This window comes from Arctopsyche grandis, chromosome 1 (assembly GCF_051622035.1).
Source record: "Arctopsyche grandis isolate Sample6627 chromosome 1, ASM5162203v2, whole genome shotgun sequence".
Lineage (NCBI taxonomy): Eukaryota > Metazoa > Arthropoda > Insecta > Trichoptera > Hydropsychidae > Arctopsyche > Arctopsyche grandis.
This window is the reverse complement of record NC_135355.1, coordinates 42082178-42196942: the sequence shown is the minus strand read 5'-3', so window position 1 is coordinate 42196942 and position 114765 is coordinate 42082178. Positions and strand designations below refer to the sequence as shown.

At 34.6% G+C, this 114765-nt stretch overlaps 3 protein-coding genes across 3 annotated transcripts in view; all 3 read left to right on the top strand.

Moving 5' to 3' along the window:
* Nucleotides 1-6655: 6655 nt before the first annotated feature.
* On the top strand, nucleotides 6656-96374 carry LOC143915619 (ATP-sensitive inward rectifier potassium channel 12-like). The gene is made up of 10 exons (XM_077436333.1): nucleotides 6656-6807; nucleotides 18836-19314; nucleotides 52441-52867; nucleotides 57130-57309; nucleotides 61143-61332; nucleotides 61522-61646; nucleotides 63134-63239; nucleotides 63320-63728; nucleotides 63810-63967; nucleotides 96246-96374. The coding sequence occupies exons 2-9, from the start codon at nucleotides 18923-18925 to the stop codon at nucleotides 63925-63927; spliced, it is 1947 nt and encodes a 648-aa protein (XP_077292459.1). The 5' UTR covers nucleotides 6656-6807; nucleotides 18836-18922; the 3' UTR covers nucleotides 63928-63967; nucleotides 96246-96374.
* LOC143918032 (G protein-activated inward rectifier potassium channel 3-like) lies at nucleotides 83249-100296 on the top strand. The gene is made up of 4 exons (XM_077439695.1): nucleotides 83249-83395; nucleotides 93162-93499; nucleotides 96246-97303; nucleotides 98978-100296. Exons 2-4 carry the CDS (start codon nucleotides 93360-93362, stop codon nucleotides 99190-99192), a joined length of 1413 nt encoding a protein of 470 aa, XP_077295821.1. The 5' UTR covers nucleotides 83249-83395; nucleotides 93162-93359; the 3' UTR covers nucleotides 99193-100296.
* Nucleotides 100297-110827: 10531 nt separating this feature from the next.
* P58IPK (dnaJ homolog subfamily C member P58IPK) overlaps nucleotides 110828-114765 on the top strand; it is an 8508-nt gene continuing 4570 nt past the window's right edge. The window contains exons 1-5 of the mRNA XM_077436341.1: nucleotides 110828-111574; nucleotides 113709-113819; nucleotides 113900-114099; nucleotides 114177-114377; nucleotides 114456-114584. Of these exons, the coding sequence (XP_077292467.1) occupies nucleotides 111463-111574; nucleotides 113709-113819; nucleotides 113900-114099; nucleotides 114177-114377; nucleotides 114456-114584 (753 nt within the window). The 5' untranslated portion in view covers nucleotides 110828-111462. The remainder of the gene's footprint in view (nucleotides 111575-113708; nucleotides 113820-113899; nucleotides 114100-114176; nucleotides 114378-114455; nucleotides 114585-114765) is intronic.

Below are 114765 nucleotides of genomic sequence, written 5' to 3'. Positions count from 1 at the left end.
AAAAATAATTAATCAAAAAAATAAAACGACAGATGCACCTCAATGGTGGATATCTATAGCATATTAAAAAATAATTTCTCTAGTGCCATAATTGAGGAAGGGATAAGTATAGTACGTTTGTATGGACAAGGCGCTGCTGTCCAGCCCTCTTAAGCATCAAAAAACAAATTCGCAACAATCACTCTAGTTTGGTTTGTATTAATATTAAAAATGACAACTGCATTGAATAATTTGACAATATTTTTGTAGGAGACATCATTCGTATGCCGAAGAATTTGTATATTTATCCATCTACTACATAAAAAAGTGTACTGGTTTTATCTGACGACTTACCAGGACAGATACCCAAAAAATCAGTATGAATGGTCATCTGAGCTTAAAAGCAAATATACACATACTGAAAATAAGGAAGCATTTGCAAAAATGTTAAATGATTAAATATATAAATGAAATTGTCCTTGGGGGGGGGGGGGGGGGAATTCATGTTGCAAATATAAATGGATAAATCAGTTATAAATCGAGTTGCCTTGCCTTCTATTCATAATAGTATTCTTAATGTCAGTGCATTGTTGTATTAGTTTATGGTCATCAAAATGTGCATTTTAGTTCAAAGTAATTTTATTTTGTTTATTATATCTACCTTAACGACAATGAAGTTAATATATTAGTAAGATTAAATATTTTTTTGTTAAATACACATATTCACAACACACAAGTAATAAGACGCTTTTTAAACTGAGTCAACTATCAAATATTAATTTTAGTAAATGATGCAAAACTCAGTTAGCAACATTTATTTTTAACCAGAGTTTAGAAGAATTTAAGAACAAGAATATTGTTGCGTAGGGGTGGGTGGAGGATCCAAGTAAAAGGCCATCAGTCGTTTCACAGCATTTATTGATGATTAAGGAGATACACGCACTGGCAGTGCTCAGTCCAGAATGACATGATATCGCCTACGTACCGCCTTATAAAGGGTAGATCTCTCAGGACGCCTAATCTGTTAACCTGTTGTATAGTCACGTATTCGGATATGTATTTCCACGACATTGGGTCTCCCCGTACCGATTCTGAGAAATAACTAATAACGGTCATTGTTTAGCCTAAATGCACTTAGAGTCCAGATATAATCTTTGGAAGTAAGTGCATGCACTTAGTTAATCCGATAACAGATATCCGTTGATCTAAGTGCAATTCGCTCAATCCGCGGCGTACGTAACAATATTATAAAATAAATTACATTCCTTTGCATCATTGATAGGCAATTTCAGCTGTACTTACAGAGCTTACTGAAGAAGAAGCTGCATCGTTAAAAAACTCATTCTCTACTTCCCTGAAAATAGAAAACATGTCTGCAAAGCATCAGTAATATTCTTGGATCTGTGGAACGATTCTTCGGTACGTATTTTTTTTTCTTTTATATAATACTTCAAATAAAAATATCACAACAAAAGCCAACTGACAATTTATTTTGACAATGATAATTTTACATAATTCACTATAGTTAGTCTAACTGTCTTTCAATTTTAAATTCCTTAATCTTTAAAATTTCTACAAGTATTTTGCCCGTTGACATTTCAATGGATGGTTCTGAAATGGAATTGACATAATTTTAAATTAAACTAAAATGAGTTTTATACAAATTTGATATAGACTACCGGCCATAAAAGTGAGTCTCTCAATCCAAACGGCTGTATACCATGGCTATCCAACCTTTTTGAGGTTGGGAGCTACTTTTCTCCTAAATATTCATGACGGATCGACTTATTTTTATTTTAAGTTAAAAATATTCATTTGTAAAGGAAAAATATCGTCAAATAACTGCAGAACCAAATAATTGATTCGATAAACTGTAATTTTAAATTTCCCACATCCTTTGGAAAAATCATTGCGATGGTTTCCGCCGGATTTTGGACATTATTTTCATTAATATTTAAAGGTTCATATTACAAGAAACTAATAAACAATTTAAAGTCAGTATAATTCTTGTTAAATTGATCCAATATTTCTTGTTTTGTAGATTTTTTTTTTTTGGTGCCATCTTATCGATTCCCGATAAATCATCACCAGCGATATCGTTGCTCTTCAGATCATGTACGGGCACTACGGAATCATCACTCCGTCCCCAAAATTGTGAATTGGGCTTCTGAATCTCTCACATTCAGAACACCAATTCGTGAGGCTTTTTTCGCTTTAAACGCCTCTGCTGGTGAGTTGTGTCCAATAGCTGCAACGCTTCTATGTTAGGGTGACGGTGCAGTCTCAACTCGTGCCTCCCGGCGCATTCTCGGATGACTTCTTTTACTTTTTTGATTTTAAGGTCCTTGTGGATCTCTTCATTTGTGACGAAGCGATATGCATCGGTGATAATCCTCAAAAACTGGTTTTGACATCTTTGCATTTTTTCGATATTGGATGGCTTACTGCATCCCCACAGTTGTATGCCATATGTCCATATTGGCTTCACGATTGCCTGGTATATCAGTTTTTTGCATTGTAGGTCTAATTTGGAGTGTCTTCCTATTAGCCAATGCATTTCTCTTTGTTTAATTCGAATCTGTTCTATTTTTTTTTTAATGTGATGCCTCCACGTAAGCCTTGAGTCAAGATGCAGTCCTAAATATTTAGCTGACAAAGCTTGTGGAACTTGGATTCCGTTTATGAAAGTCTGAGTGCTGACACTATTTCGTCGCAGTGCAAATGTGACCTGCATTGATTTTAGCTCGTTGAGTTTCATTTTCCAGTCCTTGGTCCATTTGCTGATCTTGTCCAGTGCACGCTGCAGGCGTTCAAATGCTTCCTCCTGTGACTCGCTCGATGACATAATGACTGTGTCATCTGCAAATGTTCCAATGAATGTCTCTTCGCTTGTCGGGATGTCAGCAGTGTATATCAGGTACAGTATAGGCCCTATTACGCTTCCCTGTGGTACTCCTGCAGAGGCTGTGAAAAAGTTAGAGAATGCCTCTTCATGAGCAACTCTGAATTTGCGTCCGGATAAGTATGATTCCAGTAATTTGACATAATTTCCAGGTAATGACTTGCTGATTTTGTGGATAAGTCCTTCGTGCCATACCCTGTCGAAGGCCTGTGAGACATCAAGAAATACAGCCGGACAATACTTTTTTTCCTCTAGCGATTGCTCTATTTTTGAAATAACACGGTGCACTTGATCGATGGTAGAATGTTTCGACCTAAATCCAAATTGGAAGTCGGGAACATCGATTAAGGGCTTGAGTCTTTTTAATAATAGTTTTTCGAATAGCTTAGAGATCGCAGGCAACAAGGATATTGGTCTGTATGATGTTACTTGTTCGGGTGACTTTTCTGGTTTCTTCAACATTATGATTTGAGCAGTTTTGAAGCACTCTGGCACATGCCTGAGCCGGAAACATGCATTGTATAAGTATGTTAGCATGATAATAGCCTTTTTCGAAAGTTCCTTGAATAGTCCCGGTGAGATTTCGTCAATTCCAGGTGCCTTTTTAGGATTTATGTTGTCATCTATTTCTTTAGCTACTTCCATAGGGGTGACAGTTTTGATTAGTTGCTGTGGTTGATACATTGGTGTATAATCAGCATCAGATTGAATATTGTGTGGTTGGAATACTGTCTCTAAGTGTTGTGCAAACAGCTCAGCTTTTTCTTTGTTGCTTCTTATCCACTCTCCTTGCGCATTTTTCAGAGGTGGTATTTGTAGAATTGGTCGTTTGAATTTCCTAGTTGCTTTCCATAGTGAGTGATTTTTATCAGCTGCAGGGCCCAAACCTTCCAAATATTTTTCAAAACAATTTTGTTTATGCTCTTTAATAAGTCGGTTAACTTTGTTACTTATGTGGTTAAATTCTCTTTTGTCTGCAATATTTCTGGTTCTATGCCATATTCGTCTTGTTCTACGTCTTTCTTTAATCAATTGTCTAATTTCCATGGGGTAATTAATGATTTGGTCTGGTTTTTCTTTTGGTACAGGTGTAGCTTCTTTCGCAGCCTCTCGTACATAGTCAATAAAATTTTGAGTGTGTAGTTCGAGATCTTCTATAGTTTTAAGTTTCACTATTAAATTTATTGATTGGTCTAGTTTTTTCCTGAACATATCCCAGTTAGTGCGTTTATTTGTCAGGTTCTGTCTCCTTATTCTTTTAATTACCAGTGTGCTCAGTGTCATTAGCACTGGTGTGTGATCAGAAGTAAGGTCCTCTATTCCTTCGACCTCAATGTGGTTTGGGGCTATTCCTTTGGATATAAAAAAGTCAATTAAATCTGGTACCTTTTTACTGTCGGTCGGCCAGAAGGTTGGTTTTTGTGAGGAATGATACTCGCACGAGGAGCTCTGAATCGCGTATAGAAGGTTGTTTCCTTTACCAGGAGTTATAAGTCGTGATCCCCAAGCTGTATGTTTAACGTTGTAGTCTCCTCCAATAATAAATCTTGGCCCAAGGGAATTAAAGATGTTTATAAATTGGTATTTTGTGATGGTATGCTTTGGAGGACAATATGCTGCAGCAATATTTAAGTCAGCATTGCCATATTTAATTGTGATGATAGTAGCTTGCATGAATGGTTCTCTGATATATTTTTGTTCGAAGTGCTGGATATTTTTTTTGATTAAAATAGCAGTACCACCGCGAGCTCGTTCACTAGGATGTGTTGTCCAATAAGCCGAGTATCCGTTTATCTTTATGTAACTTCTTTGTGAAAAGAAGTTACATAAAGATAGGTTAACAAAACAAAGCTAACTTTTGTAGATAGGTTAACAAAACAAAGCATACCCTTTGCTCAACCACCTTCATTGTGAATCACCAAATCTTCGTGGTGTGTCTTAAGAGGGCTGTACACCCGAAACCTCAATTTTCTTACCGTTCCTTTCTTCGATATATATATTGAGTGAATGCGACAATATATATCAATATATATATTGAGTGAATGCGACAGTTGCGCTTCGACCAGATAAAACGTATTTTAAATTGACAAAATCGAGGTTTCGTATTCTCCTATTTTCTCCTCCAAAACTGGACCAATTTAAAAAAAAAATCATCATCGGTATGAGAAAGATACTTTCTGTGCATCTATCGGCGTATTTTTTTTTTAAATCGACCGTTAAATAAGCACGCTGGACTCGTTTCGTGGGTGTAAAAAAGAGGCGATTTTATAGATGTTTGGCGGCTCCTAGCTCCTATAAAAAATAATTAATCAAAAAAATAAAACGATAGATGCACCCCAATGGTGGTTATCCATAGCATATTAAAAAATAATTTCTCTAGTGCCATAATTGAGGAAGGGAGAAGTATAGTACGTTTGTATGGACAAGGCGCTGCTGTCCAGCCCTCTTAACTTCATCATAGAATTATTTTTTTTCTTATTTTGAAATATGGAAACCATGTCATGATAGTAATTAAGATCGACCAGTTGGGAACCCTTGCTTAACCCCATGATTTAACAGTTTCAGTCAAATTATGAGCAAGTAAGAGGTGCAGTTATTGGCGATGTTATTCAAATTAGTAGATATACACAAAGTAGTGGTGTAGTTGGGGCAGGTCGCCGCCCTGTCACTTTTTTGATGAAAATTGTTTTATGAGTAAAATTAAAAAATATATTTTGGCTGATATTAATAGCACTTGAGACGAGAAGAATAAGAGGCGACTTAATCGAAGTCTTTAAAATAATATATAATTGTCCTATGTCCAAACTCATTACGTTCAATGAACACCCTCATCTTAAAGGTCACACTCTCAGATTCCAGAAAGAAAAATTGAATAAATTTATTAAAGATTCGTTCTTTTCAAACAGAGTGGTTAAAGTTTGAAATAGGCCTCCCAACGATGTAGTTAAATCTGAAAACCTTAATATTATAATACATCTAATAATAAATATCGATTTGGAGTCACAAAACCGCCAAATCTAACCAGCAGTATAGCGGATCGAACCCACTGATCACTTGGTGCTAAACATATACGCTACCGTTAAACCATACTGCTGGCTAAGATATTTTTTTTTTACATATATACCAGGAAGGCCTTACAGGTAAACCCCAATGCACCTTCCTGGCCAATTACAATTACAATGCAGCGTTTTTATTACAAGTCGTTGAATTACGAGACACTGAAAAACTCGCAAATTAACGAGACATCTATGAATTGTACATAAATTTTTATTGTACATTAATCATATAGTGGTGATATAGTAGGTAGGAAGGATTTTTAAACGGGAACCATTTCAACAATGAAATCAGAGAGAAAATTGGCAAACTCTGATAGGAAACGATCGACTTGGAGTTACAAATATTCAATTTCTGACCAGCAGCACTACAGATGTACTCTGAAAAATTCTTTTCAATCGAGGTCAGCTCATGGGATCGAACCCGGCGCCTCTCGACGCTAAGCAGAAGCTTAAAGACCGAGCTATGCTGCTGGCTATATGTATATAGATAATATTAATTTAGGTTTATTATTAATTAGCATTTGATTTCATGCATATTTTTTAGGTAATTGAAAAAGAGTGGGGGGGAGTCATAAAAATGAAACACCGCCCTGGTTCTTTTTGTATTTAGCACTACACCACTGGATATGCATAGTATTGTATGTAGATATGTATGTACGCATGTATATACATATGTATGTGATACATAGTATACTGATTTAGTTTATGTAGCAGTTGTGCCAGTCAGTTGTGGATGTGGTGCGAGTGAGACGCGTTTTAGTGTTCGCTCCGCGAGCGATGTTCGTGTGAAAAGTTTTCCCGGAAAAACTCTATTCACACGCATATTGAGTGCTCCACAAACAATTGACAAATTTCACTTTTTACATACTTGTGAGTAAAATTCGACCGTTTTAAATGTATACAAACAGCCCGAGACAATACACGTTACACTTTGGTACTGTTTGTGTGCGTTTATAATTTGTATAATATTAGATAAAACGACGTCGATAGTGAAAAACCGCAGAATGTTGTACACATGTATCATAATTCCACACGCGCGGTTTTCATTTTTAATTTTCCATTACACATACGTATGCGTATACATATACGTAAATGTTGAACTTTTTGAAAGATCTTTCGACTTTATTTATCTTTTTTTTTTATTATTCGGTATATCGAGGTTGTCGACTGTCGCGATTTTGGCATCTTTTCTTAAACTTTTGGCCTTGTCTCGGAAAAATAAATATACGTATACCTACATTTTTCATTAATGTAAACACGAAAAAATGTACGCACGCAGCTTTCGTTTGGCTTGTAATATACATACATACATATATAAATAATTGTTTATTGTTTTTGTGTTGATATATTATTTTAATATCTAGTTATTATTTTATCACTACGTATCTGCATATGTACATATATCTAATATATAATTTTGAAAGAGACTTTACATATGTATATGTAAGCTTCAGTGACGGATCCAAGGGGGGTGCCCCCCCCTTGGGACGAATTTAATTTCATTATATATATATATATATATATATATATATATATATATATATATATATATATATATATATATATATATATATATATATATATTGTATTATTTATAACGGATTAATATTTTTTTACTTTTTACTAACTCTAATCTTATTTTTACGTAATTATAATATAATGTTTATGTTTTCTCAATTATAAGATATATATATATATATATATATATATATATATATATATATATATATATATATATATATATATATATATACATATATACATATATATTTTCATTCTCTTCACGTAAATATTAATTTATGTGTACTTTTTTCTTAATTATTGTGTGATATATGTATATTTGAACATAGTAGCATATTAGAGGAATTTCTAAGACTATAGTTTGATAAAATATAAATATAATATATACAAGAAATAGTTGATAGAATATGTTGTGTTTTTGTCTGAATATAATTAAATTAAAATAAAATTGAGACATGACAAAACATTTCTTTCACATTCTTTTAATTTATTAACACCTTTTTCCTGAATGGGGTTTTACACCATAATAGTTTTCTTTTAAAAAAATCACTTCAATGTAAGTATCATATCTACTATCATTTATATCGTAATGTTAATCTAAAATCACATTTTTTTATGTTCAATGTCAAAATGACCCCCTCATTGACCATTTTCTGGATTCGCCTATGGTAACCTTGGTTGGTTGGTTCGTAGACAACACCTTCGATTTATTTTTTTCCGATTCGATTTTTTTCTATTCCAAGGATTCGAAGTCCCCGGGGGCGCAGATGCCAGATTCTGGTATATATATAATTTCGAAAGAGACTTAGAATATATGTTTGTTTGTTCGTGACAGTCAATTTAATAAAAAAACAAACAAGTATTCAAATAAATTTATATATAATAAAACTATTCAAATAAATTTAATAAAATTTTTACTATTATATCAGCCATTTTTAAGCGGTTTATATTAAAAATACCGAGCGAAGTCGGGTAAAACCACTAGTATAATATAATTAATGTTCGTATGTACATACATATATCAGCAATTGATGACTTAGAATCACTACATTTAATAAACTATCTCAAGCTATTCCAACTCCATAATCTAAATTAGTATCGGAAACGCTCGGATCCCTGGATCGTAGGGCTCCCATACAAAGAGTTTTATTTTTATTTCAAAATTAGGACCGTCAAATTTAGTATAATAATATAAATTAGATCTAAGTGGGTTTCTGAGAAGGGCCCCCCATACAAACTTTTACCTGCTTTTATTCAATGTGTAGTTTAAAATAGCACAGAGTCATACATAGGTGCACATGTTTTAATTATATAAAATAAAAGCACGGCATTGAAATAATTAATAGGCACTATTTTAATAATAGTATGATGTATTGGACTTTTTAAGCACAGACATATTATACAGATATACAATTTATAAGTGCAAATTAAAAAAAAAATCTTACAGATATTTTTACATTCCTATATGTATATGTATGTAAAAGGTTCATAATTATGTATGCACATATATACAGAAGGTTTATAAGTAAGAACCAAATAAATTATAATATAAATATAATATGTAGATTCTTTTATAAGTACATATGCGTATTTCAGTAGACATAATATGTAATGTAGTCAAAAAATGGGAAATGAAATTTTAACTGCATCAGAAAAATATAACGTTTATCAATATTAAAAAAAATAATTCTAAATTATCCACGTAAAATACCCAAATAGTTTACATATAATGTATTTTTTTATTGTAATTATGTAATATTCAACAAATTTGTTTATTTAGGTGTGTCTGGGTCGCTATAAAGATAAACAGATCAAATGCAGTTCCAACGCTCGTTTTTTACTAAGTTAATAATTTCTGAACTTTTTAATTTTGCAAAACTACGAATGCCTTTATTACAACATTATTTTGTTTAATTTTACAATATTTATGTCTTGAATATATATTTTATTCAATTTAATTGTTACTACATATTTTTATTTTGTATAGTTCAAAATATTTAAACTCGTGTGGGTTAATAACCATTAGAGAAAATCACGTTACATATTTTCAATTTTGCTAATCGTTATAAACAAAGTCTGCTTTATAATGTTTATTTAAAACTATTCTGTATTAAGTTTGTACTTCTATTCTACCTATGTATATATACATATGTACATGCATAAATACATTTGTATAATATTTAATTACGACTTTAGAGAGATCTATAAAACACTTTTCCAAGATTGATAAGTGTCCATTGTTGTTATAGGGATATTAAATTATGTATAATATGATGTAATTACATATATATGAGTGTATGTATGTATTTTTGTATTAAATAGGCAATCGAGTCAAGGACTTGTATATGATACGAAATATTTTCGGAACGACTCGTCTCCGGGTGATTGATTCAAACACAAACAATAACGAATGAGTCAACAATGTAATAAATTTCGAAATTGAGATTCACATTCGAGATAATGCACGTTTCAACGCGCGAGCTAAGGGCTCAGGACAACCCTCTACCATTATATTAAGATACCACCAATTCGTCACTAGTATGACTCCTTCATTGTCACATGATGTGTAATCGATGTTAAGTGTAAGGCTGGGCCGCACCGCTCAACTCGCGAACAACTTGGTTGAGGGTGGCCAGATCAATGCATGCATGTAGATGGGACATGCCACACCCGTCAACTTGCTTGTCGCACACATTTCCATACATTTTTTCGTGTCGCGCAACTTGTCGGCCGACAAAGTTGCACGGTGCGGCCCGGCCATTATAGCGCACCTTAGCCCTCCCTCACCGAAGCGTGGTATGCAAGTGCCCCAATTTTTACGTTTTTCGTAATAACTATGTGGTTTTCACATAGTTATTACGAACCCTATATTTCTTGTATTCCTAGAATGAACTACAAGAAATTTATTTTAATAGATTTTGTATGATTTAGAAAAAGGGTATATCATAAAAAAATACATTTATACATTTCTACGTTCCAAAGTATGATTTAAAGGCGGTTGCGATAAGTCATGTTTTTGACTGTTCGCTTGCATATTCTTGTTGATCGATGAATCAATGCGAGATAAAGAGACAGCTATATTTTCGTAAGTTATTATTTTCGTCGCTTTTGGCGCGTGGCTATTGAGTCATGCAGTCGCCTGTTGGCCTTACCTACATGTGTGCGTTTGCGTGTTGATGCTTGTCCTTATTTTTTAATACAAAAGCAGTCAAAAACCTGCTATAGGACTAAAATTTTTTTATGTAGATGTATAAAATTATTAATAAGATATAAATTTAACCCATTTGTATTGAGAAAAACTGTATTTTGATTATAAAAATACTCGACCCCGGTTCGGGAAACTCGTTCTATCTCGACATTCCGTCCTTCAAAGGTTAAGCACTTACTAACCAAAATTGCACGATACGTGTCTTCAACACTTCATTGTTTTAAAGAAGAGTATATAAACTCATTACTGTTAGAGTATAAGTTAGTCCGTAATATATTAATAAATCATTATTTTTTAATCAAACCGTTCGTCTGCAATTCTTTATTCGCGAAACACTTGTTCAAACAGCGTAACGTATCGACGAGCTCGATGATAAAATAATAAATATGTATGTACATATGTGTGTAAGTATACGATACATACAGCTAATACATTTCAATACCGAAAAACTGAAACCAAGGACGATATTAAATCAATAAAAAGTAAAAGGAAGCGGAAGATGTGTTGCTTTACAAGAACATAATACCAACTCGAGCGAAAAAGGTCGGCAAAAAATGCGAACTTGTCAGTTTTTGTGTAAAGCGCGTGATCGGATGTTAAATAAACTGTATATATGGATGGATGTAAATATGTATGTATGTTTGTAGGTACCTACTGGTGTAGAGATAAGCATTGTTTACATTTGTTGTTTAGAAAAAACATGTATACAATATGATAATACATTTATGTACGTCCGTTTAGCTTTAGATAGATTGTAAATAGCGAAACTCAGTTATCACGAGGAACGTGGAGTCGTAAAAAAATCTGACACTCCAACTTAGATTTTCAAATGTCAAATCTATTGCTTCCCCCCCCCCCCCCATATTTGTGTAAGACCATTTTTGGGTAAATAAATGGAAGAAATGGTTGTGCTTACATTTTGTAGCAGTATAATATAGTATTTATATAAAATTTAATGGTTCTAAATTAAAAATTGTAGACTTGCAAAGCGTCTACAATTACACATACTATTATTAAATATGCTATCCGATTTTCACAGTAAAGGTTTTCAACAAAAATTCCTCCAACATATTCTGCGTAGAAAAAAAAAAAAAAGTTCGGGCTTAGACATGTTTCACGGTGATTGGCTGATTTTACCCAGCAGATTTTATATACAGGTAGTCCTCGACTTACGACGGTTCGCACTTACGACCGAAAAAAAATAATATATTTTTTATTAATTAATTATTTTTCAAAAACTGATTGATAAATCTCAAGCGGATGTGAGTTATGAAAACGGGGAATTCTCTTTCGGAAGAAATGAAACATCGCAGTAGTTTTGAAAATTAAGTTATGACTCATTCCTTTGGGATTCGTCACCAGTCGTAAACTCATACGGTCGTTACCGTTTGTTACATAGCTGTTCGTTATTGTTTTAGGATGTTTATTTTCTCAATTTCGTGTTGATTAGTGCTAAAATATTTATTTATAAGAACATTTATAATGTGTGATAAAGAAACGGGATAATGACTGATAAAGAAACTCTTGTTAAAAAAAAGAGAAAGGTGATAGACTTAGAAATGAAACTTGAAGTGATAAAACAATATGATAGTGGTAAAAAAGTGATGGACTTGGTAAATAATTTGAAATTGTCACATTCAACGGTCTCCACTATTTAAAAAGATAAAGAAAAAAATCGTAATGCCGTTAAAGGGTCCTTGTCAATTAAATCTAAAATAATAAATAAAAAAAGACTCGGACCCATTCAACAAATGGAAAAATTACTAGTGATTTGGATCGATGACAAGATTAATAAGCGAATTCTATTGCGTCTCTTAATGCTCATTATTTAAAAATTACATTTGCGCAAGGCATTGAAGCAATAGAAGAATGAAAAACTTTTCAAGAATTTTGGAAAAATTATAATATCCTTCATGCTATAAGAAATACAGATAAGGGATGGACCCTTTAACGGCTTAAGAAGTTACTTCAGCATGTATGTACGGAATATGGAAAAAACTCACCAATCAATTTGAACCCGTTTCTCTTTCCATATACGAAAAAGAAAAAAATGTCGAGGATATTACTAACCTAATCGTACAATTTAGTGAACGTCTATAATTTGACGTAGATAAAGAAAGCATCAACGTCAAACAAAATTAGACACATTTTGAATTTGAAGAAATGGATTGTACTTATGTGATAAGTGATGAGGATGTATAATTTATAATTAATAAGTACGGATGATGTAGATGTTTAATTTTTTTTAAATTTAAATATGAATTCATTTGAATTACTTTATTGATAAAAGTAAGTAAAATCACCGACAAAAAATATAAATATATTCCTCGACTACGACCGAGGTTCAGGAACGTATCTCCGTCGTAAGTCGAGGAATACCTGTATACAAAAACCAGCCCTTTGTTAAGGCACTTGCGATTGAACTGCTCAATAAGTAACTAGTAACTTGTGATTTAAATACATAATTAATAACTTGTCATAAAACTAGTGGCTTGTTACTGTAACTACTAATTTGTGTTATAATTCGAGACTTGTATCATAAATCTGAAAACATGTCAGCATAGATCTCGTAAACACAAACTGCTTCAAGAAATATAATATAAGCATATCAAAATTATGTTTATCATTTTTATCATCTCCTACTCGTCCCCGTAACAATTAAAATCAAGATTTTTGTCATGGCTTTAATTTCACTTCCATTTACTAAGTGAAGCCGGGTAACACGATTAGTCTAATATATAATTATCTATAATTTAAAGACATTCGAAAGTTAAAACAATAATTTAACAATAGGTTTCCGGAAATTTTAAATTCTGAACGAATGGCTTTTGTAAACCCTTCGAAACCCACAGCACTTTTAGCATACATATGTATATACGGAATGCTATTTTTATATTATTACATATATATGTATACATAGATGTGATGAACTCGAGTAAGAATAAATGTATCAAACTCCGAAGTGGATTAGATCATAATCTACAATTAACTCGATTACACAAGTGCGTATTTAAACTTGCAACATCCTGTCTAATATACATATGCAGTGGCGGACTGGCCATACAAGCGAACATGCCCGATGGCATGTGGGCCCCACTATCTGTTAGAAAATATGGGCCCTCAGTAAAATTAAATAACTTTTTAACTATTTATAGGATATTGCAACTTTGGGACCTAAAGTTTGGGTATTTCAACAAAACAAATTTCTTACGATATACACAAACAACTAATACCTGCTTTAACAGCCCAAGGATCGGTTAACTTTTTTTATTAGGCTCGAAATGTAAGTTTCAACATTTGCGTGGGCCCTTTTGCCGGGCCCATTTCCAACCTCAATATTATGTATATACCAATACCTATGTAACAACTAACTACTGAAATAAAAATGGGAATAAACAAATTTTCGTGAAAAATATAAACATAATTGCATAAAACAATTTTGATAGGACGATTCATCATCAACCAGCGATTTAAATTTACTTCATACTTTCAAAATAACATTTGATTATACTTCGATGATATAGTAAGATTTAAATACACAATTTTAAACAGTTTCCGAATATAAAATCTATTCCTAATTTAGACACATCCATGTAAATAGAAATATAGGATAGGGGCCCCCTCCCCAAAATCCCGATTTTCGGTTAACATTCATTGAAAATATTATGCATTTTTTTTCAGGGACGTAATTTGGGGTGGCCATAGGGGGGCACTCGCCCCTCTAAACTAAGGAATAGTGTGAATTTAGAAAATATTATGAATTTAATGATTAATGAGATACTACGGATCTATGAATGCTACGTTTATTTCTTATGTATGTTACTTTTGGGTAACTAATAAAATAATCGCTGCTATGTGCTTTGAAGAGAAACAAAACAAAACTTTATCTATTGTTATTACGCACATGTACATAGATAAAGTGAAAAGACAGTTGGTAGAAATTAAGTTAATTGATAGTTTTTTGATGACTCAGTTTGATGGTCGATTAATGTTGACCATGTGAAGATTTGTGGAAAAAAATTTTCGCCTGCGGCGCTTTTTTCTCTTTACATAATATTTTTTTATAATTACTTTTTCAAAAATAAGCTTATTTTTTTCATATTTTATAACTCAATTAGGTGTATTCAAAGAATATTTTCCATTTTTATTCCGATATAAAAAAGATTTTTTGAAAAAAAATTCAATTTGACCAATCTTTGCCTGCCCCCCCCAAGAAAAAGCTGAAATGACGTCCCTGACGTGGTGGAAAGAAGAAAATTTTGTTATATGGGGGGGGGGGGGGATAAATTTTTTTAACCCTGGGGGGCCCCCCTTTGACTACTGGCATGCACTGATTTCAGTCCCAGTCCGCCACTGTACATATGTATGTATGTAGACACATATGTATAATATATAATAATATGTTCGTATGTATGTATGTATAGATACAATCCTGCAGTTGGATATTTATAGTATTCGGTTGTAAATGGGTTAACGCTGAAATCGCTAGTGTGGCTTTGCGATAATGATGTCGAGTTATGCAAGTGTCCAACGCGAAATGAATATTAACGATGGTTGGGCTCGTCTTCGTATTTCAGGTCACTGTTTCGATTGCACTGAAACGTCATTGACGTCAATGCATGCATATGTATGTACATACATATGTGCTTTGATCCTAATCTTTAAGGGAGGGACGTATGGTATTCTTAGTATGTATGTGTGTTCTTCAGCTGTCGGAAGAGAACGGGTTGGATTTGAATTGATGATGGAAACAGTTTCTCCGAAGAAAGTTAATTTGTCTCGTTCTACTTTTGTCTTTGGATCATCGGGGCTGTGACGGTCTTTAACCTTAAACATGAGAGTGAAAAATATAATTGTTTAGCCTGTGAGTTGTGAAGGGTCGGTAGAAAGACCTGTTTGGATAGCTAGCTGTCATCGCTACGATTTGACATAATATCGGGATGTAAATTTTAATGAGTTCGTTAATGATCGATTAAACTCCTCTAGCTTCATGTCGGAAACATAAACTTATTTCAGTGCTAGCTAGTCCTCGTATGTGGGTAAAATATCACAGCTATCTAACGGGTGGAAGTGGTTTCGAAATCAGATTACAAATTTTTGACAGACAGGAACAGAGAAATGTTATATAATAATAGAAGTGCCTTTACCAATGCTTTGCTTGTGTCAATAATACGCGGTACGTCTCCATAACTATGCTACAACGCACGGAATATAATCAGGGACATCACATATGCACTACAGAAATTAAAGTTTTATTTTGATATATGTAGATTTATTTACAATTTGAGTATATGGTGGCGTTTTTTTTAAGGTTGGGAAATTATTTTTATCCACTTTTTTGTATTTGTCTGTCCTTAGGAACTCTTAAACTAATGTGTAATGTATAGTTTCAACAAAAATATGTATAATATAAAATGAACGATGTTTATATTAATTAATCTTAAATAATTAGTTATTAATATAATTGAGTATTCGGCACCACCAAGAGAAATGTTTTTACATTTATTTAAAAATATTTTTTACATTTCTCTAGTGCCACTAGGGTTTCTGATTTCCCGGACTTTTTCAATTCCCGGGACACGGGACGGGGCTCGGGACCGTTCCCGGGATTCCCGGGATCCCGGGACACATGTAAAAAACTTTTTTTTTTCAATTTAATATATTTTTTATTAATAAAAAAATATTTATTTATTTACAAAACAATACATAATATATATATATATATATATATATATATATATATATATATATATATATATATATATATATTAACTCGAAAATGTGTAGTTATAAAAGTAAACTTATTTTAAGTAGCTTCTTAAGAATACTAAATAATAAACGAATATTTAAACGAGAATCCGAAAGTCTAATTCTAGGTTTTTTTACAAAAATTTCCAGAAATGGAAAAAACTCTTTCAGTTTCGTTCGAAGTTGGTTTTATTGTTAAAAGGGACGAAAACAATTTTTATAAATTATCGGTTTTTTCTGCTGTCAGCATGTATATTTTAATTTATTTTTTAAAGTCGAGGTTATTATTTACGTTATTTTGTATATTCGTCTTTGATAACTCTTTATTTAATTCTTCATTCATCGTCGAGAAGTTTTTATCGGACATACATCGAGCACCAAGCATCAAATACGACTAAAATTATTTGAAAAGGTCTGTTGAAATTCCTCACTTGACAACAATATGACGCCTAAAGCCACTTCTATTATTATAACATGTCACTGAACTAACAGAGTGAAGCTAATAAAAGCTTGTAAGAATCCTTTTAGATCGGTTGGTCTCACGAGAAATTTTATCGGTGACCGAATAATATGTATATTTTAAACATTAAACTTAAAATTTATTTTTATTTTAATTTTGTAATTGTGGTTTAAAATTAATAAGCTTTTATTCAATTTTTTTATACTGTTGAGACATTTTTCCCATACGTGCACTTCGATCGGCTCGGATAGTGTCTTTATCTGCACATTCTGTCGACTTGCCTTTGATGAACACTTGCCTTTACAGATCGCTCCAAAGCGACGAGTGCACTTTGAACAGATACAATACGATCAATCAATACAATTAGGGCTGCCGAGTGGAATTCTGGGACCTGGGAAAAATTATATCGGGCCCTATGAGAAACTATGGAAAATAATTTATAGATGTATTTTTAATATGCAAAAAATCGATCAGAAGTATTAGAAAAATATCTACTATATGTTGGTTTTTATTTTTTTAAATAATTGTATTATGTTTATATTAATAATTTTATTATGTTTATATTAATAATTGTATTATGTTTATATTAATAATTGTCAGCAGCATAGCTCGGACGTTAAGCTTCTGCTTACCGTCAAGAAGGTGCCGGGTTCTATCCCTGAATGAAAATGAATTTTTCAGAGTATGCTGTTGGTCAGACCTGGATTTGTGACTACAGGTTGATCGTTTCCTATCAGAGTTTGCCAATTTTCTCTGATTTCATTGTTGAAACGGTTCCCGGAAAAAAAAATTGGCTAAAAATCCTTCCTACCTACTATGTCACCACTATTTGAAAAATTTGATTGATGTACAATAAAAATTTATGTACAATTCATAGATGTCTCGTTAATTTGCGAGTTTTTTCAGTGTCTCGCAATTCAACGACTTATAATAAAAATGCTGTATTTGTATTTGTAATTGGCCAGGAAGGCGCATTGTGATTTACCTGTAAGGCCTTCCTGGTATATATGTAAAATAAAAAAAAAATAAAAAAAAATATTAATAATAATAATTTATATTAATTGTATGATATAGCAGGTACGATTTCCGACACGGGGCTCCTCGAGTAGTCCGGGCCCTGGAACTCCCCCCCCCCCCCCTTTCGTTGCCCTTAACGCAATCAATATACATTAGCATTTTATACAATGCGAATTCATACAAACATCCACAGTGATATGTATGGAGAAATTTTTGCAGTATTTTTTAATCAAATTGGCGAACCTCAAGACGCTGGATAACTTGAGATTGGTAAGAGAGATAGGAAAGAAAATGCCAATTCTACAGGAACCGTTTCAATGAAAATTGGCAAACTCTGATAAGAAACGATCGATTTGGAGTCACAAAACCAAGATCTGGCCAGCGGCGGGACTCTAGTGGAGCTCGAACCCGTGACCACTTTGCTCGAAAGCATAATATGCTAACCACTAGTCTACATGTATAGAATGTATAGAATTGCCCGTGAAATTGATCTCAACCTTTTTGATTTTTCGTTATACTTGTTATACATACATACATACATATGTGTAAACAATAGCTTATATTAAAAAACTCATCCAGTAGCTTTATAAAATTTTCAATTTTCAAAAATCAGACAATTTTTTTTGAACCGAATTTGTTAGAACTAAAATAATTCATGCAAACTTAACGATCAGAAAAACTTTTCTCGGAACTCTTGGCTTCATTCGCGAAAACAATAAAAATAAACGTATTGATATATTTTGCGGTTTGTAATATAAACACCACGTCGAGTATTATTTGACATATTATTATATATTTATGATTTTATGTCGACGTATATTGTTTTGTTATTCGATATGCATATTTGGATCGCGTTACACTCATTTGCCTCATTCAAAAAATGATCGAGTTTTGACTGCACTATATTATATTATACATATGTATATATTTTTTTTTTGTTGCAGAAAAATGTGACTGTAAAGCCGAGTGTTTGAGACGTGCACGCTTTAGTGATTTTCTTGAGAACAGGTTATTTTGAAAAACTGCTCAAAATGCTCGAAAAGTGTGAGCAGTTGTCGCTAGAGCAAGAGTCGCCGAGTCCGGAGATTTCCAAAGACCTGTCTGGATCGGAGCAGATGTCCCAGCCTTGGGACAAACTGCTCGGAGACAGTCCTCCGATCAATGTAATCCCGAAGATAATCAGGACACGTCCGTCTTTCGGCGAAATGCAGCAGAGCAATTTGGGGATCAATTTGGAGACAGATCCCAACAGTTTGAGTCCGAATCGTCCTCCACCACCCGGAGTCGGGAGGCTGACGAGGACCCAAAGCTTGGGAGTCAGGAAAGGCAGCAACGGTCTGTTGGGGAGTTTTCAAAAGCAACTGAGATTTTCACTCAGATCTCCAGGCAGAAAGAGCAAGAATGGCGGTGGACCCCTATTCAGGTGAGTCTTTCATCAGTGCAGATTTTTAAATGATTTTTATTCTCACTAAATTATATTCACAATACATCTTATATCTACTTAAATAGCTACTGATCTACTGATCATTTTCTATTTTACAATTTTAATTTAATTTTGTTAGTAATCATAGTATTATTTTATTCTAATGTTAATGTACAGCATAATAGGAAAAATAGCTCAAAACCCTATTTACAATTCTTATAAACGCTCATAATACATCTAATACATAATCTTAATTAAAGACTCTAAGTCGACGAACTAAAGCAGATTGTGTTTAGGTAATCTGTATTTATAGCTGAACGGTATAGACTTTTGTTGTAATCACAGAGACTCTTCACAAGTGTGTTAGTATGGTTATTAGTGATTCTGTCATAGAATCTACTGGTTAGTTTGTTAGTAATGTCTATGACTAATGGTGTATTATTTATGGCATACACTTTTTTCAAGTTAGTATACATGGGTGTGTTATAAATTATTTTTAGAGATTTATTTTGTATTATTTGTAGCTTGGAAGGGTTAGTGTTGGAGGCGTTATTCCATACAGGTGAAGCATAGATTAATAGTGATAATATCAGCGCGTGATATAATTTTATTTTATTTTGATTTGATAAAGAACTATGGCGATTAAATATTGGGTATATTGAGGATATACCCCGCATAGCTTTGCATTTCACTGCCTCAATGTGAGGTGCCCATCTCATTCTTTAATCGAACGTTACTCATAAAAATATTTTATTACTGATTGCCATTTCAGACTTTCTCCAGAGGGGATATTCAGATCTGAACTTGGCTTATGCTTTCTAACACTAAAGAAATCAGTGCAGATAATTTTCCATGTATGTACCAATGTACACTCTTGTAGGTAAATGAATAATATTGATTTTACTAAGGGGTTGATTAGATTAGCGCACACATTTTTATGATGCCAAACACTTAACGGGTAGCATATACATATTTTTCGTTTGAAGTTTAAGTATAATTTGTATGCATTGATGGTGTCAAATTTTCGTCACTTTAATGTGCCATTGTTTGCGTTCCTTTGTCATGTGCTTTGAATGAATGTGTCCGAAATATTTTGATGTGCGTTTAGTCGCTAGACTCTAGTAGTCTAGTGCCTTTATAGAGTTTTGCTAATATGTATCTCTAAATATGTACATGTCAAAAACCAGAAAAGGTTCCATGATCATTCCACGCACTCGAGCACTGGTTAATGTTTGATACAACAGTTTGATATTTTGGATCACTTGGAACCTGATTTGGATCACTTCCGATCGTCAAATCGATCTGAAATTTCGGCTAACTACATATGTATTTTCTACCTAAGTCTATTTTTGAAGTTGTTCTTTCTATCTTTACACGATATCTTACAACTGTGAAATATAAGCACTATACATAAATACAGGGTTGACTAGAGGGGGGGGGAGACCCTACAAATTCCAGGGCCCAGCTACTTTTAAGGGCCCGGTCCGAAATGGTAAGCGGTGTAGGCGAAGCCTGCAAATTCCCATCTGCCCAGCGGTGACGAATTCGTCGACAACACTCGCTATATAACTACTTTTTTAATCACTCTTTTTTTTTTGGTCAGTAAATTAAATTTCTCCCCGGCCCCGATTTTTTTCACATACAGCGGCGGCTCGTCTTTAAGGGCATTATTTTTTGAAATTATGTATATTGTTGGCGACTCATCAAGAGTCAAAAGTGTTTCTTTATCCCGCTCGCCACGCAGGTTCGTAATTCTGTTTGGGCAGTCGTTTTTCCACCGTGGTCCTGTGGTCTCCAGCTTCGGTTTTCTTGCTACTCTGGCACTTGCAAGTGGTACTGGATGTAGAGCGTATAAAATCAGTCGAAGCAGAGATAAATGATCCGTATTTTCGTTTACAGAGGGTCGCTTTTAGTTGGCTGCGGAAAGGTATTTTTGGTGTAGAATACGCCAGCGCCGAACATCTATATTTTCTATACGATTCAATAAATACGCAACACCGTTAATTTTTTTTTCGATATTTCAATTATGTATGTTTTGCAAGGTATTCTCAAGGTATGTTTGCTTTTTTAGATCATATAATCAAAATTGATAATTTGCTTAAATAAAAGGTATTTTCCTTGCATAAAATGTTACTGAAAATATATGTAGAAAGGGGAGGCTTTAGCTTCCTCGTGCTCTACCTGTTTTTAAAGTCACAAGCCGCCTCTGCATACATACATAGATATATATATATATATATATATATATATATATATACATGCTCTGACTGAGCGACCTTCTTCGTGTCCTTGTGTATGCACACCCAGTCGACCCCCTACAAGTAGTGTCATTCTTTTGGTTTCTGTGGGTTTTCGGAAACCTGTTGTTCAAAATCAAAAGTTTCTTGAAACCCGTTGTTTGAAATCAAAAATTCATGTCATTTTTGTTAAAAATTATACAATTGTTCAAACAACTTTGTTTGAAAGTATTGTTTTATTCGTAGTCGAATACATAGCAGATATAAGGAAGGACCTTCTTTTCCGTTATGCCCTAGCAAAATTAGCCGTTAGCCATTCAATGTTTTAACTGCACTGCTGCACTCTACATCCTTATGAGTAGAGATCGGCGGACGAGGGGGCTGAAACGGGTTCCTATTGTCAATTTCTATTGTTAACCTTTTTTTGCTCTCTAGAAAAAGGTTAACAATAGAAATTGACATAAGGAACCCATTTATTTCAAGCTGGCACATCACAGCGTCGGAGACTAATTATGAGTAAAAATTTATAAACTTTATTGCTTAGAACTGGAATTACCCAAAAGAAACCGAAAACTCGATTTTTTTCAAATTGTTTTCGAACTTGCAAACTTTCTACATATCTCAGTTTGGCATATTCTTCGATTCAAAAAGGACGTATTTTTATTTCGGTTTTACTCGATTGAATTTTTCAGACTTTATTTTCATTTAAATTTATTAAAATTTATAGATTTAGCCTTATATCTATATACATACTAATTGTTTTACCCGGCTTCGCCCAGTATTTTTTATTATATACAGCTTAAACATGGCGAATCTAATAGTAAATATTCATTTGTTTTTTTATTAAATTTATTTGAATCGAATCGTCGTCATAGAAACTTTGAATTGTTTTCGATGTTCCCAACCAAAAATACTTACATACATACATACATATATACATATATACAAAGTCTCTTTCGAAATTATATATTAGATGTATGTACATATTGTATGTATATCAGAAACCCATTGTTACGACCCCCCCCCCCCCCCAACGTTCTTCGTAGTAGAAATTCCCTCACGCGTCGATTTTGGTTAGTTCATGCCTTTAGTCTGTTGATTAAGAACAATTATTTATCCGTGTTGAAATGTACATATTTTATGTTCGAATGGTAAAATACTAAAACTGTTTTTGCACGAAGAGGGAAAGAGTACCTACATAGGTAGCAGTTATGGATTAATCTGGAGCTTGTCATTAAAAAGGGGTTCGGTTCTGGCTTAGTCATGGCGTCTGGTTTGAAAAAGCTTTCCGAGCAGCCAGACGGACGCCATGTCACTGTAATGGCGGCCGAGGATATTGCGTGTTCGAAACTGCGCCATTGCAACCCTGCACTGCTCGCAAAAGGATCGTTAAAATATTACATATACCTACCCAACTAACACTTCATTTTGGAAATATGTACATATGTATATTTCATTTAAATTTTATTTCGCGTCATCGTGTCGGATTCGCTTGGAAAATTTAGTTTTCGCTTTTTGCGTTTGTATGTTATTTTTTTGTAGGAAGAGCTGAGCAAGTCTCGTTTTATTTTGCATTGTCAGTATCGCATTACTGGCGCGAATCCAAGGACTTTCGTGAAAACTTGTTCAAATTAAAATAATAAACAAATTTAAATTCATTAACGTTTTTTAATTGAATTTATAAGGGACTAGTGGTATTACTCGGCTTCACTTAGTAAATGGAAATGAAAAGAAAATCATGAAAATTTTTTAATGAAACAACCTGTATATCATCATCTGGAAATACGGACTCCCTTGTACATATGTATATCATCCATTTTGGAATATAACTCACTTAACCCTCTACATATGCATGTTTGTGAAAGGAATTGAGCCATTCTCAGGATGAGAGTGGCCTCCCTACGTTATCGTGTATTTGTATCGTCAAATTATATTCTTGCTGCTGCGACTAGTCATTTAAATTAATAACCGTATATTCGATGAACTACTACACCGACTATCATTAATTATTTGTCAAATGATTAATTAATTATTGATTTATTTATTACTAGTGGTGCTATCCAGCTTTGCTCTGTTAATGTAAACCGCAGTTTAGTAATGAGAACCATGGAAAAATCTTCATTTGTTTTTTTATTAATTTACTAGTGGTTTTACCCAGCTTCGCTCGGTATTTGTAATATAAACCGCCTAAACATTTTATTAAATTTATTTGAATAGTTTTATTTTATATAAATTTATTTGAATACTCATTTGTTTTTTTTTTTATCAAATTGACTATCACGAACAAATAAATAATAAATACTAAGTCTCCTTCGAAATTATATGTATACCAGAATCCGGCGCCTTCGCCCCCAGGGAAAATCAAATGTGTTGTCTACGAAGCAACCAACCAAGGTTACATATATACATATATGCAAAGTCTCTTTCGAAATTATATATTAGATTTTAATCGAGAAAAAATAAGGTTATGTAACGACCGACCTGTCACAAACGTCTTTGACCAATCCAGCCAATCGGATACGACTTTGGCGACAGCCAATCAGAAACGAATTACAGACACCGTTTCGGTTTTATGTCATTATATTATATATAAGACTAGTGTTGCTACACGGCTTCACTCGATTATTGGAAATTAAATGAAAACAATGAAAATTTAGATTTATTTGAATCGAAAAAAAAAAATGTTATTTACCACCGACCAATTACAAACGTCTTATGCTATGTACGCACCTAACCAACGAACGGCCCCCAAATAAAAATTAAATTAAAAAATTGAAATTAAAATATCAAAATTAAGCTAAAGAGCGAGATTGAGCTAAAATTAGATCATCATTGATGTTTTGAATTACAAAAATGTTTTGAATTACGACGATACGCATTTACAACCAGAGAAATATTATAATTTCTCTGCTTACGAGCGAAAAATAATCGTGTTATTATTTCTTATAAAATAATCTTGATATTTTGTATGCTACTGGTTTAAAAAGTTGGCCTGTGGGCCGTTCGTTGGTTAGGTGCGTACGCAGCATTAGACCAATCCAACCAATCAGAAACGAATTTGACGAAAGCCAATCAGAAACGAATTTGACGAAAGCCAATCAGAAACGAATTACAGACGCCGTTTGGGTTTTATATAGATATACATAGGATGTGTGTGCAGTTTTAGAGAATGTTGTGCTTTTAAAAAACTCCAGTGTATGTAATTGATAAAAAATAACAAAATAGCATGGGTTGTTGATCTCTGCATTGCATCACGTATGCGAAATTACTCAATTATTATTTTAGTACATGTGTAAAATTCAACAACGACGAAAATATAATACTTGGGTACTATATTAGAATGATCCCCATTTAGTTTAACGACAAGTGCGAGTTTTTTTCCACACATTTTTTAACTCTCCGCTACTCAAATCGCGAACTCCACCCGAAAGTTTCACTTCTACAATGCTTAGTTTTTTTTTGTTTTAATTTAAAAATAGAAGTCTGCATGTTTAAGAATAGTTTGACCTGACCTATGGGTATGGGTGTCTATCCGCAGCACCATTTGCCGGAATCGGGTCGACTAATTGCTAATGCAAACTGTTTAAATTATTACATTTTGACGCTTGGAAACCCCGTGAAGATTTTGTGCGTGGTATTTTTGGGCAAGTGCACTCTTCGGGTTGACAATGCGTGGCCGTTGCACTTTGGTCGACTTTTGCCGCACATCAGCCACTCGAGGCTGTTTAAATATATCCTGGACAGGATGCAGTCGGTGGGTCATCTCGATGCAGCTGCAGGTCAACGATTGCAGCATCCGTTGACACCAATCAAACACCTTGTGTCCGTGCAATCATCTCTGTGATTGCAGGATGCTTTTGTTTTTTCTAACAGACATACTCGACATGTCCGTTTGTACGGGCTAAATTTTGTAATCAATTCATGGTATATGTACTTCCACTGGACCTATTTTCTTTTTTTTTTAATATTGCACGCATGTGAATTTTCTATGACGATACCATACATATGAATATTCCATCAAAATTTTCGTTGACTCTTCTTTAAGTTATACTATTGTTGCGTAGGGGTGGGTGGAGGATGCAAGTAAAAGGCCAAAGTCGTTTCACAGCATTTATTGGTGATTAAGGAGATCCAGAGATCCGTGCTCCGTCCAGAATGCCCGTTTATAAAGGACAGGTCGCTCCCTGCATCTTCGACGTCCAGTTACTTCCCTATTGTTTAGGCATGTACCCGGATATGCATTCCCACGATACTCAGGTCCATGCTATCGCCGTCAGTTCTGAGAAGGGACCGGGTGCCGTTACTTATTCAATTCGGTGGTCATTTTTTAGCCTACTTGCACTTAGCCTGGAGATAACCCTCGAAAACCAATTAAAACGGCGGCTCCTTTTAGCATATGCTACACTATGCATACTAGTAGACAGTAGCCATGTTGGGTAAATGGTATTTATTTTATTTTATTCCATACGTTTCTATCATAGTTGCAATGACAAGAATTACCCTAAGGCGACACATACATACATATGTTTAGATTATTTTTTGTAGATAAGTACTGAAAATTTTATATATTACAGTACAATTATATATAGAACTAGTGTTGTGCCCGTTGATTTCAACGCATGGTTTCGGAAAGGAATTAAAATAAAGTTATATGTTATAAATATTATGTAAGGTAATTTATAGACGTGCGCGCGCACGTATTAATCGTAATAAGTTGAGTGTGCGCATTACACGCTCACTGATCTAACCCGTTCACCCGTTTGAAATGATGAATGAATGTGTGTGTGTGTGTTTTTTCGTGACACTGATGTTACCCGTTGCAAGTCAGGTGCTCAATATCAGGAGCACATGCCAGACGCTCCACCCCCCCCCCACTTCCCGCGTCTCCTCGACACGGCTGATTGACGCATCCGCCACATAAAAATATCCACAAACATATCCATAAACATACCCACATACCCACAAACATACATATAACATATGTACATACATATAAAAGTATATTCTTATAAATATAAGAATCTAAAAATTCGAGATGCTAGAAATTCAAATTTGCGAGAAACTGTGGAGAGGATACCGATTTATTGGAAATCTGTCACAGCAATTAAGCTAGATAAATCGGAAAATTCTAGCAGGAGATGGTTGATCTATGTTTTGATAACCACAAGATCTCACCAGCAGCATATTTAACCGGGACATGAACCCATGACCTCTCTACTGGTGAACAATAGCTCTTCCAGTATTAAATCACTACATTTTGGAAACGGTACCCTTACCATATCTAAGACGGGTTTCAGAAAGGGTCGTAGCATTTGAAAGTTTCATCTTCGAATTTTAATTTATTTTTTTGCAAATATTCCAATTTTAGTTGGCCTGTAATTATAATGCGCAGTAACTTGATTTGGTCAGTAAATTACACTGCGTAATCGACAGTTCAGCTTGAAGTTTATTGATATTTAACTATCGAAAAGTTATGATAATCATCTTGAAAGATAAAAACAGATAGAAGCGTGTTTTTACAATATATTTTTTGCTTTAAATTGGTGAATCAAACGCTCGAACTATTTTCGAGTTGCAATTCGATCTTATTTTGACGTATTCTTTGAGTGTCATCTGACATATTCCTTGACAGTGGTCGTCTGCGTCATCGCTTGTTAAATATCACATTGTCAAAGGTGATCTTTAAATATTCCGAAATATGCAGTTTTAAATGGAAAATCTCATCTAAAAGTTCTAAATGGAATATCTCGTTGAGGTTGTTAGCACTTGGTTTGTTTTATATAGTTGAAGTCACAATGCGTGTTAATTATCCAGGCCAAGGTGCATTTTTCTGCTGCAATTTGCGTTTCCTTTGGCACGCGTGCTTCTACATGAATCTATCATAGTTTTAGCCTTTCTTATTATTAATTGCGTCCACCGGAAGTGGTGCTCGTTCCATTTGGATGGCTTTAATCTTTTTTTATAGAATGGTGTGTTGAAATCATTGGACGAATGTTTCGATTGAACAGTTAAAAGAAGACGTGTTTGCAAAAATTCGATTAGGTAGGAATTTGCTTCTATAGGAGTACCAGATTTTCACAGATTTCCTGAACTCAAAATCAGGATACTTACTAGCCATTGAAAACTTATTAAGCGTCGGGTAGATTGAAAAATAGTTACGGAAATGTAACAAAAAAGAGTAGGGAGTCGTATTGCCATTAATGAATGAATCAAAACTTCAAGTTGAACAGTCGAATACGGAGTGTTACATACTGACCAAATCAAGTTACTGCACAGTATAATTACAGGCCAACTAAATTTTGAATATTTTCCAAAAAACAATATTAAAATTCGAACTTGATGAGAAGATGAAACTTTCAAATGCTACCACCCTTTCCAAAACTTGTCTAAGAGAAAGTAAGGGTACCGTGAGATAGTTCCCAAAGTTTAGTGATTCTATGTATACTGGAAGAGCTATTGCTCACCAGTAGAGAGGTCGTGGGTTCAAGTCCCGGCCAAATACGCTGCTGGTGAGATCTTGTAGTTATTAAAACACAGATCGACCATCTCCTGTTAGAATTTTCCGATTTATCTATGTAGGTTAATTATTGTGACGGACACAATAAATCGGTATACTCGCCTCGGTTTCTCGCAAATTTGAATTTCTAGCATCTTGATTTTGTCGATTCTTATAAATATGCTACCTACTTATTTACTCTGTGAAAATATATTTTTCGAAAAATTTGCTGTCTTTATTGTATATATTCTATATAAAAACAGACGCGATGTATATACGTTCCTGGGTATGTGGCGGACGCGGCGGCCAGTCGTGTCGACGCGTCCGGGGAAGTGAGGTACCGTGGAATTGAGGGGGTGTGGAGCATCTGGAATGTGCTCCTGATATTGAGCATTTGACATGGAACGGGTGATGTCAGTGTCAGATGCGCTGGGCGGGAGCGTACACACATACACACATCCACGAAGACACACACACACACATTCATTCATCATTTCTAAATAAATAGCAGGGGGCATTTACAACGAGCGCAATAAAGATACATAGTTGGAAAGAAAGTGCACGTACTTTCCGATACTATATACATACTTTCGTAAGTTAGTCCTTAGTTTTATAACAATATAAATCGACTGATCAAACGAACGAACGCCTATTCTATATATGAAAAACAACATGTCGATTTGTAATTCTAATTTGGAACACTATAATAACATCCTCAGAGTTTTCGCGGTTTGAATTCTTACACTGTCATGGTGTTTCACGCGAGCTCCCGACACAAGCGAATGTAAAACTCAACGGGAAAATTCATTACACGAACTTTGAAACAATTATGCGGCACTATTTTAAATGCAACGCGAATACTGTAAAAAAAAATAGAATAAAAATCGAATGTATAACTTTATATGACTTTATATTTCAGTTTAAAATTTCATACGAAATGCGTCGTCGAAAACCATTTGCTATGCAAATATTCGCACAATATGCAGACAGTATGTCGACGTATTCAAAATTCGAGATTCTCGCAGAATTGTACTGTCACGTACAAAAGGAATTTAAATAGACACAATATGTACATATAGTTAAAAAAAACTTCGAATGTATAATATAATACGGCCAGTTTTTAAAGCAGCGTCTCCACAACTATAGGAGAAATGAATCAATGGCTCAAAGATCTATCCAAATTAAGACATAAAGACACTCAAGTATCTTTTGACAAAAGTTGCATGGGACGACTTTCTATACATATTTATTTTGTAACTTCTTAAATACAATAGTACATTTTACTATTGTTTAAATTAATTCCAAGCAAAATTTGGCCGAACGAATGTGGCAAACGAAATGTTCAGTCAAAAATGCTCGGTACAAAAGCGCCCCGACATAACCACCCCGACAAAACCGCTTCGACAAAACCGCCCCGACAAAACCGTCCCAGTAAAAAGCACTCGGTGACAATACCGCGCCAGAGTATGACAAAATTAAAATATTGATTTCGAATTCAACTTTGACTTTATTTGTAGTATTTAAGCGTTCAAAAGAAACGCGACTAAAATAATCCATTATCGATGTGAAATTTCCCGCTTTCAACCTTGTACAAACATATAAACCAGCGGTGTGGACTAGTGGTTTGCATATTATGCTTTCGAACAGAGTGGTCACGGATTTGAGTCCCACTATAGTCCCGCTGCTGGCCAGACCTTGGCTTTTGACTCCAGGTCAAACGTTTATTATCAGAGTTTGCCAATTTTCATTGAAACGGTTCATATAAAATTGGTATCTCTCTTGATAATATCAGGCTATTCAGCGTCATGAAGATCACCAATTTGTATATAAAATGCTGCAAAAAATTCTCCATAGATGTCACTGTAGACGTTTATATCAATTCGCATTGAATAAAATGCTTATGTATGTATATTGATTGATTGTATTGTGTCTGTTTAAATGCACTCATCGCTTTGGAGTGATCTGTAAATGCTAGTGATCGAAGTCGAAATTGATATTTTAAATTTGTCACACATATGTATGTATATTTTGGCACAGTTTTTTCGCCGAACGCTTTTTGCGGGGGTGGTTTTGTCTTCAGCGGCTTTAACGCCTCATGGACCATGAAGGGGCCGGAAACGTGCCACCTATTGTTCCATTGTTGTAAATCCTTTGTAAAAAAGGTTCGGCAAACCTTTAACAATGCATTTACAATCTTTGAACAATAAACAGCCCCTTCAGATTCCGGGCTCTACTGAGTCATGGTTATGTCGGGGAGGTTACGTCGGGGTGCTATTGTCTCTCGCACTAACACAAGTCGGGATACCGTCAAATTATTTGCAATTAAGTATGTGAATTACAAACATTAATGGAAATGAACTGCCGAGTTGTACACGAGTCAAAAACGATTGGAAACAAGTGGACTTAAGTACTCTTTAAAATATTATATACTAGTGGTTTTACCCGGCTTTGCTCGGTATTTGTAATATAACCCCGCTTAAACATGACTAATCTAATAGTAAACATTTTATTAAATTTATTTCAATAGTTTTATTTTATATAAATTTATTTGAACCAATAATACATATACATATGTATATATACAAAGTCTCTTTCGAAATTGTATATTAGATGTAATTCACAAAGATGAAGTATGTACGTGGTTATTTTAAACTATCTATGCAACCCTACTATTATGTATAGATATTAAAATCGTCGACGTAATTACACGATGATTATTGGTTCGATCGCGCAAAACACCATCCCACGATTCAAAAATCACGATCGACGATAATTTGCCATTTTAAATCGGCACCGAATGGAGTGGAAGGCAAAATCGAACACGGCAAAGAAGCGTGTCGCGATGCACGGCCTAAAAATAGGATATTTAACGGGTCGGCCCTTAATGGCCACGTGCATAGGCGAGGGGAGGTGGGTGGGTGGGTGGGTGGGTGGGGACCGGTTCTCTGAATTGCACGGCTTTTTTCCCTTATTGGGTCATCGGATCAATATTGTTGTTGGGCAATCTTCGCCCATTCAGCGATTCGCGTGAGTAGGCCGATGAACCTGACGAGTGGCCCACTCACTGCACCACCAGACAACATGGGGGTGGTGCACCGGCCCCTGCATGACCCCGTAGCCGAGGGGTGGTGGAAAACATCACCCCGTGACGAACAACAAAGCCTGCGAAATCAATCGACAAATTTCTATGTGTGTGTGCGCTGTACAAAACCGATGGTTCAATTTACTGTATACTATATATTATGAGGATGTAAAAACCTTGCTATATTAAGTTTATATAAGATGAGAGTAAAATGAGGTGAAAAAAAAGTAACTATTAACATTGTTCAAGTGAGTTGTGAAGGGGCGGTAGAAAGCCGTGTTTGGATAGCTAGCTGTCATTGCTTCGATCTGTTGTATTATAACCATAGTGACGCTTTGGGGCTACCTGTCAAGTCTCTGTGGTATTAATTTTTTAAATAAAATTAGTTTACTTCAATTTTAACAAATCACCGTATATCAGTAAAAAACCAAAGCGATCCAAAGCAGAGTATTTGGATATTCGCGGCACACATTTTTTACGACTCGTAGAGTTTGTCAGCTACGTACATACATATTTACTTCATCGGCAGTCGCTAGTTATTCCGTATATGCGTAGGGACAAAACACTAACTAACATCGGTTTTCTCCCTCACACGAGATCTCACTCGCACGCATTAGGCCGAAGTGCTGTTCGGAGAACACATATTACCGCGGTGCACAGGTTACGATGCTCTGATCTAAAGAGTGGAAATGGTTCAAAATCAGATCACAAATTTTTGACGGGCAGAAATTTCATGGAACTAACAGGGTGAAGTTAGTAAAAAGCTTGTAAAGCAACGGACTTGCATGATATGGAAAATTTCGTGCATTATTTATAACATTTGCAGATTCCTCAAATTTTGTCTCAAAGATGCTTCAACACAATGTCAAAGATTAGTTTCATTTACTTGAAAAACCACAGGACTGATAACTATCTGTAAATGTACATAGCTAGCGTTTTTACCCGGCTTCACTCGGTATTTGTAATATAAACCGCTTAAACATGGCCAATCTAATAGAAAACATTTTATTCAATTTATTTGAATAGTTTTATTTAATTTAAATTTATTTGAATATTCATTTGTTTTTTATTACATTGAACGTCAAGGAATCTACGACCCAAACAAACATACATACATACAAAGTCTATTTTGAACTTATATATTAGATGTACATACATTTACCAAAGCTAGTCAAATACTACATACAAACATACATATGTATGTATGTGACTCTTTAATGGGCAAAATATAAAAAAAATTAAATGTTATGAAAACAGGATGGATTAATAAAAACAAAATTGCTCTCAATCAAATTTGGTCCAACTAAGAAATTTAATTCCAACAAAAATAGCCCGATGATGACATTTCTCCATCACACACATTAGGGCTGTGGGGTTGATAAAAAGATATTGAAATTCAAAACAGATTAATTGAGTTTTGAATTTCATCTCATTATTGGAATACAAGTATAATATAATATAATTTGATATATATAGAGAAGATCAAAACTCCACTCATTCTTTAAGAGGGCTGTACACCCGAAACCTTAATTTTGTTACCGTTCCTTTCTTCGATATATATATTGAGTGTATGTATATATTGAGTGAATGCGACAATATATATTGAGTGAATGCGACAGTTGCGCTTCTACCAGATAAAACGTATTTTAATTGACAAAATCGAGGTTTCGTATTCTCCTATTTTCTCCTCCAGAACTGGACCAATTTTTAAAAAAATTTCATCATCGGTATGAGAAAGATACTTTCTGTGCATCTATCGGCGTATTTTTTTTTAAATCGACCGTTAAATAAGCACGCTGGACTCGTTTCGTGGGTGTAAAAAAGAAGCGATTTTATAGATGTTTGGCGGCTCCTAGCTCCTATAAAAAATAATTAATCAAAAAAATAAAACGATAGATGCACCCCAATGGTGGATATCCATAGCATATTAAAAAATAATTTCTCTAGTGCCATAATTGAGGAAGGGATAAGTATAGTACGTTTGTATGGACAAGGCGCTGCTGTCCAGCCCTCTTAATATGAGAATTAAATAAAATTACACTTAGAAAAATCATATGTCGACTATTCTTGTGGATTAATAACAAAAATTCATTTATTTTATCGAGGTAAGCCAGTTAACTTGAGTTACACTAGATCTAGTATAAAATGGAGGAGATTTAAAAATATCATATCTAACAAATTGATTCTTATCACAAAGAGTTTAAAAAGACGTTGTGAAAATTCCACTTCGGCTGATCAGAAGGGCGTCAAATCAGGCAAGATTAGTGATGGTAGAACGACGTAGTGTAAAGCCATTTTGCTCATCACACAATAATTCTAGTTATAAATAAAAGTATCGTAAATGTCAGCATTCGATGTGATGATAGAGTGGAGAAAAAACGTGATGACACTATGTCTATGTAGGTGTAGATCGCGGGATTCCAACCTTCGGATTGCGGCCTGCCAAGAAGTTGTGAATAAAAATCTTATATTGTCAAACAAGTACATATGTATGTCCGTTACCCAGATTCAGCTAAAACAAAAAAAATCATCTCCTCAGAAATCGAGTTACAATTTCACTATCATAAGTTTGTTTATAATGTCTTTTCATATTAATAAAATGCTTGTTAGGCAAATATGACGCAGACTACTTAATGGTTGTGAAAATTCAAAGGTAAATTCGCAATAGTTAAATGTCAATGTTTGAGTGGAAAATCGTGCACTGGTATACACTATTTTTGACCGAGACAGATGGTCGACCACGCACTGTTGACACATGTTGGCCACGCAGTCGAAGCCCAGCATCTCCAAAGCCAATTCTTCTCGGTGGTAAATCCGTCTTGTCTTTCGTCGCCGATTTTCATTTCTACCAAATCTGCTATGGTGCGGGTCAAAAACTGGGTCAGTGGCCCTAACACTTCGCAAAGCAAAGCGGGATGTCAGTGAATGATGGCTGTCATTCTTCAAATGCCACTTGCTAGTGAGCTGGCCAGTAGTTTTTCGAATTCAATTCATCTTTTGTTAATAGTCATTAGTGCCCAAATCACCATTGCCAACACATTGTCTTTTTAATCTTGAGAAAGTTTCATTCATGACATTCGTCCAACGAACGGCTTTTTCTTCTATCAATTTATGAACTTGTATCTTTTGCATTATCTTATACATATATACGTTACGAGTTCGATTCCCGCTAAGTCTCGCTGTTGGCCAGACCTTGGTTTGTCAAGGTCGATCGTTTCTTATCACAATTTGCCAATTTTTCTGATTTTCATTGAAACGATTCCTGTAAAAATTGGCGTTTCCTTCCCAATTTTCTGTTGCGAACCTTTAGTTATTGTTATATCTTAGGTTTCGCCATATTGCTCACCATAGATGTCTCTGTGGTTGTTTATCGAATATAAAAATTCGTATTGTTACGTGAAAGTTATTCATTGTTATTTATCATATTAATACGATGTTTGTAATATCTGACCATAGATGTCAGATATTGTTTAAATTTACATGTATGTAATAATTATGTGGACCAGGAAGGCGCATTTGGGGTTTACCTGTTAAGCCTTCCTGGTATATTTGTAAATAAAAATAAATAAATATAATTTATTATGTGAATTCGGTGAATTGCCCGGCGTTGTTCAGGCGAATGAAAATTGAATAAAACGGAAACTTTTTCAGTAAAACTTTGAGCACTTTCAAAAATCGTCTACGGTTTTGAATTAGAGTGCCACAAGGAGGTTAAAAAACTGACAACTATAGATTTGCGTAGCGGAAAAACTATCATTTATTTATTTTATTTTTTACATAGATATTATTATTTATTTAATTTATTATTTATAATAATAACAATAAAATGACCAGTGTGACCTGACAGGTTGCCCCAAAGCGTCACACTAGTTTTACAAAACAAAAGAAAGAAAATAACAAAATAAAAACAATAAAAATTCCAATCATTAATCTCATTCAAATAGTCTCGTGTTGAATCTCAAAAACCTAACCAGCTCATCAACATGACAAATGAACAGGTCCAAATACTCATTAATCACATTAGGGACCGGATATCCTTCACAAGAGACGAGTTATCGAAAGCAGACGTTTTCGCAGGAATAGGTTAAAAAAGTAAATGATGACGCAAAGCTCTACCGCATTCAGGCGCCGAAAATTTAAATTCAAATAAAATCGAAGGGTTGTGGATTCTTCCCTTTGGAAATGGCAATAATTCTTCTCGAAGATATGTATATACCAGGAAGGCCCCAATGCGCCTTCCTAGATAATTAAGTACAAACATTGCAGCATTTTTATTACATAAATCGTTGTATTTGGAGTGCCTGAAGAACAATTAATTAATTAATTAATTAATTCATAGAGATATCTATGGATTTAGACTTGTACATATTGTACATAAATCAAATTCAGATATTTGTGACATAGCAAGTAGGATGATTTTTGCCAATTTGATGGAGGAACCGTTTCAACAATAAAATCAGATGGATGTATAGTCAAAAATATATCCAAGTCTGACCAACAGTATTAAAGATTAGCACCGGATCGAACCCGGTAACCTCTCAGTGCTAAACATAAACGCAACCACCAAGCCATACTGCTGGCTATCTTCATTAATAATAATAATATAAGATTATAGGACATAAGAAGTTTTGATTAATTGATTTTTTGATGTTACGAATCATGGAAAATAATGTAATCAAAAAGTAACTTGTACGTACCCATGTGCAAAAAGGTTGAACTGTACTGTTCTACTGTTATGTATGTATGTACATATATATGCATACATATAATACATATATTATGCCATCAAGAGTAGCTGAGTGTTTGTTTATGTATGCACGTATTATATTATATGTATAATATTTCAAGTAATTTGAGAGCTATTTACAAGATTTGTAATTAGTATAACGATGATGAAATCAGAACTTAAGAATGACTTAATAATAATTTACAAGAACAAATAGTAAATTGTCGATATGTACAACGACCTTTATCAGAAATACTGCTTAATGCATCAAAAATCCTATCCGAACTCCGAAGCTAAGCTACACGATGTAGACTGAAATCGAATCATCGTTCGCATTGCGAAGATTTGTTGATTTTGTTTAAATGTAAATAAGTACGTTCAGTTAATACGCAATGATTTTTTTTTTTAGATATACATACTTAACTAAAACTGGTGTGGGTTTGTTTTGATGGCATAATTTATACGGCTAAAAGGTTATTTATGGTAGTAAGAGCGTATAAACATTTCACAACCGAAGCATCCACTGACGTTCTACTGATGGACTGGTTTCACGCCTTTCATCGTTCCTATCATCTTCCGTAGTACATATGTACATATATGTTGCATATTGCAACCAGTTTACAGTCTATTTTCGTGTATTTTCACACCATTATCGGCAATAAATCAATAATTTTCAAGATGGAGCACAATAATTACTTAAAAAGAAGATTCATAGTACATTGTAGCAGATCAAGCTCAAGTGAGGATACATATTGTCACGTTCCAATGAAAGATTAAATAATTTTTCTTTTTTTTAAACTACTTGGTTAATTAACCAAGATTTCTTTATTATTATTAAAGCATTACATTTATCTTATTGGTAGAATTTAATTATGGAACGGAGAATTTAAATGAGATACGTAGAACTGTTTCATTTTAACTTTGCTTCACTATTTAACTCTGTTCTGCTGCTGATGTGTTGACTGCTACTCTCGGAGTCTCGATGGTATCGACTAACACTTGCGGAGTCGATGGTGATGACTACCACTCTCGGAGTCTCGATTGTGATGACTTCTTAAATTCTAACAGTAATGAGTTTATATACTCTTCTTGAAAACAATGAAGTGTTAAAGATACGTGTCGTACAATTTTGGTTAGTCAGTGTTTAAGGTGTGCTATAAATCAATGGTGTTACATATTAAATTAGGTGTGCCACAAATCAATGGTGCTACTTATTAAATTAGGTGTGCCACAAATCAATGGTGGGTCTTATCCCTACTGGTTAGTCGACTACATTGATAAGAATACTAACAGAAAGTTTCAAATTCGGGGTAGAAACGATATTAATCAGATTTATTAAGGCGAAAGTCATAAAGTAAGAGCAACGATCAGATAATCCTTGCTGATAAGAAACTGCTCCGTTAATCTTATACTTAAATAGATACATTGAAAGCTCTAAATTATGATGTCTGAGATACGTTCACAGGCTGATAAAAATATTGCCGTGAATCAGATGGACTTACTACACGAAATATTGATATTTAAATGGTAGCTGGTTTCTGTAACAGCCAGAAATATGTAGATGGTAGATCTATGGTTCAATATTGGACGAGATAATCGAAAAATACTAGATGTCATAGTTTAGCTTTAGGTTTTTATTAGCTTCACTTCGCCAATCGGTCTGACAAAAGTCCTACATTCTTCCGATCGCTTTGAAACTTTGCCATTTTGCGAGGTTTGGCCGTAGATATATAATCGTGATAAACACGTTTAAGAATCCAAACATTTTGGAGACAGTGACAGCTAACCCTTTGCTGCAGCCTAATATGTATGACTTTTCACCCCCGACTCGTTTTGTCAGAATTTAATTGTTTAAACTCCTGTAACTTTATCTTTTTTACACTATATCTTTTTGTTTGCATTCTTATATTCAATAAAATTTGCATTCTTATAAACAATTGAAATCTGACATGGTGAAAAGTGACAATAGTCTAAACAAACGTTGGATAAATTTTATATCCAACGTAATGGCAGAGGATACATTTACGTATGTACATTGATGACCAAGATGAGCAATATGGCAAAGTAAGAAAACGATCGGAAAAGAGTCAAATATTCTTCTAAATTGTAATCATACGCGAAACGTGAAGGAGGTTTGTAAAAAAAAACAGTAATGGCGGACATGCCAGATTGGATGATTTATAATCTTAAATAGAAATATTTTTTCTATAATTAATAAACATTATCTTAATTAATCGTAGTCGATGATTGAAAATCCAGCAATTGATATCGTTTTATAAAAGAGAAATATAGAAACATATTGAGTGCAGTTCTAGACTTAAGGGAATATCTCGCATCATTTGAACCGAATTTTAAAAAACGTTCTTCGAAACAAACACAATAACCTCATTAAATTTATTTTGTAAGGAGATTTACTTAAAAAAAATAAAATATATTATAAGTACATTCTTTGTAATTTTGTGTTTTTATTAAAACCATTTATCAATAATAGAAGTATGACGAAATATTAAATAAATATATTAAACTTTGAGTATATTATAATTGTGACTCCGCAAATAACTTTTTTTCTACAAAATTTCTTAACAAAACACATCCATTGCGTCTTTACATTCCATACCAAATGTCACGAAATACAAATGTCATGAAATACAATGTATATTTACTTTATCTATGTACATACGTAGTAACAATAGATGAAGTTTTGTGATCATGCAAAAATTCGAACTCGAGATTTTGACTGATTCGAACTCAGAATCGATTACTGATCACGTTTTCATGATCTAGAAAAAATGTGTGTGTGTCTGTGTGTGTGTGTGTGTGTGTCTGTGTGTGTGTGTGCGTGTCTGTGTGTGTGTGTGCCTGTGTGTCTGTGTATTTTGGGGATTTTTTGAACACCGTTAGTCTTATCGAACTGAAACTTAGTATCAGTAACTGAAATTCTTATCGACACGACGTTAATTTTTTTCAAATTTTTAAGATAACCGGAAATGGTACCTCCCCTTATAGGTGTCCTCTTGTTTTTAAGTTTTTGAATTCAATTATCTCCCAAACAGCCAACTAAATCGGATTAATTTTTTTTACATGTAATAAAAATAATAATATTTATAACCTTATATTTTTTTAATATTTTTATCTGAACCGGAAGTAGTAGTTTTACTCTAGAGAATCAAGGTTTTTTATGTTTTTCTCAGAAATCTTTTGGTTTATTGAACTGAAATTTCATATCTAAAAATTTAAGCGTAATAGTAAGTGATGGATAAAATTTGGTAAGCATACCTCAACCGGAAGTGGCAGTTTACTCTTGTTCGATTTATCTTCCACTATTTTTTTCGACCTCTTAAACATGTGTGATCTTCACAAAAAACTTCAAGTATAATTCTTGTAATTATTTAATGAAAATAAAAAAAAACTACTAAATTTAATAAACCGGAAGTGGGATTTTCTCCTCTTAGAAAGGTCAAAAATGTTGTCGCCTGGATCCTGTCCACACCCCTGAACCTATTAAGCTGAAAATTTATATTTGTGTTGTTTATGTACTAACTTAGATTTGGTAACGTTTTGGTCAGAATTCGTAAACCGGAAGTAGTATTTTTTTTTAAAACAATATTTCATTATTTTATTTTGACCTTTTAAATTATTTTTATCCTCTTGATATTTAATGTGTATAATAATTATACTGATGTTTTTATATGGTGGTACAATTTAGCGTAATGTATCACCAAGTGGTACGCGAGTCAAAAAAGGTTGGGAACCGCTGATTTATATTATTTAACTGATTACTTATTTAATAAATTACTGATCATTAATCTTAATTTTTAAGTGATCATTTTAGTTTTTTTAACCCACCAAATAATTAGTTCCCTTACTTAATAAGATAAATTGTAGCATACTCGTTGGCTTCATAGTTTCGAAGCATCTGTAGCTGAGCTGAAGCGTCCTCGTATCCCATTAAGAAGCAGTAAAACTGAAAAAATCGAGTACACATCGTTAAAAGTCGGAAGTTCCAGAGGCGGACGATCAAAGCGGACCCACACGAAGATGAGAGTACGGTCCAAAGTCCTCCATTGTCGTCAGTAACAGTGCGTTGATGATGATGATGATGATGATGATAATGATGAAGCAGTCGAGCAGTGTTGTCGCTCGGGCTGTTTATAAACTCGGTGTGTCCATGTGACCGGCGTCGTTAATCTCTCGAGAGACGCTTTTGTTTGGCAACGTGGAACAGACGGAACCGGACGGAAATAATGTTGGTTTACGTTAGGCACTCTCTAAATAGATCTGCCGTCCCTAGAATTAGAGCTGGTAGGGCAGGCAACGCACTCTCGATTGCCCTATGCACATTATGCACCTGGCTGTCTCTCCTCGCTCTGCCAAAAGCCAAAACTGTCCCGGCTATATCTGAATTAGCCTATCTTATCCCGACTTTAATTGACTCTCGGATTATAAACGATCGCTTTCTCGGTAGCTTATATTTAGAGAGCCACAAGTCTAATTCGCGCCAGCGGCTTTCACTTGACGATCTGTCGAAGATTCGATGTACATTTACCTACGAGGTGAAGCTAACAATCTAATATTCCCGGAATTAATGTCGTAGTCAAAATTGGATTTGCTTCGATATCCGCCTTTAGAGATGCACCGTTTACTTCGAGGCTCGTAATCTAAGCTGAGATTGCCCGATTGAAACTTCTTAAACCAACGTTGGCACTTCCTTACTTCCAGTATATCGCCGTATATGTCGCAAATGAATTTTGAAGCCTCTACGGCACTTTTTTTCACGTGAAACAACAATAACATACTGCTCGTTAAATGAGCTTCTGATAGACACGTCTCTGTAATTTTTTTTTTTGGATGTGGTACAAAAGATTTTTTTTGTTCAAAAGAAACGGTGACACGACAACTCGTTCACAGATTTTCCGTATCGGTGAACAGACGGTCTGTGAAAGAGATGGTTGCATACGTAATGGCATAGTAAACAAGATCTTGGTGAACAGACGGGGTGAGAAAGAGATGGCCGTATACGTAATGCCTGGAGCGCATCCTCGGTTTACGGAAAATCTGTGAACGAGTTGTCAGGTAACCAAAAGAAACGCAACCAATCCAGAAGTAGAAAAAAAACACAAGACACGTCTTCACTTGCCAACGAACCGAAAGAGACCGAGTCAAAATTGCATATTACAAAAACGACATTAATTCCGGGAATACCTAATATAATTTGGAAAGAGATTTTGTATGTATGTATGTTGCTTTCCCGTTCCCGTTCCCGTTTCAAGTGATGGTTGGAGCTCAACTAACGTCTCTTCAAATCCGTGTCGTCATAAGCCAACTGGTAACGTGGTTACCAACGAACACACTTCCTTGACAACACAATGGCACTTCAAACTTTCGCGTCGGTAAAATCGTAATTACGAATATTATTATTATGAGGTTTTTTCCCGTTTATTTTCACAGTAAGCTTCCCGGACATTCATACAACAAATCTTGAAAGTTCCATTGTAATAGGTTGAGTGGCTTTCACAACTCAATTAAACAGCAGTAAAAGTTACTCTCTTCACTCTCATTTATTTTTATTCCTCAACCAGCAGCATAGACTAATGGTTGACAAATAATGCTTTAAACAAAGTGGTAACGGCTTTAAATCCCACTGGTTTCCGCTGGCCAGACCTTGGATTTCAGACGACTTCAGGTCGATCGTTTCGTATCAAAGTTTGCCAATTTATCTGATTTTCATTGAAACGGTTCCAACAAATTGGCAACCTTACCCATTTTCTCGCAAATCTCGAGTTTTCAGCAATCTCGAATTTCATTAAATTTTATTAAATGCTGCAAATTTAGATGTCTCTGTGGAAGTCATTCGATATGTATTTCTTTTGTATGTTTCTGGACAGGAAGGCGCATTGGGCCTTTCTGTTAAATGTTTGTGTAAAAATGAAATAAAATAAAATTGGACGAAAATTCATCTTCTAAATGTTTTAAACTCTCTTTGGGTTTTTGTTGAGCATATCTCATAGTCAGTATAGCCAGCCATATGGCTTAATGGTAGCGTGTAGGTTTAGCAAGTGATCAGTGGTTTATATCCGCCATACTGCTGGTTAGATTTGGGGGTATTTGTGACTCCAAATCAATCGTTTCATGTCTGAGTTTGGCAATTTTATCTAATCATTGCTGAAACGGTTCCTCAAAATTGGCAAAAAATCATCTTTCCTGTTGTCACAAATCTTCTGTATTTATTGTGTGTATAATTTGTAATAATTATGTACAAAATCTAAATCCATAGATTTCTCAATGGATTAATTCTGTAATTAATTAATAAATTGTTATTTCGTGTTCTGCAACTTCTGGAAATAATAAAATAATAAAGTAATAATAAAATGCTGCATTTTTTGTAATTAATTGTATAGGAAGGCGCATTGGGGTCTTCCTGTCAAGCCTTCCTGGTATATATCTATGTAAAAAAATAAAATAAAATAATATCTTGCAAAAGCAGAAAATTTTAGACTGGACAAGATATATACGAGTAATATTTTTAAAATGAAAAATTACGATCTCATTATAAAGATTCCACAAACCGATGCGAAAAAATGCCGCGCAACAACGAAGCGTTTTGTGAGAAGCTTAAATCATTTTTGAGTGATATTTTATTTTAAATTATCTATTCAAAATTACATTCTCAATCTTCTTAATTTCTTTTTATATACATACATATTTCTGATTTTGTAGTAATATTTAATACTAGCTTGCACTCAAATAAGTTTTTGTTTATTGATTAATCGTCGTATTTTTACAAGGTTTATATTAGTTTCATTTAACATACCTTGATAATTTTAATAGAAGATTCACAACTCAATTCCAAATGGGTCTTTTGAGCTATTTTTTTCCTTAAATCCTTTGAAATTTCAATATATGTACATATGTATGGATGAAGTGTATTTATAAAGTTTTCAATGGTTGACCCTCGCCTGTGCCAACACTCTTTTGTTCTCGCGTTTATCATAAATTTTATAGACATTTTAGAAATTTTATTCATAACACGTGTTTCAATAAACAGTTGACAATGCAGACAAAAAAACGAAATGTGGGAATTTAATTCAAAGTTTCTTAGGTGCATATTGTCTGAAGAATGAATGGCTGTCGTATGGCCAAATGCCAAAATATTGTTATTCAATATTAATAATTGCACACACACATCAATGACTAAAATAAAATATTAAAGGTATAGAATATCAAACAGAATTATCTAGTGTGTTTAATCTTTAGGTCGCAAATAATTATTTATTTATTTTGAGCCGGGATGTAACCCAATTTTCTTCAATTGCGGTTTCGAACTTTGCGGTCGAATCAAAGGAGACCGCTGACGATGCGTTTTGAAATGATTTTTGCATATTAGTTTTGGCATTGCCAAACCAATATGGACACGTGCTGATTACAATGTCTATTTTTAGTTCATAGATGCAAAGATTGGCCAAAAAATCTCGCCATCGAATAATCGAATAATCGGGCTTAGTCGAGTTTCGGTATTGCGCGAATCAAAATGTCCAGTGCGAAAGTTATGTAAAGAGATTTAGTAAATTTTTGACGTGATTTTTTTTTCTCATGTACGAAGATGTTGCCCAGATCCGAGAGCCGCTTGTCCATGACTTTACATAAGGTTTCGAATTTAATGTATGTACATACGCACTTTGAAATGCGACGTTCATCGTCTTGATCTGTTTGTTTTGTTGATTTTATAAATGACGACGGAACAGATGAGCGGCATCAAGAAGTGTCTCAGTCAAGTGTCTATTCTTTTGGCTAAAGCCGCATCTTCAGGTGAAGCTGCATGGAGGGAAGAAATATTTAAGTATGTTCAAAATGTTTCAAAAGTGTAGAAATTGAGCTAATTCTTCTAGTTCTTCTTATATACATAGTTCTACATATTTTTGATTTTTATTATTACTAAATTAAGTTCAAAATACATCTTATATCTATTTTAATAGCTAATGATCTACTGATCATTTTCTATTTTGCAATTCGAATTTAATTTTGGTAGTAATCAGAGTATTATATTGTTCTAATGTTAATGTACAGCATAATAGGAAAAAGAGCTCAAAAACTTATTAGCAATTCTTATAAATGCTCATAATACATCTAGTACATAATATTAATTAAAGACTCACTAAAGTCGATGACCTAAAGCAGATTGTTTTTATGTAATCTGTGTGTTATACCTGAAGGGTATAGACTTTTGTTGTAATCACCGAGACTTTTCACAAGTGTGTTAGTATGGTTATTAGTGATTCTGTCATAGAATCTACTGGTTAGTTTTTTAGTAATGTCTGTAACTAACGGAATACTATTTATGGCATGCAGTTTTTTCAAGTTAGTAAATATATATGTGGGTGTGTTGTAAATTATTTTTAGGGATTTATTTTGCATTATTTGGAGCTTGAAAAGGTTAGTATTCGAGGCGTGACAATTTTATGTTTTTAATCCATGATGAAAAATTTCAATTGATCTTTTCTTTATAAATATTGCTAGAAAATTTAAAAGTTTTACAAACCAGTGCAAATAAATATAGCCAGGGCCGAGCCTAGGAGTTCGGCCGTCCATGTGCAAACTTAAATCGGCGCTCTTTAAATTTATCAGCATTTGTATAAATAATATAAATTCGGGGTAAAGTTTTGAAAATTTAAATCACATTAAAAATTAACCAGGAAACCAAAACGTTTAGTTCTGAAGTCAGGACCAGACGACAAGAGTGACTGAAGTTCATTCATGAAAATATAGTGTTTTTGACCCCAATCCTAGATCTAGGATATTTTGTTTTTTCGATGACCAACCAATACTCAACATCTTTGAAAAAATACATCTGACAGTCGCAAAGATAATAGAACATAAAATACCTAGCTGTATGCGCATCGAAGCTATACCTGCTATCCCGTTATTTCCGCGAATTATTTTAGGTGTGTTAAAAGTTGTAACTTGCAATAGCAATCCACATGTATACAACAAAACAACCTATGTACATAATTTCATTTAAAAAAGCACGATGTCTTGTTTCGTATTATTTAACCCTTTGAGTGCTGACGACTTTTCTGTTGAAAGCCCGCCACGCTGAAAATTTCGCCAACATTTCTAATGAGAATTATTTAGAAATCCAATAGAAAGCAGGTATAAAAATTGTAGCTAATCCAAATAAAAACCCTAGATAACCACGGCTGAAGATTTTCAGTTTTTTAAAGGTGTGTTTAGACTCTCTAATATATGTACATATCTTGCAACAATATAAAATAAACAAAACAAGTCTATTAATGAATGTATTTTTCCAAAACTAGTTAAATCTTCTTCATTGTTGTTAAAATGTAATGCCCACAATCTAAATGCTAAGTCACGATCTAAAATACTCATCAGTTAGGGATTTCCATCGATAAATTCTGCTGTGGTTATAAATTCAGAATTACACGACCCATGTTCGATGCATTTTTTTTTCAATGCTACCTGGAAAGGCTTAGCGGGTGGTATTCTTGTTTATTTTTTACATTTTCAAAAAACAACGCCTATCGGCGTATTTCAGACTTCAGACTATTTCAAATTGTTGGCGAAACGCCGATCGGCGTTGGTCAGCATTCAAAGGGATAAGGAATATAATTTTTTCGACTCTCATTTCTTTCGTCCGCCTGTGTGCGTTGCACACATTTGTACATACATATATACGCGGAACTGAATCTCGAGAGTTGAGCAATCTTATCGACGAGCTAAACATTTTTAGCGGTTTTGTGACTGAACATTCTTAACCCTCCCTCACCGAAGTGGGGTATGCAAGTGCCCCTATTTTTGTTTTCAAAGCCATACTCCCTATATTTTATATATTCCTAGAATGAACTACAATAAATTTATTTTAATAGATTTTGTATGATTTAAAAAAGAGGTACATCGTAAAAAAATACATTTATACATTTCTACGTGTCAAAGTATGATTTAAAGGCGGTAGCGATAAGTCATGCTTATGAACGTTCGCTTGCATATTCTTGTTGATAGATGAATCAATGCGAGAGAAAGAGACAGCTATATTTTCGTAAACTGCTGTTTTCGTCGCTTTTGGCGCGTGGCTATTGAGTCATGCAGTCGCCTGTTGGCCTTACCTATGTGCGTTTGCGTGTTGATGCTTGTCGTTATTTTTTAATACAAAAATAGTCAAAAACATGCTATTGGACTAAAACTTTTTTATGTTGATGTATAAAATGATTAATAAGATATATGTATATTGATCCCATTTGTATTGAGTAAAGCTGTATTTTGATTAAAAAATACTGGGGTCTTACTCGACCCCGGTTCGGGACACTCGTTCGATCTCGACGTTCCGTCCTTCAAAGGTAAAAGGAGTTTCACTTGAATAGTAAGTGCCTCTAGTGTGCCCACTCATACAAACAGTCCGTTGCATTTAGATGCATCGTTTCTACATATGTACGTGCACAAACACAGTTGCAGTGACGAGATATAAATGCGGCACTAGTGCCAAACAATCGTGGCCAAAATATTCGGTATCGGTTCAATCGGCCACCATTGTCAAATGCGACACACCTGCTCGAATGTCTTAAATACATCCCGGATTGGATTCGGTCCGAATTTACTAAGTTTGTCGGTGCGATTTTTCAGCCCGGATCGTAAACCTTTTTTTAACACGCTCGTGACGGAGATAATCGTCTGGGCGTAAATTTGTGTACATTGGAATTAGTGTTTACGTTGTTAAGAGTCTCACTAAACCGCCACAAGTGTTTGGCAACGAAGCGTGTGTTCTCGAATTTACTGTCTTGTGAATCATGTTTTGCTCTCAATGTGTGACTATGCAGTCTTATTTGTTTACCGGGCTTTTTTCAAAGCCAACTTTCGTATTATAGTAGTGTGGAAATGATATTGTCGCGTCAGTTAAATCATGACATGACATCACTTGCAGCTGTTCAACATCCTTTCCGACAATCGTCCATTCATTTTTAAGCGATCTCACTTGTGGCAATCTCTTTTATATACATATGTACATACATACATATATTTTCTTGGGTACCAATTTGAGTACACCTTTGTCCATTCCAGTATCATCATTTGTTGCTATTCACAATCCACTTTTGAATGAAGCCTTTTCCAATACGATTCCGTTCTTCTCTGTTCTAAACGAAACTCATTCACACTACCCAATATATTTTGCTTGTTACGTCCATCTATTTTTCTTGTGTCTATTATCACTCTTGGGTACCATTTGAGTATATTGTATTGTTACGTACGCCGCGGATTGAGCGAATTGTACTTAGACCAACGGATATCTGTTATCGGTTAACTAAATGCATGCACTTGCTTCCAAAGATTATATCTGGACTCTAAGTGCATTTAGGCTAAACAATGACCGTTATTAGTTATTTCTCAGAATCGGTACGGGAAGACCCAATCTCTTGGAAATACATATCCGAATACGTGACTATACAACAGGTAAACAGATTAGGCGTCCTGAGAGATCTACCCTTTATAAGGCGGTACGTAGGCGATATAATTCATTCTGGACTTAGCAGTGACACTGCGTGTATCTCCTGAATCATCAATAAATGATGTGAAACGACTGTTGCCTTTTACTTGGATCCTCCACCCACCCCTACGTAACAGTATTTTGTCCATTCCTCTGGTAACTGTTACTTAGTCTTACCATTTGCAATTTTTCATCATCTACTGTTGAATCAGGACTATTCCAAAAGTTCCAACGTGCTTCTATTCTACTCTATTCGTCCATACTAAGGGTTCCAAAATAACCGTCCGAAAAATGGGTTTTCGGTTTTTACAAATCAAAAACGAGAAACCCGATAAAATAATAAAATAAATTTTTGATTTGTATCTTAAATTTTTAGCTAAGCAGTTTTTTAATTATCTGGGAAGTTAAGAGAATAAAAAGCTTATAATAAATTAAAATTAATGTTAGAGAACCCTGGTTAATGTTGTATCTTTCGTCGTAAGAAAATTTTACTTCTCATTTGAATAGCCCCTCGAGTCATTGCGTTCTTAGCAAAATGTGCCCTTGCCATAGGCTTGTATAAGTTATTGAAACTACTTTTTTATCGATGTATGACATGGTCCCCGCCCATTACTAAACATCAAAGCAACCGCTAAGTGCTGTCCCTTTTTTTGTTGTTCAAGAAATATTCGCTTATTCCCTACGAATATGCTCATTTTTTTCGTTCTTTCATAAGTTATCTTTAATATTTAACATACATAATTCTTAGCTTTGAAAAAAAACTTTAAAAAACCCAATTGGTCGAAAATGTCATTTCAGTTTTTTGAAAAATGGTCAAAATGTCGGTTCTTCGGTTTTGGATTGTAGCCGGCTTGGAAGCCCTACGACCATACATATAGAATATTTTATTTAGTTGTGACCTTATTTATGTACGAGTACTTTTACTCTCATTTTACATTATTTTTGTTCATTCATGTACTCACACTTATGCTGAAAAAAGGCTGTAACAAAAACGCCTAAATTCTCATCTTTGCATTCTTCTCTTTCATCTAACGCTATACACTTTCATTGCTCCATCCAATCATCTGACTTTTGGCATTCCTCGAGTACTTTTACACTATTTACGGTTATATTTTAACACCTATCAATTCTTCGAGCTATTTGCTCACTTACATAACTATTTGGTTCCTCTAATTATACTTCTGACTAATTTGTTTCGTTTTATGTCATCCTTTGTTATATATTCAACACACAATTTTTCAAGCTTTTCTGATTGTTGTGGATTTCTGATTTTCTGATTTCTACTTTCTACACATGTTTTTAAACTTAAATACATGATTCACTCGCACATGATTCGAGCAGTTGATCCATTGTGGACAAGGGCAGGTGTAGATATCCTCGATCGGTTGGCAGACACTATCCCCCATTATAATGAATAGGCGATAGAAAGCTACGAAAATAGACTTTGTCTACTACCCGTGTCTTATATTGTATTACATATATTATAGTTTGTTGGCGTCTGACGTTCGCTGTAACCTTGGCTGCCGGAGAATCCGCGAAAAAAGTGACGGAAAATTGATACTTGCGTCTGAAATATACGATGAAGTCAACGCCACCGAATTTTCAGCCAATTGTACTCTTCGACCACAGTTGTGAGAATGTGATTTGTGAAATCATTGTAAATGCTTAGAGCAAAAGTTCCCACGCGAAATTTTACCGTTTAAACTTTTATAATTGGAATCAGCTGTCTTATAAAAATTTATCTTTGGATCGATTTAAAATAAAATATATTTTATTTAGTTTGTTTTTCGGGCGGAGGGGAGAGGGGGGATTAATTTAAAAAATTTGAAAATAAAACATTCTCCTCATTCGATATGTTAAATAATAATAAAAAAAAGCATGCGCCGCGGGTAAAAAAATCAATATCCTTAATGTACTTTTAAAATATCATTAAAAATATCACGAACTTAATAACCTTAAATCCCAATGTTATAGTAGCCCGTAGTTAAATTGTTTAGTGAGCACAGTTCAGAACCACTGGTTTTATAAGTTCATAATGTGAAATTCAAAATGCGCAGGATGACGTGAAAAAGACGTGCAATAAATTTAACACTTGAAGGCTGTTGCATTTTCATTTGCATGCACTTTGTCGACCCACTTAAGTGAGCTTTCTAATTAATTCTTTGAAAAATTTTCATGGACGAACGTAATTTGTTGTTTTAAATCAATCGTTAAAAATGCCAGAAAGAAAATTAATATTGAATTCGAACTGGTTTTTCTTTATAAATTAAAAAGTTTAAAGCGTGACACAAAAATTGTACAGCCTCGAAGTTGAAGATATAGAAGCTCGTTTATTTAAAATGTATTCTGAGGCTACTTTTTGATCTGTTCTATATTAAATGCTTCAGTAAAAATATGAAATTTTGTAAAAGTATACGCTTATAAGGGCGAAAACACACAGCGGTGCACATGGCACGTATTTTTTTTAATACTTTTAAAATAACCCCCTGGGGTGTTTTCGGTAAAATTGTATCCTTGTATTTAGCCTTGCTTGACAGTGATCGATAACGGTGTATCCCATATTTTATGAAATGTAGGAGACCCCCCCCTCACAGCGGGGAGTCAAGCACACGATCTACCGTTCATTGCTGTGTGTTTTCGATGTATTCATTTGTATCAAATTGAAAAAATATATATGTACATACATATGTATCAAATTGAAAAAATATATATGTACATACATATGTATCAAATTGAAAAAATATATATGTACATACATATGTATGTATCAAATTGAAAAGATGTCTACCATTCCTTGAATTAATTTATAATATTATACCATGCAGACAAAGCACATATTTGCTAAAAGCGTCATATCGTAAAACCATAGGAATAATGCATTAAAATGCTAATATGTACGTATCTTGTTTTGCAAAGAGCACTCTCATGCATTTTAAAATGTTTTGATTTTAAAATATATACATATGGTATCAAGATCTTAATAGTTTGGCTATAAATTAAGAATTATCTAACAACATTAAATGGGTTACATATTTACGAAACAAAATATATATTTTATTGTTTATTAACACATTTACTTATTAATTTTATAGAGTAGTGAGTGTAATAAAAATTAATAAGTGAAAAAGAAGTAGAAAAAATTATTAATGTCTCTATACATATTCCTATTACACATTGACATACTTATGTATCTACAAAATATTAAATTTAAAATACTAATCTACATATATTCACGCCAAATATAACTGATAAATTTATTATCTTCCACGCTACGAAATACATCACTGTAAACTAAAGTTCATATAATGTTTTGCTAATTGAAATGTCAAGTTGATTTTTTTATAGCTTGAACCTACTGACCATTTATTTACCAAAAATATCAATCAAAAATCCATTATTTATTTTTACATATTTATCTGGCACATAGAATTTGAATCTCAAATTTATCTTTTATGTATATTGTCGCATAGTTTTCAGTTTATAATATCAATCAGATTATATGACCTTTCCGCGAAGTAATAAAACTTGTTTTTATAAAGTGGAATATTTACACACAATCCACACAGATTTGTTCGTCATAGCGGTAGGTACGTGGTTTATTAGAAACAATAAATTTCCAACCGAAACGACTCTAATTAAAGACTTCGCAAGCGGAATAAAAACGTACATATATTGTGATTATTATTTAGTATCATCATTTGCAGCTGTTCGTCATCTACATATATATATATATATATATACATATATATATATATATATATATATATATATATATATATATATATATATATATATATATATATATATATATATATACTTACTATTGGATTAAGGACTTTCCTTATTTTTCCATTCCTCTTTGTTCCGAGTAATACTCATACCGGTAGTGACAAACAAATTTTTCCACTACCAGTACACCGGTAAATGAAAAAAAAAGTTGATTAGATAGCAGTATGTGGTTACTTTTCCTAAAAACGTAATTAGATGCAAACGCAAAGTGCGAGTAGGATCTTGCAAGTTTGTAGCCACAGTCTTGAGGCTATGAAATTCAGTCTTTATGTATGTTAGAAATGAATTATCATCTCCTTCTAATACCTTTTTACAGATGTTATAAAATTATAAAATTATTAAACCAGCAGCGTGGTCTAGTATTTTTTCGTGCAAAGTGTCACGAGTTCGATTCCCACTAGAGTTTCGTTGTTGGCCAGACCTTGGTTTGTGGAGGTCGATCGTTTCTTATCAGAATTTGTCAATTTTCATTGAAGCGGTTCCTGTAAAATTGGCTTTTCCTCCCCAATTTTATATTGCCAACCTTGAGTTATTGTTATATCTCCGGTTTCGCCAGATTTCTCTCCATAGATGTCTCTGCGGATGATTATTGAATGTAAAAATTCGTATTGTTACATGAAAAAAGTTATTGATCGTATTGTTTACGATGTTTGTAAAGTCTGACCATAGATGTCAGGTATTGTTATTTTTTTATTTTTTATTTTTTACATACATATTTTTACATACATATATACAAATATACCAGGAAGGCTTAACAGGTAAACCCCAAATGCGCCTTCCTGGTCCACATAATTATTACATAGATACATGTAAATCTAAGCAATATCTGACATCTATCGTATTAATACGATAAATAACGATGAATAACTTTCATGTAACAATAAGAATTTTTTATAGTCGATAAACAACCACAGAGACATCTATGGTGAGCAATATGGCGAAACCTAAGATATAACAATAGCTAAAGGTTCGCAACAGAAAATTGGGAAGGAAACGCTAATTTTACAGGAATCGTTTCAATGAAAATCAGAAAAATTGGCAAATTCTGATAAGAAACGATCGACCTTGACAAACCAAGGTCTGGCCAATAGCGAGACTTAGCGGGAATCGAACTCGTAACATCAAGTACGAGATAATTCAACATTCATCACTAGACCACGCTACTGGTTATGTAATAATTATGCATTTAATATATGTAATATATAATTTCTCGAGTCTTAATCTGTTTAGAACGATCTGTTAGGTGATTGTGCATGATTAATTTAAAAAAAATATATAATAATGAATGTTTCTATTTTGTCGCAGATATCGCCAAGCTCGCTACGCATCGCGCAGAGTTCGCAAGAGGGTCGTATTCAAGCACGGCGATTGCAACATAGTTCAAGGTAATGTGGCCAAGAGGAGGAAGAGATATCTCCAGGATCTGTTCACGACCCTCGTGGACGCCCAGTGGCGATGGACCCTCCTGGTCTTCGCCATGAGTTTCTTACTTTCATGGTTGGGTTTCGCCATGCTTTGGTGGTTGATTGCGTACGCGCACGGTGATACGAATGCCAACGATGGCAAACCTTGTGTCGATGGTGTCGATGGTTTCACATCCAGCTTCCTCTTCAGCATTGAAACTCAACACACCATAGGGTATGGGGTGAGGGCTCCGACTGTAGAGTGTCCTGAAGCTGTCTTCATCCTCTGCCTTCAGAGTATTGTCGGAGTTTTCATACAAGCTTTCATGGTGAGCATACATATTACATACAAAATTTGATTAGGTTAAGCCACTCGCGAATCTCTAATCGCCCCCTGGTATGATATGGTAAAAGTTTTATTTATTAAAAATGTATATGTTAGATCAATGTGGATAAAATTCTTGACAGAAAACAGTACTCGGTTCATATATGCATACAGACATAGGTGATGAAATCATTATAATCATGTGATTATAAGTTCATAATAGCTGTGTATATTTGGCATGTATGTACTTATAGTAAGCATTGAGTGTTCAAAGAGAAGCTTGAAGAGATGTATGCAAATTTATATGTGTTTTTAATTACAATAAGGGATCTGAAATGAAATACGCAGGTGAGAATATGATGTAAGTCAGTTTTAGGAAAATGGTTATGACAGGATCAATATTTTTCTACATATTTTGTCTTGGATTAATTAACACAATATTGTAGAATATTATGTAGTTACTCAAGAAGATGTGATTGCGAAAAAGAAAGTTTGGTCATTGTGTTGAAATATACTAGATTAGAAATAATAAAAACTGATTGGTTTTTAAACGGTAATAAATAATGAAAATAAACATAGGTGGATTTGCTAGTATATATTTGTGATTTTATCGGTAATGTGTTTGTTTGCTGTGTATTATTTTCCATTTTGGCTAAAGTGCGTGTATTTACATATGTATTATACATGAAAAATGTCAATTAACGTAAAGTTTTCGCTATTCATATGTCAGGTCGCAAATTGTTAGTGTAATTCGATGATTGTAAATAATACGTGGCAAACGAACCGTGACCCAAAATATACAATTACAATTTCTTGCGCATTGTTAGTGTAATTTGCGCATATTTTTCAAAAAAAAAAAGGAATAATTCGCAAACGAATGTATAATATGTAAATCAATTACATACATACATATACATATGTATAGTACACGTCTGTAGTTTATTATGTGCGATATAATTTTTTAACAGAAATTTAAATAATTTATAATGAATTAGAATAATTTAATTCTTAATAAAAAAATGAATAATCGGACAAAATTACAATAAATGACCCTGTATAATTTTTTTTAGTATGGTAATTTGTACAATTATAATCAAGTGTGTATTTTACATTAAAAATGTACACAAACAGTGTTATTTTTTTTACAAGGTTTTTATATCAGTTTACTTTTTGTCATCAGGTATTTATTTTTCATTTTTCTGAAATTTAAGAATATAAATTTAATGCATCAAAGATCTTTTGATAACATTTTAAGCGAGGTTCTCTGACTTATTTTGTTCCAAAAATACTTCAACCAATCGGTTCAGACCAGTGCTACTCAATCTTTATAATACGCACCCCATATCTAAATTTTTATTATTATTTTTTGTTTAACCCTAAGCTATTAATTATATTATTGTTAAACTGAAAAAGCAACAAATTAAAAAACCAGTTTTTTCTGTAAATGGTCAGTAAACGTTGTTTTCGGTTAATATTTTTTGAAAAATAGTCTATGAAAAAGGATTAACTATTGTCAAATACTATTGTCCTGCAAAGCTAGATAGCAAAAAAAAGGTTGACAATAGAAATTGACAACGTAGAAATTCACAATAGAAATTGATAAATCTTTTTTTTTTTGGGCAAAAGCATCCTGACCATCTTTCCTTAGTAATAACTAGTCACCGGACCCAGAAGGTGCCGCGTATTGTTCAAAGGTTGTAAATGCATTGTTAAAGGTTTGCCGAACCTTTTTTACAAAGGATTTACAACAATGGAACAATGGATAGCACTGTGACTATCCTACCTCTAGTAATAACTAGAGGTAGGACCGGAAGCGTGCTTTTTCCAGGAATCAGGGCGTTTTGGGTAAGCAAACTACAAAGCCAGAGTGCAAAAAAAAGGGTTCATCATAAAAATGAACAATGCACGGTGAACAATAAACAAAGATCGGCACGCTTCCGATCCTACCTCTAGTAATAACTGCAGCATCACTGTGGCGATTGGAAATTACACAACAGCTCAGATAAAATGGTCAATGGATTTAGTCTGAGTGAAGTGTCTAGAATTGGTCCTGTCAGATATTTTTCAATTGAGCCAGATTGGTAGCATTCAAGGTACCCAGAGTAGTAACATTGGTGCTGACGTGGAAGCTAGTACTACAGTCTAGCTTGGACACCCTTTAGTCTATGAACCCAGTACTTTTTAAGTCAAGTGCACTTGCCAAGGTGCCATCGTCTACTGTAAATTGAGATTTTTGATGATGGGTCAGGTGGGTATCGTGTTCGCAAAGCTGTCCAGACCGAAGAATCGGGCTCAGACGTTGCTGTTTTCAAGATGTGCTGCCGTCTGCGAGAGGGACGGAAACTTGGTGCTTATCTTTCGCGTAGGAGACATGCGCAAGTCGCACATCATAGAAGCACACGTCCGAGCTCAGCTCATCCGCAACAAGGTACCACCCCTCCAGCACAGACACCTCTAATAACCCAGTGGTCTCCAAGCAGGTTGACTATCAAGTCATCCCGCAGGTCGTAGGGTCGCCGCCCACCATACTTTAATGGTAGCTTGCGATTTTACTACCGGCAAATTGCCCAAACTATTAACCAGGTACACGCATTATAAATACAGTAAACTCTCGATTATCCGGGCGTGGATTATCCGTGCTTGAAAAATATTAAATATATTTTTTTAATTAATTTAATTTTTTTCTTATATGACTATGCAGCCGTAAACACGCGTATTATTTTAAACAAATTATGTCACACAGAAATGTTTTTCGTTCCCTATTTAAATGTCTTTTACTATTGCGTTAATTCTTTCAGTAGCTTTTGACCAGCGAAGAAGTCCGTGTCCATTTAGAGCAGATTTTTTCGTAACATACGTATGTTTAATTATTTTCAATTGCTGATGAATTCTGCATGGAATTTCGAGAATATTTGCAAAGAGAAAATTTGCAACCTGATCAAATCTATGATGCAGATGAAACAGGCCTGTACTGGAAGTGCTTTCCGACAAAAACGCTGGCTTCAATGGGAAAAAAGTCCGCTCCTGGACATATATAAATCGTCCAAAGAAAGGATAACTTTCATGTGTTGCGCAATCGCATCAGAACTCATGAAATGAAAAATTAAATTATATTGATTACTGGCTTACCTTGATAAAATAAACGAATTTTTGTTATTAATCCACAAGAATAGTCGAAATATGATTTTTCTAAGTGGAATGTAATTTAATCTCACATAAAGACAATTTAATATATTATCCCTATTATTTCAATTCAGATTCGTGTAAATACGAGTAAATACTAGTACGAGCTTTTAGCTCGCAATTTTACAGATTTAAAATTCAGCACACTTACAATTAACCCTTTTGAACGAAAATAAAAAATAATGTGGCCAGAACACTATCCCAATAAACATGTTTCAATAGAAAATAGTATTATATTAACAGTGCGAAAAAATCCCAATTGAAAATATGTGCTTTTGACATTTGATTTGAACTGGACGACTACTTAGACAGATTTAAAAGCTGAAAGTACTACAAATGAAAGATAAAATACCCGACTATAAATTCCAATATTTATTGTGAACAGAAAATTGACAGATTTTGAGACATCGACCGAACAACAGCAAGATATAGAAAAATCGCGCGATTTAAAAAACACATATCTCCGAATCTCGAGCCAATCAACATTTTTTATTTACAGATTCGTGTTTACTGGGCATAGATCTATAAGAAAAGTCATATCTCGTCTCTGAACCATTTTTCGTGTCGAACCGTGTTATTACAGTCAGAAAGGGGCATGGTTGGACAGGGAGATTTTTGAAGATTGGTTCAAAAAGGAATGGGTTCCAGGGTGCAAGATTTAAAAAAAAATGCATGGATGATGCAGATATCGTTTCTTTTGTTTTTCAAGAGGAAAATGAGGGTGACACTACAAGACGTGAAGAAGATTGTGTTGTAATGATATTATATTCGAAACCAAGTTGTTGTTCAATTATCCGTGCCCTTCCTTCCCAGCATTAGCCCGGATAATCGAGAGTGTACTGTATACCAAATTTCATTAGTTTTATATAACTTGGCAGTTGCCTTGGTAGGAGCCTTGTATGGTGGGGTGCGATTCTACGGGCGGCGGACCGCCTCGATAATTCGCGCAGTCAGTCACTTGGAGGCTAGTGTGTGTGTGTGATCTCGTCCCGTGTTCCCGGTGGGTGGAGGCTTGCATGTCGGTGGTTTCGGTGTTTTGTTTACACGCTATCTGAGTGCAATTTTTTCTGTTTTTGTCCCTAGGTGGGTCTAATATTTGCGAAATTGGCTCGGGCCAAGAAGCGAACCACTACGCTTCTGTTCTCGCGCAGTGCCGTCGTCTGTTTAAGGGACGGCGAGTTCTGTCTCCTGTTTCGGGTGGGCGACATTCGCAAATCGCACATCCTGGAAGCGCACGTGCGTGCCCAGATCATTAAGAAAAAGGTATTCAACAACCATAACAAACCAATCAGTATATGTACATATAATACATGTACTACACACAGAATACGACTATCAAACACTCCACGGACGAGTACTATTATACCTACTCATCCATTCATACGAGCGAGTTTGACAATAGAGTGATGATACAGATACGGGGCAGTTTTTTTAGCTATAAAATACCGTTATGGTTAAAAGGTTATTTATTTATTTATTTATTAATAGTTTTGGACCATTGTGGCATTACAGGAAGAACCTAATGCGCCAAAATGGCCTACATTTAACAAAAATATAAATACAAGTAAAATTAGTAAAAAACAGAAAAATTAAAAATAAAATAATAATAAAAAAGTAATAAATGGAAAATAATAATACAATTAAAATAGTACATAAAAATGTACAAAGGAAAAAGAAAAAGTAAAATAAATAAAACAAAATATGAATAAAAAAAAATAAAATCACAGCGAGGCCCAAATGGAAGAGAATAGATTAAGATTCCACTCATACATCACATTGAAATTAAGAAAGTAATGATGAGCGCAGGTTACCAGATAAATATGTTAAAATAACATCCGATAATCTACGCTCCCCAAGGTGGAAAATATCATAATATAAGCCAGCAGCATAGCTCGATCGTTAAGCTTCTGCTTAGCGTCGAGAGGCGCCGGGGTTCGATACCTGGGCCCGGCCTCAAATGGAAATGTATTTTTCAGAGTATGCTGTTGGTCAGACCTGAATTGTGACTCCAGGTTGATCGTTTCCTATCAGAGTTTGCCAATTTTCTTTGATTTCATTGTTGAAACGGTTCCCGGAAAAAAAAATTGGCTAAAAATCCTTCCTACCTACTATGTCACCACTATTTGATGTATGATTGATGTACATTAAAATTTATGTACAATTCATAGATGTCTCGTTAATTTGCGAGTTTTTCAGTGTCTCGTAATTCAACGACTTGTAATAAAAATGCTGCATTTGTAATTGTAATTGTAATTTGTAATTGGCCAGGAAGGCGCATTGGGATTTATCTGTAAGGTCTTCCTAGTATATATGTAAAAAAAAAATAAAAAAAAATAAAAAATAAATAAGGTAGGGCTTTTCTCCCCAAGAAGGACGCGGAACGCCGTTCCGGCACCTTTTTTCACGGTGGTTTTAATGTTTCAAAAGCAATTGGACGAAACAACATACGTGAGTACATAATCACAATTCATATTTATATTATAACCAGTGGAATAGACTGTTTGGCATATAATGCCTTGAACAAAGTGCTTGAAAAAATGTCGTTATTTACGTGGACTGGCACACAAGTCTAGGGTTTCTGAAAACCCGAGTTTTCAAAACCCGACTTTAAATACCCGGATCTGGCGGGTTTTGAAGTCCGGATCCCTATTCCGGATTTTAAGTCATTAACCGGCCGGGTCGAGCCCATAAACTCTATATATGATGCTCTGTATAGTGAGACATCTACGGACAAATTTTGCAGCACTTTATAAATCGGCGAAATCGAGATGCTGAAAACTCATTTAGCGAGATATATAGCACAAGGTTGCCAATCTGTAGGAACCGTTTCCATGAAATCAGATAAATTGGCAAACTCTGAAACGATCAACCTGGAGTCACTTATCCAAGGTCTGGCCAGCAGCACCGGCACAGGGATTGAACCTGTGACCACTCAGTTGACCACTCAAGCATTACATGCTAACCACTAAATTTGTTTGTAAGTCTGTTTCCCAACAAGCTTGTATTTCCATGGATGCTGAAGTTCTCTAAAAATCTTTGGCGCATGCGCACAAGTGAGCCGTCACTCTTGCGTATGTGCATGAGTGAGACGACTCTACAGTCGTCTCGCTCGCGCGACACATGCTCTGGAAGCAAAATCTCCTTTTGCGTATGTATATACTTGATTCGCTTTTTATGTATGGACTTTCGCTTGTTTCGTTGATTGATATTTCGTACGTTACGTCCCAAGTTATTTACTTTTATTATTTTATTGTAATTTATTACATCCTAAATTATTATTTATTATGGCTCTAAATATAAATAGCCAAAGTAACAATGCAAGTGGATTTATCGCCGTTGTTAATAATAATTGCAATTGTTTAATTAAAAATGTACTAAAAAGGACATTTGCTTCTCTACCATATAATGAAAAAGAGATTATTGTTAAGAGCCCGAAACCCACACCAATATTGAATATTCATTCAAAAACGAAAATATATCAAAGACATTTTAACAAATATAAATATGACAATGTTTGGAATAATTAAATAAAATTTAAAAAAATAAACTGATCGTGTTTTGGACAATATCCTTGGTTGAAAAGTACAATGCTTATAAACCTATATGAGTGAATTTAGAAAAGTTTTTCATATCAACCCTAAAAATGACCAGTTTTGAAACGGGTCATATGTAGCTATCGATTAAACAAACTTCCCTGTTACTTGTGCAACCCCCCCCCCCCCTGCATAATTGATTCGCGTGTTTTGCAATACGGCTCGCTTTTAAAAAGAAAAACACGTTTAAAATGGGTCACAGGAATATACTGCGTACTTTGGCAATCCGGAATTGGCCACAATGGCGAATTGCGCACTCTATATATGATGTGACACATGGCAACGTTCCGGAAAAAATGTGTAGGGATACTACATACATATGTATTATAGATTTTTGGGTACACCTCTATTAAACTGTAGCCAAGTGTTATTCCGAAATTGTGTCATTACTCTATTGTCAGCCTCGACATTATCGGCAGTATCGATTTTATTATTATTACTCGCTGATTATTTACATTACAATTAAAAAAAAACATTGCTTTAATAATACTTTTTCTTCATTAAATACAAAAAAAATGTGACGTACGCATATGTGTAAACTAATTGTGTAATAAAAAAAATATGTTGAATTTCTTTGAATTATTAAAAGATGTGTCAATATAATAATAATATGGTTGCTTTCTATTCATATATACATATTATAATACCAAAATATACAGCTTATTTCGTAGATTATTAGACCCACTTGTTCAAATTCTTATCTTATTTTTTATAATTTCAATTGGTTAAATCTTTGAATTTTATATTTTCAATATTTGAATTATTCTTTGTGCTTATTATTGTCATTAACACTTCAAACCTAAATTGAGCACTTTCACCATGTATTGAATAACTATGCTTATATTGTTTCTAATACTAACTTATACATATGTATCATATTAAAGGCCTGTATTTATTTGGTCAACATTGCACGTAAATGGTCAGTATTAATTAACCAGATTATTTTTCAATATTAATCTTTATAATATATTTATCATTTATTTAAAAATTTTTACCAAATATTCAAACACCATTATATTATATCATTAAAAAATCACTTATTAACTCAATATTCTTACATACATATATTGTTTCTAATCAAATAATTTTAAGGCGAATATTTGGTCAATATTTTCATATAAAACTATGGTCAATGTTTTAAAAAAATATGGAAAGTACTTAAGAAATAATCAATAGATTTTTCATATAGTGTGTATGTACATATATAGTCAGTATTAATTTTGAGTATTTTAACTTATCTGTGCCAATTTATGTTTATATATATTATATATAATCATTACTGACAGTTTATTTTCCATAAATTCTGACCAAATATTTAAACGAAATTATTATTATACGGTCAATATTATTATTGAATATTTCAATGTAGATCTAACCTAGCCTAACCTTAATGCTGACCAAATAGGTATTGGGTAACAATTCAATGTTAATGCATGATTCGTTCGAGGCTTATCAAATTTTTCCTTTGTGTTTTCACTGAATACATAAAATATGAATTCGTAGGTAACAAGGGAAGGTGAATTGTTGCCATTTTATCAGCAAGAATTAAAAGTTGGTCCTGATGGTGAAGAGGACAGGTTGATGTTCATATGGCCGACCACCATCGTCCACATCATCAACGAAAGTTCACCACTGTACAACTTATCAGCCTCGGATATGCTCAGGGAAAGATTCGAAATAGTCGTCATGCTAGGTAAAAATATTCTCAATCATAAAAATATATTTAGTTCATATAAATATTTTACGGTACGTAAAGTAATCCGCGGATTTATCATCAACACGTGCGCTTTTATATTTTCTCTCGGTAAAATTAGAACTTTTAATAAATAATATTAATTTATTTTATATACATATGTACATATTTGTGTTTGAAATGTTTCAGAGGGAGTGATCGAATCGACTGGTATGACCACACAAGCCAGAAGTAGTTTTTTACCATCGGAAATATTTTGGGGACATCGATTTGAACCGATCGTATCCTTTAGAAAGGAAACTGGTGAATACGAGGTAAATTAGATTTAATTTTAGCTAATTCATGTGCTACATATATACAAATTCAATAAAATGAACACCATTGTAGAAATTTCCTAAAAAAATGGTCATAAATAGTCAGTATTAATCATTTATTTATTTAACGTTTTGGACCATTGTGGCATTACAGGGAGAACCTAATGCGCCACAATGGCCTACATAATAAAATATTCATATACATATATAATAGCACTATTCTGTGTGTGTGTGTGTGTCTGTGTGTCTGCGATAACGCTCGCCGTACTGTAATATTCGTTTCGATTCGATGTACGTCATGTTAAAACACTGGCAACAAAATGTACGAATAAAATAACTAGTCACCGGAGCCTGAGGGGGCCGTGTATTGTTCAAATATTGTAAATGCATTGTTAAAGGTTTGCCGAACCTTTTTACAAAGGACTTACAACAATGGAACAATGAGCGGCATCTTGGCTATCCTACCTCTAATAATAATAGATCAAGAAGAAACTTCTATATATACATACATATGTATATACTGATTGCTACTAATGTTTCCTCTAGGGCAGCGTTTCCCAAACTATTTTTTCCGCAACCCGTTGATTTTAATATTTCTCCTTCGTGACCCACTAAATTTGCTATCGCCTATACTACCAGCTTATAGGTAAAATGAAACAGTATATTTATGTCCATACAGTCTTTACATGTTCTAATACAAAATAATTTACTCTGATAAACCTATAAAGAAATCAAATGTACCAATAATTTATTTATTTTAGGAAATTGGCGACCCGGCATTTTGCTTTTTGCGACCCGTTACCGGGTTGCGACCCATCATTTGGGAATCGCTGCTCTAGGGCAATAGTCTCAGAGCATTTAACGCCATCTATTGAAAATTTATTTAATTAATTAATTTTTATATTGTTTATATGTAAGTAGGTAGGTAGTTTTTACCATTTTTTTTTTCATATTAAACAATTAAATATAAATATTAAATCTAATATATCATTTCGAAAGAGACTGTGTATGTATGTACATATGTAAGTTTTGGTTTGTAGAATCAATAAAAAACCTGTATACATATGTATATATTGTTTGCTTTCAATATTTCCTCTTGGAAAATAGTGCCACGAGCATTTAGCGCCATCTATTAGGATTTTTTTATTGCTGTTTTATATTGTTTATATGTATGTAGGTAGGTAGTTTTTACTTATTATACATCCATTGAAATTTTCATCGGGACTCATTTCACTAGTTAAATATATTTAATATTAGGTATTTGAAAAAAATATGAATAACTGAATATGCCATAATCCATGCAATGATATTTCATCGGGCACAACACTAGTATTACATATATATTGATACTCACTGTTTTTAAGAATTGAGGTATGAATGACGTCAAGATTTTTTAAATGTTCAGATTCTTCTCCGTTTTCTTTTTTATAAATTGTAGTAAAAAGTGGACATATTTTAAAAAAATGAATAAAATGGTTTAATTCTAGGTGGATTATACATTATTTAACAACACTTACGAAGTGGATACACCTTTGTGCAGTGCTCGACAATTAGACGAACTGCGAGCTTCAGTAAACGCTTCAAATCGAGGAGGTACTGGTCTTTGAACTGGCAATTTTACTGCCAATCACCGTAAAAGTAGTCTTATTTAATTATTTTATAACAATTTTCAGACCGTCTCATCGTGGGTGCCAACATTCCCGTACTAAGACCAGCTCCGTCCAACGACACGTTGGATTCGTGTTCCGTAGACTCGATGTCTTTGGATGAACACATCGAAATCAAAATTCCCGATTCCAGGATACAGGAGAATAGACGCTTGCTCGAAAGCCAGAGTGAAATATCATCGCAAAACCAGACCAGTGCCAGCGAGAGACCTCAATCGGAACAGAACGGCGTACTAACGAACGGTCACCATGGTAATAATCATCATCATCATCACCACCTGGGAGCGTTGGGAAACCATCACGGCAGTCATCATCAGCTGGCCAGCTTCCATCACGTCAATGAACACCTTCATAATGGCATTAACGGATCCATGCAAAATCTCCTCGTTAGCAGTCTCCAACCGAGACTCACCAGGTGTGTGTGTGTGTATGTGAATTTGGTTCAAGTTTTGTGGTGTCGATTTTATTTTAATTTGGTTTTATGCGTTTTCCTCAGAGCCCAGAGCGGACACGTGTCTTCTAGGAACGTGTCCGATGTTCCAAAATTACCTCTGTTGAAAGTTCCGATCGCTATAGCCACGCCTGAAACCAGTCCGACGCCTGATCGAGTATAACACACATTGCCTTCACTTTCGGTAGATGTTAGATCAGTGGGTAAGTTGTACTGTTTTGTATTCAATTTTGTGTTGATTTATTGTGGAAGAAAATTTGTCGGAAAATATTTCGGAATAAAATAATTTTAGCAGTGACATCTATGTAAAATTTGTAAAATGTTTTTGAATGCTACTAATTTTTTATTAAATATTGCGAATTTGTCTATCTGTTAATATTGATATGGGGAATGTGCATATTTTTAATTTATTTATTTGTATTAATATATTTTTTGTATTTTAATATGATAATCATTTGAAAATTTACATTTTTTTTTATAAGAGTGGTTTGCTTCTTGGATATGTCGGAAAATTTTCTCCGCAATACAATTTGCTCTAAATTTTGATTTTTGAACAATAATCCATTTGGAGAAAAACTGTGTGATATTGCAGTTTTTTTCTTTTAAAAATGTCTCAACCATAAAATGATCTGATTTTATGGATAAAAATAAATAATCACGCTTAATAATTTTTTATGTTTAAAAAAAATATTTGCGACTTATTATCAAAAAAATTTAATGAATATATTTATAATACATATTTTTAATAATAGTTACTGCTAAATCGCTGTGTGATAATTTTCTACGAAATAACGAATCATAGATTTGTATAATAAAACTACAATTATATACAGTATATATGTAGTAATCTATTAAAAAAAATACAGATATAGTTTACTATCAAACAGGAAAAGAGATTTTATCATTCAAAAAGTTAAAGCTTTGGAATGTTTAGTCACAGTAAGATATTCTGATACACTAGAATTTTTTCAAGAGTATACTTATCCAAGTAGATTATATTACATATATATATATATATATATATATATATATATATATATATATATATATATATATATATATATATATATATATATATATATATATATATATATATATATATACATATATATATATACCCTTAGGTTATAATACATTGATTTCGACAATCAAAATGAATCTTATGTTCATCGCAAAATATGCATACTTAAATATCTAAAAAAAATACCTAAAAAATGCTGCCTACTAGTGGGTTTCCAACGGCTTCCGAAAACTTGTTCAAAATATAAAAATATCCCTTTACAGGAATTTTAATAGAATTTTTACTCACGTATATGAATGTGAGAAAGTGAATTTGATTATTGTGGGAACTACATTGATAAGCGAGGTACATAACAGTACACATAACCTAAGATAGTAAAAAACTGTTATATAAATCATCACTAGAACAAGGAATTTCATAAGGGCCATAAAGTTGAATTATCTTCACTTCCAGGAGTTCTTAAAATATATAAATAAATATGTAGGGTTTTGAATATGAATGAATAATCATAGTGTTTTGCGAAAGCATGATATCTTGTTGCCAATTAGGGCTAAAACAAACGTGCTCATGAACTCCCCCCTCTCGGGAATTTTAACGGACTTGTTACTCACGCACATACATATGTATATGACTGTGATAAAGTGAATTTAATTATTGTGGGAAATACATAAAAGTACTTACTTTTGTTTTTGTTTCGTGACATAAATTCCGTTTATACTTACCGTCCCTATAAAAGTTTAAAGTCGAAAAATTGTTGGAAATTGGATAATACCATTGAATAGCATTTCCAGTAATACCACGCATCAAAGAACGTGAAAACGTGTTCTGCGAAAAACATGAAAACGACTTGTTGAGTAAATTGGAGGAAGACTGTTCCAATTTGCTCATTATCCAATAAGTACTACGCGGTCGAATGCAAATTGCACATGTAATCGTGTGCATCTCCCGTATCCCAACACCTTCAACACCGAGGGTGTGAAAATTACACCTCTACCGAAGGTCGTCCAATTAATACGATATTAATATTTGACAGAGCCGAATCAGCATGTGCTACCATTTAAAAACAAACAGAATTCCAACCGGAAAACACGGTTTCGTCCGCTGTAATTTAGCGACGTTCATTGTACTCTTTTTAACAAGACGGATGTGCGTAGGTACGTCGATTACATAAAAAAAACTGAATACAACCACGATTCATTATCTATGTATGATTGGTGTAATTGATGCTACTTTTAATATTATTTTTTATTAATTTACTGTCTGCTACCGCCGGTTAGTTTTATGATACGGCTCTATTTTATGAAGGCTTATTCAAGATGGGCCTGTTCAAGTGTTGTTGGTTTTTTTTTAAAACTGGTGTACATCTGATACAGGACGTTGTCGGAAAGCGTAGCCCGTGACCAGATTATCGCAGACATTTTTCATACATCAGATCTATGTACATACATATGTGCATGTGTTCATTCGCTCCATTGTACAGGAAGGTTAGCCTACATCCTGCTGATCGTACTCGCTGTTGCTACAGTCGTACTGTATTTCAGTGAGCTTACTTGTTTCATTGATTTTACATCTTAATTTGTAAATTTTAAATTTAAAAAAAAATCTAGTGTGTTTTACACGCTATAGAAGAGAAACACAAGGCATACACGGATGTACAAGGCGCGTATGGAGGCAGTGCCGGCCTTACACTAGGGATCCCAATCGAATATTCGAATATTCGAGTATTCGAATTATTCGTCTGATTTTTCAGGCATTCGTTATTCGAATATTTCATCAACTATTCGAATATTATTCGTGTATATATTTTTTACAAACTAAATACACAAAATCAAGATGAAAATAGTGATGAAGAAGAAGCCGACGATTATGAAGAAAATTAAATACATATATGTATAATGGGGATAATTGTGATAAAAATGAAGATAATGAAGAAGATTTTTATTAATTACATAAATACGGAAATGTTTGAAGAAAATCACTTTTCGATCGATGATAATCTCTACGAAATCTTAGAAAACATTAGAAAAATAATACGAATATTTAAGAAGTCACCGGCGAAATATACATTATTACAAGAAATCATAATGAAAAAAGAAAAGAAAAAATTGAAATTATTATTGGCTATAAAAACTAGTTGGAATTCAATGGCAACTATGATAATACGATTCATTCAAATTTATGTTTGGTTTATATGTAATTACCTTTTTTTTAATTTTCGAATATATTCGAATATTCGAATAGCTCTTGATTTACTATTCGATATTCGAATAGTTGAAGTCGACGAATATTTGGGATCCCTGCCTTATACCCTATGGCGCCCTTGGGCAATTCTATAAGGGGAGGTACCATTTCCAGTCAACTTAAAAATTTATGTCGTGTCGATAATAATTTCAGTAACCGATACTAAGTTTCAGTTCGATAGAAAATACACAGACACACACACACAGATTTTTTCTAGATCATGAAAACGTTATCAGTAATCGATTCTGAGTTTTAATCAGTCAAAATCTCGAATTCGAATTTTCGCATGATCACAAAACTTTATCTATTGTCAGTGGCGGCTTGTGGATAATATATCTGGGGGTGCTGCGGTTGTTTCAAAATAAAAATAAATGTTTATTTGGATTATATTATACTATTAACATCAAAATTATCAAAATTAAACATTATATGTATTTTATTTCATTATAAAATTGATTCTTCTGTCTTTTTTCCTTGAAAAAAGGTCTATCACTTTTTCGTTAAATTTTTCACTGTTCATAATCATTTTTTTTTCAATTGACAGCATATACAAAGCCGTCAATCTTTCCTGAAACATTGTTTTTCTTATATATGTATGTCTTTATTCTATTTATTGATGAAAAACACCGTTTTGGCTGAGATAGTTGTAAGCAAAATTTAATACGTTTTCTTATTTTCACACGAACTTTGCATAAATTGATTGCAAAAATAAGTTTTAAAAATATTAATAAATCATTAATACTATGCATTACTTCTCTTGAGTAAAACACTTAAAAAGTAGCGTGTCGAGCGCGCGGCGCGCACACGAACGCAACAAGAAATGTGTATAGTACTGTTGGGAGTGCAGTACTGACCAAGCTTCTAGCTACACCCGCGCCCCTCCTTCGGTCACTCGAGCATATTCCATCGAAAACCGTACTGCACAAAATCATAAACAATGCCTCACTTTCTGATATTAGTACAGCGATGTATGATCATTATTGGATGTATCTGTCTGCGGGCGAGCTTAATACACGCTTAAATAATATTGAAATTTTCATATAATATACATACATTTATGTATATAATAATATTAAATTTTTCTCAATTTCCTTGGGGGTGCTGCAGTACCACAGTGCGTATACTTTTATCCACACTTAAGTGAACCAACTACTGAATTGAATCGTTTCCACAGTTATCTATATGTGTATTTAAAAATACTGTTCCAACTGTTTAAATAATACACGATAATTTCTTCGTGTGGTTTTTTAAGTCTTTGTCAGTAAAAAAAAAATAAAAAAGAAAAATAATAAGAAGAGCATCATTAAGCATAGTCGACCGTAGTAGAACACTTGTCAGTGATCATTAAATGGCACGACCGTCTCTGACCGGCACAGGATGACAGCGAATGATCATCTGTCCAGCTTCCGAATTAGCGATAAGGACCAGTGCCATTCGGAGGATCGTCGTGAGCGATCCTGGGACGTGGAAAACGTCCACGGACTCGTTGCAAATGTGCCAAGCAGCATTTGCATAAGGAGCGAAAGTGCATTTTCCGCGGGACTGCGAACAAGTCGCATATTCTAAACGTGCATTCGATGACTAACGCGATCTGTCCCCTTCGATAGCCAGCACTTGGGGAAACAGTGGTGTATTAGAAATTGTCCCATAAATACATGTCGTTGTTGTGTCGACAGATGCTTTTGTCTTGCAAATCTACCTGCTTCATTCTACTACTGTTCCTTCCTTAAGTTTATACATTATACAATTTACAATTTATTTCATATAACTAGACAGAAGGCAAATATACGCGATTGCATGAGCACTTTTGATATGCACAATGTGCACACGTACCTACTAAGCATATTCATATGTACTGTCATGTTCCAAAACGCAGTTTATATATTTTTTAAATTACTCGGTTAACAAACCAAGATTTCTTTATTATCATAAAAACGTTACATTTATGTTATTGGTAGATATATTCGAAAACTGCACATTTAATTATGGAACGATGATGAATTTAAAATGAGATACGTAGAACTTTGTTTCACTAAATAACTTTGGTTCACTTTGTTCTGCTGCTGTGCTGACCGTCACTTACAGGGTCGATATTAATGACTATCACTCTCGGAGTCTCGATGGTGATAACTAACTTATGTGATCTATATAAATGATTTTTATCTTTTGGGTAGGGCAAAGTCCGGCATTCCTGTCTGACTATCCCTTTACCTGAATTTTAATGGACTTGTTATTCACGTATATAAATGTGAGAAAGTGAATATGATTATTGTGTGAACTAAATTGATAAGCGAGGTATATAACAATACATATGGATAATACGCAGTGCATGCCTGTCATCATTGGTGTCTCATTATTAAATATATGATTTTTTTCGACAAGGAAATAACATGTAATGTTTACTTACATTGTTTTAAACTTAAGTTATTTGTATTATATAGGATCCAAATCTTTACCCACTGTCTAGGTGCATGTATTTGTACTTCTTTGGATTCAATTCATTACAAGACAGTTCTTAATTTACTGGTAAACAAATAAAAGTGGATTAAATTACTGTATATGGTTACTTTCCTTAAAAACGATAGCTTATATTGAACCGTACATAATTAAAAATAAATCTCAGGTGAATAATGTCATATAAATACATCAAGTCCAATCGTAATAATTAATAATCATAATTGAAACCGTCTGATCCCATTTCTTACGGCTTGGTTGGTCTGTGTTGCCACTTAATCGTGCATCAGTTTTGCCACTCTTGCGGACGCATCAGTGGTGCCACAATATAACTGTCAAACTGACAAAAGGCTCGCTACTCGGTACAACTTATTACTATGTTATCACTACAAATCTTCAATATGTACAGTGAAATATGATCAATTTATTTCTTTGCATACCTTTTATTCATCCCGCTCAAAATTTTAGTCATTTTGGACATAAAATACTGAAAAAAAATTCTACTAGTTAAGATCTGTTCATACCTAGTCAGCACGTACCGACTTCAGCAGGTATCCGGCCGTACGAAAAGTATTCTTTGGTACATTTTGTATGGGTATATTCATACCAACCGTCACGTTTACGCCACGGCAGGCTTTCAGCAGTACCCGACATTTCCTGTTCATACCTTACAGCAACATCCGTCAACGTATCCGTTTTTTTGGCCATCGTGGAAATATACACGCGAATTACGTGCCATGAGTCTGCCGCTTTGCTGTTTTGGACCAATTATCGATAGTGACAGTTGACAGCTGTTCAATCTTTCGACATGGATTTGGCGCAAATATTTAAAAAAAAAATATTTTTTTTACGCAAATATTTAAAAAAAAATTGTCCATCATCCACAGGCTCCTTATACAGTGTCCAAAACTCTCCTTCGGTTTTTCTATTTTTTAACATGGGATGCACATCAAAACGCCTCCGTGCTTTTTTATTGCCTTCTTGAGCTTCTTCTTCCAACAACAGCGCGATTATACACAATTTTTCGTTCGATAAACGTCAAAACATTTTTTCTGACTTGTATTCTGACGCGTAGCTACGAATGCACGTGTATGCATTCATATTGCAAGTACTCGACAATACGACGTAAGCAATATTGCGCCGTATCGTCATGGCCTCTAATGTATAAGTAAGCCGATTTCGCCTTGCACTCAACCAAATTGCTGTAAACGTGACGTGACCGCGACGTGTAGGTAGATATGAATAGAAATGTAATAAAATGACATATTTGAAACGGAGTCGTACAGTGCTGAAGCCGTGCAGTGCTGTTAAGTATGAACAGACCTTTAACCCACAATACGCCATTTTCGTCGATTTTTAATCCAATAATATGCCTGTATATGTATTGCATTCGCGATAAAATAATCACCGGTAATTACTGATAAATTTTCTAATTTACCGAAAAAGCAATGCCTTCCTTTAACACAACCATTTTTATTTCCTTTTAATTGGTTGATTCCAATGATTCAATGTAAAAATATAATTTATATAAAAAATATATATAAATCGATCTAAATGATTAAGTAATCGCTGAATCATCTCTTATTTAATATGTGAAAATCTCTTTCGTGATAAAGTTTTCTTATGATTTTTAAAAATAATTACGTATTACTTCGCAGTATTGATCATATCTTATTTGGTTTATCATGATGCATTTTATATTTCGATAAAATGGCCATTTTTCGCAGAAATCGAGATATGTAGATCAAAAGTACCAATTTGTAATGAGTATCACGAGTACCTTAAATCCGTCATGTTTTTATTCATGAATTTAAAATGGTTAGTATCACTATCAAATATTATACCAACCACAAAAATTGGCCTAAAATCACTGTAATAATGATTATTTAATTTATCATCTTTTTTTTTTTACTTATGAAATATTTTAATAATGAAATCAAACAGCGGGGAATGTGGCACGTGGTTTTTTTTAGATAGTTTTAAACATATAGAAAAAATGTGACGTTCATGGCACGCGTGCATAGGATAGTCCTTTCAAAACGACACATTCGACCTATGTTATTGAAATTGTATGGTAGTATTTATACTTGCTTGACAGTGATCTATACCAGTGGTTCTCAAGTGCGGCCACTAGTGGATTTTACTGCGGCCACCAGCGACTTAATAGTAAATAATACTAATATTTAAAAAAAATTAAATATATTTTAAAAACTACAAAAAAGTAACTAAACAATAATATTAAAAAAACCATGCTCATCATTGACAAACTAAAATTATAGCGAAAAGCCTTGTTACAGAAGTTGAAAATGACAATTTTTCAATTTTATCTTCTGTTAGTGATTTCATAGATTAAAATTAAAATTAAAACTTAAAATAATAGAGTGTCTTAAATCTCTGAATCTGGAACTTGATGAAAGGTTCGACGAATTGAATATTTTTAAAACTGTTTCTTTTGTATCTTCCCCTTTTATTATGAAGACAAATGAAAATTTCATAGTACTATAAAATAGATTAAAATAATTTTCAGTATTGAGATTAATTAACTGGGCTAACGTAAAATATGCATTATTAGAAATTAGTCATGATCAAATACTTAATAACCATTAAAGTTATATAAAGGAAATATACGTTGACAATGAAATAAACCAATATAAAGATTTGGCAACAATTGCTTTATTAAAATTGTCTATTTTTTTCTCACTACCGTATATTGCGAAAGATCATTCAGTGTAATGCACTTTATTAAAAACAAATTTAGAAACGATCTGACAGATGCAAACTTAGAAACAGCAATGCGGCTTGCATTAGAAGAAAGGAGTATTGAGCAATTTCCATTTGCATTATTATTAAATAAATAGATATCAAGATGTTAAAATTTCTTTTATTTTATGAATAAATTGATCCACTTTTTTTGTAACTTTAATTTATTTGATTAAATTTGGTGTGGCCACCAGACATTTCCACTTTTGTCTGGTGGCCGCAGAACCACTATTATCACCTGTGCGGCCACGGTAAAATTTCGCCTGAGAACCACTGATCTATACCAAAATGACCCTTTGGACCATTTCACTCTCAAGCAAGGATACAATTTTACCGACTACCATACAATTTCAATGACATAGATCGAATGTGTGGTTTTGAAAGGACTATCCCATGCACGCGTGCCATGAACGTCACATTTTTTCTATATGTATAAAACTATCTAAAAAAAACCCACGTCTCACATCCCACGCTGTGTGATTTCGCCCATAGAAGCGTTTGCACTTCAAAAATTATGACCAAGTATTTTTTTCTTTGATTTTTTTTACCGGAATCCGTCGAATCGACAGCAACTACAACACTGGTGATTAATTCGTCAGTGTTTTGCAGTAATTCGAAATAACAGGAGTTGTCGTTGAAATCGCGTGGGCATCTCGTACAACACGCCGTCACACTGTTTGACTAGTAACATCTCACAATGATGGACAACCAAATTGACAATCTCCATTCGGTACTCGAAAATGTTAGTGAACCGGTGAGTCTGTGGCTTGACGATTCACACTGACTGAAGAATAGTGACTAAAATCGTGATTTGTAAATAAATTGACCATATACGTATATCGGAACGTTTGAAGGTTATGTCAAATTAATGTAGCTACACAGTTTTTTTTTTTTGCAAAAATTGTATTGTTGTATCATTATGGTAGTTTGTTTGTGTATTCGGTATGTTTATGTTGAGGTAAATATGTATACAATACGTACATATACAAAGGTGTAATGTTATCAGTTTCGTTGAACCGATCATATCACAGTAGTTCGAGCGAAACGATTTTAAATTCTTGAAATTTAATATAGGTAATAGAAAACGATATACATACATAAATCAGCTCTTAGGAATAGTTCAATCTAAATTTGGTCGTTTTGAATCATTCATGTCGTATTTAAGAAAAGGGGTTAAATTATTCAATTGAATTAACTGGCTAGTTAACAGAGGCGCTTAATTGTTTCGGCTTATTTTTATTTTTTTATGAAATATTTAAAAGAGTTTTATGAAATATTTAAAAATCAGGCGGTATCAAAATTGTCGATTTAAACCATTATTAATACTGAGAAGTTGGTATTGTTGTATTAGAGACGGTCAGTATTTATTTATATATTATATTATATTAAATGGTCATAGCTTTATGTAATTCAATGTAATCCAACATTACCCAAGTATACGTAATATTGTAACACATTGACCAAAATCATAATATCATGCATAACATTGACCAAAATCTGTAATATTGTATATAAATAATGACAATTTATTATTTTAATATTGACCAATAATACTGATACAACAAATTCAGGCCGTGTAAATATAATTCATTCGATATTAATATTGACTTTATAATACTTATCGCATGTTATATGCATTAGATCAAATGAATTTATGTATGTACGAATTTTCTAAAATATTAATTATTGTATTATCTCATTTTTAAATATGCCTTACTATGTACATGTATTTATATGAATTTTATAAAACCTGTATTACTGCAGTTTTTTTTTAATTTAAATTAAAATTTTTAAGTCATATTTAAAAATGAATATTTTAGAAAATATATACATGTATTTATTTGGTCAAATGCACATAACATGCGATAAGTATTATTAAGTCAATATTAATATCGAATGAATAATGTTTAAACATTACCAAATGCAAGTACATATGTACATACGTATGTAACTGTCATGTAATGATTTAGAGCCGGGTCTCGACAATTTGGCTAGCACAATCGGGTCAATTACGTCTAGTTGAGGTCAATTTTGACCGGTAAAAATTAGTCTGCATATCGTTACCGATCAAACTGTCAAAAGTTCACGTCGATAGAGACGTGTATTTCAATTGAACGGAGTTTGATGTTTGGACAGATGGCGATTCATTTAAATGTAAACTTAATTCTGGGGATTCACATCGAAAACGTTACGGAAAGTGTGTAACGAATTCGCGCTGTTTTTAGCATTCTGCTAGTTCTCTTTTTTGTATTATTTATAAAAAAATCGACTTGCTCACTCTACTCAGCGCACGGTCCTACCCTTGCTTCTCATCTTCACCGCCTCACACTACTGTAAGCAACACTTATACCGTGCGTAGACTTACACACATCTGATTTTCTTCTTTCACTTAAATACAGCCATAAGTAAAAGGCGAGGAATGTCTGAATCGAGCGTTATCTTTATGGCTTTTGCGATATTTTTGCACGTCTGTGTGTACTGATTGAGGAGTGTTGTCGCGTGACAGATATGTTGAGATCTCAGATCGTATCTCGCACCCGGTAGTGAGCAATGAGCCGAGGTCGTGCACCCGCTCTCCAGGACCACGAATAGTAATAATGTTAATGATTGCATTACCCAATCGTGTAAATTAACCAGAAGTCCTGCTAGGACGAGACACTCGGTGTCACCTGCCAGTATAACACCACTCCTCGCTCGTTCTGCTCGTGCTTTGATCATTATCGTATATATTTCAATGTCAGTGCTCGTCGCTTCTCCCTTCCGCATCTGTTTAGAATTGGTCCTGCGAAAAGGATCCAATCCACATGACTAAACTTGTGAAATTTTAAAATAGTGCTATATTTGTAAATACACAGTTTTATGCTAAACATTGAAGTTTTGGGTTCTTACAATTTGCGCATTGGTTTGGATCTTTTTTGCAAAACTAACAGTGGACACAAAATAATGGTACTCGTCGTTTACAAGAGTTCATCTTTCGAATTGAGAAATACATACAGTTTATTATATTCCTTAATGCGTATTTACAAATTTGGTCAATATTTCATATGTACATACATAAATGGTCAGTATTTGTTCTAAATATGTAATTTTAAAATTTGATTTAACCTAACCGTCATTTTTTGAATATATACATACATATTCTGTCTATGTTTTTGCTAATGCTATTAGATTAGATTAGTAGACCCGGACATGTCTTGGTTTATATGTAGATTTGTGTCCCCGTGTTCTGGTCCTTGAGTCACTTAGGGTGAAATCAGACATGGGTGAATGTGGCACGTGGTTTTTTTTAGATAGTTTTAAACGTATAGAAAAAATGTGACGTTCATGGCACGCGTGCATGGGATAGTCCTTTCAAAACGACATATTCGACCTACATATGTCGTTGAAATTGTATGGTAGGATTTATCCTTGCTTGACAGTGATATATATCGAAGCGACCCTTTGGACCATTTCACTATCAAGCAAGGATAAAATTTTACCGAAAATGTTCCAAAGGGTCGTTTTGGTATAGATCACTGTCAAGTAAGGATAAATACTACCATACAATTTCAACGACATATGTAGGTCGAATGTGTCGTTTTGAAATGACTATCCCATGCACGCGTGCTATGAACGTTACATTTTTTCTATATGTTTAAAACTATCTAAATTAAATCACATGCCACATTCACCGCTGTCTGATTCCATCCTTACTCAATCGTATACACTGAGCCGTACGAAGAGAGCGATGGTCCCGGGCTTCAAAATCTGGGGGCGCCAAAATTGTCATCACCAAAGATGCTTTTCGCACTAAAAATGGTTCACTATTGTCATTTTCATAGAAAAATCATGTTTTTTTGCTCTCTTGCTTTGAACATTAATGATGCGGTCTATATCGCTATGTATGATCATCATACATTTGCTCATCCATCCATTACACCTCACACGTTTTTATAATTTAGTCTGCCCATATTTCTTTCGCTCTTTTTTTATTTTCTCGGGTACCATTCCAGCACTCACTCAAAAAGTTATCCCGTAGTTTAGTCTAAATTGCTCGTGAACTAAGGATATTGAAATAAAGCTGCAAATTTGTTGATCGTAGTCGAAATCATAGGTTTTTCAATTCTACCTTCCATTATTCAATTTCTAAACTTCCCGGTCGGCATCTTGACAATTATGGCATCCCTATATTCGATGATAAAAGATATAAAAATAGAGATAAAATTTTCCCCTTGGGTGTGTCTCGAACCCGTGAGCCTCCTATTGATAACTCGAATCATAGATTTAAAATTTGTCTGTAAATTAATAATATATTCTTTTTTCGTATATTTATGTATACTATTAATAAAGTATTAAGAAGTATTTTGTTCATTGGAATATAACTTCTATTCTAATAGTGCACCTGGTAATATTTCATCGGGAGTATAATTAGTATATAGTATACATAATGACTATTTATTTAATATAATGTATTTAAAAAAATATGATGGCAAATGAAATATTTAAAATTTAATAGTATTGGATTGGTCTTCTTAATTTTTGAGATACAAACTCTCAAAATATACAAATATGTAAATACGTATAAAATGTCCACTGTTAGTGATATATTATATTGTGTTGCTTTGTACTTTCCCACTGTTGATCGACAACGACATGAATATTTAAATTGCATTTTGTTGGAAAGGTTTGCACGTATCGGTTTCTAATCGCAAGTGCTCCAAAAGATCATGAAAAGGAAGAGAACGCGTTTCGAAATCGCCGTTGACAGGTGAGGTCATGTCCAGCTCCAAGTCCAAGATGGGCACGGCCACCGACGAGGAGATGGCCAAGTTGTCTTCGAGCCAAACCACCAGCGGACAGACCCAGAGGCTCTTCTTCAGACCTGGTACCATCGAAGAGGAAGGGGAGTCCAGCGATGCCCACGACCTGGCAAGGGCAGAGTCTCCAGTCACCGGTGCAGTCATGGGCATAGGCCTGAGGGAGTCCAGGCTGCAGATGAGTGCTCACAGTCTCCACAGGATCACCACCGTTGGCAGCTCCATCCACGGCATCCATCGTCAAGACAGCTACAGGTCCTCATTTAACCTTATTTAACTTCTTCACTGTCCTTCTGGAAGTCTGAATCTCCCATATTCCACCATACTGTCATTTATGTGTGTGCATTACTGATTATGCGACTGAGTTGTTCAACCAAATCGATGTATGTATACAGTTTTAAATTGGCGCTAAAATGATAAAAATAGAAGTATGACGCCTTGCCTTCCAATCATCATAGTACATATTTGCTAATTCAGCTATCCAAGGATGCAAATTAAAATCTAATAGTCTAATGTTTGTAACATCTAGATCCTGGATCAAAACATGATGTAATGACTTACGAGGCACTATTTGTGATGATTTGTTTGTTTAATTTGGCAAGCAGCTGAAAGATCTAGTCCGATTTGAAACATGTTATTTATTTACCTATACATATTTTTGCTACAGTATACTCGAACGAGTCACTGTAACCAAGCAAACATATAAGCATAATACAAATACTATATATTATACTGGTTTTGGGCTTCGGAAAGGAATTGATACACGAATTAAAATAAAGTTATATAAATATAGCGTAAGGTAATTTATAGGCGCGCGCGTGTATTAATGTGCCGTTCACCCTTTCGAAATTATGGATGAATGTGTGTGTCTAACGCAGCGCATCTAACAATGACGTCACCCATCGCTCAGCTTGATGTCAATCGGCGCTCAATTATTAGGGATATATTATTATTACTAAGCACGCATAAGTTATATATTGTTCACCGACTTAATGTATGCGCATACATTATCGGCATACAAATAGCGGATGCTTAAAAACCACCTATTGGTCAATGGTTTTAGTCCACGTGGAACACTTCACTCTGATTGGCTGTGCGCGTTGTTCGCGGGTATTTATTTTATTACATATCTATAGGCACCACATATACATACTGGTGTTCTAATTTTTTTTTTAAATCTCCAGACTGGTCGGCGCGTCTGCCACATACCCACATACCCACATACATACACACATCGCATCCGTTTTTATATATATTATTATAAGATTACATACATATAAGCATAATATAAATACTATACATATGTATATAAGAATTAGCGTGATATCTATGTTATAGATAATAAATTTTTGAAATCATATTCAAATAGTGGTGACATATTGGGTAGGATGGTTTGCAAATTTTGATGGAGAAACCGCTTTAACAATGAAATCAGATAAACTCTGATAGGAAACCATTGACTTGGAGTCACAAATATCTAAGTCTGACTAGCAGCATTTAAGATTATACATCTATGGAGAAATTTGGAGCATTTATACTAACCAGCGAAAAATCTCGATGTTGAATAGTTTTTTGCGAGAGAGATAGGACTAGGATGCCAATTTTTGCAGGAACCGTTTCAATGAAAATCAGATAAATTGGCAAACTCTGGTAGGAAATGATTGACCTGGAGTTACAAACCACGGTCTGCCCAGCAGCGGGACTCTAGTGGGACTGAAACCCGTGACCATTTACTTCGAAAGCATTATTTGCTGACCCTTGTCCATGCTGCTGGTTATGATCTTATGGAATGGGATACGTAGCAGGGGTGACAAAATGAGATTCATTTTAGTTAAATCCATTATTTTTTGTTTCAATTCACAATGTACATACTTCTATGGCCGTCATTTTTTAACTGCGATATGTTTTTTTATTTATTTTTTCATGTATCGATAACTACATACATACATATTTCTGCGTAAATATCAGTCGGTAAATTTATATGATATGATTTGATTTTAGTTATAACTTAACCCCAAAATTTTTTTTATTTTTATATATGTAGTTTTGCCTAATTAATTTTTCAAATATTTTTTTATTTAAATAATACGATATTATACTTATTTTAACATTATTTCTCAATAAACAAAATTAAATTAGATTTATATATATATATATATATATATATATATATATATATATATATATATATATATATATATATATATATATATATATATATATATATATATATATATATATATATATATATATATGTATATATATATATATATATATATATATATATATATATATATATATATATATATATATATATAGATAAAATCCAGACACCCGATTGTTATCATTCCAGTTACCTTATCGTTAGTGCGTGTTTATTTCGTGTCGTAGTTTATGTTTACTGATAAAGATTGTTATTATTAAACGTTACTGATATTATCTAAGATTTAAAATAGTCATCGTGTTATTTTCAGGTCACTTCTCTAGTATTTTAGATTTAATTGACGTTGAAATAATTTGGTTAATCAAATCGCACATTAACGAGGCAATCTTTTTTTTATTATGCAATACACGTCTTTGTTTACAGTGTAGATAATTTTTGTTTGAAAAAAAATACTATTCACGTATCTCACTATACAAACATACAGGTAGAAAACTGCTTCAAAACTATGAAGTACACGTTTCGTATTTTATATAAAAATAAATAATATACAATTACATGTTACAATAGATATGTTATAAAATTTTCCTTAATGCATTCGTTCACTGCTCATTCGATCTTGTTTAATTTCTTCTAATAACTCAATTAATAACTCATTTCAAGTACGTACAAACATATGTACAATACTTATGTATGTATGTACACATAATAGGTATATTTTGAAAGATATACATCTCCTATAATTATATTAAGTGTTTAATTCCAAAAATGGATGCTTTTGAATTATTTAAAAAAATTATTCAATTTTTTTTTAATTATATGATTATTTTTATTTAATTATTAACCGAATTACTTAGAATAGAGTGGGCAAAAGCTAGAAAAAAATAAATATAAGTCTCTCGTAAGGATTAGTCTTTTGCGAGATAAATATCTTGATTTTCTTTATTTATAATTACCATGGTGCCATTATGGGTTTTGCCCCAAGGTGACACCTATGGCCAAATTTCTACATACATATGTGCTTTATATAAACGTATTATTATAAATTTAATAATAGTGATAAATGAGGATAGGTTTCCAATTTGTTTGGAACCGTTTCAATAACGAAAGCAAATAAATTGGCAAACTGTAATAGGAAACGATCCTATTACAGTTTGCCAATCCTGTAATAGGATCCTATTACGATTTTGTAATCAAATTGGCGAAGTTCGAGACGCTGAATAACTTAGATTAGCAAGAAAATGGATTAGATAGGAAAGGAAATGCCAATTTCACAGGAACCGTTTCAAATGAAAAATTGGCAAACTCTGATGAGAGACGATCGACCTGGAGTCACAAACCGAGGTCTGGCCGGAAGCGTGGTTAACATTCAAATAATGTCTTAAATGTATATTAATGTTGTTCAAAACAAAATGTCTGTGGCATATTCTTTTTTTTATTTACAGAAAGTGGCGAAAGTTCAATTTTCACATCCAAAAACACTATTTGTCTGACTTAATTCACGAATTGCTATCACTTCTTTTATTTTGATATGTCCTCTAGAATATCGGAAAAGCAAAAAAAAAGTATTACAGGCCAACAGTATTTTTAAATATCATTATATTTAACTAGTGTTGTGCCCGATGAAATATCATTGCATGGGTTATGGCATATATTAAGTTATTAAATAAAAAAAAATTAAAAGAAATGTGTCGGTCCTGTGTTCAATCCGCACGGGGTCGTATTTTTTTCAAATACCTTTTAAATATATTTAACTATATATTTGTATTTAATTGTTTAATATGAAAAAAAAATGCTAAAAATACCTACCTACCTACATATAAACAATATCAAACACCAATAGAAAAATTAATTAATTAATTAAATTTTCAATAGATGACGCTAAATGCTCAGAGACTTGTTTCCCTAAAGGAAACATTATCGCACACAAATACACAGACACACAGAATAGCGTTATCATATAAATATTTAGCCAGTAGTATAGCTCGGTCGTTAAGCTTCTGCCTAATACCGAGATGCGCCGGGTTCGATCCCGTGAGCTGACCTCGATTGAAAAGAATTTTCTGAGTATATCTGTAGTGCTGCTGGTCAGGCCTGGAGATTTGTGACTCCAGGTCGATCGATTCCTATAAGGGTTTGCCAATTTTCTTCCTGATTTCATTGTTGAAACGGTTCCCGATTAAAAATTCGCTAAAAACCATCCTACCTACTATGTCACCACTATTTGAGTATGATTAATGTACAATAAAATGTATGTACAATTCATAGATGTCTCGTTAATTTACGAGTTTTCAGAGTCTCGTAATTCAGTGACTTTTATAATAAAAATGCTGTATTGTTTGTAATTGGCCAGGAAGGCGCATTGGGGTTTACCTGTAAGGCCTTCCTGGTATAAAATGTAATAAATATGTATATATGATGTTTTGCGAAATATTTCTCGAAATGAAGAAAAGTGGACTTTTGCCACTTTTAAATATACCGATTCAATTATAGAACACATTTCACTCTAAATGCTCAAATAAGTCCTCCCATTTCCTCCCAAAAATATACATAAAAATAGCATCACTACAGAAACTAGATATGAAATTTCAGTTCAATAAACCAAAAGGTTTCTGAGAAAAACATAAAAAACCTCGATTCTCTAGAGTAAAAGTACTATTTCCGGTTCAGATAAAAATACTTAAAAAATATAAAGTTATAAAAATTATTATTTCTATTACATGTTAAAAAGATTTAATCCGATTCAGTTAGCGGTTTGGGAGATAATTGAATTCAAAAACTTAAAACAAAGAGGACACCTATAAGGGGAGGTACCATTTCCGGTCAACTTAAAAATTTGAAAAAAATTTGCGTCATGTCGATAAGAATTTCAGTAACCGATACTAAGTTTCGGTTCGATAGGACTAACGGTGTTCAAAAAATCCCCAAAATACACATACACACACACATTTTTTCTAGATCATGAAAACGTGATCAGTAATCGATTCTGAGTTCGAATCAGTCAAAATCTCTAGTTCGAATTTTCGCATAATCACAAAACTTCATCTATTGTTACTACGTACATAGATAATGTAAAAATATATATATTCAAACTCTCTTAGGGAATAGGCGTATCTTACTTTCAACAACAAAAAAAAGTACAGCACTTAGCGGTGGCTTTGAGATTTGTTTTTGCGCGCTCAGGTATAAAAGTATAGAAAACGTTATCGTAAGTTGATATGAATTCGTTTCCAAAAATTTAAAGGTTTGCTGTTTTAAGCTAAAACAGAGTGTAAAATTAACTTTGAAAGATTTAACATAATATTAATTTAACATACTTGGAAGAGGCGACAAAGCCGTTACACCCAAGGGGTTTGATTTATACAGCATTGATGCAGCAACAAGCCATGCACATATGATAGTATGCATGTATAATATGTATGACCACTGATGAAAATTCTGCAGCTACGGTAAAATTTCATCAAATTTGGTCATACAGCATACAGAATAGAAACATGTGACATTAACGCTTCAACTTGAAATTTATCTGCGACACTCGGCTTCTGAAAGATCCAAATTTACATATTATACAAAGTATCAAAGACGATGTCGCATCCATCACACTTTTGCGTCTCGTCTCGAGTTTTTCTTCCGAACGTCTCGTCATAAGTCAAACTGGTCTATTTACGGACCGAGTGCACTTTTGTCCACCGCTTCACGTGTCCATTTGCATACGATACGTGCGACACTTAGCAAATGCTCTTATTCGTCAATTCGCTGTTATTGTGCCGAGTGTGAGTCGGGCACATAAGGATTTCGCAATCAATCGGTGTTATCAGTTTCGGTGTGTGGCACATGCACGTCTCGCCGACCCGCTTTTCAGTGTCGCAAACTCTTCCGAGGGAGACGGAAACGCGGGTCGGAGATGTGACCGTGAAAATCGAGCGGAAAATCGAGCGAGTTTTCCGGCCGGACGTTGACACTCTCGTTTGGTGGTTCGCGCGCGCGTAAATCTCAATTATAAAACTCGACAATCGCTTTCGACGTGTGATTATTCTATTTGCTTTCTATTGTGTATACATACGTGTAGTTGTTGGTCGTTTTGTGTAATAGAAGTTTTTACATTCAATGTAAAGTTGGTTCAAATGTGTGTGTAGGTGCGTTATTGCGTGCGTGTGTTTTCGTTTTACTACTATCTGTTAGTTTTAAACATAAAAAGGTTAGTTTATCGTACATTTTAAATCTCAAAATTACTATTCCCTGATGATATTGTGATGTTTAAATTTTGAAAGTTTTGCCAATATTTTCATAAAATTTAGTATTTTTTTCGTACGTACTTTATTGGAGGTTATGTACATATGTTTTATATTTTCGGTGTAATTTATAACGAATAAGAATGAAAATAATAATAGTTTATAACGAAAAATTGATTATTTGATCATTTAAAAATATATTGAAAACCGGCTTTTTTGGCTTAATTTCGGCTTTTTTAATTAACGTTAAATGAAAGATGATAATTTAGGCGTTTTTGTAACAGCCTTGTTTCAGCATAAGTGTGAGAACAAGAATGAACAAAAATAATGTAAAATGAACGTAAATAACGTCACAACTTAAGAAAATATGCTATATGTATGGTCGTAGGGCTTCCAACCCGGCTTGAAACCAAAACCGAAAAACCGGTTTTTTAACCATTTTTCAAAAAACTGAAATCCGACTTTTTCGGCTCGATCAATCGTTTTTTTTTTTAAGTTTTTTTTTCAAAGCTTACTATTATAGGTAACTTATGGAAGAATGAAAAAAATGAGCATGTGCAAACTTTCGTAGGGAATAAGCGAATATTTCTTGAACAACAAAAAAAGGGACAGCACAGCGTTTGCTTTGAGGTTTAGTAATGGGCAGGGACCATGTCGTAAATCAATAAAATATTATTGAAACTACTTTCAATAACTTATACAGACTTGGGGTGCGATTTAAACGAGAAGTAAAACTTTCTTACGACGAAAGATGCAACATATGTATACCAGGGTTCTCCAACATTAATTTTAATTAATTATAAGTAAGCTTCTGTGCGATCCTACGCACCATTGTTCATTTTTATGGTGAACCTTTTTTTTTGCTCTCTAGCTTTGTATTTTGCCTTCTTTCCTGGAAAAATAGACCCAAAACTCCCATTTTTTGTTCAAAAAGCACGCTCCACCGCCGAAGACTAAATAAATAAATATTTGCTTTTCAAATAATTTCACTTTTGATTTTTCTCGGAAAAATAACAGGAAAATCTATAAAAAGATATGATATATAATATTTAAGCCCCGGTGTTTGAACTTTTCTTGAGGCAACTCAATTTTTGGTCAGTTGTTAATTATAGTCGGTCGATAATTGTTAGATTTTATAATAGTGCAAATGCTTCTATTATTAATAACATTAAAAATCAGTATCTGGTTTAAAAAGTAATTTAATAGCTTCATATTTGAAAATACGAACTACATAACTGTCAAAATATTGACCATTTATTAAAATCACAACTGTCTGTCTACCGATTCGAATGAACTGATTACTTTATTCCCTGATCATTTACATATTATAAAAAACCGTTTAAAGTTACTGACCAATAAAATGTCGGCCATTTACTATTATGTAATTCCTATAAAAACTGACTTAACTTGTCGCTTTATTAACAGTCAGCTGATTGCTTAGCTATTATTTATTATTACTAATAATAAAACCGTTTAGTATCATTAAATAGTATATATACCTACTTTTATTTTTGAATGGTTATGAACAATTACTGACCATTTAATTTTCAGCTTTTATTTATTACATCGATACACATTTTATTGTTTTTTTTTACATACTCAAATATATTCGCGAAATCAATCTTATGAATATGTTAATAAAAAATAAGACATATCACTTAACGTTAAAATATAAAAACAAGTGAAAGATTTTAAATGCGTATACATAAAGGTGGACACACAGAGTGGTACGTGACATATTTTTTTTACAAGGTTTTTTTTAATAGTTTTGCACATGTTAAAGAAACGCTAGCACGCTTGATCCATGTCAGGGCAAAACCCACCCCCTGGAATGTTGTTGGTGAAAAATTTTCCTTGTTCCGTGTTCCTTAGATTTGAAGAAATGTAGAAGCAACTTGTCGAAATATAAAGATCGTACGAATTATAAAAATGACATGACAGACTCGCTCATTCACAGCTGGAGTCTACTTAAGCATGGTTTAGTGTGTCTGCGCCTTGACTGATTTAAAGAAGTTCCATCTGAATTCAATACACTTTATTAGTGCCTGCATGAAAATTGAATTATAGCCCGAATAATTCGGAAAATGGTATGCATTTTAAATTATCACATTCAAATTTATCCGGTTCAAATCGTTCTTTTCTGCACAGCACTATTGCCGAAATTGAATTTCGAACCTATATATTTATATTCCTACACGTTTTATTTTATTTATATCGTAAACGCAGAAAAGTTCAATGCGTATCTCGTATTTTTATTGCAAACAAACACACCTCGTTATCTTCCATTGAATCGATGACATCTTTTAAACGTTGGAGGGCGTTCTTAAGCACTCGTAAAAAAACATTTATTATATTTATATAAACACTTCTCCACGCGAAGTTTGTACTCTAAAGTAAAAGAGACGATACACTTATATTCCGTATCACGACATAAGGTCCAATGATATAAGATGCAACGACAAAGGTACCACGAAAGAAGATCCACCCAATAGAATGTTCACCTGATAAGTGATCCACATGATAAAAAACCCGGATGATAAAACGTCCGACCGAAAATCGTCCAACCGGTTAAAGGTTCAGCCACAAAAAGCCCGAAAACAAAATATAAAAAAATGTAATAATTGTTGATAAAACTCGATAAAATTGACTTGATATCCGATATCAAACTAAATTCCGATTAAATTCCGAGTCGATATCCGATTTAAATATGGAGCGTTTTATCAACCATTATTACTTTTTTTGTATTTTGTTTTCGGACTTTTTGTGGCTGGACCTTTATTCGGTTGGACGTTTTATCATCTGGATCACTTATCAGGTGGACATTCTATCGGGTGGGTCTTCTTTCGTGGTACCTTTGTCGTTGGATCTTATATAATTGGACCTTATGTCGTGGAATCCTTATATTCTGATATGCTAAGCGGAATTTGTGAACTTTTCAAAACAACCGCAAGAAGGCGCGATAGTCGCTTACGTTACGTCACGTTTCGTGACGTATGTACTTTCTGTTTGAATTTCCTCTACCGAAAGGCCACTTCAAAATTTAGCATATGTATATTTTACAAAATCGTTATTCGCAGACAGATTTAATAAAACGTATTGTCGGTCATGGGGTAATTTTCACTCACTAATTTGACTAGCAAATATTTTGTACTCAGTAAAAATTTCTTTCGACAACATTTCGTGTGCACAGGCGCCTGCCTGCCACTTCACAATATTTTATTTGCTCGTTTTTGTGTAGGTACAATCTGCTAACTATACCCTGCTATTTAGCGAGAAAATTATTACGCGATAATTGACACTAATTCCACGATTCCACAAACAAATCGTCAGCGGTCATTATTTGCGCTCCAATTTGGCCCCCATTATTTTCCAAAATTATACGGCAATTCCGAGCACATCTGGTCTATGTATCTACATATGTACATGTGTAGGTATTTAATGCATTAATGCATCGATCCCATTACAATTGCGATGTCAACTGATTAAAACAGATCGTGTGCATAATAAATTGAAGTACGCTTTTAAATCATCCGACGACGTGTGATTCTTAATATGCACCTGTGTATAGTTCGTTCTATACAAGCTGTCGTGTTTTACATATAGATTCGAATAGATTCTTGCTCTTCTGAATATTTGAATCCCTCTTCTTGATATGTCTTTAACACTAATGATTATATGCAGTATTTTGTTTTTAACCCTTTGAGTGCTGACGTTTTTTCTAATGAAAGCCTGCCACGATGAAAATTTCGCCAACATTTCCAACTAGATTTATTTAGAAATCCAATAGAAAGCAGGTATAAAAATTGTAGCTAATCCAAACAAGCCCTAGATAACCACGGCCGAGGATTTCGAGTTTTGTAAAGGTGTGTTTAGACTCTCTAATATATCTTGCAACAATATAAAACAAACAAAAGAAGTCTTTTAATGAATGTATTTTTCCAAAACTAGTTCCATCGTCTTCATTGTTGTTAAAATGTAATGCTCACAATCTAAACGCCAAGCCACAATCTAAAATACTCAGCTGTTAGGGATTTCCATCGGGTAATTCTGCTATGGTTATAAATTCAGAAATTCCGGTGTAAATCAGTTTTTATAAACATTAACACAGATTACACGACCCATGTTCAATGCAGTTTGTTTCAATGCTAAGGCTTTAGTGGGTAGTATTCTTGTTTATCTTTTACATACTCAAAATACAACGCCTATCAGCGTATTTTAGGCTCATGGACTTTTCGGCAAAACGCCAATCGGCGTTGGTCAGCATTCAAAGGTTTAATTGAAAATTTCTATACAATGTAACGTACAGTACAATGAGTTGAGTTACTTGTGATTGCCTTTCGTCTCCCTCTCTCCCCTTGTTGAGAATTTTCTCACAAACCTAACGTACTGTAGAGGAATCTAAATGAAAGACGCAGCGACTCATGGTAGAGGTAGTTTATTGTTCTTGATCCGTAGACCAGCCAGCTCCGAATGAAGCACTGAACTAATCCGCCGAATATTTGTACACAACGTGTACTCTTGCACAGATAGATCATTGTTTTTATCTTGAATAGTGACACTTCACTGTGGTGTAGTATTTTTGACAAGTCAATATGTATTTTATATTAGTCTGAAATTAAAATCTGATATTCTATCATCAAGTTTTTTTGTGATTCTCCTGCAAATATTGCTATTTGAAATGCCAGTGGAGCTTAACTTTTCAGTTCAAACTCCATATTAATTATCCCGATTAGTTAATTTATGATAAGATTGACATTTTGATTTGATCTTGAAATATTTTCACGGATTCCTAGGAAGTGGAGGTAGACCAATGGCCAAGATCCTGCAGATTGGTGCATTGAATGTATTTTTTTTTTTAATTTTTAAATGCTTTTTATTATTACGAAATTATGTTCACAATACATCTTATATCTATTTTATTAATAGCTACTGATCTACGGATCATTTTCTATTTTACAATTTTAATTTAATTTTGTTAGTAATCATAGTATTATATTATTCTAATGTTAATGTACAACATAATAGGAAAAAGAGCTCAAAAACCTATTTACAATTCTTATAAATGCTCATAATACATCTAGTACATAATATTAATTAAAGACTCTAAAGTCGACAATCTAAAGTAGATTGTGTTTAGGTAATCTGTGTTTATACCTGAATGGTATAGACATTTTGTTGTAATCACCGAGACTATTCAAAAGTGTGTTCGTATGATTATTAGTGATTCTGTCATAGAATCTACTGGTTAGTTTGTTAGTAATGTCAGTAACAAAGGGAATATTATTTATGGTATGCCGTTTTTTCAAGTTAGTATATATGGGTGTATTAAAAATTATTTTTAGGGATTTATTTTGTATTATTTGGAGCTTGGAAAGGTTAGTATTCGAGGCGTTATTCCATACATGCGAAGTCATTGAATGTACATACATATAAACCAGCTTGTTTTCATCGTACTGTAGTCGATTCATGCCATTTAATATTTATAAACAATCAGTTCTGCCGCCCGTGTATGACTGCACACAGCCTATTATCGATTTGCAAAGAATGTTGATCTTAATAATATGTGATTGAATCGATTTTACCAATGAGCGATTTTCACGTGGGCGATCTTGTTTTTCTCGATTTTCTGAACGTCACGGTGCGAAAATCGCACGTTGAGCAATAAATCAAGCGTACCCTTCGGCGTGACTAAATCGCCGTAATAAATTCCGAAATGTTAGCCTTTACTTTTATTAGCACATTTGCAACCGGAAGAATTGCTAATTCGCCGTGAAAATATTTGCGAACATTATACGTACATATGTATTGTATATTGCAATGTTTATCGATATGTATATACGTTCGCATTGTTGTTGAAATACTTGAACATATACACAGTGGCGGACTGGCCATATAAGCGAACATGCCCGATGGCATGTGGGCCCCACTATCTATTAGAAAATAGGGGCCCTCAGTAAAATTAAATAACTTTTTAACTATTTCACGTGTGTAAATAGACCTAAAGTTTGGGTATTTCAACAAAACAAATTTCTTACGATATACAAAAACAACTAATACCTGCTTTAACAGCCCAAGGATCGGTTTACTTTTTTTATTAGGCTCAAAATGTAAGTTTCAACACTTGCGTGGGCCCTTTTGCCGGGCCCATTTCCAACGTCAATATTATGTATATACCAATACCTATGTAACAACTACCTACTGAAATAAAAATGGTAATAAACAAATTTCCGTGAATAATATAAACTGAATTGCTTATAACAATTTTGATAGGACGATTCATCATCAACCAGCGGTTTAAATTTACTTTATACTTTCAAAATAACATTTGATTATACTTCGACGATATAATAAGATTTAAATACACAATTTTAAACAGTTTCCGAATATAAAATCTATTCCTAATCTAGACACATCCATGTAAATAGAAATATAGGGGCCCCCTCCCCAAAATCCCGATTTTCGAGTAACATTAATTGAAAATATTATGCATTTTTTTCAGGGACGTAATTTGGGGGGAGGGCATACGGGGGTTAGGGGGAAAGGTCCCCTTTACTTTATTTTGTCTCAAAAACAAATGTGTAACGCTTATTTTTCCGAAAGTTCGTATATTTATTGTTTTCAAGAAAAGTTTTAAATTAATATTTTACGGAATCGGTTCAATCACAAATGGTTTTATTTCTTGTATTTTTATTTTATTTACAGACGTCCATTCTCTCATAAAACAACGAATGAGATGGATTTAAACTTCATGTATAACGAATTCGGTCCAAAAAATTAGTTATTTAATAAAATTGCTTCCTGACCAAAACCTTATCAAATTTAGTACATAAAGAATACAAATATAAATTTTCAGCTTGATACGTTCAGGGGTGGAGTAAAAATTTTTTAGCTTTTTTTAAAAAAAAAAACACATTTTTCTACATTATGTAAATGTGATCAGTGATCGATTCTGAGTTCGAATTTTCGCATGATCACAAAACTTTATCTATTGTTATTACGTACACATGTATGTACATAGATAAAGTGAAAAGACAGTCGGTAGAAATTAAGTTAATTGAGTTTTTTGGTGACTCAGTTTGATGGTAGATTTTTGTCGGCCATGTGAAGATTTGTAGAAAAAAATTTTCGCCTGCGGCGCTTTTTTCCCTTTTTATATAATATTTTTTTATAATAAGTTTTTCAAAAATAAGCTTATTTTTTTCATATTTTATAACTCAATAAGGTGTATGCAAAGAATATTTTCCATTTTTATTCCGATATAAAAAAGATTTTTTGAAAAAAAATTCAATTTGACCAATCTTTGCCTGCCCCCCCAAGAAAAAGCTGAAATGACGTCCCTGATTGTTTTCTACCGAAAGTAAAAGCCACTTTTATGCCGAATTCTTTTATGATGCATTTTATTTACCTGGGACAAGGGTTAAAACGAAATATACAATGTAATTTATGGATCTATTTTGCTTTTGCCATTTTTCTTGTACCTAAATTTGTATATTCCGATTTTTGAAAATTCTATTTATTTTTTAGCGTGATGGAAAGAAGAAAATTTTGTTATATGGGGGGGGGGGGGGGGATTTTTTTAAACATTGGGGGGCCCCCTTTGACTCCTGGCATGCACTGATTTTAGTCCCAGTCCGCCACTGCATATACATACATATGTAAGTGTGTGGTTTTTTTGTGAGTTTAAAATTTGACAATAGATTATTTTAGAGCTACTTATCTAGAAAACTTACAAGGAATTTTCTTGTGCGATAAACCAATCTGACAGTATTCGTATTGATATAATATAATATAATCGCACGTCCAAGTTTAACCTTAGCTTGACTAACTTATTTCGACCGAACGAGTGGTTTATGTACAGATGCGTCTGCATGGTTTTAGCATATGAATGAAAATTTTACAATAAACAATATTGAGCACACAATAAATTGCAGTGTGCAATGTCATAATCGCAAGTGTGCAATTTGATATTTAGATATGCAAGGATCGGTCGAGCATATAAAATAAGATACAACTGCATAAATCTAACGCAGTTGTAAGTTTACTTAGAATCACACGTGTATATATTCTCGCCTGTCAAAAGTAATACAATACCTTTCATATGTCAGCATTTCCCAATTTAATTCGTTCGTGAAACTCTCGTATTCTGTACTATACCATGAAATCGTTTAATATTGTAGCGTAATGGAAAACAATGCGCCCCGGGCGTAAATCTTTCTTTTTTTTTCAATGTCAAACCCATTAACTTTCTTAGTAAGTGACAAAATCTAGTCTGTTCAGAAACAATCAAAGAAATTCATTATGATTTTTTTCTTGTGTTTTAAATTGGACCTCTCATTCACAATCAAAATATTCAAACGCTTTAATTGTATGGGAGTAAATTGAAAAAAAAATGTTGGTAAAACATTCAAATTATATTTTCAAATCGTAATTACCATATTTTTCAAACAAATCTCGTATTATAAATTTATATTATAATACAATGCAAAATTCAGTGCCCCTTATAGCACGATTTCTTAATATATTATATATATATATATATATATATATATATATATATATATATATATATATATATATATATATATATATATATGTTATATTTTTTATAATGTTTATAAGTTATATATATATGAAACCGAAACGACGTCTGTAATTCTTTTGTGATTGGCGATCATCAAAGTCGTTTCTGATTGGCTGTCGTCAAAGACGACTTTCAAACGATTCTGATTGGCTGGATTGGTCAAAGACGTTTGCGATTGGTCGGTCGTTAAATAATATTTATTTATTTATTTAAAGTTTGGACCATTGTAGCATTACAGGAATTCTTAATGCGCCACAATGGTCAAAAATATAACAGAAAATTATTATTATTAATTTTTTTTTTCGATTCAAATAAAGTTAATAAAAAAACAAATGAAGATTATTTTCATGGCTTTCATATCATTTCCATTTACCGAGAGAAGCCGGGTAGCACCACTAGTCATATATGTAAAACCAAAACGGCGTTTGTAATTCGTTTCTGATTGGCTGCCGTTAAAGTCGTTTCTGATTGGCTGCCGTCAAAGTCGTTTCTAATTGGCTGGATTGGTCAAAGTCGTTTGTGATTGGTCGGTCGTTAAATAACATTTTTGATAATCGATTCAAACAAATTAATTAAAAAAACAAACGAAGATTTCTTTTCATGGTTTTCATTTAATTTCCAATTTTTGCCATGGTTATTTATTATTATTAATTATAATAAATAATCACGGCATGATTATTATTAAAGTTTTTGAAATAATTTAATTATTAAAAATATGTGTAGAGTGCGCAAAAAAAATCACATTAAGCTCCAAATATAATCGTTGATGTAAATAATTTTTTTTTAAAAACCATCTCTATTAACTAAATACTTACGTATAGATGTAAACATATTTTTTTAAGTAATTTAAACTGGTGTTCACTTAGCGACAGTCAAATTTGATGTTATCGATATTGGCTACGAATCGACATTCGTACACAAACATCCATAAAGAGTGAATTTAAGTTTTCAATTATCGTCCATTTAAAATGGCGTTTAGGGGCCCGTGACGTGGTCGTCATAATCGACATTCTGACGAGGAGCGCAAACATCGACGAGAAGTGATAAAAGGGCGCTCGGCGCGTCTGAAAGATGTCAGTTCGCATTCGGATCAACATGAGATCGGATCGGTGCGTGTGTTTCGATATTTGAAATCGTATTCTGGTCCGCAGGTTGTCTACCCTGAGTCTGCCGTGCGAAATGGCCGCCCGCCTTCCGCCATTTTAAAGCGAGGAAGACGCATCCGTCCTTGAAACAACTGCAAATTATAATTTAGACGCATCCGTCCTCGAAACCACTGCACATTATAATTTATATTACTTTATACAATATAATACGTACGAATAGTTAAAACATATACGCGAATAATCATGGAATCTCCCAATACCAAAGAGGAATCGCAACTCATACCGAACGGATGGAACGGAGTGAGAATTTTAGACAACGGATCTCTGACACCTGGGATATATTATCCAAATGGAAAAAGGTATATTTTAACATTTAAGGCATTGTGTGAATTTTTCAAAAGAATGATTTGTACCATTTAAATATAGTGTACAATTAAATGGCGTCATTGTTTAAAATTGACATTTTACCAGTAGGTAATAAACGTCATTTTGATAACGATTTAAATATTATTTGTGTTGTGGTTATAATATCGTACAATGTTTATACTCGAAATAAGTTGGAAATATCCGAATTGAACGATTGAAAAAAATGGGTTTTGCCTGCAATTGATAAATGAATGTCAATTTCCTTATGAACAAAATTTCCCACTTAACTATTGAACGAGCGTGCGTATTATTATTATTCGTTATTCAAAACTAGATACAAACATTTCAATAGCTTTTTTTAAGAATGTAAAAAAGAATTACATCTAATATATAAGTTCAACAAAAATTTCGTAGAATCTGTGACGTCATCGAACAAATCAAAGTATCTTTGCCAACGATATCGATATCGTTTTCGATTTCGATTCATTTTTCAGTTCCGGATCCGATTTCCTGTTTCAGTTCCAGAATAAAAAAAAACAATTTAATGTTTACTATTAGATTAACCATGCTTAAGCGGTTTTTATTACAAAAACCGTGCGATGCCGGGTAAAACCACTAGTATAATTTAATATGGTAATACAAAAATAATATTCTACGTGTATATTATGTACACATATGTAGATAAAAAAATGTATATCTACATATAATCTTAAGCTTAATTTGAATACAAAATATTTTTGAATGGGTCTAAATTGTTTAATGTTTTTTAAATATCGGTTTGCCGTTTAAATATAGGTTTGCCGAACCTTTTTTACAAAGGATTTACAACAATGGAACAATGAGCGGCCCCTTGGCTATCCTACCTCTATTCATCATATGCAAGACGCATAATATGCCATAATATTGACCTTAAATTCCATAACCCCTGAATCTCAACAATTAAATGAGGCTTGGAAAAATTAGCGCAATCCAAAAAATGCTCTGGGAACTATATACATATTCTTTTAGAAGATTAATGGCAGAAACTGGCTGACCAACACACTTTATTGTCAGTTTCTGCCATTAACATCCAATAGAGTCCATAATTTAGAGTCAAAATTCTACTTTTTGCGAATTTGCACCACTCATTTGAGGGGGGCTAGGGTGGGCAGCCGCCCCCCCCTAGATTTGAACAGGACTATCCACTTGTTTAATATATTATCATGAATTAAAAAACCTAAATACTAAACCAACAAACCAAATATTTTAATAGATTTTTTTTTAATTATTTTACTATTGATTTTTTATTTATATATTGATAAAAATATATAAATAAAAAAAATGATAAATATAAATAGAAAATTCATATACACTCATTTTTTTATATATTACATCCCCCCCCCCCCCCCCTAGAAAGTCAATCCTTACTGGTCAAAAATTTTGCCCCCCTCCCTGGGAAAAGCTGAAATGACGCTCATGGTGTGCACATAAAACTGTAAAGACCCAGCAGGGGTTCATCCACGCGTGATACATATGTATGTACCAGTGGCGGTTCGTGAGAATTCATAGAGGGGCTGCAGAGATTAATTGGGCTGTAGTAGCTCGTTAACCATACCGGTGATCAAACGCAGACAAAAATAGTATGCATATGTACTATACTGGGAGGGCTGCAGCCCATATGGATGGCAAAAATAGCATGCATTTGTACTATACTGGGAGGGCTGTAACCCCACAGCCCATATAGACGAGCCGCCACTGGTACCTACTAGCACTCCAGTCCATTTGTACCGGGGACGCGACAATTGGCGCAAGTCTAAAAGGTTCAACGACAAAATGTACCCGAAAATTAGTGCACTGACAAAATGTACCCGCGAAAAAAGTTTCACGCGACAAAATGTTCACGGAAATAATGTTCAAGCGACAAAATGTTCAAAAATCCTAAATTTTCCTATTTTAATGGAAAAAGTAACTTTTTATTGTATTATATTTATGGATGTATATGGTACTTTTTATCGTATAGATCGCGGATGTTATTAAATTAGTATAAATTACAGGTGTTCTCAACCGCACCAACATATTCTTATTTAAATTCAACAATTACATTTTAAGCGAATGTCATTGTGACTCATTGAATATCATTTTAAGATGTCATTGAATTAGTTTAAATGTTAGGGGTTCTTAGCCGTATCCAATATTTACTTATTTAAATTGAAAAAAAAAAATTCTAAACGTATGAACTGCAGATTACATTGAATTAGTTTATATGGCAGGGCTTCTCAACCGTCTCCAAAATTTTCTTTATTTCAAATGAATAATTTACTTTTTATCGTATACATCGCGGGCGTTATTAAATTAGTGTAAATGACAGGTTTTCTCAACCGTATGCAATATTTACTTATTTAAATTGAAAAATAATAATAATTTATAATTAACTTTAAAAATTTAGGATTTTTGAACATTTTGTCGCTTGAACATTATTTCCGTGGACATTTTATCGCGTGATCATTTTGTCTCGGGTACATTTTGTCAGTGCACTAATTTTCGGGTACATTTTGTCGTTGAACCTTTTGGACTTGCACCAATTGTCGTGTAACCATACTGGGAGGGCTGTAACCCCACGGCCCATATAGACGAGCCGCCACTGGTACCTACTAGCACTCCAGTCCATTTGTACCAAGACATAAGGAATTTTATCTAGGATTGTATTTGTGATCTAATTTAAGCTTTTGTTCCTGTGCTATTTTTGAGTTACTGAAATTAATTTCTTTCAACTGTTGTTTTCAGAAGTCGAACCCAACATCGACATGGAGCTCGCAAGGTGAGGAGACGAGCCGTGCTCAAAAACGGTGACTGCAACGTTCTCAAATCGCGAATCTCCCAACGACGTCTACGCTTTCTTCAGGACATATTCACCACCCTGGTAGACACTCAATGGCGATGGACGCTCATCGTCTTCACACTAAGCTTCATCTTATCCTGGCTCTCGTTCGCCGTCATCTGGTGGCTGATCGCCTTCACTCACGGCGACTTGGAACCAGCTCACCTTCCCGACAACCAGGAGGAGTCCAACTGGAAACCGTGCATGTCCAACATAAACAACTTCGCCTCGTGCTTCCTCTTCAGTATAGAGACCCAACACACGATCGGCTACGGCTCTCGTCTCACCACAGAAGAGTGCCCCGAAGCTATATTCGTCATGTGCATCCAGAGCATATTCGGCGTCATGATGCAGGCGTTCATGGTGGGCATAGTCTTCGCCAAGATGACCCGACCCAAGCACAGAAGCCAGACCTTGCTTTTTTCCAAGTATGCAGTCATCTGCCAGAGGGACGGGGAACTTTGCTTGATGTTCAGGGTTGGAGATATGCGAAAGTCACATATAATCGGCGCCAGCATCCGAGCTCAGCTCATCAGATCGAAGACTACCAAAGAAGGCGAATGCTTGACCCAATTCCAGACAGAGTTGGAAGTGACGGCTGATGGATGCGACGCTGATCTCTTCTTCATCTGGCCGCTGACTGTCGTGCACAAAATAAACCCTAGCAGTCCTCTGTATGGATACTCAGCCAGTGATATGCTACAGGATCGCTTCGAAATTGTCGTGATTTTGGAAGGGACCATTGAGTCCACTGGACAGACGACCCAAGCTCGATCCAGCTACATAGCTACAGAAGTACTCTGGGGTCATCGTTTCGACCCATTGGTGTCATACAACAAGGAACGTCAGGGCTACGAAGTGGACTATTCGAAATTTAACGAAACGACTCAAGTGGACACGCCTCTGTGTTCTGGAAAAGAGCTCGCAGAGTTCTATAAGGTCCAGGAGGAATATCGTGGTGTCGGTCAGTATAAAGTTGATACTAAAGAATATAATCCCATTCATGTAGAAGTATAAGTCCCTATGCATATGATTGTTTTCAAAATTTCATTTCAAACTACAATATTACAACGAAGAGATTCTAATTTTGAATCTTTGACTTATTATATGCATAAACCTACACTCAAAAGAAAAATAAAGACATTTAAAATTTGCAATGGTTGTGGTATAACATAAGTTTTATTTTATATTGATGTTAATTATATGCTTGTTTCATATTATTGCACATTTTCTATCGTAATGTGTGTAATAAAATTTGTAATTTAAAAAGCAAAACATTTCATGGATGTGCCCTTACGTGCCTTCAGTGCTAATAAAATAAGTTATTAAACTAAAGCTACGTTTGCACAGACAGTGTGTGCCTTTTCAGTAATCGGAATGTGGCACTTTATCAGTGAGCTAATGGTTGAATGGGAATGTATAGTTGAAATGCCAGTGGGGTTTATTGCATGCGCAAAGTGCCAGATACCGGATATGAAATCGCCAAATTTCATGAATTGGTAGTGAAAATGTAGTTTTATAAAGTACTCTAAAAGAATTCATTCAATCAAGTATGCATGTGTATGTTTAAAAACAATATTTTTGTCTATAATATATAATTACATATAGCCTATTATTGGGTAATAAGCTAATCATAATAATTCATGTTAAAAAGCATTATATCTTTAATACTTTTTCAAGATCATGTCGAATCCATTGTTATATAATATAATATAATACGTTGGGCTTAAAACAATGTATAGTAGATTAAATGTGTAATAAACTCCATATTAATTTTAAAAAAACGAAGTACACACATTGTGAATTTCTATCATGAATATACCTGAAATCTATCTATGCATATGAAAATGAATTTATGTATGTTGCCTTTTATGCAAATCCATAGTTCTCAATACCAAATTATATACATCATACTGATGGTCCCTAGTTAAAAACTGTGGACTTTCATAACAAACATATGTACATAAATATAAGCATTCATATTTATTTCTGTATATGTATGTATATCAAAAAGATATGTAAGTTTTGTTTCAATATATACATATATACATATATACATACATACATGACTTGGGATTGATATCTGAAAGACAATTGGATGTGTAATTGTAGAGTAAATTTATTTAATAGCACTTCTTTTATGCTAGTTCAGTTTTAAAGCATTACTTAGTACAAGTCTGTATATGAAAATTTGAATTATTTCTTTTGGAGTAACTTTCTACTTTTCCAATGATACGTTGACATATGTATTATAGGTAAATGTTATTTGTTGTATGTATTGTCTGCTTAGTAGTTGATGCTTTGTACTGTAGATCATGCAGAAAATGTATCGCTGCGACGGGCACCTAATGAATTGCCGCCTCCTCTCGAGACTGATATCAACGTCTGATGCAGTTTCGAATCTCCTGCTTTGTTCGATGGAACAATCTGATATAAACATCTCCAGTGCTGATCAAACTCATAGTAAATAAAGTCTTCAAATACTCATATTGGCTCTAATGTGCTTTCAATATAAAAAATATATCATGTTCGCTTTATATGTACGTTTTGGTGTGACAAAGGTTTTGTGTTCCAAATAATTTTAATCCCTTAACATTAACTGAAGCATAGTGATATTTATTTTGCAAATATCTGATAGGTCTTCTAACCCACCCACCTTGCAATTCCAACGAAGAATGTGAGATAATTGTCCGAGAAAATGTATCTTCCGATGGTGGTCCGGAAAGCATATATCGGAATGACACTTTTGAAGAAACTGATGAAGAACAACAGTTCACGTTGAGTGAAAGCAATGAAAATGTTCAAGATACGTTTATTAATATAGTGAATGACAAAAACAATTCAAACGATTGATGTAATATGTATATATTTTAGTACATATGTAAGTGCAATGTTTACAAACACACATTTCAATTATAGCGTCACAATAAAAATGAGCTTATTAGGGCAAAATAATATATTTCTTAATGTTATACCATATCATTGTTCCTTTAAAATATTTAAGAATTATATTTGGATGGTAAATTTACTAATAGTGTTTTTATAAAATAAATATGAATAAAATTTCACATCCACGATATATATAAGAAAACAAATTACACTTTCTATTCTCCGTCCTATCCTTTTATTTCGTTTCGGTATCAATATCTCATTTTAAGTTATTTATTGGTACGTTTTAAATCAAGCAATTAAGTTAAATTTAAGAAAAATTAGACATATACGTACTCGTAGGTGCATTTGGTGATCATAATTTATTAAGTGTTTGTGCATGTAATATTCGACAAAATGTGCTACATAACAATGCCTTAATAAATATAAATAGACTTTGTTTGCACGACCACTGCTCAATTCGTTCTACATAATAAAAATAACAGAACATTTTACGATTATTATAAAATATCGATAAAACAGCGCTTAATATAAAGTGTAATTCTTTTATGGGACCAATAAACATAATGTTTTGTATAAATATTATATTCAATTTTATGTTGTATTCATAACTTTTAAAGAATGAACACAATGTCCATTATATAATAATATTCCTGTAAAAATATAATACTTGTGTAAAATCAATACCCGATATTAAATATTTATCTAGCTGGTAATTCAGCTCAAAAATTGTGTTCACACTTAAACTAATTTTTACACGAATCTAAATGTTAAAATAAAATATTTTGTTAAAATTATTGGGACTCATATTATATTATTATACATAATCATACTTAAGCATATTGTTATAACCGATATTTTGATTAAATTATTCTGCTTGTTATTTATGACAATATGATCTTTTTATGTTTAGATACCTATTTTTAATTTTAAGTAAGTGCAATAAATACCTGTAAATAGATAAATACAACTGATGATTATACATGTATTTACGTTCTAATTTTATATTGCATATTGTGATAAGATATTACTAAGTTATACTTATAATAAATTAATAATTATGCTAAAAATCTCAATGATGCGTCTTTATTTTATTTATTTTTATTTTACCTCCTACAGTAGAACTTCAACATCGATCATTACATATTTAAAGACTATTTGAAAATTTTTATTCATTATAGAACGGATAATTTCCTATCTACAGATGAGATTCTCGATTTACTTTCCCGTAAAGCGCAGTTACTGAGAATATATCATGTACTAGTATGGGTGATCCAACGATGGAAGCTAACCCGGGGTGTTGTCGATTACATCAAACGGATTTTTTTATTCTTCAATTGTTTCTCTCGTCGAAATAAATCATTTTAGAGGTAAAATTTATCGTATAATGTGTGATTATTAATTTTATTTCGACAAAAGAAAAAAAACCCTTTGGCAAAACACCAACAACCGACACCGCGGTTTTTTGTCAAATGTTTTTTTTACCGATCATCGACGGCAGAAATACAGTAACATATCGTGACGACTTTTAAGAAATAATAACAAGATTTTTTTTTCGCTCGTAAGCAGGGAAATTATAATATTTCTCTGGTTGTAAATGCGTATCGTCGTAATTCAAAACATTGTTGTGATTCAAAACATCAACGATGATCTAATTTTAGCTCAATCTCGCTCTTTAGCTTAATTTTGATATTTAATTTCAATTTTTTAATTTAATTTTTATTTCAATATTTTTTACGCTACTGGTTTTAAAAGTTGGCCTGTGGGCCGTTCGTTGGCTTGGTGCGTAAGCACCATTACACGTTGCTGTCTTCCTCAACATGGGTCGCCTCACGGCAGACCTCTCCGGAATTCCGGAGCGTCTGTAGTCCCCTTTAGGTTCACACATCTAGGTGTGTAACTGGTACATTGGATATATGTTAAATGTATCTCTAAAATTGCTGTACTGCATTCCTACACTTTTTTCATTGTATCTTAATTGTGTATTCATTAGATTTTAATTGTATCGTGATTTTTTTTATCGCCGACATCTTTCTCTCCGATCCTGGAAGCCCCCACTTCACGTCCACGCAACAATATAATTTATATAAAGGAGCTACTAACACATTGATAATCGCTGAAATTTACTTGGAACCATTTTTTTGTAAGATTATTAGAGCTATGGGGGTAGAGCGAATGAGACGACTGGCATGTTGATGCACGTGTGTTTATTATGGCAGCCGAAGAGGAAGTGGTATAGCAACTTTTGAACGTGGCCGAGTTGGTCCCAACTCGCAGGATGGTAACCGAAATTCGACCACATCGTAGAGCCGCTACAGAACCATAAATTTCGTGAACAGTCACGGCACGGCAATACTCGAGTACTCTCACACATCAGCCAATAATAGCGGCCAGTAGGTCTGCTCCTTCTCAGAAGGTCCGCAAGAAGGTCCACCTCTTCTCACATCGTTCTTAAAATCGGCTTTAAATAGGGTTGTCAGGCGTCCCGATTAATCGGGATTGTCACCAGTTTTAAGTCTCATGTCCCGGTGTCCCAAACAAACCTCTCGGGACGCCCAAATGTCCCGGTTTACTACTTTTTAAATTCTTACAGAAGTTTTTAACTCAGAATTAATATAAACTATTTACAAAAATTCGATATCTGGACCAGACAGTCTGGTAAACACTGCAGCAATATTCAACAATGAACTATTTGTCTCTGTCTTATACTTTCTGGAGAACCATGTGTAGAAGGCAAACAAAAAATATGTATCAGGCATCAATCAATTTATCTTGAATCGATAATTTTCTCACACTGATTCATCACACGCAGACGCGGAATAGACACTGTCAGAACAGAAAGACTAAAATATTTCTGTGATTTTGCTAATATTGAATATAAAAATCTATTCTCAAATTCAAAAACTAGATGGCTATCACTATTGCCTGCAATAGAACACAGTATAAAGCTTTTAAAAGCTTTTATTGGCTGAAGAAAAAGCACCAAAAACCTTATTAGATTTTTTCACCAATCCTCTCAGTGAAGTCTATCTTTGGTTTCTTCATTGTAATTATATGTATTGAAAGGGTTCAAAGGAGAATTTCAAAGATTCCTTCTGAACTCAAATCACTTACTTATAATGAAATATTGAAAATAATGAATCTCACTACATTGGAGACGAGAAGAACTAGAGGTGACTTAATCGAAGTCTATAAAATTCTTAATAATCACTATAATTGTCATATGTCTAATGTTATTTCATTCAACACAAACACTCACCTCAGAGGTCACTCGCTTAGACTCCAAAAAGATAAATCTAATAAATTGATCAGAGATACATTCTTTTCTAACAGAGTGGTTTCAGTTTGGAATAGTCTTCCCAACGATTTAGTAACCTCTATTAATATTAATATTTTTAAGAATAAACTTGATACTTTTTTTAAAACCAAAGGATTTTTGTGATTCTTCTTTCCCATAATCATATTTCTGTATTTTTATCTTTTTTGTTTATATATTTTTTTTCTTCTCTTATTTTATTTTATTTTAACATTGTTTTTTTTTAATGTATTTTAATTTTTCTCATTTTTTTATTGCATATATGTATAATTTGTAAAATATGTTTATTCAAACCCCTTGGGCCTATCGGCTTTGCCGCCTCCCCCAAGTATATTAAATAAATAAATAAATAAATAAAGTAATTGTAGCACTTTTCATTTACATATGTTCATATATTAAGCGGGCTCTTCACTCGCCCGTGAACATCGCGCCGCGACTCAATGAGTGTGGTGACATCTTTTTACTACTTTTTACTAACCCCTTAGCGCCAATGGCGTAGCTAGAAATTTTAGGCCCTGATGCAAAAATTTCTCCCCACTTCCTGGCCAGTTTGTTCGCTCCTGATTTTATTTCTTCGTATGAATTTCGTAATTTACTAACATTCTCATATATACGATTCAACACCAAAGTGGTTTCGTCTAAACTTTAAAGTAAGATCTCGTTTCTGCAATATTTTCGTACTCGAGCGGCTACACGCCTGATTTGTTATTGACACGACTACTTAGCTTATACATATTTGTATAGCAGTGGCGTGCGGTGAAATTGTTTCATATCAAGCATGGGCCGTGATGCTTTGCATCATTCTGCGCAATAGTAGCTACGCCACTAGACTTCGCGCGAAGTTCTCCGCCAAATTTGCTGGAACGAGCCAGGTCGAGTTCCCGAAGCTTTATTCGTCACATTGGGGTGGTCACAAAGACAATTTTTGCCATGAAAATCGCGAATACACAATAATTGGCACTCAAGTTCTCGTTACTATGATAGTTATTGTTAGTATGATGGACTTTTCGGCTGCCAGATGTTCCGTTATAGAGATTTTAGTGACTTTGTGACGAGTAATTTGTGACCAGTAATCACCGAACCGTTTTTTTATTGCCTTCTTGAGCTTCTTCTTCCAACAACAACGCGATTATACATAATTTTTCGTTCGATAAACGCCGAAACATTTTTGCTGAATTGTATTCTGACGCGTAGCTACGAATGCACGTATATGCATTCATATTGTAAGTACTCGACAATACGACGTAAGCAATATTGCACCGTATCGTCACGGCCTGTAATGTATAAGTAAGCCGATTTTGCCTTGCACACGGCCAAAGTGCTGTGAACGTGACGTGTAGGTAGATATGAATAGAAATCTTATAAAATGACATATTTGAAACGGAATCGTGCAGTGCTGTTAAGTATGAACATACCTTCAATCGAGTAATAAAGATCCTCTCTAAAATCCCACTGAATCTCCATAGGCCGGGAAATGGTCAAAACCTTTGTGGGAATCTCGTCACATTCACCAAGCGGAACGATGCCAAAATCCTTCGAGAATATTCCGCAACAATAAACTAAATGCTCGTACGACCACTTCCATCAAGCATTCCAGAAAATTCGACGCCTCGACGAAAACAAAATTCCTCTCGTACGCATCAATAAACTAAATGCTCGTACGACCACTTCCATCAAGCATTCCAGAAAATTCGACGCCTCGACGAAAACAAAATTCCTCTCGTACGCATCAATAAACTAAATGCTCGTACGACCACTTCCATCAAGCATTCCAGAAAATTCGACGCCTCGACGAAAACAAAATTCCTCTCGTACGCATCAATAAACTAAATGCTCATACGACCACTTCCATCAAGCATTCCAGAAAATTCGACGCCTCGACGAAAACAAAATTCCTCTCGTACGCGTCAACAACCACTTCCATCAAGCATTCCAGAAAATTCGACGCCTCGACGAAAACAAAATTCCTTTCGTACGCGTCAATAACCACTTCCACCAAGCATTCCAGAAACCATATAAAAGGAGGTACAACGCAAACAACGCCAGTCGACACACAGCAGCAGACCAGTCAACATCCAGCTCCTGACCAGCCACCACTTCACTACGCGGACTTGGAAGAACAACGAGCCAGCGACACTCTACCATATCCAGCGACTTGCCGAACATAGCTGAACGCCGAGCCAGCGACACTCTACCATATCCAGCGACTTGCCGAACATAGCTGAATGCCGAGCCAGCGACACTCTACCATATCCAGAGACCGCTGAACGACAAACTTTTGCCAACAATTAATCATACTTGTGTATACGTGTTACTACCAAATAAATACCATATTGAACATAGCTGTATTTAATATCGAACACAGACGAACCTGTCTATAATACATGGCGGACTGGTGGTGAAGAAGACCTTCACAACAAGACTAGATCCCCATACCTGGTGACCCCCGACTAAGAGCCACGCAGCCTTCAAAGCAGTCAACAAAGCAGCCCACAGTGCAGTCAACTTCCAACCTCACCATACCTGGTGACCCCCGACTAAGAGCCACGCAGCCTTCAAAGCAGCCTACATAGCAGCCCACATCGCAGCCTACATAGCAGCCCACATCGCAGCCTACATAGCAGCCCACATCGCAGCCTACATAGCAGCCCACATCGCAGCCTACATAGCAGCCCACATCGCAGCCTACATAGCAGCCCACATCGCAGCCTACATAGCAGCCCACATCGCAGCCTACATAGCAGCCCACATCGCAGCCTACATAGCAGCCCACATCGCAGCCTACATAGCAGCCCACATCGCAGCCTACATAGCAGCCCACATCGCAGCCTACATAGCAGCCCACATCGCAGCATACAAAGCAGCCCACATAGCAAACTACACAACTGCTAACATCATGTCTGTAAACGGAGACGACATCCCAGCAGCCCAGAACGAAAATCAACAAGAGCAACCACAACCCTTGGAAGCAGCCCGCATCGCACTACGTCTACCAGCAGTATTCAAGGAGAACATCTCGCTATGGATCGGCATAGCGGAAGCACACTTCGACAGCGCAAATATAACAAGGGACTGTACGAAATACGGTTGCCTTGTCACCGCCTTGGACTACGACACCCTCTCATTCGTCAGTGACATAGTGACGGGACCCAATGCAGCGAACAAATATCAAAAATTAAAGGAGGCACTACTAGAAAGACTGGGAGACTCATTGGAGCGCCGCACAGCACGACTTCTCACGGGTTTCGAACTAGGCGACAAAAAACCATCACACTTGCTACGACAGATGCAGGAGCTGGCCGGCCCGCAGCAAAAAGACTCACAAATAGTGAAGACATTATGGACACAACGACTTCCAAAACACGCCCAGGCCATCCTAAAATCAATACCAGACCCAACCTTGCAACAACTCGCCCTCACCGCAGATCAACTGATGGAAGTTTACCACAACATAGAAGTGAACTCAGTAAACCAGCAGACGCTCCCACACCCAAAAACAACACCAGATCCTCTACTGCTCGAGATGACTAATCATGTCAAATCACAACAGCGCCTCCTAATCGACCTGGCCAGAGAGGTTCATCAACTCAAACTCAGAAACCCCAGCCAACAGCAAAACCCGACCTACAACCGAAGCCGAAGCCAAAACCGGACTATGAACAACCACACAGAAAGCCGCTCACGCACCAGAGGTCAATCTACAACAAAAGGAGAACTTTGTTATTTCCACCACAAATTCGGAAACCTCGCACAAAAATGCCAAGCACCCTGCAAATACCAATACAAGGAAAACGAAAACGGCGACTCTCAGAAACGGCAAACAGAGCGCCCGGTACCCAAAAATGCCGACTAATAATCTGGGACCAATCAACAGACCAGAATTACTTAATCGACACTGGTTCAGACATATCCGCATTACCACCAAACAGCAAGAAATCCAACAAACCTAACAAATCCAACAACACCAGCACTCAGCTACACGCCGCTAATGGGACCATAATAAAAACCTACGGTTCAAAAGCAGTAAAACTCGACCTCGGACTACGTAGGAACTTCAACTGGGAGTTCATCATAGCCGATGTCAACCGTGCCATCCTCGGAGCCGACTTTCTGAGCCACCACAACCTACTTGTCGACCTCAACAAAAAATGTCTCATCGATGGTGTAACAGGACTAACCACAAAGGGACACACCATGACTATACCTTCACTTGGACTCTCAACAATAGCCAGCACCGACGAATACCATCATATTCTCACTCAATTTCCATCCGTGACAACACCACAGCTGGAAAGAAAAACAGCAGCGCACAAAACTCAACACATCATAGAAACATCAGGACGACCAGTGTATTCCAAACCACGAAGACTAGCACCAGCCGCCCTAGAAATCGCAAAAAAAGAATTTAAAAGCCTGACAGAGAGCGGAATTTGCAGACCATCAAAGAGCAACTGGGCCAGCCCACTCCACATGGTCCGCAAACCCAATGGTGATTGGCGCCCATGTGGCGACTACAGACGTCTGAACGCACAGACAACACCTGACCGATACCCCATTCCGCAAATTCAAGACTTCGCACACAAACTACAAGACGCAAAAATCTTCAGCACGATAGACTTAATAAAAGCTTATCACCAGATCCCTGTAACACCAGAAGACATACCGAAGACGGCCATCATCACCCCTTTCGGACTTTTCGAGTTTACCGCCATGCAATTTGGCCTCTGCAACGCAGCTCAATCCTTCCAGAGATTCATGCACGAAGTCGTGGGAGAACTGGAGTTCTGTTTCGCTTATATCGACGATATCCTGGTGGCATCAGCCAACAAGGAAGAACACGAGAGGCACATCACAATCATCATGCACCGCCTCAAACACTACGGTTTGGTAATCAACGTTGAAAAGTGCAAGTTTGGAAAATCGGAAGTATCCTTCTTAGGGTACTTAATTACTTCCAACGGCGTTAAACCACTTCCAGAGAAAGTACAGACCATAGCGACATTCAAAACACCGGAAACTTATAAATCACTCCGACGATTCCTCGGAATGATAAACTTTTACCGCCGATTCATCCCACACGCCATCAATTCACAACAAGCCTTGTTCGACGCAACCGCGGGACACAAGAAAAACGACAAAAGCCCCCTCGTATGGACAACTACAATGACGGAAGCCTTCAACAAGTGTAAAACCGACCTAAGCAACGCAACAATGCTAGTACACCCCAAAGAGTCAGCAATACTATCCTTAATGGTCGACGCATCAGACAGCGCCATGGGAGCAGTCATCCAACAAGCAAACAACAACGAAAACCAACCACTGGCATTCTTTTCAAGGAAGTTCAACACAGCTCAAAAAAACTACAGCACTTACGATCGAGAACTAACTGCAATCTACGAATCAGTACGATATTTCCGACACTGGCTAGAAGGACGACAATTCCAAATACTAACTGATCACAAACCTTTAACATCAGCCTTCACGAAACAAACAGAACCAGCATCACCAAGACGTCAACGCCAGCTAGACTACATAGCCCAATTCACAACAGACATAGAACACATCAAAGGTGATGACAACGTAGTAGCAGACACCTTGTCGAGAATCGAAGCCATAACAATACCCCCAAACTTGGACATAGAGAAAATCATAGCTGAGCAACAAACCGACGAAGAACTTTCAGAACTACGAAATTCAGACACGGGACTAGAACTACGCCACCTACGATTGACAAACATAGAACAACCAATTTGGTGCGACATATCTACTGGCAATATAAGACCATACATACCCGCATCATGCAGAAAGTCAATCATAACAAGCTTCCACGACCAAGCACACATAGGACCAAAACCAACACAACGAGCTATACAAACCCGCTTCGTTTGGACTAACATGAAAAAAGAAATACGAGACTACGTACGCACATGCATTCCATGCCAAAAAACCAAGATCTCTCGACACACGAGAAGCCCCACCCAAACAATATCGGTTCCAGACACTAGATTCAACCACATACATATAGACCTCATCGGACCACTACCCCCTTCAAGAGAATATATGTATTGCGTAACAATCATAGATCGTTTCACCAGATGGCCAGAAGCAATCCCCATCAAAGACATCACTGCAGAAACAGTTGCGAAAGCACTCCTGGAAAACTGGATTACTAGATTTGGCGTTCCAGCCACCATCACAACGGACCAAGGACGCCAATTTGAATCACATTTATTTTCACAACTAATGAAAATCATGGGAATCAAACGTCAGAGAACAACAGCGTACCACCCTCAATCAAACGGAATAATAGAACGATGGCACAGAACACTAAAAGCATCCATCAAAGCCTGCAATACAGACAAATGGACAGACGTTTTGCCCATGATACTACTGGGACTACGATCAGCAGTCAGAGAAGACATTGGCTATTCTCCTGCACAACTGACATACGGCACAACACTTCGTCTACCAGCAGACCTATTTTTAAATACACCACCCATAGACGCATCAACATTTGCCGGAAAACTACAAAGAACCATGCAACAGATAAGACCCACGATACAACACCATGGGCAACACAAAACTTTCGTCAACAAACACCTCCACGACTGCAAATACATATTCTTGAGGACAGACTCAGTACGAGCACCACTACAACCACCATATGAAGGACCATACAAAGTTTTACGACGAAACAATAAGAACATGTGGTTAGACATAGCCGGTTCAGAAAAAGCGGTATCAATAGACAGAGTTAAGCCCGCATTTCTACAGAACCCGGACACACCACCTACATCACAAGAACAGCCACAGCCAACTTCGCAAGAACAACCACAACCAGCACCAAATGAGACTCCACCAGAAACAACCACCAGGGCTGGTAGAAAAATAAGATGGCCAGACAGACTAGACTTGTGAACATATCAAGATACCCACAAATCCACACACATCGCTAACGCTCACCAGAGAGCCATGTGGGAATCTCGTCACATTCACCAAGCGGAACGATGCCAAAATCCTTCGAGAATATTCCGCAACAATAAACTAAATGCTCGTACGACCACTTCCATCAAGCATTCCAGAAAATTCGACGCCTCGACGAAAACAAAATTCCTCTCGTACGCATCAATAAACTAAATGCTCGTACGACCACTTCCATCAAGCATTCCAGAAAATTCGACGCCTCGACGAAAACAAAATTCCTCTCGTACGCATCAATAAACTAAATGCTCGTACGACCACTTCCATCAAGCATTCCAGAAAATTCGACGCCTCGACGAAAACAAAATTCCTCTCGTACGCATCAATAAACTAAATGCTCATACGACCACTTCCATCAAGCATTCCAGAAAATTCGACGCCTCGACGAAAACAAAATTCCTCTCGTACGCGTCAATAACCACTTCCACCAAGCATTCCAGAAACCATATAAAAGGAGGTACAACGCAAACAACGCCAGTCGACACACAGCAGCAGACCAGTCAACATCCAGCTCCTGACCAGCCACCACTTCACTACGCGGACTTGGAAGAACAACGAGCCAGCGACACTCTACCATATCCAGCGACTTGCCGAACATAGCTGAACGCCGAGCCAGCGACACTCTACCATATCCAGCGACTTGCCGAACATAGCTGAATGCCGAGCCAGCGACACTCTACCATATCCAGAGACCGCTGAACGACAAACTTTTGCCAACAATTAATCATACTTGTGTATACGTGTTACTACCAAATAAATACCATATTGAACATAGCTGTATTTAATATCGAACACAGACGAACCTGTCTATAATACATGGCGGACTGGTGGTGAAGAAGACCTTCACAACAAGACTAGATCCCCATACCTTCAACCCCCCTGAACGATAGCTGCAGCAGCTGTAATGTGTGTATATGTATGGGTGACCAGCGGCTGTGTGTGTGTGTCGTCGTCTCGATCAGCTTGCTCTGGAACGGTGCGGGGTGGGGGAATTATACAAAAGAGTAACGGTTATGATCTTGTTTTTATTGATGAATAGATGGCGCACCGGGGAGTTTCTCGGCGCCTGTGCCCCTTTATGGCGGAGGCTGTGGATTGAGTAGGCTGTGCTGGTCAGGAAGGGTAGAGACCAGCCACGCCAAGACCTTCTCGGTCGGAGTCTCACGAGCGTCTGAGAGCTCGCCGTGTTCGAGGCTTGGGTCGAACACGTGGTCGAGTATAGTCGGTGAGGCACGACTATGGAAGAAGCCATACTCCTCGGAGGGCTTATATGATGCCAATGAGCGCTCGCCGTGATCGCTTGGGCGGATCACGGGGCCAGCCTGCCTTAGTTCGAGGCCGGCTTTTACGAGGGACGCTGCATCTGGCGGTCCGCGCCGGGATCACCGGCGCCGGACCCACGGGAGAATCTAGCACGACTGACAGATGATCAGAGTAAAAGAGAGAAAACAAAAGCCGAAGCCGTAAGAGGACAACCAACGGCCATGAGGGTTTTTGGCTCGGACACCCCCTATAGAAAAGTCAAAGATCTGATTTTTTTTAGGGGGGGGGGTGTCCCGGTTCGACTTGCATGAAATCTGACAAACCTACTTAAACCGAAAGTTTTCCTTGGAAATAGTTTAACCGTAAGTTTGCAAATCGCCTACGCTGTAGATATGAAGGGGGCTGGGCCACTTTTGCGTCGATCCGTTGTAAAATTGAGAGAAAAAAAGAGGCGGGAAGATGGTCGTATTCGGCGGTGTTAGGTGTTGCGGCATTAGAAAAGCTCGTGGACCAATAGCAGTCGACCACGGCGGGCTGCAGTGCGGGGTGCGGGGTGCGGGGTGCGGGGCAGCGGTCGGGAGGGGGTCCATTCATCGTTCGTTGACAACTCGTCGGTTGACATTTGACAGCGCTGTCGAGTCGCGGTGCTGTCTTGTACTGCGGCCGAATTCGACATGGAGTCTTCGCGAACTTCGCACTCGTCCTGGCTGAAACACCGCACTTGGCGAAGGCTGAGGACGGCAGCAACTCTCCTGCTACTCCTGGATCTGCTGGACCTGCTCGAAGGTATCTTCACTTCACTCCACATCAACACCAACAACTCATACACGTAACCCATACCCATCGCCACCTGGCATTTTTACAATTCGCAAATTCCGCTCTGTTAATTGCATTATATTACGCGTGTATATGTTTCGGTACTTTTACCTACACGTACATAAGTCTCATTATTAGATTAGCCGGACATTTTTTTTCGTCTATATTTGATTTGTTTTTGCACCATTCGCCACTTTTAATGTTTGATGTTTATTATCAGTGCGACTGATAAAGAAGGTGAATTTTTATTAACAACATGCGCATTATGAATTTTTTAAATATATATATATATATATATATATATATATATATATATTTATTTCATTTACATTCGAGTCTTATCTGCCGTGTCGATCGAACAATGAATCGATACAATAAGTTATCTATTTATGCATTTTTGATATTTTTTTGCTTGCCGTATAGTTTTAACATTTTAAACGTGTAAATAAATTCTCTCGTTTGAAAACATTCAAAGCTATTAATCATTGTTGCTTTTTATAATAATTCAAGTTTATTGCTGTTCAATTCAATAGGCTATAAATTTTATGCCTACTTACATTTCAAAATGAGATTATTAAATTGCACAAAAAAATACTAATAAATAATCTTCGATTCGAAAGTATTTAAAATTTAATTTTTATAAAAATCTGCTGTTTTTTTTCTAATGAATATTAAATTAATTTTATTATTTAATTATTCAAAAAAAAAAAAAGTCACTTAATTTATTTTTAATACAAATAAAAACTTAAAAATAAAATATGTAATACTACAAAAATCATTTGCAAAAATATGGTAATTATTTATTTATTAAAAACATTTATTTTATTTTTAATTTATACCAGGAAGACCTTACTGGTAACCCAAATGCCCCTTCCTGACCAGAAATATTGTACATTTGATACAAATATTATTAATATTATACAAAGTACATAAATACATATCAATTACTATCCACAAAGCCACATGTGACGGGCTGAAAACCAGACTGGTACAAGTGACATTTTTAAAAAAAAGCTGGTTTAAGTGCTAAAATAATAGCATTTCATATATGCTATTATTTTAGCACTTAAACCAGATTTTTTTAAAAATGTCACTTGTACCCGTCTGGTTTTCAGCCCGTCATTTATGGTCAAATTTATAAATTTGCAGCATTTTATACAATTCAGTGACATTCAATAAATATGTACATATCAATTAACATCCACAGGGACATCTATGGTCAAAGTTGTAAATTAGTAGCATTTTATACAATTCATCAAAATTCGAGATTGCTGAAAACTCGAGATTTTGCGAGAAAATGAGTAAAGTTGTCAATTTTTTGGAACCGTTTCTATGAAAATCAGATAAATTGGCAAACTCTGGTAGGAAATAATCGTCCTGGAGTCACCAGTGGGATTTGAATCCGTGACCAGTTTGCTCAAAGCATTATATGCTAAACACTAGTCTATTCTACTGGTTTAAATGTAGAAATTTCTATTCATGACCTTTCTCTCAGAGACATCTATGGAGAAATTTGCAGCATTTATACAAATCGAGATGCTGTATAGCTCGAATTTTTGCAAGACAGATAGGACTGGGATGCCAATTTGATCCAAACTCTGATAGGAAACGATCGACCTGGAGTCACAAATCCAAGGTCTGACCACCAGAAATCAGTGGCATTTGAACCCGTGACCACTCTGTTCAAAGCATTATATGCTAACCACTGGTTAATTCTGCTGGTTAAATGTAGAAAGGTTTATTCATAGACCTTTCTCTCAGAGACATCTATGGAGAAAATTGCAGCATTTATTCAAACAAGCGAAAAATCGAGATGCTGAATAGCTCGAATTTTTGCGAGAGAGATAGGACTGGCATGCCTTTTGCAGGAACCGTTTCAATGAAAATCAGATAAATTGGCAAACACTGATAGGAAGCGATCGACCTGGAGTCACAAATCCAAAGTCTGGCCAGCAGCGGGACTCGAACCCGTGACCACTCTGTTCAAAGCGTTATATGCTAACCACTAGTCTATTCTGCTGGTTATTTGACCTTGATAAAATAAAAATTGAGCTGTTGCACTTTTTTTTACATTCTTAAAATGCTCTTTTTTTTAATCTTACAGTTGCAGAAGCGACGACAATAGCAGAAGTAAATAGACATCTAGAATTAGGAAAAGATTTCCTCGCCAGAGGCCAATTGTCTGATGCTTTGACGCATTATCATGCAGCAGTCGGTAAGTATTTTACACAAACAGCAAAAAGAAAAATACAAAAAAACAGCAAACGAATAAATAACTAAATATTCTTATGACAGAGGGCGATTCCGGTAACTATCTCACATACTACAAAAGAGGAACGGTGTATTTTGCTCTAGGCAAAGCGAAATTCGCTCTGTCGGACTTCACTAAAGTGCTGGAGATGAAGCCGGACTTCACATCAGCCAGGTTGCAACGAGGCATCGTCAATCTGAAACTCGCACAGCTGTCCGAGGCGTCGGACGATTTTTACAACGTCGTAAGTTATAACCGTTCTGCAGAACTTTTGAATTAATTCAAAACCAAACAAGTACAAATCAGGTACTGGACTTTTAGCTCACCATCGAACCGGACAACGATGAGGCGAGTCAGATGTATCACCGCATTCCCGATCTGACGGAAGATATGCTATTAGCCGAAGCTTATTATCGCGGACAGGACTTTGCAGCGTCTATCGACCTCGTCCAGAGAATCTTAGAAGTCTGTCCGTGGTCTTCCACTATGAGGCAGCTCCGAGCCGAATGCTACATTGCACAAGTAATAACTTTGTACCGGTTTATGATGCTCGTTTAACTATTCCAGTGTGGTTGAATTATAACTTGTGAAATGTTTCAGGGTGATATTTCAGCTGCCGTTTCAGATATTCGATCTGTAAACCGACTGCAGCAAGATTCGACTAGTGGATATTTTAGACTAGCAAGTCTTCTCTATTCCAATTTGGGACACGTAGCCGATTCTTTGAAGGTATGAAAATGTCTAAAAATTCGGATGTGACCAACCCTTGACTTTATCTATTTATTTGAGGAATATAAAAAGGTCACGAAACAAAATTCGATAGCTAAACATATTTACACATTCACTCATCGATGCAAATGTAAGGAAACTTACACAAGATTAAACTTCCGGTTGATGAATTTTGTTCGAA

Bases quoted from the DNA above. Each gene is read 5' to 3' on its own strand.
- LOC143915619 (XM_077436333.1), top strand. From the start codon at position 18,923: ATGCTCGAAAAGTGTGAGCAGTTGTCGCTAGAGCAAGAGTCGCCGAGT. The intron at 57,310-61,142 runs GTATTCAACAAC...ATGAATTCGTAG, and splicing joins CCCAGATCATTAAGAAAAAG to GTAACAAGGGAAGGTGAATT. The intron at 61,333-61,521 runs GTAAAAATATTC...GAAATGTTTCAG, and splicing joins CGAAATAGTCGTCATGCTAG to AGGGAGTGATCGAATCGACT.
- LOC143918032 (XM_077439695.1), top strand. From the start codon at position 93,360: ATGGAATCTCCCAATACCAAAGAGGAATCGCAACTCATACCGAACGGA. The intron at 93,500-96,245 runs GTGTGAATTTTT...TGTTGTTTTCAG, and splicing joins ATTTTAACATTTAAGGCATT to AAGTCGAACCCAACATCGAC. The intron at 97,304-98,977 runs GTCAGTATAAAG...AATATCTGATAG, and splicing joins GGAGGAATATCGTGGTGTCG to GTCTTCTAACCCACCCACCT.